Genomic DNA, 127,904 nt, shown 5'->3' with positions numbered 1-127,904 from the left:
CAGTCAAGCCATTCCTGGCCGGCAGTTGGCTCTCTAGGACTTATCCCCCAAATCTTTCCTGTTACAGACACTGTCTGTGGTCACAAGGTTTCATCTCAATGGCCTGGAAGGAAATTTTTTTCAGTATTGTATGAAAGAATGCCTAGGGTTGCAAGTAGCTATGGTTCCAGTCTTCCCGAGGAAATTTAGCAAAGATAGCTTAAGACAGAAAGACTGCAAAGTTAAGAGGAGAAGGGGGAAAAGGCAAAGACCTGAGAATGTTTGAATTTTTAATTCCTGCTGTCTCTGACACAGGCTCCCCCCTATCCTTTCTGTAGTTTAGTTACATGAATGATAAATTCCCCATTTTTGCTTAAACTGGCTTAAATAGGGTTTCTGTATCTTGCAACTGAAAGAATCCTGATAACACCATGTTTTTCATATGTTTCTTTCCAGTACAGTGTAAAAAGGCGGGGGGTGGGGGATGGGAGGACATTTCTCTTGTACTTACTCTTTCTTTTTTAGGTTAGGCATTGAGTATCCTAACTTTTACACGTGGCTACGTACAGAATGTGTGAGTAGGGGGAGAGATGTGGAAGGATCTCAACATTGGTTACAATAAGAGGAGAGTGAATTTTTTCTTTATAAATCTTTTCATTGTTTCATGTTATTTTTGTTCTTAAAATTTTAATAAAGAAGTCAATTAAAAGCCCAAACTGCCCTGTCCCTCCTTTTTCTATCTCACATCCCATCGTATGCATAGAACACTTTCCTTAGATATTGATGCCAATTTATTCCTAGTTTACATTTTATTTTGTTTGTATATTTAATACTGCACAGAGTACAAGAGAGAGGGCATGTCACAATTCTGTAAAAAAAAAAAAATGGTGAGGAAAGAAAGAACCAGTGGTGGGGCATGTAAAGGCAAAAAGTGTTAGCATTCCTTTGAATTTTATGACAAAGTCTGAAGGGACGGATATGTTCTGGGAGAAACTTACCAGAACTCTTTAAGTTTTTTCTCACAGAGCAAATCTTCCTTCAGCTGTAAAAGACAATGGTTTGTGGGGAGTTTTGAAAATTTTCCACAGACCTATCCTGTTTCTACTATGTCAGAAAGTCTTAATAAACAATTCTATTCTAAGATGATAAAGATTATCTTTAAAAATGCTGTAATGTATCCATATATTCTGTTTGAAAGTAAAATGAGTTCTGGATGTTACCCAAATAGGTCAACATTCCCACCTACTTATAGTTGAAGTATCTGATCCTTCCCCGACTATGGAGATTTAATTTTCTTCTAAAAAGGAAAAGGAAAAATGTTGTTCAGAGAAAAATAGTATTTGGAACTTCTGTTAATTTATTTTTGTCTCGAAATTTTTTCAGACATTAACGCTTTCTGTCAGAGGTGGACAGATGGCTGTGGTATAGAATTGTCTGTACAGAATAACAGGAAATTGAAGAAGTAGACTCCAGTTTTCTATCCTTTAAAAAGATCACTATTGGACTCTGCGCAGTAGATTGGGTCCAGAAGAGACAAATATTAAATGATCCCATTTTCACTTTCTTGCTATAAAAATGTCAGTAACTAAATTTGATCATGAATCCCCTGTGAGTATTAGTCATTAGGTGAACCAAGTGCTTTCATTTATAAAGCATTTATTGCAAAGGAGAGTCAGTGCAGTAACTTGAGATTTGACTTTCTACGGAAGATTAGCAAATATGATAAACTGATCTTCTGGAGAAAATGCCTTCTAATCACATTTGATGATGACATTAAAAACTTACTGTGGCTAAAATGAAAGATTGTCTTACTAATCTTTCCATATCCTGTATCCCCACAGTTTAGGTCTCTGGCATTTAGGAGCTCAGTTTCTTGGAAAAATATCTGTTCCTCTCCTTCTTCCTTCTTTTGCCTACCCAACATTTACCCTTCTTCACCTAAAAGAATTCTGACTTTGTTGGAGGTGACAATGTCCCCAGCTAAAAAGTCACATTTCCAGGTCTCCTTTGCATGTAAAGGTAGCAGTGTGAAATCTTGTCAAGACAAGATTTTTTGACTGATGCTTTGGGGAAAGATAAAAAGTGGGCCAAAAAAAAAAAAAAAAGTGGGCCTGATCTGGCTTGCATGCATCTTTTTACCCCCCAACCCCTTCCTGCCTGAGACATCATGGCTAGAGCTGCAGTAAACATCTTTCTACCATGAGATACTTTCAAGATGGAAGTATAACCTTATGGATGAAGGAGCAGAAAGACAGCTCCTGGAACTTTGACGCCATCAGGGAATTGCTGTATCAGCTCTGAACTCTATCTCCATGCTTTTGTTTTCGTTGTTGTTATGTGAGAGATAACTCCTACCTGATGTAAGCTATTGCCTTGTTGGGCTTCTTTACTTATTGCCAAAAATAGTTCCTGACTACTTTCATGTGAGTGATTAGGATGAAAACACAGAAGGTGTGCTTATATCTACTGAAGACAAAAGAGATGACCTGGATATTGAATGGCAGAAATAAAACATGATTAAAAATCTCAGAATTTTTTTCAGAACGAGTCAGTTGAAATGGAACAAGTAGTCATTCTGCATCAAGATTTAAAATTTTAATGAGACAAAGTTCACGACATAAAGTCCTTGGAATTTAAGCTTACAACTTAGAAATGAACAATGTGTAGTATTAGACTATTGAAAAAAAGTTAATCTTGTGTTGGAAATTTGTGTCCAGACTATAGGGAATGATTTTCCCAATGCTTGATAGAGAAATAGCTTATTATATGTCCCAATGTTTCACAACCAGGACTAATTGGTAAACATCAAAGAGATGAAGATTTTTACCTAATATAGAAGTATTCTATTAATTTGAACTGCCTCATAATGAAATGATTGCCCAATAAAGTAGTGAAAACCTTAACATTGAAAGAGATGATCAAAAATATTCCTGGATTGTATGGCAGGTGTAATAGCTAGATGACCTCCAAATTTCCTTTTCTCTCTCCAAGATTCTATAGTTCTCAGACTTAGAACATATACTGGGTAATGGCAAAATGAAACTTTGTATTGTTTATCTCACTATATAAACTTGATACCATACAAAAATCTCTGATTAATCATCTTTAAAATACAAATTTCATGTACAATAAGAGAACTCATTAAACAATTTAGGCAGTTCCAAAGAACTGATTATAACAAGATTTATTTTCTTTACAATCATGTGACATGTAAAGTACTTAATATTTTCTGTAGTTTCATTATTTTCTCCATCTTGAAAAGTCTAATTTCATTTCAAGGCTTGGATCAAATATTTCTATCGGAGAGTTTTTAAAATGTAAAATGGGGATAAATAATACCTATGCCATAGTCTGTTGACCAGATTAAATGAGAGGATCCTTGCAAAGCACTGATACATGGAGGTTATTTTTTTCAGTGTTAGATATTATAATTAACATTACATGGCTTTATTATCACTTATTCCTATATAATTTGCTTGTGCATTTGTACCTCCCTCTAAATTATGAGCATATTAAATGTGGGCAAGAACCATGTCCTTTACCATTATACCCTTGAGGTTTAATCCACAGTAGTTGCTCAGCAAAGATTAAAGTATCCATGAATCTTACAGCCTAACTATGTTGTATGAACTGCAAAATCATGGTATTCTGGAATACCAAGATTTAAGAAATCCTTAAAATGCTTATAAGGAGACTATAACTCACAATGATAAAGTGACTTGCCTAATGTTACATGAAGTGATGGAGTAAGAATTCAGGGTTTTTTTTTTTTTTTTTTTTTTTTAATGTTTACTTTTGAGAGAGTGCATGTGAGCAAGCAGAGGAGGGGCAGACAGAGAGGGAGACAGGGGATCCAAAGTAGGCTATGCATTGACATCAGAGAGCCCAATGCAGGGCTTGAACTCATGAACTGTAAGATCATGCATGACCTGAGCTTAAGCCACTGAACCATCCAGGTGCCCCAAGAATTCAGGGTTTGTTTTTTGTTTTGTTTTTTTTTTTTTACTCCAAATCTAGTCTTCCACAAGTTTTTGAACAAAATTGTTCCAAAGTCCCAGTTTTTGGCACCAAAATAAAAAAAGATATTTGGAATATTGGTATCCCACAAAATAACCAACTGCATTACACTCAGTTGTTTTTTGTTGTATTTTTACCTTATTAGTCAACTAAATTCTGATTTGGTTGGGAGTGACAATGTGCCCAGCTAAAAAAAAAAATGTACATTTCCAAGTCTCCTTTGCATGTAGAGGTAGCAGCACGACTACCTTGTTGTCAAAACAAGATTTTCTCGTGCTTTGGGGAAAGTTAAAAATATGTATAATACATGCAATATTACTGTAGCCTGTTTCCATTATAAATGGTGGTCTATTAAAACGTACACATCATAGTTACTTCCCAATTTTTAGACTTCAGTTAACTGTTCAATTTATCATGAATATTCAAAAATATAAATGACACACCACATCTTAGCCCATGTGTTAGCTTGTAACAAATAAAAAGTAATGGAAAAGTAATTTTTGGTTCCATTTCCAGACCTCAGCTCTATACCACATCTTCTATGTTAGCTTGCCATCTTGTGGCCTCTTACTCCTGTGCAACTCCATATCAGACCACCACACACTCACACATCCACTTTTTAACTTGTCTTATATGCAGCACATAAGTCAGGGGCACATCCGATTTCACTCCCAGACCAATTTCATTCCAGCAAAAGCTGACAAACCTATAGTCAGAAAGACAAATGCTGATAGCTACAAGTAAAGTGAATCACCTAATCAAAAAAATATGCTCTGAGAGACAAGTACTTAAAAAACATCTGAATATTTATTGAATAGAACATGCATCGTTTGCTGAAAAGGGGTGTACGTAACTGTTTTTGGTGAAATCAGTATGAACACGGCCTCTGATAAAGATGTAGAAGCAAGGTAGTAACAGGATTTAAATGTAGATTTTACCAAATCAGAATGGTGGCATGGTCTTTCTTTCCACTCTGACAGAACTATACAATCTCCAATGTTTGCTTTCTCCGTTGAAGGTATACATATGTGTGTGTGTATGCACATATATTCCATAGTGACTACGATTTAAATCTTCCTTCAAGCAGTATTCTAGGTTTAATCTCAGAACACACGGGTCTCTCGGAATAGAGGAATCAGGTGGGGTTACGAATAAAAACCGTGACAGTTATCTCCAATACCAGCTACTTCCTTTCTATGGTTGTGATTAAATGAATTGACATATAATGAACTCAGAGGTCTGACACATATATGATCTATTGCCCTTATGAGATAGATAAAGCCAGACTTCAGTCTTTGGCTTCCCAAGCCTCCCTCCCTGCTCAGCACTCCAACTGTTGCTCTACTGACTGCCCAATTCAATGTACCAAAGACCTGAAGACTCTGCCAGATGGAGCACGTCTCTGTCCTTTGCTTCAGTGTTGTATTTCTGAGAAAAGCTGCCTACACAGATGCTATAGCTTGGTCAGTGAAGAGGGAAAGAAAATAAAAAATGTATCCTGGCCATAGGATACTGGGCTCCTGCCTACAGTTTTAAAATAAAAATTCGGATTTTCTCTCATTGTCAGGAATACTGACAACTAAAATCTGAATGATTACACACAACCCACATTTTGTGGTGGAAAGATTCACACCATTCTGGATGTTTCTGGTCTTTTCTGGATATTCATATAGAACATTCTGGATGTTTCTGGTCTTTTCACTTCTAGCAGAACAGCTGTTGCCTTTCATACTTCTGGCTCATCAACTTTGGTTGGGGAGCTGGTGTAGGATCAAGATTTTACTGGAATAAACTAGAATTGCTTCAGTTTCTCATTTTATACTGGTAACATATAGACTACATTTAAACAAAAACTATTTTTAAAGTGTAAGACATCAACATATGCCACATGTGATAGAACTTATAATTCTGCCTTATTTACTCATAAGTATATTGCACTGCCTTCCACATTTGCAGTAAAATTTTTCACTATAAAATCCTGACCTTCTCCACATTCATCCTTCTGCTTTGAAATGGCAATACTTTCAGCATCAGGACAGTAGAGAAAGCATTCTAAGAGAGGGGTCAGACCTATTTTATAGGTTGGCTGTTACAAGTCATTACATTTACCCATACATCACTGTCCTCATCTATAAAATGGGATTGCTACTTTCTCTATTCCTCTCATGGGGCAGGGCTCATTTGAGAATTCCATTTTAAACTGCCTAAATACAATTTAGACAACCACCCAACTGTCATCATGGGATGAGACAATTCTAGTGGCATATACACTTGAGAAAAACTTTGTAATGCTCTAGCTTTAAGAAGCCATAAGTAGGTTTAGTAAATAAGGATTGTTTTAAAATTTTCAAATAAGTATGATAATGAGTTTACCAGCAACCGTGTTTATGATAATGAGATTACCAGGGACAATTGGCAAAATGACTTATTAGAATATTAGGACTGTATTGATTGCAAAACTGTTTTGCTAGTAAAAGATTCTCTGTATATCCCATCCTCCTTCCCATCTGTAAGTGTTTAGGTGTTGGTAAACATCTTGAAGCCTCCACATAAAAGGGGTTACTTTGGCTTGGGAAGGGGGGTGGCACTCTCCTTGTAGGAGTGACTCCTGGTACCTATTTCCAGTAAGAATTTCCTGGTGTGACCTGCTCCTTAACAGGTTGAAACCTACCCATTGTCCTCAAAAGCCCAGTGAGTTAAACACTTCACTGCTATTGAGGGACTGTAGCACAGGAGGGCTATCATTATCAACCTGATGCCCCATTCCTCTTCTCCAACCTACCCTGGGTGACGGGGGTATTTACAGGATCTAGGGATGGTCATACTAAAAGCTATTTAAGTGCAGCTTACCTAGTGACCTTTTTTTTTTTTTTTTTTTTTTTGCCATGCCCATAGTTATTTTGGGGAACACAAGAACCTAGAAGCTGAGATGGCAGCAAACAAAACCTCTGACTACTAGTTTCGATTGTAGGGCTCCCAGTACACACGGACTATAAAGTGAAATGAGCTGGTCAGAAACCATTCGACCCCCCACAACTGCTTATTTCCTTCTCTCTTCGCTTCTTTGGTTTAAGAGTACACCGCTGCAATGAAGACCTCTAGTAGCAAGCCCTTTGTTCTACCATACTCCCTACCTTCATCAACACAGCTATATGCTTCATGGCTGCAGACTTGATTCTAGAAGTTCATCTTTTTTTTCCTTTGGAATCAATATAAATTAACTGTAAACAATATATATATATGAATTATCTCCTAATTGCCTGGGAGAGAATTCTCTTCAGCTACCAGTTTTTACAGCATCATTCCAAATAGACAGTGAGCAACCTGTTACCTCATTTGGCTGCCTACGTTTTCCAAACAAAGCCATGTACAAGCTCTGATGTCAACGTGCGTGGTTTCAACACTCAGTTCTGCCACACACTAGCTGTTAACACTTAGGCGAGACATAGACTTTCCAAATATTAACTGTTACTATTATTAGCAGACCTGACACATGGGACCCTAGGCTTGGGAAAGCTAGAAACAGCAGATTCTTGTTAGACTGTAGCCTAAAGATGCCTCCCCCTATAACCTTCACTACCATCCTATTTTACTTTCTCTCCCTGACTTGTCTATGCCTTTCAATTCCATTCATTATGCTCTTTAAAGAGTTTTCTCTAAAACTGTTCTTTGCTGCTTCACAAATTTATATTCTGTAACTTTAACTGAATATGGATCTCCTAAGACTTCTGGGCCAAGAGTATACAAGAAGTTACTTCCCTAAACTCCTTACATGTACCACATAGCCTGGAGGCACTCTCCCTGACAAAACCTCTAAAGGACTTCAACACTTGAGTCAATCTCCTTACACCCAGTTCCTACTAAGGGCATCTTCTGTGCATAGTCCACCAAATAATTTAGACCAAAATTCTTTAAATTTCTCAACTCCAACAACTTTCATCTACATTCTAATTCAGCAATCTACTATTGCCATTTCCAGACACTGCAAGCTGTATTACTCCTAAAATTTTAAATTTCAATGCCCTGGTCTTTCATACTTAATTCTTGGTTTCATTCCCACTACACTCTCTTTGGTGCCACAAAGACTTCCAGTCTCTTGACTGCTCTCTTTTCTTCGGTTCTTTTGGCTTTGTTTTCTTCCCTAATTGGGCTCAACTCATTGATGTATTACTTCTGCCAGGACTATCCAACCTCTTCCTTGTTCCTCCTCCATTCACACCAAGGAACAGTATTGGAAATACTACATAATCATGCAGACGGTGCCACTACATGATCATGCTCTCCTAACTCAGCTATGCCTGAATGCTGATCAGTAATCCTTATAAAAAACCTGCTACTTAGCTCCTTCTCCCATTCTTCACCTCAAACTTTCACTATTTAAACCTTGGTTTCCTACTTTTCCAAGGATTGCTATTCTGTACATTTGTTTCCTTTCTTCATGACAGAGAGCTCAACATTTCTACTTAATAGGAGTCTAAGAGATGTCCTTTCTATTTTGTAAAGCTAGTACTTCTAACCTGCGTTCTTGGGACCAGGTTCCATCTTCTACTCAAACTTCTACCTCTTTAATGGGTACCTCCCCAGAATCCACAAATACTCAAGACTCATCCTAAAATCTTGCAAATAAGGGCAAGCACTGGCCAATTCCATTTCTTTCAAGCAAGATACTTAATTCATTGTCTTCACTTCCTTAGCTCATTCACCATTCAATTGAATATGACTAAACATTCATTACTGAGCATCCACTAAAACTTCAAGATCAATGACCACCAAAGGTTAATTCTAGTATCCTTTTTATTCTTAACGATCACCCAGTGGCACATGGCAGGACCAGCTACTCTTCATCATTCTCCTCCAGCTTCCATAATGCCCCATAACCTTACCTCTATTTCTGTACCTCACCTAACCTAAACAAACCTTCCTTCCCAAGACATCTTTGCTAGTTTCTTTTCTTCTGCCCATTAAGTGTTGGTGTTCCTCAGGGCTCTCTCCTTGGTGATCTAGCTTTTCCTACATGCTTGCTGTTTCTTTCAATTGTAGCAAAATGTAGTAAGTGCACACTATATCTCAGATTCGGAGCAATATGTTCATGAGACAGAAGCCAACATACTTATCCTCAAAGGATTAAAGTCTACATCTGTAGCTTCAGACCCCTATAATTGATCACTATTCTTCTCTGCCTTAACGACCTGTAAGAACCTCAAACTCAGTATTATTAACCTTTCTTCCAACCCTATTCCTTCCATGTATCTTGGTAAACAGCATCACCAGTCACATTACTGAGGCGGGAAACTTGAGAATTTTACAACATGCTGTTTTTCACATCTTAAATAATCTTTCTCATTGGAATCTGAATATGCTCAAATTTGCCTATTATTTGAAAAACTGGTTGGATTCCATGGCACCCTTCGGCTGCCATTCTATCATTTCCTCTCCTTCACAACCAAACTTTCCAAAAATAGGTGTTTCCACTTGCTCTCTACAGTCCTCAAACTGACTTCCACTCTAAGTAGTGGCAAAGGTTACTGATTTTCTTACCACTAAATCCACAAAGGACACTACAATCTCCTTAGCAGAATGTGACACAACTGCACACCCATTAAATAGTTCCATCCTACTAGTCTCATGATTTTTCCTATTTCTCTTTTAATCTACTTTGAAAGACTGAGTTTCTCAGAGGTAAGCCCTGAGTCTTTTTCTATACACTCCCCTAGGCAATCATCAATTCACAAAACTGCTTTTATCCTCACCTACCTAAATAGATTTCTTCAACACTTATTGAAACCAAAAACCTGAAATTTTTCTCAACTTCTGTCCTCTTCCTCTCTTCCCATAATCCATGATCAAGTTCTGTCAGGTATTCTAGACCTCTCAAGTCTGTCCACTTTCCTCCTTCAGCCATCATCACTCTTCAAGACAGTATTCTCTCTTTCTGGACAATTTGGACAGCTTCCATAACTGGTCTCCTTGAATTTTCCACAGGAATACTTCCTCACCAGAATTTAAAAAAAAAAAAAAAAAGAAGAAGAAGAAGCCTGGAATTTTCTTTAACTTCCCTCCCCTTCTCTCTCTAGAAAAGTCTCTAAACTGCTTTCCCTCATCACAGACTATATAGTACCAAATTCTCACCATATTATATATTTTTATAATGCCCTTAGCACTAATGATTATAGTAATTGTGGAGACTCTGACCTCCAGTAGAGCCAGAATCAAGTTCTCTTCATCTCCCATTTAAGCATCCAAGAAATTTTTACTACTGCTAAGTATGTACTATGTTAAAGGTACCAGATTAGATCCATGGCATAGAGTAAAAAGTAGTAACAACAACCTGATAAACGCTATCAAGGAAGGTAAATGCTATAATGTAGTAACCAGTAACGGGGGCAGAGGCCTAAAACTTGAAGAAGGAGTAAGTCAGTACACAGTAAAATACAGTATCCCAAGCAGAAGGAACAGCTAGTACAAGGGCCTTGCGATGTGAGTACAAGGGTTGGTTTGAGGAACTCAAAAGTAACCTATGTGGCTAGAACACAATGGGCAAAAGGAGAGCAAAACGATGTACTTAGAAAAAGATAGGCAGGCATCATAGTAAAACTTTTTTTTTTTTTTAATTCAAAGGGCAGTGTGAAGAAAAAGAATGTCCCTTCTCCAGCCACTCACCCCCAGACCCACTAAAATTACTTTAAAATTTTAACTTGTTTGGTGGGTAATATTCTGGAAGAAAGCTCTTAAGAACGATATTATGGTGGGTAGGGAAGAAGTGATGGTGGAGAAGTGGAAGAGTTCCTTTTTGCTTGAGGTAAAAATGACTATACTTGTGACCAAAAACATAGGGAAAGGGCATGAATTGGCTACTATAACAGCATTAAAGAACTTAGCTTGAGAAACCTAGGTAGTGATTTCACTTATCCAGATAAGGAATACTGGGAGAGGAATAGATTGAAGGTGAGGTGGGGAAAGAAATAATGATTTGGAGGTAATATGTTTAACTATGAGGTAGGCAGTTGAAAACACAAGCCTGGAACTATGAAGTTTGGTGTTAGAGGTATAAATGTGGTGTGACAGGTACATTCATACTGAACTCCAGAGAATGGACTAAATCTAGAGAGTGGAAACACACACACACACACACACACACACACACACACACACACACTAAGCCAAGTTTAGGTATTGAGAGAGGAGTTAGGGTTGGAGTCAGTGATGGAGCAGCCAGAAGAGGTAAAGAGAAAACCAAGAATGAGTATTTCAGGAGTACGTCATCAACCCTGCTGGATGCTCCTGAGACAGTGGGTGAGAGCAGAAAAGGATAGGGCAGCATGGAGAATGGTGATCCTGAGGACAGCAACTTCAGAGCAGTTGTGGGGATACATAATGTGGTAGTAAATGAGAATGAAAGGTTTGAAGAGACAACTCAGATTAGATATAAACCAAATAAAATGGGTTATCATTAGATGGAATCAAGTGATCACCCTCCCCACCCCCTACTTGTAAGAATAGTAGCTACGAGGGCACAAGTATAAATTGTTGAAAATGATCTAGTTAGAGAAAGTCTGATGAAAACAGAGTAGTTAACTGAAAGTTTTTGGGGTGAAGAAGGAAGGATTTTTGATAACAGTGCAGATACAGATTGGGTTTATAAATTTGGTGGTGAAAAGTGGAGAAAATTCCTGTCAAATTTTTGTACTTTCTTGGTAAAATATGATTAAAAGGTCAAAGATGAGGGGAATAGGAAAATTGGGGCAAAAAAGCGTATAAATCATTTAAGTTTGTGGAAGCAAGTTATTACAATAAAATTGCATAAAAACTGCCAGTTTTGAGCCTCTTTGAGATTATAAACTTGCCTACTGTAGTAATTTCTCCCCATCCAACTGCTCAAGAGCAGACAGGTTTCTGAAATTGTTCCAAATCATGACAGAGTGGGGCATGGTGTGAGAATATGTGCAAAGGAATTCATGTAACAATGGGATCTGGTCTAAGTAGGACAAGTTGAGGACAGAGTGAGCTGATGAATAGTGAGCAGGTGGTAGGATTAACTGATTAACTGTAATGAGGTAGAAGTATTTTTTAGTGGAGATATCTCGAGCAGGTGAACTAGAAGTTTGTGGCTGGACAAAGAGAATCTGAATTCCAGTTAAGGAAGTGATACATGTTTTGATTACAGCAAGGTATAGGGATCCTACTTATGGGGAGATCACTGAAATGAAGCACCTCTAATAAGCAAAATCACTGAGAAATAAAACAGACACTATCATTTTGTTCATTGAGAGGTAGTGTTGGGAGGCACAGATAATAATATAAAAATTAAAAACACTAGGAGCACTGGGTGGCTCAGTCAGTTAAGTGTCTGACTCTTGATCTCAGCTTGGGTCTTGATCTCAGGATCGTGAGTTCAAGCCCTGCAATGGGCTCCAAGCTGGGAGTGAGGCCTATTTAAAATAAAAAAATTAAAAAGCTATAAAGACATGTGAAACTTATCAATCAATTAGAACAGTTAAATTGGCCAATTGGAAAAAAAATCACCATTTGTAAACAGCCAATACAGCTGCTTTGGTGCACATACCTGCGGATTTTCAGCCCTGGTTTAATAAAATGCCATTTTAGAGGAGCAGTTCCTAAAGTGTGTTCCTTAGAACACCAAGTCAGTAGGATACTACACCTAAGTATTAATATTTAAAATGAAAAATATTTTCATTGTCAGTTAAGCCTGAAAAACTCCCACTTTAACAGTTAACATGTTTTCTGTACAGAACTTGAATATACTAATGTTCACTGGATTAAGAGGGAGCTATAACATGCAGTTTAGAAAACTCTGTCTACAGGGGCGCCTGGGTGGCGCAGTCGGTTAAGCGTCCGACTTCAGCCAGGTCACGATCTCACGGTCCGTGAGTTCGAGCCCCGCGTCAGGCTCTGGGCTGATGGCTCGGAGCCTGGAGCCTGTTTCCGATTCTGTGTCTCCCTCTCTCTCTGTCCCTCCCCCGTTCATGCTCTGTCTCTCTCTGTCCCAAAAATAAATAAAAACGTGGGAAAAAAAATTTAAAAAAAAAAAAAAAAAAAAAAAAGAAAACTCTGTCTACAGACTTCACCTTCCAACCTGCTGGTATTTCACTACAATAAACATTTTGAAAAAGGTTGTCTTACTGCTCTACTCTTTCTCAACTGTTAACATTTTTTCTTCTGGCCTCCACATTTTTTTTTTTTTTTTTTTTTTTGCCTCAAGTCTCTCTGCTTTTAGTCTCAACTTATCCAATCTACCCTCTATACAATGCCAATTGTCTAAAATTGGTACCTGATCAAACTGTTCAACTTAAACACATTCAGTAACCACTTAATCAAAACTGAAAACTTTATGGCATACAAGAACCTTCATGATCTGGCCCATTTGCCTCTTCAGCTTCTCCAACCCCCTATCTTCCCACATAGACCACTTGCAATATTGCAAATGCACTATGTTGCTTCATCATTTCTCCATACGTAGAATTCCCATTTCCCCCATGACCATCCAAGGACTCTTCATTCATTCCTCTCTCAAGACTGATCTTTTCTACAAAAACTTTCATTAATACCCTCCCCCAAATACAGCATTCCCTCTTTGATATCTCTAGCTGTAGTATTAGAGTAGTCTTAACAGCTATAGCAACTGTGTTTGCTTACCTGATAGTCAAAAAATTGCCTTGCTAAAACTTGATCTCTGTCTAGCCCTTTAAAATAATTTAGCTATGCTGAATTTAACACTGCTGAAAAATTCCCAGCTGTTACCATTTCACTTAACACGATGTATTTTGAATAATCTGTTCTGTAAGATTCAAATTCTTTGGATTTAAAAGAGGGAAAAAAATGCATTTTTAAATGATAAAAGCTTAGATAAACTGAGATTACAGGAAGAAAATACCCCAAGACAATAGACTGAGGAAAAGTATACCATGAAAAATATATACTTTATGATTCCTTTTTAATACTTAGGCATTACATTCCATATCAAATTTTACCAACATGCTGTTTTATAAATTCATATTTTATACCATAATTTGAGTTTTCTGTTCCATGCTAAAAAGCCCACTCTTCCATAATTACTTTTAGCATACAGTACCTGGAATATAAAAAAAAATAACTCAGTGTTGGCAAACTTTCTCCTGATACGTAGGAGAACAATTACAGAAATGTCTAGTTAAGCTAATGAGCAAAAGAAAAGCCCTAATCCACTGGTATTTTCACGTAACTGTGGCTCATCACTACATTTATCAGAAATAAAACTACTTGCTACTGCACTATTTAGGGCAGTTTTGCCCAAGGCCTATCTTTAAGAGCTAGGTCAACTTCCAAGAAAACTGTACAGAAACATTCAGTTGTTAACAAAAATTTAATTTTAAAATCATTCAGAGTTAAGTTATTGTTAATTTAGAAAAAAAAAACATGTATTAATCACCCATAAGAACAACTTTTATTTTAATAAATAACAGTGGGCTTGCCAAAGGGAAGGGATTTTAATGTGTCAAGTTTTATGCATATTGGTAATAAACTTTAAGGAGGTGAAACCAACTATTCAATATAACCCATTAGGCCCTAAAAATAAAACTACAATACTTCAATAAAACTTAAAAAAATATTTTCCAAAAGAAAATAATTCACTCCTTGACCATGCTTATTTATTCAGAGTACCAGCAATTTCAGTTAAGTGCTTCATTTGTCCTGCAAATCTGATGTTGCACAGGGAATATACACATTTTCATATTATCACAACATCATCAATATCTCAGGCTAATAATATTGTGAATGCAACTAGTTTATAACAAACACAAAGTCAAAAATCAATGCTACTATATATATGGCAAACAGAAACAAAAGTAAATCTGAGAAGATGTTTTGTTTCCAGTACTGACTTAGTTGGACTTCAAATGAAGGTCCTAAACTCTCCTGAAATAACCTCTATCTCTGGCCATGAATCCACAGTATAAATATGGTGAATAGAGCTAACCTATACGAGCTAACTATATACTGAATAACCAAAATAATCAATTATGACAACTAATACTGCTCTGGAAGACCAATCTAATGAAAAAAGTATCATTAGATATGGTGGGAAAATACAAATCTGTACAATCTAACATCTATAAACAGTAAAATCAAAACATCCAACTTCCTTATAGAAAGTGTTTCATCTATGTAATTATAAATGTTAAGGACTCTTGCATTTTATAAACACAAGATGGGCTCACTTTGATGATACCAATTTTAAGATTTATAAAAATGTTTAAAAAAATCTTTCCACAAAAGTTTATACAGTTTAAAGCTATACACCAATCTATAAATCTCAGAAAATGGAAAAAAAAAAAAACTTTATAAGATCACATGTATAAAACAAGAAATGAAATGTGATTTTATTTAAGGCAATACTGGGCTACTTCACAAATCACCACCTCAAATATTTACACTGCTCCACACTACTAGTTTCTATCACATTCACAACGGATTTTTAATACCAAATGTTTAAAATCTTTGATGTAGTAAATTCTTTATTCACATTTCCATTATATTTCATGGAACCATAATAACTATATCCAATTAGAAGTAATGAAAAAAACTGTCGCTATAGGAAACTGCTAAAGAATCTGCTATAATTTCACATGAATACCATCCCCAAATCCTAGAGGATAAATTTACAAAGCAGAGCAAGGTGTTGATACAATGTGCCTACTTTGTGAAAAGTAATTTTGAGATCTTGTAAATAAATGTTTTACGTAAAAATCAATGAACTATGGCAGAGTTTCTACTTTTAGTTTGAAAAATTCTTAATTTAAAACAATAAAAGAACAGTTTTAAAAACTTGATCACTTAGTTAAAAATTAAAATTCCAAATATAAATGTGTCATTTAATAGTTTAGACTTACACACTGCTGGTGGCAGCAAATGATTTACAATAATAAATATATACAAAAAAGATATCTACAGAGTACTGTTCTACATGAGCAGTGACCTGGTGAAACATATCAATCACACAGATAATTCAGATTAGTTCATGGAAAGGGCAACTGGCTGATATAAATCTGAGGTGCAGCTCAACTATTTACAATAACTGAAGTATTGATTCTGTTCCTCAAGTCCCATAGGGATAAAAAAAAAAGTTTTACATGACAAATGTCATGTTTTTTTTTTTTCCTTTTTTCGGCCAGGTTAATTCATGTCAACAACAAAAATTAATGAAGAAGTGTCACAATTCTAGCATGCGTGATGACTTCCTATTTAAAATAAAACCGTAAATGATGTATTTATATTACATTAGGTATCAGTACTGCCCTCTCCCTGTTGCTTTACCCAAACTAATTTCTTTCATAACAGACACATCTGGATCATTTGAATGTACTTCAAGTTTTTTCAGACTGACGGTAGGTTTCATTTCCTGAAGCTGTTTTAACACAAGTTCAGTGCAATCTTTAAGAGTCTTGTCTAAAACAATTTTTACATTATCACTGCACTGAAGCTGTGATGGATTGGCAAACTGTACAAAGGTTTCACTTTCTTTACAAGAACATACATAATTTCCACTAGTCACAGCAGTCTTGTCAATATTTTTTCTTGAATTTGAATGGGACCCTTTCTTATTTCCACTATTTGGATGGTCTTTGTCAGAATTTTTCTTCTGCTTCACTGCAGACTCTTCAAGAAACTTCAGAAATGATACTTCAAATCCCATTGGTTTAAACGAGCTCCAGTCAAAAGATGCAGGATGCTCCTCCGTAGTCTGAATTGCAACAGCAGTTTCTTCTTCTTTATGTGTGCTACTTAACTCAACTGCCGATGTTGGTTCAGCTTTTTCAACTTTCCTCTTTTTATTTTGGGAGACATTTTTTTCTTTATTAACTCTCTTCAAATTACTTGTTTTTTGTTTTTCTGACTGGCAGGGGTTACTTTCCTGAAAATTATTACTTACATTTGAAGAGGTATGAGCTTGGGTCTCCACACTTGCATTGTCTTCATTTATTAATTTTGTAATAAATAATTCTGTTAGCTCATCCATTTCGTCTTTTTCATTTTTTTCAGTTTCCCTCTGTGGAACTGTAGCTGTTCTGGAGTTATCACTGCTCTCTGATACACATGTGTCAGAATTTTTCACATCATTCTTATCAACTTCTTGCTCAGAAGTTTCCTTTAATTGTGAGTTGCAACACCGTTTGAAGACAATGAGAAGATTACGGTGTTGTGATGTAAATGCCTTTGATAATTTATGGCATTTATAATGTCTAATTATATTGCTTTCACTTGTAACAACTGATGTACACCCCTTTATCATACATGGATACTGGGTTACAAATCTGCTTGTACACTCAGACAAGGCATCGTTCCTAGCCTTTATAGAATATACATGCTTTCCACGTTTCAGAGAATAAGGTTTATTTTCTTCAATCTGCACAATTTTCGCAGTCTTGTTTTCTAAATTATTTTTTTTCTTTCGTTTAGTCTTAGGCATTTTTATTCCTTCCTTTCCAGATCTGTGTTTTGTACCCCGATGTTTAGACTTGGTCTTTTCTTGGTTTGCCTTGCTTGATATATTTTCCTGACCAGGTGTTAATCTTCTTGGCCGAATCAAATGAGCTTTATGTTTGTCATTATGCTTATTAAAAATGTGTCGGAGGAGATTTGACCGAGTTGCATATATACGGTCACAGCCTTCACAGTCACACTTGTATATGCCATCTTCTTCAGTTTTATTTCCCTTTATCCCAATTCCATGATCTGCCTCAAGATGAACAACATAGTTCAAATATGTAGTAAATGAAGATTTACACTCTAACTGGTCACATGGAAATTTCCCAACATCCACAGAAGCAGTCATACTTTCAATTTCCTCAGGAGTCATTTCATGAAGTTTCATGTAGTGCTGGATCAGGCCAGTAATTGCTTGGAAGATTCGAGAACAGTCACTCACCTGACATCGAAATTCTTTCACAGTTTGTTTAGTTTCAATCTCTTCACTTTCTTTACCAGCTTCACTTTCCTCTTCAATCTCTGCAGAAAATGCAGGTAGATCTGATTTGTGGACAGCCTGGTAATGCAGAATTAAGTTTTGCTGTATAGTGAAAGCGGCAAAGCAACCTTGGTGAACACATCGATAAGGTCTGTAGGGACTGTATCTTGTTGGAAACTCATGGGAGTGGGAAACTGGCTTCTTGCGTTTTTTCTCCTCCTTTTCTTTTTTATGTCTCCTAATTTTCCGCCCTTTGGTTTGTATGTTTGTGAGAGAATTTGTATTACATTGTTCTGAAGTAACTGTAATCACTTGCAAAGAACTTTCTGTTTTTTCAGGACTTTTTTTTTCTACAAGTTGTTTTTCTGGGATCACTGCTGTATTACTGAGGGCATTTTCCTTCATTGCTCCCAATTCTAAAGCAGGCTGGAACTCCCTTTTATTTTCCTCTGTCATAGTTAGCTGTCTTTTCACTTGTGCAATTCGTGGAGCTGACAAATTTTCACTCTGAGATTTTCTTCCATAAGGCCTTTTTATTTTTAACTTTACCATTTCTTCTGTTGTAAAATGATGGACCAACTGGCAGTGTGCTCGGAGATTAGAATTTCTTGTAAATGTTTTTGTGCAGGTAGGCACTACACATTTAAATGGAGCAAATTTCAACTGATTCTTCTTAATTTCAAGAATCATCTCTGGAGTGTATTGATGAATCTTACCATAGTGCTTAAATAAAGCATCCTTTGTCATAGCGCTATAATTACACCCTTGGTTTTGACACACAAAGGGTTTATTAACTTTGTCACTAAACTGAATGTTGCTTATCATTTCAGAAACTGGCTGAACCACTGTGACATTTGGGATTGGTTTAATGGGAGTGGGAGTCAGTGTCACTGATGTATTTATTAGTACACACTGAGATGCTGGAGTGGACAGGTCATTTTCTAATTTTAATTTCTGTAAGCCTTCTAAAATTTCCTGTATTTGATCCTCCTTATGTAATACTTCAGACTGAGGAATGTTACTTTTTGCTGGCAATACACCTATGAAGGAGGAAAACTGAGAAGAATCAGGTAACTTGCTATTTTGTACAGTGTTTACTGAAGGAAGCTGAATGTTATAATTTATTTGAGCATTCTGTGATGTTTCACCAACACCCTGAGATCCACTTTTTACCTCTAGTATTTGAGAATTCATAGCACTTTTAATAATTTCAAGAGTCTTTTCGAAGTTTTGTATAACATTGTCTTCAGAAATCTGCAAATCAGAATTTATTGAAGTTGTGCATGAATTCAAAGCCATCATTTGGGAATCCCCATTTTCAGTTTTTAATGTTAAAGGAGCTAACACCGTATGGGACTCAAGATTGGTTTTAAAGTTTTCTTTCACATCAGTAATAAATAACTGATTGTCAACATTATTTAATTTCTGTGCTAGGTTTTCCACCAAACCCTGAGGCTCACAATTTGGAATTACATTTGAATGGAGGTTAGTGGTTGGTATCTCAATACTCTTTGCTATAAGTCCCATTGCTGTCAAGTCACTTGTTACCAAGTTTTGGGAAGCACTGGGTGCAATTAGGGGAGGGGCAATTTTCTTTCTTCTCTTCGAAGCACTGTTTCCCTTTTTATTTAAATGACTAGACCTTGTGTTCTGAGGACCACTTATAACTGAAACACGTGAACTGTTACTGGTAAAATTTTGTGATGGCCCACTAGAATTAGGGAATGAACTAGAACACAAACCATTTTCAACAGTCTTCAGTAGTAAGTCATTTGTTGGGAAAACAGGTAAACTGGTGCATTCCTCAATGGAGGAAGTTTTGGAGTTTGGTGTCCTATTCTGGTTTGTCAGCAGGGCGTTTGGGTGGCATACAGTCTGCAACAGGGGTGGCACAGCTGGGTTTGGCATCACTGTTGCATTTACTTGTGCTGCATCTGAAACACAACCTGCTGGAACATGAGAAAGCATTTCAGCACCCTCAAACGTACTGGGAATGCCAGCAGTTTCCAAAGCCTGTTTAATAATTTCACTTCCTTCTTGACTAACACTGGTACTAAAGCTAGTCACACCAGTCCGGGGAAATGTATTTGGTAAAAATGTTGATGAGCGATTTTCAGCAGCAAGAAGTTGCAGGAATGATGGATCTTTAAAACACGCTTCTGGGTTGAAGGTAGACTGTTGCGGCTGCTGCAAATTTACTGCATTTGTGGAGAGAATCATGCTGGCAAGAAGAGAAGGCTGTCCATTATTCTGTAGAAGTTCTTGAGCAATTTCTGCTCCATCCAGTGGTTTACAGTAAGATCGCTTAGACAAGTGTCCACCCAGAGATCTGGGATTAGTAAAAGCCCTGTAACACCTGCTACAGATAAATTTCCCATCTCTGATAATTGCAGGCCATTTGGCCCTTTTGTTGTGCTTGGGTTTTCTTTCCTTCCCATTTGGGCCCCGCCCACGGTCTTTTTTAACTTTTTCAGGGGCAGACTGTTGGGCACTGGTGCTATTAAAGTCATTTGCAACATTGACTTGCGAAGGAAAAACTGCATTTTCACCATTGCCTCCCTTTAGAAAGGAAGAATTGGTGTTTCCTTCAATCTGCGAGGAAAAATGATTTGTATTATTTTCCAGCTGGGAAAAAACAGAATTAGCCCCATTATCTGCTGGTGAAGGGAAAAGAGACATTGAACTACTTTCTGCAGGTAAAGGAAGGAAAGGATCCGAGCCACTGTCAATATTCAAAGGCAAAACTGTTTTGGTTAGATCTTCCATTTGTGCTGGCAAGGCAGTAGTAGATAAATTTTCCACTTGGGAACATATAATACCACCACCTTGTTCATTTTTATCCTGAGAAGGTATATTTGGATTTATGACACTTTCCACTGAGGGCAACAGTGGAGCTGACACACTTGCTAAATGAGCTGGAAAAATGGAAGGCGAGACATGCTGCAACTGATTTGAACAAGTAGGATTCCCATTGGCTTTGGTCTGTGGTGTAAAAAATGCATTGTTAGAGCTGCTCACCTGTGATGGCAAAAAATAAACAAACTTGCCATTATTTGGTGTATTTAAGTTGTTCGATTTTTGACCTTTTTTACTTTTGCGCTGCATTTTAAATGCCGCATACTGGTCAGGGTGTGCTGTCTTCATGTGTTTCCCAATACTCTGTGAAGAATTATAGGTTCGAGTACATCCTTCAACCTGGCAACTGAATTTCTGACCTGGCGCTTTTGGAGGCACTGATGGAGTTCCTAAAGAACTACTTGGGTTGGGCTGTGATGGAACAAATGTGATACTTTCCAATGTCTTAAGAGGTAAATTATAAAGACTGGATGATGTTTTAACATTACCTCCACATTCAAACTTAGAAGCTGGTAAACTGTTTTGAAATCCTGCCTGGTTTTGCACAGAAAAGGTCATCAGGTTGTTCACTTGCCTTTCTAAGTTTTGTGGGGTAAGGTCACCTATTTTAAGGGTTTCTGAATTTACTAAAGGATTCTGAGTTATCTGGGCTTCATTAAAGCAATCCTGTTCTTTTCTTTCTTGAAAACCTGGACGACACAAATCATTACAAGTATCTTCAACCGGTGTATGTAAGTTTGTGACCAATGATTCACCAGTGCCTTCCACAGTTGAGTTTTCTTGCTTTCCAAAGTTATCCTCAATCCCCTGATTGAGGGACACTTTAATGGACACAGCCACTTCACTGGCCTGAAGCAGAGGAGTAGTCACTGGGTTTTCCAGACCATTTGACAATGGTCCATCAGCTTGCCTGAGCTCTGATGCAGAAATCTGGTCTTGTTTGGTCACAGCTGATTCTGTTTTGCTTTTATCCCAAGCATCATTTCTCTCTGCTGGTAAGGCGTTTTCAATGTTATTTTCTGAAGGAAGCATAGACCTCTCTTTCTCAATGCTCACTTCTGTGTTCTGATTCACTTTAGAAGGCTGAACACAATCTCCAGATGAATTAAGTTGGTCTTCAGGAGGCAGCACTTTTTCAGGAGTACTGTGATCATCCAGATGCTTTTCTAGCTCACTCTGAGAACGATAAACTTTACCACAACCTGTGAACTTACAAGTATAGGTATTATAATGCTGTGCTTCATGATCATATAGTAAGTAAGCTTCTGAAAAAATTCTGCCGCATTTAGGAAACATACATTTCGCTCTAAAGACTTGATGTTCCTTTCGGTGTGTTAAGAGCTCTGCGTAACTATTAAAACCAGCCTTACATTTCATCTGTATACAGATATATGGTTTACTGCCACAGTGCATTTGTAGGTGATCATTAAGATGAGTAACACTCACAAAATGCCGTCTACAGTATTGGCAAATAACTTTTTTGCTTTGCATTTCAAGAAAGCGCTTGGCATCTTCATTATCCTTATGTCCCTTTACATGAGCAATTAAATTTTTAAAGTACTTAAAGCCCTTTTTACAAAAAGTTACAGGGCAATTAAATTCATTAACAGGTACTGGTTTCTGGACTGGGATCACTTCTGGCTCGTAAGATTTATCTTTGTCATCATTCTCATCATCTGAACCATCATTGTCATTAAATACTATGAAATCTGTTGAATAGAGACTATTCTTTTTTATAGGCCGCTGTTCCTGCTTGGTCACAGCATTAGTCTTTTGATTCTCATTGGTAGTTGTGATCTTAGGTGGCCTCCCCAATCTTCTTAATGGTTTCATAGCTGCTAGTCTCTCTTTACTAGATTGTTTAACATGCAGTGTGACATGAGGGACAAAAGTTTCTTTTGAATTGAAGTTCTTTGCACATATAGGGCAACTGTAAATCCCATCTTTGTAATGTTTTTGAGCATGTCGTACTATTCTATGACCAAGGAATTCTTTGTCACACAACACACAATACTGCATGTAGGCTTGCCAATTCCTAAACCTAGCAGATATAAATCCTCTCTCTCTTAATTGTTTTATCTCTCTCTTCTTCTGCTTTTCATCACAGAGGTCTTTGAGAAGGCCAGAATTAGCACCAACTCCACCAGAAAGTCCATTCATAGAAGTTTCTTTTATCTCTTCCTGGTAGTCTACTGCTTTCTCATAAACTTCACTGTCGTTTAGTTCATCTATTGAAGACACAATGGATGCTTCTTCCCCCATTAATGCAAGACATTGTCGTTTTAAGGTTTTCCAATCCCAGAATTCTGGATCAAAGGGCCACTGAGTTTTCAATACCAGTAAGAGCTCACAGCGTAGAGAATTTGGTATTGGAAGATTTTCTTCATCATATTTCTGATCTGGCTGGTTATACAACATTTCCACAGCATAATATGCATCTACTGTAGGCTCAAGAAGAAATTCACTCAGTTGACAAGCACGTTTAACTTCCAGATCATCAGGCAACAAGCAGGAAATGGTCTTGCAAATAGATATTTTCACTTCAGTATTTTCTGTAGATTCCAAACGAAGGGCTTTTACACATAGTTCTATACAGGTGGCAAGTCCAGCCCCTTCAGTCTGTGAAAAAGCAAACAAGAAATGTCAATTTATACTTAACCAACCCTTATAAGTGAATTTGGTTATTTTTAAATTGAGGTTTGCTTTTCTCAAATTTTGCAAATAGCAACATATGAAAAACTGCCTCTTCTAAAGCATCGTAGCTTAGCCGTGTGTGTGTGTGTGTGTGTGTGTGTGTGTGTGTGTAAAATGAATTATAAAGAATAGCAGAAAATGGATAAGCACTGGGAACTAAGACAAGACCTGGGTATAAAATCATCTAATACAGCTAGGTAAACTTGGAAGTTATTACCATCTCTAACCGTTCATAGCCCACTTATAAAAGACAGATCAAAACAACACAAACTTCATAAAACTGCTGTATTAGTGAATATTATGTATTTAAAGTATCTGCTATAGGATAACGTCTGGCACATAGGAAGTGTTCGATAAATGTCAACTCTATCACAAATTTCATTTCTTAACTTTGTATTTACAGTCCTTCTGAAATAAAAAAAACTCTTAATCCAATTACAGAACTGAGAATGTCCCATTTCCTAACTTACTAGTAATGAAAGGAGATTTTCACTTTTAACAGAATAATCTGATCCTTCATGGGGGAAGGGGTTGTAGTTCTATCATACATTGGCTGAATGCCAAATAACCTACCTTGCTGCTGAACCATTTTAAAAATGAGAAGGAGACACAATAAATGTTTTTCCTTTTGAATTAGCATTTTTTAAAGTTTATTTATTTTGAGAGAGAGAGAGAGAGAGAGAGAGAGAGAGAGAGTGTGTGTGAGAAAGAGAGAGAGAGAGAGAGAGTGTGTGTGTGAGAAAGAGAGAGAGAGAGAGAGAGAGAGAGAGAGAGAGAGAGAGAGAGAGAGAAAGCGCGCGCAGGGGAGGGACAGAGAGAGAGGGGAAGAGACAGAATCCTAAGCAGGCTCCATGCTGTCAGCGTACAGCCCGACATGGGCCTCAAACTCACAAACTGAGATCACATAACCTGAGCTGAAATCAAGAGCTGGATGCTGAACTGACTGGGCCACCTAGGAGTCCCTGAACTAGCATCCTGAACTATTATTACAAGACAGCAATAATGAAGGTAAAAGTTATTTGAAGATATATGAAGTGAAGAGATAAAAAAATGGGTTTTTAAAGACTAAGGAGAACATAAATATAAGAAATAAGCCAGCTATAAGGTGTGGCCACGTTCATGGGAATGGAATATATGTTATATAGGATCAAAAGGCAAGAAAAAAATAAGTAAAGCTGATAGGGTCTGTATTTTCACAGACTAAGAAGGAAATAAAGTTTTTTTTTTTGTTTGTTTTAGATTCGTGAGCCAAAAGGAAAGTGAGGGGAAGATAAATTGGTCTTGACTTTAGGAAAAGCAAGGACACAAAGACCAAGAAGAAAATGGACAAAAATAGATATGAGACCTATTAAAATTTTTTTTAATGTTTGTTTATTTTTGAGAGAGAGAGAGGATGAGCAGGGAAGGGGCAAAGAGAGAGGGAGATAAAGAATCTGAAGCAGGCTACAGGCTCTCAGCTGTCAGCACAGAGCCCAACATGGGTCTCGAACTCACTGACTGCAAGATCATGACCTGAACCGAAGTCAGATGCTCAAGTGACTGAGCCACCCAGGTGCCTGACCTATATTCTTAAAAGTGACAGTGAAAAAAGGACAACTAGGAAAGAACTGGGACCATATGGTTGTCTCTAGCTTTCATATCAAACCTGTATAGTTATTCTATACTATTCCGAGATAAATCTGAGCCAGAAAACTTTTGTAGTAAAAAACATTTGCACCTCTGTTACATGACTTAGGGGCTACTTCTAATAATGCACAAGTGATGATGAAGGCACATATCAAAAGGACTAGTAAATATGTAGGGGACGAGAATTCTGAAAAAGGCTGTAATTATTTAGAAAATTCAGGAAATGGTAGAGAAAGAAAGTACTTTAAGAAAGGATTCAGGATATAGGGGTTTTGTGGATGAAGGACACCTACTCTGATGAAGCTGACTGTAACTATTCCGTCACGTGAATGTTGATTTCTTTCTCTATAAATGACAAAAGTGGATTCAAAAATTTTACTTATTGCTTAGAAAATGCAACTAAAATTATTTCAGAGAGAAACTCAACTGACAGTTCTATCCTAATACAGTCGGCTCCTGGACTCAAGGGTTCATTTCAACTCATTAAGGGCAAATGGCTTTGAATAAATTTCCTTTAAAAACATCTTAATGTTGTGTAATTAAACGTGAAACCTTAAATGATGCCAACAGAAGTACAACAAAATTTTTATTCTTTTGAGTTTTCATCTTTGCGTGTGTCTGATTGAAAATTAAGTTTACAGGCGATATTCAAATCATAAACTTGTTATATAACAAGTGTTTTTATTTTTTATTAATTTTTAAATTTTATTTTTTAAGTAGGCTCCATACCCAACATGGAGCCCAATGCAGGGCTTTAACTCCCAACCCTGAAATCAAGACCTGAGCTGAGATCAAGTGTCTGTTGCCTAGCCGACTGAGCCATCCAGGTGTCCTTATAACGGTGTTTTTTTTCTTTTTTTTTTTTTAATTTTTTTTTATATTTACTATTTTTAAATTTTTTTTTAAATCTTTTTTTTTTGAGAGAGAGAAAAAGAGAGAGAGAGAGAGAGAGAGAAAGAGAGAAAGAGAGAGAGAGAGAGAGAGAATATGCAAGTGGGAAAGGAACAGAAAGAGAGGGAGACACAGAATCCCAAGCAGGCTCCAGGCTCTGAGCTGTCAGCACAGAGCCCAACGCAGGGCTTGACTCATGGACCACAAGATCGTGTCCTGAGCCAAAGTCACTTAACTGACTGAGCCACCTATAAGGGTTTTTAAAGATGAGTCTGAATTCACAATTTTCCATAAATATGTGATTAAACAAGTAATTAGCTTATAATAATGTACTTAATCAATAACATTAGTTAATAAAAGTACTGATAGCACCAGCCTGAATTTAAGAGTCACAGGAACAGAAGAAAGCTAAGTGCTAAAAACTCAGAGGGAGGAATAGAGACCCACCCGCTTCCCGCCGCCCCCAGAGTGGTCCAGCACCAGGCAACCTTCTGAAAAAGACAAGGTTTTATATTTGATATCCAACCCCCTGCCTCCACTTCTCTGTTTCTCTCCTCTGACTGCCTAGTGTCCTTGACCCAAAGCTACTTAAGGCTTACAGACTAGTTAGTTTCCCCATGAACATCCTATTCAGCTCTTCTCCATCCATGCATACCATGTCTTACCCTGCTTTAAAATTCTTAAATGGTTACCTTTGTATTTCAGAATTAAATATATATTCTTAATTGGTAATACAAAAAGGCCTTCACAATCCTACCTATGCCTCATCTGGTCTAGACTCATCTTTTATCTTTTGCCCTACACCCAAATAGCCTATACTGCAGGTAAACTAAGCTAACTGTAGATCCCAAAATATGCCAATTCTCTCGTTATGCTTGATACCACTTGTGATATTGTGATATAAGAAATACATATATATTTTTTCATCCAGGGCTCCATAGTCCTAAAACCTTGGTAATTTCCTAAATGATAAGAGCTATAAGGGAACCTTTTGTTCCCAGCTCCTAAAATAGCTCCAGAGCCTTAAACCATGAAACAGGTGTTGCTATTAATAAGGCCCTTTTAACCACAAAGGAGTTTGTTAATGAGGGGATTTTTGGAGAGCCCCCAGATAACCACCGGATGGTGTCTGGTAGTCAGGGGAACAAACTTGTAATTAGAGGGTTGGAACTTTCAGGTCTTGCCCCCACCCCCACCTCCAAGGGAGGGAGAGATGCTGGGTTCTGAATCAATCACCAACGCTGGCCAATGATTTAATCAACTGTGCTTATGTAATGAAGCCTCTGTAAAAACCCAAAAAGAACAGGGTTCAGGGACCTTCTGCACTGGTAAACATGCAGAGATCTGGGGAGGCAGCTTGCCTTTTCCCCCATACTTTGCCCTGAGCATCTCTTTCATCTTGTGCTTTCTAAGTTGTATCCTTTTACAACAAACCAGTAAGCTAGTAGGTAAATTGTCTTCCTGAATTCTGAGCCACTCTAGCAAACTAATCAAATCTAGGGAAAGATATTGTAGGAACTTCTGATTTCAGCCAGTTGGTCAGAAGCACAGGTGACAAATTGGACTTGTGATTAGCATCTGAAAGGGGTTGTGTGTGTGTGTGTGTGAGTCTTGTGGGATTGGGCACTTAATCTGTGAGATCTGTGCTACCTCCAGGTAAATAGTGTCAGAATTAAGTTGTAGGATACCCAGCTGGTGTCCAGAGAATTGTTTGATGTGAAGAAAACCCCCACACATTTGATGAACAGAAGTATTCAGTGAGTAGTGAAGAAAAGAGAAGTTTTTTCTTCACATTACTTTACATGCTTTTTCTAATACTAGGGACACTTTCCCCTCCCATTCTGTCTGGCTATCACTCAGTCAAAACAGACAAGTGGGTTGGGTGGCCCACATGTTTGTGTGTCTCCATCAATAGACTGAAAGCCTTAACGATAGTGCTATATTTTTCAACCTTTTAATTTCAAGGGTCTAGGAAAAAGCATGAATAAACTGGCCAACAGTCTTCAACAAACCTTGGAATTGTGTTTTTTAAATTCATTTATTTATTTTTAAATTTATTTTAGAGACAGAGAGTGTGTACAAGCGGGGAACAGAGGCAGAGAGAGAGAGAGAATGAGAATGAATCTTAAGCAGGCTCCCATGACCCCAGGATCATGACCTGAGTCAAAATCAAGAGTCAGATGCTCAACCAACTGAGCTACCCAGGTGCCCCTAACTCTTGGATTTTTTTTTTTTTTAAGTTTATTTATTTTTGAGACAGAGAGAGACAGAGCATGAATGGGAGAGGGTCAGAGAGAGGGAAACACAGAATGTGAAACAGGCTCCAGGCTCTGAACCATCAGCCCAGAGCCCAACGCGGGGCTCGAACTCACGGACCGTGAGACTGTGACCTGAGCTGAAGTTGGACGCTTAACCGACTGAGCCACCCAGGCGCCCCACTCCTGGAATTTTTAAAAAGGGCCACCAGGTAACCCAAATCACTGACCTTGAGACTAAATTGCATCATGTGAAAACTGAGAAGTTTTACTAGAACCTAGTCACTATAGCATTAATTTTAAGGTCTCTTTTGGTCCTTAATAATAATCTAGGATTCTAGTTTTAAGATAAAACCTCTGCTTGATCAGATTTCAAAAAGTAAAAAACAAAGGGAAAAAATTTTTATGGAATGGGAAACAAGATTTTTGGGGCAGAGTAATTAGCAAGTTGCAAGTTATTCTTGTCAGTAGGTGTGCTCCCCTGACCAACTCTCTAAGCTATTATTCATGCTTATAAGTGTTTTATATAGGTGCTTTACTTCTGAATCCAAAGCCTCTCCAGAAAGGCACTACTCAACAGAACTGTGATGATGGAAGTCTTTTTTATACTATTCAATATGGTAGTCACTAGCCACATGGAGCTACTGAGCCCCTAAAATGTGGCTACTGGCTACGACAATGCACAGTGTAGCTCTTGTCCAAGTTCTTCCCCTCTCCAACACAATCTCCTGATAAGTGGGGTGTAAGTTTGACGGAGGAGAGTCACTTTTACTTAATGTCCTTAATTAATCTAATTAAGAAATGAGGGGCGCTTGGGTCGCTCAGTCAGCTGAGCATCTGACTCTTGATTTCAGCTCAGGTCATGATCATATGATCATGGGATCGAGCTCCATGCTCAGCATGGCGCCTGCTTAAGATTCTCTCTCCTTCTCTCTGTCAAAATAAATAAAAATGAAAATAAAATTTTAAAAAATGTAACACAAAGTGGTTAGAGTTAACAGGTGGTCAACAGAACATCAAGTTTCATACCCAATTTGTCTGGCTTCTGATTTCAAGCTCCTTCTACTTTGCTACACTGTTCTTTAAGTGAGACATAAAGCCACTAGTGGCACAACCTATGCTTTAAAATTGCACATTAATTTTTTAAGAAACTTACTATTTTAAGTTCATTTTCTTTTAACTGCAACACTACAATATAGAAAATGGAAAATCAGAATGAATTAACAAGGCTGATAGAGGAAAAACTGGAAAGCTGGACTCATTCCTGTCCTTTACTTTGAGAGAAATTCTTTCCTCCTGAAAAGAAATTATTTCAGGAGAAAAAGTGAAGATATATGTAAAATTTATGGACCAACTACAGATTTAAGAAGTTACTTTTAAAGGGGGACAGAAGAGTATCTTTCGGTCCCTCCTTTCAAAAAAAAAAAACAAAACTACACATGAATTAAAAAATACTTCTTGTCATGCTGCACACCAGATTGTAAGGATTCCTAAACACTGTTTGGCATCCCATTCTATGCAACGTAGCAACTATGGAAAGTGTCTTCTGTGTACATTTAAAATGGGAACCAACTGCATTACTGCAAGGGTTATGCTATAAGAAAATAAATTAATCTTATAAAACTTGGATTCCAATTTAAATAAATAAATGGAAACACATAGGCAACCTCTGATTATTACGTGCCTCTTCAGTTGTATTTAATTTGTTTACTCTACTTATTAAGTGTTTTCATTTCAATGACTTGTGTTTTATTTGCAAAAGTTCTTCTGACTCTTTAAAATCCGATCATTTTGATAGTGGAAGGATTTCTTATACTTCAATCCCTTATTTTATGTTTTTAAATACATGTATTTTATAGAATTTTCCATAATTGTGTTAAACTACTAGGCAAATAATTCTATTCTTTTTGTCTACCGAAATTTAGTCATGTCATGTTGTTTCATATGCTTTATAAATCTTGGTGGTTAAATTTACTTATGTCTTCAAATATATGTAATTTATAGTTTCTATCCTTTCATGTTTAATCCTATTGTTACTTCTCTCTGACAGAATTCCCTCATGACAAACTGTTTCATGTTCTGTAAATCTTGATCACAAACTCATCTTAAGCAGGACTTTATCTAAGAATCCTACATTGAGGGTATGTCCCTCCAAAGTTCTGCATTTGCTTCTGCCAGGTATCCCAGCTGTTACCAGCCCAGTTCCACCCTTACCTTCTTCAACATTACTTATTCAACATGGGGATTTCTGGACTATACAGACAGGGTAAATCTGGACCCCAAATCTGTGTAAGGATAGACCTATGGGTACAACTTCCTAAAGAAAACTTTTTTCCTTCTGTGACCCACAGCCCAGTTGGACATGCACGAAGTTTCCTATCATCTCTCTGTGTTAAATAAAAAGTAGTATTTTTCTAGTCTACTTTTTCAGTGAAATTATAGGACTTCAAGGTTGGGGAGGGGAAGGGGGACAGGGGAACTCACTTTCAGCTCCCTAACATGAGAGGGCCGAGCCCAAGAACTTATCTCCTATCCCCATAAAGCTATCTCCTACCCCCATGTGCATATTAAAACTCAAACCCCTTAGTTACCACAAGTAGTAACATACCCTAATCCCCACCCAAGCCAGGAGGGGCCCAGCATCAGCTCAAGCTTTCTGCTCCAGTTTTTAGGTTCTTCTTCATTTTGAGCCTAAGGATTTCCCCTCCCTAACATTCATGCAATCTCAGATGCTATACATCAATAGAAATGTTTATGTCATCAAGTATTTTGGGGCATTTTGTAGAAAAAGGATTTTTAGACAATGTAGTCTGCCAAACTACCAACAAAGGAAGCTATCTCTCCATTTCTCTTCACACTTTCTGAATCTCTACAGAGCCAAACTATCAAAACAGCAGAACACAAAGAAGTAAAAATTATAGAATGATAAAATACTAGAATATTACTCTTCTTCAGGCCAAGAGCAAGACTCTGGCTCTCATTTGCATTTTTAAGTTTCTCTATAGCAAATCTCTATTATTAGACTAATAAGGAAAGCAAAGCACTCTAAATGAAATAAACAAAAATCACTGGAAGAAGTGCCAAAATAATGTCTTTTATTAAAGATTATTTATATATCTTAAATTAAGAAAAAATAGCTTGATTATTCTTACCTCAGAATTAATAACTTTAATCAGGAAGAAAATGTGATACACCGTCTTGGTTAACAGAGAAAGCTGACGACATCTTTCTAGGTACACTTGTATAGATGGTTCTACTCTTTGCTGTAATTTACTCCAAAAGAGAGTGAGTTCCCTAAAAAAAAGAAAAAAAAAATAAGTTGGAACAATAACGTAACAATCATGGACTATGTCAGTCCAGTCATTACATCTGAAATTAAAGCTGGTTTTAGATTCCAATTCTACATGTGAAATTAAGTTTAAATAAAATATAAAATAGATCTCAATTTTTTAGAGACTAAATAAAATCAGGATATGATTTATCACTTTATTGACTGATATTTTTCAATCTCAGGGAGAAGCACTGCCTGTCACTAATGAAGCACCTCTCATTTAAACTAAAAGTATACAAATGGTAACTCTGAGTCACATCTGTGACTTTATATAATAAAGTACAAAATGTATGTATACATAAAATGCATATACATATATATCAATGGCATATTTTAAAAAGCATTTCATTTATCTTCTACCTTAAATTTAAAATTGACCAACTGGTCAATTAAATTTAAAATTTTAAATTTAATATTATTAAATGTTAACAATCAATGATCACACAAAACCCAAAAGAAAGTAATTTAACTAATTTCTGTCAAATTGGTAAAATAAAGAAATTTTTGAAAATGGACTTTAAAATTGATTTCAAATGCAATTAGAATGTATCTTTCATAGAAAATAATCCTACTGAAATGATGAATTTTCCTCCCTTTTACCTATTGTCCTATTTCTCTTCTGTCCTCTCTGGTTAATTTACACAAAAATCTTCTTCCTTGTTTCAAATTTTTTCACCAACTATTCTCCTCAATACATGTCTTTCCTATTATTATTTCCTCAGTCTGCACTTCTAGGAACTCTGCTCTTTCACCACCCAATTGAACAACTTGCTCATTTACTGGATTTTAACCTATATATGGAGGACTTCAAAAATCTGTCTCTCCAGTCTTGACCACTTTCACCTCTCTAGTTCTTTATAAGACTTCCCCACTTTGATCTCTTCTGAAACCTGAAACTTAATATATGAAAAAGATGATTAACATTCTTTCCAGTTCACCATCTTTCTAATTTAATGCATCATTATCACTGACCCTATCAGCCCCTGCTTTTTACTATCCTAAACACAGCTATCGTCATTTTTTTCGCCCCATCCAACATCCATAAGGAAGCCTTCATAACTTCCCAGATGGACTGTTGTACTGGTTTTCTAGTTGATTTTCCTATCTCAGCTCTGTCCTGCCACTTCTTCATCCCAACTCTACCCTCACCATTCAGCCCCCAACCCATTTTTCTCCATTACTTGTATTAAACAGCATTTCTTACACATAAACTTCTACTTTGCCTTCCTTCTTAAGACCTTATAATAGATTGCCTGTGTTGGTCATATGAAATCCAGACTTTGATGCCTTTTTTAAAGCAATAGCACACTTAATTTCTTAGTCACTACTATTTATGTTACATAGAAAATATACTTGTCCTCAGTAGTATATGCATGTTATTTATTCTCCCTTCAGAATCTTCCTACCTGCCTTTTATATCAATCTCTCTGTCCTGCATTTATGATTTTCCCTTCATAACAAAACTCACAGCTGCTCAGAAAACCTTTATAAACTTTATTCTTCTTTAATTACACATTTATTTAGCTTGCCTGTTCCATATTCATTTGTATGTAATGTGTTAGTCACTTGGTAAAAATTCTTAAATGTTAGAATATTGTAAACTAAATTTTGTGTTCCCATATTACCAATACAACACTTAGGACTAATAATGCTGTTCACTGAACAGATTGTCAGCTTTAGCTAACACATTAATTTAAGACAGCTGACCTTCAGATTTTTGAATCAGCTGAGGTCAACAGCTCCATTAGTTGCAAGCTCCCAAAAGATGATATAGAACAGGCTTTGCAGAATTGAAAATGTATCATATAAAGTAATGTGCACTGAAGAAGTTAGTGAAGTACAATATCTCACAGACAGAAAATGAACTATATTTCTATACACGAATGATTAGCAGCTAATTATGTAATTGAAAGTGTATAATATGCAGAGGGAAAAAATACAGACATTCAATCATAGATTGCTTACATATCTGAAAAAATTGTTATTGTGGCATCAGATAAAATAAACCTTTCTTTCATCTTCTAATATCTATTAATCATTATACAATCATTACTGGTATACTAAGGAGTTGTGTGGTCCTTAATAGAAAAAAAAATTTAAGTTATAATATGAATTAGTTGACAGTTTACACAGCATGTAATAACTGCAAATAAGCTTTTTGTCTTGTTAAGACTTTAAAAGATTAAAAATATGTTCTTGAGCTCTCTGCACTCTCACAACCTATCTTGTTTTTTTGTTTAACAAAGTTTTCCTTACAAAATAAAATCAACTCACCAAGCACAGTACATATCTCCTTGTTGGAGCTGACGTGATAGAAATGCAGTACATAAGACAAGAGCACTTTTTTCATCACCCTCAGATTCTAAGTTACAGATCATTTCTAGTGCATCTTTGCAATCAACTTCTGAGATCTACAGAAAAAGGACACAGAAATATGCCATAAAATGGTTTGTATTAGAATAGCAATACATGTTAAAATCTTCACTATTTACAGATCATTTTTATTAGTAAAACCTCATACTCATATACTATCAATTCATAGTTTGTCATTACTAGGCTTCAATAAAGAAATCTTTTTTCAAGTCAAAAACCAACTATTTTCAAGAACTTTACAAATATCTATATGTAAAAAACTAATGCTCATTGTAAGTACCCTCTACCCATTAATCTAGTCTATGATACTGAAAAAGAAAAGCTGTATTTTCCCCCTTTTTCATCTGGTAATTTAAAAAGCATTAGAATCAGCAGAAAGACACAGAGATCTACTGGATATAAACTAATAAAGTGTCTATTCATCTGAGGGAAAAAGGTATAATATGAAACATTTTATACTGTAGTTATACTACCTTTAAACTCACTCAGCTTTCTATAAATCTCATTTTTCTTTTCATATCAATTCATTTCATCTCAAAGCCTGTCAACAGCCATGCATACATAAGTATAACCTAGATGAAGGCAACTTCATTTAATTACACACATCTTATTGCTTATTTTTTGAAAAGTTAAAATTTACTATCATATTACAATGATTTACTACATAAACAGAACTTACATATGATCTCTACAAGCATTTGCTGTAAAACAAGAATATGGCAAACATCACATAATCACAAATCACCAGTGTTCCACAAAATAAAAAGATTAATTCCAACATGTTATAAATGACAAATGGCCAAAAAAAATTGAAGACCATACAGAGCACTGGCACCCATGCACCACAGAGGTAACCATGCCCCTCCTTATTGATCTTATGTCTCTCCTCATCAACTTCTGAGTATGTCAGTGTGAGAAAGAATGTGTGTGTGTGTGTGTGTGTGTGTGTGTGTGTGTGTGTGTGTGTGTGTATGTGTGTAAAGTATGTGTTTAGGACTAAGTATCTAAATGAGGATAACTTTGAGGCTTATCTTTGAGAACAAAGGTTGCATAAGAATAGATTCAGAGGTCCCATTCTATACCTTAAGCTGCGCTAGAAAACACTAAAACAAGAGAAGACACAGCTCTGAGTTTGTGTGTTTAACAACAATGACTTCTGAAAGGAATTATGAAGTTAGTGGCAGAGTTAAGAGTGAAACTGGAGTCTTGGAATTCCAACTCCCTGGTGCAGTGCTCTTTCCACTATGCCTCTATCTAACTCCTTCTAACAAATCTTTAAGTGAGCTCATTTAAAAAAATTAAAAAGGGGCTGAACAATATGTAATCATACAATATTTTCAAATATCTATATCACATTAAGTGCACTGTCAGACATATTTTATTATTTAATCAGAAATTTTCTACTAGGTAGGCATTATAATTAACATTTTTTACACAATGAATGTGGTGTTCAAACAAATTATTTGCCCAAGTTGCAAGTTAATTAAGTGGTAGAACTACAAATCAAATTTTGTCTGATTGACATCAAATACTCACATTCTTTCCATTTAATCACATTATCTTTTACTGCAAACTGTGTTAATTTTAAACAATTATCCTGGTACACACATACAGACAATTATTAGAAGTCAACCTATGAGTTTTGTTTACTTTTTCATGTTAATAATAACAATAATAGCTTCTATTTATTTGTGCCAGCTTCTTCAGAAATAGTATTGCTAAATCTGCACAATATCTTGCCTGGTAGATATAACTATTAACTTTTTAGAGATAAGGTTCAGAGAGGTTACTTGCTCAGTCACATGCTTAATTAGTGGTAGTCAAGATTTCAACCCAGATGTAGCTTCAAAGTCTGTATTCTTTTCAGAATTCTCCACGCACAAGCAAGTTGAGGCCCTTTATTGCTAAATATTGATTTTCACATGTTCAGGTTTAATAAAAAAATCTTATATCCTGAAAATCTAATTTGTTTTGAAACCGATCTTTTGTTGTCATTCTTCTACACTATTTTTTTTTTAATGTTTATTCATTTTTGAGAGAGAGAGAAAGAGACAGAGCGTGAGTGGGGGAGCGACAGAGAGAGAGGGAGACACAGAATCCAAAGCAGGCTTCAGGCTCCGAGATGTCCATAGAGCCCGACGTGAGGCTCAAACTCACGAACTGTGACATCATGACCGGAGCTTAAGTCGAAGTCAGACACTTAACCAACTGTGCCACCCAGGCGCCCATGTTGTCCGGTTCTTCTAAAACCTAAGCCACTCTTCTTGCTCCAATGATGTAAAATGTGTATATTATATATAAGGAAACCTATTTTCCCAATGCCATTACTTACATTAGCTTACAGTTAATCATTAGAAATATATATTTGTATGTTAGGTAGCCTCTACATACTTATTTCATACATACACAACATATCAACTGAAACATTTGCCATATTCAATAATACAGAAAACCTCACTTTTTATAGGTATACTAAGAAAACAATTTTTACTGTCTTTCATTTCCCTGATTTGCCACTAGAGAGTCCTCTCAAAAAAACAGGACACTGAAGAGAATGGCAGGGAAAATGAAACTGTATTTAGACTAATGAATGGCTCTATTCAAACTAAGAAAGTGAAATACAAGTCAAATATAGCCATCAATGAACAAGAATTATTATTTTTTTAAATCCAAGGCAGCATAAAGTAGCAATTACCAGTGTTTACCTAAATAGGGACTATTTATATAATATGGATATCTTTTCTCTATTGCTTTGAAAAATGAGCAAAAATTTAAGTACCAGAAAATTTAGAACTGAATAAATTTTTAAAATCAGAATGATCTGTTAAAGACATATTATGCTAAACTCTTTGTAAAACAGAAAAACCATTTCAAAAACATGAAAGATGAGGGGTGCCTGGGTGGCTCAGTCGGTTAAGCGTCCAACTTCAGCTCAGGTCATGATCTCGTGGTTCTTAGGTTTGAGCCCCACGTCAGGCTCTGTGCTGATAGCAAAGAGCCTGGAGCCTGCTTTGGATTCTGTGTCTCCCTCTCTCTCTGCCCCTACCCTGCTCATGCACGCAGATATAAACATTAAAAAAATTAAAAAAAAAAAACATGAAAGATGACTTTTAGGTTTTAATATGGCTCTTTATGCCAGGTATTCAAAAAATACAGAACATTTCACCAGTATTTATATACATTTACTGAGTATACTTTTAAAATGTATTGGCTCTAATCACATTTTAAGAAGTCTTTTTTGCTTACCAAGATAAAATTGCTTTCCTTCTATAAAATAATTTAAATGGTAAACCTCTCATACTAATAAAACATAAAATCAAATAACAAGCTTTTTTTTTTTTTTTTAACTCTCAGGCTAGCAAAAATTTAAAAGACAAATAATCTCCAGTGTTAGGGAAGAGGAAATTTCATATGCTGTTTATGGGAATATAAATTGGCATAATCTTTTTTGGCTGGTAGTTAAGTCCCTATCTATTAATTTAAAAATTCCTTGATCCAGGAAGTCCACTTCCAGAAATCTGTCCCACCAGTGTACCCCTGACAGGAATGAAAGGATATATATACACAAGACAATAGTTCAAATGCCCCCTAGTCTGACTAAAGTTATTACAAATACATACTATGGAATTATGCAGCCATAAGAATGAGGTTGATCTATATGGAACAATATGGAAAGATGTTCATAATAAACAGGGAAAAAGTAATTAGCTGCCAGGGTGCATACATATATAGAAAAAAATATATATATATATAACTATCAGAAAGGTTATATATCAAATTTCAAACTGAATGATTACTTGGGGGAGTATTAAATTGAGAAGTGATGGTTAGAGAGAAAGAAAATTTTACTTTTTAAATTCTATGTTTATTTTAATGACAAAACCAACAGAAATACTGGATCTAAAATAAACAATGCTCACTTCGTTTTATACCTCTATCAAGATTACAGACCAAGCTAGTAATTCCAGAGAAGCCAGGCAGACACTCCTCTCTCTCTCAGCCCCATTCTTCAGCCATCTACCAGGGCTAGCTGCTAATTCTATTACAATGAAAGGATCCTGGGGGAATAGTCAATCCCTTGCCTACTGGCTCACTTGGACAAGGATTTCCTCAAAAGGACCACAGAATCCAGGCTATGGTTGACTCTTTCCAGTATCTATTCCCACCATACTATAAGGAATGGGTAAAAACCTCAAGTGCTTATAAGAACCAGACAAGTAAAGGTAAATGAATGTGTGTGTGTGTGTGTGTGTGTGTGTGTGTGAGAGAGAGAGAGAGAGAGAGAGAGAGAGAGAGAAAGAATACCACCTCTGTCTTTGGGCAATTGTTCCAAAGTGACTACTTTTCCCTGGGGCAGAAATAAATAGACCTTGGTGACAGCCAATCTTAACCCACTTCACATGGGAAATGAAGAAAAAGTTTCTATATGTTTGTAATAGGAACATAAAAGAATAACCAAACAATCTCTAAGCAAAGGGAGACTTTTAGCAAGAATGTGTAGACTTGGGGTGCCTGGGTGGCTCAGTCGGTTAAGCGTCAGAATTCAGCTCAGGTCATAATCTCACAGCTTGTGCATTTGAACCCCGCATCAGGCCCTCTGCTGTCAGCATGGAGCCTGCTTTCGATCCTCTGTCCCTATCTCTCTGCCACTCCCTTTCTCTCTCTCAAAAAGAAATAAACATTAAACAAACAAACAAACAAACAAAAAGAACATGGAATGCCTTAATTCTATCTGCTTAATGTAAGAAGGAAAAAAATCATTTCATAGGATATCAGAGATACTTGGAGTCCTCACAGAGAATTTTCCTGAGGACGTCCCAGAGCAAGCTGGGTTGCTACTACTCAACTAAACCAAAAGGAAACTTAGGTTCAGTATTGCAAGATCTTTTGATTATTCAAGATAGTTAGAAATACAGATTCTTTCTGGAAATTACAAATTCATACTCTTCAACTTCAAACAAGACTTCAGAGCTAACCCAATGACCCTATGTTTAGAAAGTTTTCTATTAGAAGTTAAAGATTCTTTAGGCCAAGGCTTATGCCTTAACTCACATTTAACCCCACGGTGCTTAATAAAAATTTGCTGAAGGGAGGATGGATGGATGGACAGATTGACATAAGGACAAGAGCTGAACTGATAATGAAAGCTTTATCTGAGTTGAAAACAATCTAAGATGTAGCAGCAGCACAATAGTTAATTTAAGAATTTTAGAAAAACTGTTAAATACATTTCAAAAGCTATCTTAAGAAACTATATATCTGCCAATTAACTGTCTGCATAGCTATTCTGAACTAATAAGAAAACTTCAGTCTCCTACTTTGCTCTGATATAGAGACTGAAAAGCCAATTATCTGAGATAAAAGAGAAATAAAGAAAAAAATCTATGGATTAGCCAATGTCTAAACTAATGATATAATTCCCTAGGCTACAGCCCTGGGAGCTATTCTATCCAGCCTAGAAAATGCCAGACATCACTCTTCCCAGTATCCTCATTATCCTCACCATCCACAACAACCTTATTGGACCTAATCTTGGTCCAAGGCTACCATCTTCCTCTTCATTTTCTAGTCTTTAAAAAAAATAAATAAATAAAATCACACAATTACCTCTACAATTACAACCTGTAACCTCATGTAGGCGTTCAGGTTTCTGTCTGAGGCTATATTATGCAAATTCCCATTTGGACCATGATTCTACCTCAGAATTCTGTAGTATAAAACAAATACATGAATACTACGTTTTATGTCAAACTAGAAGTAAAAATATCGTATGTCACACAGAGAAAATAAAGCTTTACATTAAATATACAAGTAAAATTTCGACCTATATATAGACATTTATCTATCTGTATTTATAACTTCTTCCTAGGATACATTATGTTTTTGAATACATTATGTGTGCATGCATGAGTGTGTGTGTGTGTGTGTGTGTGTGTGTGTGTGTGTGTGTGTGTGTGTAAAGCAGAAAACATATTCTTAGTAAGAAGTCAAATAAATTCCAATAGTTACTTAAATTAGCCAGTTAGAAAGATCTACAAGTATCCTACAAGTATCAGGTAAAACTAAAGTTAAGGCCCAACCGCTGACAAATATAAACATCCTACTAAATTGTTAAGCTACCTCCATCTTTCCCATAATTTAACCAAAGCGGTAAAAAGATTCGAATTATTTAAAACAGAAGCCAGATGAAATCAGTTTACATATAATTCTGAAAGCTGCTTAGAATCACTACCCAAGAGCATACTGAAAAGTTAAGACTGACAATAGTCCCTCACTATCTAAAAGAAAGAGAAGTCAAAGACATTCTAATTGAAAATTAACTTCTTCATTTTTAAAATTAATTACTAACAAAAGAAAATATACTCACCTCTTCCATTAACTTTTCATTTGGTGATGATGTACAAAGACAAACAAGGTAAGTTTGCTTAAAACTACCTTTTGTACCAATCTCTGGATGGTCAGAACACAGCTTTGCTAGAGCAGTTGCTTGACTTAACTGATTGGTTTTGATTAGATGTTTAATTCTCATATCCAACAAGATGGGACCCTCAAAAGCTAAAAATTCATTCACTTTAAAAAACAAGACATAATAGATTATTAACATTTGAAAATTCATTTGCAATACAAATACTTATCAGGAATATATATTTTTTTTAAGCACAGGAACTACTACTCTTTTTTCTTTGCAATTTTCTATTACTGTCACACTATTACAAAATACTTGACCTTAATAAGCAAAAGGAGATTACACTGCTAACTTTTAAAAGCTGCATTAAGTATTTTTACCTGAGAGTACCATTTAGAATGAAGTGAATTAACTTAAAAATAATTTTGTATTGAATTCTAATAGCCATTGCTATTAAAATTATACTAAATTCTTTTCCTCACATTTATTCTTGAATACCAGAAAGTAGCATCCCTAGAAGTTTGCAGTACTGGAGCATTACACACTCATACTGGTAACCACAAAAGGATACCTGGATACGCTAGAGGATGAGATTCAACCAATTACTGTGTTCAGTACTGATGATGTATTTTTTATTTTACAAAGGTGAGGTCTATTTTGCTTTAATAGGTGTTCTAAAACAAATTATATATCTATAGAAAAATTAAGGGAGTGGGTGAAGTCTGCTGAAACTTCCGTAGGTTTGTAACTTTTAAAACATTAACCGATAAACCTCAACATTTCCTCACGACCCACTTAAGCATAATACACTTCTACTCTGTTCAAGTCTTTGAATTTCCTACTGCCTGTTTGATGAACTACAAATAAGAATCTTTACTTTTTGTATTTGTGAGGGAGAGTCTAAATCTTAACAGTGCAAATTTAAACTCTTCCCTGTTTTATCACAATGAGAAAATCATGTTTAAAAATCTACTGGGTGATGGCTAGCCTGAAACCTTTGGAAGGCTTTTGGGAATACAATTTTAATACTCCAAATAAAACACACAATTTCTCTCTTTATGAACAGACTGGAAGATACGTCTAGTAAGCAATCTGTAAGTTAAAAGATGGAAAGTGAGAGATGTTCTTCCTTTTTTAAACATCCTTTGCTACCCACTAGTACCTTTATTTTTTAGGTATAACTGCACTATATTCCTGTATTCCACTGTAAAAAGACTCTCCTATAAGACAGTATAATCATGGCTCCTCAGTATTAAAACCATGAGCATATAAGCATTTTAACACAGAAACCCAAATTCCATCCTTTTCTTGAAGTCTAGACCTTTGTACTTGCCACTTTCTATTCTACTCTCTGCCACATTAAACTAAATCAAAAAGTATAAAGACTGAACACAGAGAAATAAAACTAAACATAACTTTACAGTGCCTCTGACTATATGTCTTACATATATGGAGCATTACTTTTTTTTTTAATATCACATGATTCTACTGGGGACAATTATATTGCAAATATCTTTTAACAGTTTAGTTCACTGCCAAACCAAAATCAGTAAAGATTTTAAATGAGAACTTAAAAAAAAAAAAAGTGAAAATAAAGTTGTTCTGGCTATAAATAAGTCACAGACTTAAAAAAGTTTTACTTTCCTAGTCATTCTTTCAAAAGGAAAAAGCCAGCAATACAAAGTCTGGGAATTACTTAAAATATTCCCATTAAAACTCAAAATCAACAAATTCTGAGGACTGTGGCAAAGAAATTATTTAAAGGTGGCAAGTATTTAACAAAACTGATGACACTCTGAATAGAAACTCAAATAGTCCCTAAAATCTCAAATAGCAACATATAAATTAGAATGACAAATTGTACAAAATAATTTCTGTGCTAGTTCAATGTATAGGAGGATATATGTTAATACTGTAAAATGTCAAAAACATAGTTGCACGTGGATTTTTATTTATTTATTTATTTTTTAATGATAAGAAACCACTGCCACGCTTAGGGCAAAATTGATTCCAAAGAAATACAGAGTATTAGAGCAGAAGGGACTTTACAAATCATTTTGTCCAGCTCCATCATTTGGCAGATGAGTAAACTGAGGCTCACAGAAGGTAAGTAACGTCCTAAGGTCATACAGCCAGTTAATGACAGAACCAGGACCAGAAAGAAAAAATGGGTCCTCTGACTTCCAGCTTAATACAGTGGTGGCATTAGAAAACAAAATTCACATTTGACTAGTGTGTCTACTTTTTTTTTTTTAAGGTAGTCTCCACGCTGGGCATTTTTTAAATAGGCTCCAACAGGGGACTTGAACTCATGACACTGAGATTAAGACCTGAGCTGAGATGAAGAGTCAGATGCTTAACTGACTAGAATGCCCCTAGTGTGTCTACTTCTAATCAGAGTGGCACTGTATAGCAGTAAAGAGCTGTGAGGTGGCATTAACTTTTAAGGGAAAATAATTCTGAAGCACGGGGTTCAAATGGATCAAAAGTAGATTATATCTTAATACCCATTTCAGAACCTAATAAATGCTCATTCTCCCCCGCCTTTCTCCATTTCTTCCTCACTGCTTTCCTTTTTCCCATTCCTCTGTATCTTTCTCTACTCCTCTCCAATCCAGACATCACAGATGTTATAACATCACCTCAAAGACTACCTGTTTTAGTGCTTGCCAGACTTACGAAAAAAGTTTTATATTTATCCTTGAATAGCTAGTCATAGCACATCTCATTCCTCACCTTGCTTTTCCCATTCCCATTCTAGAAAAGTAAAAATATCCTGAATTTTACTGGTGTGTAACCTTTCAATCTATTTTACCTGTATTTATGGACTTGAACAGAAAAGCAGGTTTTACCACATTTGAGCCTGTCAAGAGAGCTGGATTACATAAAATGACAATGTAAATGAATGTTTAGCCAGTTCAATTGAGAAAATAAGAAATGGCCTCTTCTCATAGAATGCCACATACATAATATTTAAAAATACTAGTTCCTACATTAAAGATAATTAACTTTAAATATATTACAATATATATGTTGGATTTTTGTGATAAATCATTCCACAAATACCAAACGAGCATGTCCTATGCACAAAAACTTAATTCAGACTAGGTCCTGAATTTTCCTCAAAGTGGAGTGAACTTATTAATTGGATGTGTATCTCCATGCCAAGATCTGCACACGATTTCCTCTGTAGCAGCATCTCTGAACTAGCTATTTAATAACCATCTCAAACTCTGCATACAAAAATCTCTATACTGGGATGCCTGGGTGTCTCAGTTGGTTAAGCATCCAACTCTTGATTTTAGCTCAGGTCGTGGTCTCACAGTTTGTGAGATGGAGCCCTCACTGGGCTCTGTGCAGACAGTGCAGAGCCTGCTTGGGATTCTATTCTCTCTCTCAAAATAAACAGATAAACACTTGGGGGGAAAAACCTCCATACCACAGCATATGTCATCTCAATCCACTTAGTTGTACTCAAAGCCAGGAATCTAAGAGTTGGCCTTACAAATGCTCTCTCGTACTTGCTTCTCACCCACACATCCAATCCACCACCTAATTCCGTCACTTATAATTCCTAAATACTCAATCCATTCACTCTTCCCCATCTCTACTCCTGCCATTCACCCACTCCTCCCAGCCCAGTCTTTAATCTACCAGACCACTTTGTTGCACTTTGTTAGTCTCCTGCATCCACTCTTAAGCCATCATTTCCACTAGGACTTGCGTCTTTTCTTTTTTTTAATTTATTTTTCTTTTCTTTTTTTAAAGTACACACTTGATTGTCTTCTCCCAGTTTAAAATCCTCCAATGGTCCCTTTGCCTTCAGGGTAAATTCTAAAATCTTCATCATGGCCTACCCGAATCTGCATTACCTATTCCTTTTTAAAAAATACAATTTGTATTTTATCATAAAAACAATTTAGCATTTAGATAAGAGAGAAAAAAAAACACATTCAAATTGGAAAGAAGTAAAATAATCAGACTGCAGATGACATGATCTTACATATAGAAAACCCTAAAGATTCCACACACACAAAAAAACAATTAGAATAAATGACTTTAGCAAAAAGTTACAGGATACAAAAATAAATTGCATTTTTATACACTAGCAATGAACAACCTCAAAAAGGAAATTAAGAAAACAATTCTATTTTACAATATCAACAAAAAGAATAAAATACTTAGAAATAAACCTAACTGGGGCACCTGGGTGGCTCAGTGGGTTGAGCGTTCGACTTTGGCTCAGGTTGTGAGTAAGAGCCCTGCACTCTGTGCTGACAGCTCGGAGCCTGGAGCCTGCTTCAGATTCTGTGTCTCCCTCTCTCTCTGCCCCTCCCCTGCTTGTGTTCTCTCTCTTTCTCTCTCAAAAATAAACAAACATGAAAACAAAAAAAAAAAAAAAAAGAAAGAAACCTAACCAAGAAGGTGAAATACTTGTCCCTGAAATCTATAAAACATGGCTGAAAGAAGTTAAAGACACAAGTAAGTGGAAAGATTCCTGTGTCCACCTATCAAAACAATTTAAGAATTCAATACAATTCCTGTCAAAATTTCAATGGCATTTTTTGCAGAGATAGAAAAATTTAGCCTAAAATTCATATGAAATCTCAAGGGATTCCAAATAGCCAAAATAATTTTGAAAAAGATCGAAGTCTGAGGTGTCACACTTCCTCACTTCAAAATAATTTATAAAGCTACATTAATCAAAACAGTGTGGTACTGGCCTAATAACAAAGATATATAGGCAATGCTGTAGAACAGAAAGTCCAAAAATAAACCCTCACATATATAGTCAAATGATCTTCAACAAGACTGCCAAAATCACTCAATGAGAAATGGACAATCTTTTCAGCAAATGGTGCTGGGAAAACTCATATCCACATGTAAAAAAATGAAGTGGGACACTTACTGTATACCATATAAGAATTTAACTCAAAATGGATTGAAGATCTAAATTTAAGACACAAAACCATAAAACTCCTAGGAGAAAACAAAGAGGATAAGCTTGAAGACACTAGACTTGGCAAGGATTTATTGGATACGAAACCAAGGTACATACAAAAAACCCAAACACGGACAACTTGAACTACATCAAACCTAATTTTTATGCATCAAAGGACAGAATCAACCGGGTGAAAAGGCAGCCTACATAAGGGGAGGAAGTATTTGCAAATCATATACCTGATAAGGAGTTGATATCCAGGATATATAAAAAATGTTTAGAACAATAAAATATCAAATAATCCTATTATAAAGTGGACAAATGACTTTAACAGACATTTCTGCAAAGAGGATATACAAAAGTCTAACACATGAGAAGATACCCAACTAATCATCAGAGAAATGCAAATCAAAACTACAATGAGATATTACCTCACACCATTAGAATAGTTACTATCAAAAACAAACAAACAAAAAAACAACAAACCCAGAAAATAAATGCTGGTGAGGATATGGAGAAACTGGAACCTTTGTGCACTATTGATGGGACTGTAAAACGGAGCAACTTCTATGGAAAACAATATGGAAGTTCCCCAAAAAGTTAAAATAGAACTAGCTACCATACGATCCAGCTATCCCACTTATGGGTATATACACATAAGAACTGAAAGGAGGGTCTTAAAGTGATATGCACATGCACCCCATGTTTACAGCAATATTACTCATAACAGCCAAGAAGTGGAAGCAATCCCAATGTCCACCAATAAATGAATAAACAAAATGTGGTATATACATGCAGTGGAATATTATTCACTTTTTTTTTATTTTTGAGAGAGAGCATGCGAGCAAGGGAGAGAAACAGAATCTTAAGCAGTCTCCACACTCAGAGGAGAGCCCAACACAGGGCTCAATCCCACAACCCTGGGATCATGACCTGAGCTGGAATCAAGAGTCAGACACTCAACTGACTGACGCACACAGGTGCCTTAAAAAGAAAGGAAATCCTGTCACATGCTACAACATGGATTATCCTTGAAAACATTATGTTAAATGAAATAAGCTAGTCACAAAAAGGTAAATATGGTATTAAAGTAATCAAATCATAGAAACCGGAAGTAAAATGGTGGTTAACTACTGGCTGGTAGAAGTGGGTAGGGTAGAAGGAGTTGCTATTATTACAGAATTTTAGTTTTGCAAATGAAAAAGTTCTGGAGACCTGTTTTACAACAATATGAATATACTTAACACTGAACTATACACTTAAAAATAATTAAATGGTATATTTTATGTTACATGTTTTTAACCACAATAAAAAAAATAAATTAAAAAATCAGTGCAGCATTGTTAGTCACAAAAATCCAAATTTAGAAATTTAATAAAAACACAACACGTCAAGCTCTGGGTAAGTGGCTCTTAACCCTGGCTGTACAATTATCTTGATCTTACAAAAAACTACTGATGCCTGGGGCTCAGACCCAGAGACTATGGTCTGAGGTAGGCCTCTTAAGCACTGAAATGTCTGAAAACTGTCCAGGTGATTTAGGCACAGCCAGGATTGAGTACCACTGCTGTAGGTATCTAGATTTCAGTGCCCAAATTACCAATTAGGGATAGTCTTAATATTTACCCCACCCCTCATCCTTTCTTGAGGGAATATTTTACATTTATAAGAAATAGAATTTTTACTTAAAAGATTTCAGTCTTGCTTCCTTTTTCATTAATCTGAAACTTTATGGTCATAATGGATTATAGTAAAAATTTATGATAACTGAATTTTTGACATGATTGATATGAAACAGAATTTTTAAAAATTAAAAAAAAATTCTCTGTCAGAGCACCCGGGTGGCTCAGTTGGTTAAGGGTCAGGCTCTTGGTTTCAGCTCAGGTCATGATTTCACAACTTGTGGGTTCAAGCCCTGTGTCGGGCTCTGCGCTGGCGACACCAGCCATGCTTGGGATTCTCTGTCTCCCCTGTCTCTCTCTGCCCCTCCCCCACTTGTGCTGTCTCTGTCTCAAAAATAAACATTTAAAAAGAATTTTTTATTTAATAAAAATCCACATCATAGATGAACCTAGTTAGTATGCAACATTAAAATTTTTGTGTGAAGTAAGATCTCATTATGAGTTTTATGTTTAAGTTCTGACATATTTATCCACGTAACATTATTATAAAATACACTCATTAATGTTTCAAGATGTTTCAAGAAACCAGTGAGTGTATTTTAAAATCATTTTTAGTGAAAATGAAAATATGGGGGTCACTATGTTTATATTTAATTACATAATAGTAGAGTATAAACACAAATATGTCATCAGCCCAAAACTGTGAGTGAATACTTTTATAAGCTTACTGTAGTTTAATTCTGTCAGCTTAATTTTATCCCGTCACTGATCCTCAAGGATCTAAGGGTTATATACAAGTAAAAGGCAATCTAATTTAGTAGTGATTTTTAAAAATAAAATCTAAAATGTTCCCTTCAGTTATTTTGTATACCAAGACAAGGTCAGTTAAGGACAAAGAAGAGAAGCGGACACAAAGCAATAGAAAAAGGAAATTAAACAAACAACAGAGGAAGGGAGGGAGGGACAACCAATGAGAAACAAGTTAGGTCAACTGTATTCCTAAAAGTACTTAATACAGTCTTTAAGGTTTTCTTTTTAGTAACTTTCTGTAAGAAATGTCCTAACACAAAAAAAATTGTCAGTAGATTTAGGTCTAGGTTTCGGAGTCACCTCTTCTGGCATTCTCTGTATAGACAAGTAAAGATATGAATATATCTTTATACAAAAATATATATATTATATATATCTTTATAAAAAAATATATATTGTATATATCTTTATACAAAAAAAATACACCAAAAATGTACCACAAGAGTGAAGGAACTACAGATTTCTTATCCAAAAGTAAATGCAGCTGTAATCATATCTGGCCTCATCCTATTTACCTGGAAAGTATGAGTTATCACCTGCTCTCTCCTCCCATCTCCCCTCCCTTCAAAATATTATTATATCTTATGTATGCTAATACCTGATAAACCAAGGAACAATTCTCTACCTTCACTTTTAAATGCAAAGTTCATTACTGAAATAAAGACTTATTTTCTCACAAAACTCTTAAGGATTTATAAGTACTGTGGTAAAGCTTAAGCTTTAGAAATTTCCTTTGAAAAAGAATGGGTTCTGGGGGGAAAGACACTGCTGGGCTTCAAATTCAAGAAAGGACTGGAAAGATGATAAACATTTAATCTGTGCAACTGCAGATTGATATATTGGGATAATATATCAGAATAAGGGGAAAGGCTGAAGGGATTCAGTGTGACTGTAATAGGGAGCTCTCTCAGAGTCTAGATTGTAAAATGATGACATATACAAAAGAACGGGAAGCAGGCTCAGGACCAAGGATACACACACCCTGAGTGTTATAGACCTGGTACTAATCTGTGTGAATTGTTATTAAAGCTAGAACCTAAGATGGCCCCTAGCTCACCAAAAATGTTGAGAACAATCAAACTGGCAAAGGTGGGTACCTTCTTGAGAAAAGTCTGCTGCTTGGGTTTGACTATGTATTATTTATAATGACAGAGAAAAGGGAGACTTCCTCTTTTCTTATGGTGGTTCTGATAATAATAAACTTCAGATTTAAAAGGATAGATAGGGGGCGCCTGGGTGGCGCAGTCGGTTAAGAGTCCGACTTCAGCCAGGTCACGATCTCGCGGTCCGTGAGTTCGAGCCCCGCGTCAGGCTCTGGGCTGATGGCTCGGAGCCTGGAGCCTGTTTCCGATTCTGTGTCTCCCTCTCTCTCTGACCCTCCCCCGTTCATGCTCTGTCTCTCTCTGTCCCAAAAATAAATAAAAAACGTTGAAAAAATAAATAAATAAAAAAATAAAAGGATAGATAGGAAAATGTAATTTTCAAAATGGGGCTGAGCAATAGAAATAATCCTAAATAAGAGTCTCAAAATTAATTATATTAAAACATGGCTTGTGATTGTTCAGAAGAAGATATGTGAGTGTTAAGTGACAAGACAGATTCACTAAACACAAATTAGGTTATACCTGTCAAATTATCCCAAAATGTCCCCAAATGTATCAGAGACCCAAATATAAAATGCAAAACTTCTATGAGAAAAATCTATAGAACTCTAGGTTTGGTAGTGAGGATGTATGTATTTATGTATGCATGTACTGTTATTCTATTTTATTTTATTTCAGTATAGTTAACACAGTGGTAATAAGTTTTTAGATAAAACACCAAAAGCATGATCCACAATAGAAAAAATTCCTAAGTTGGACTTCCTTAAAATTTAAAATTTCTGCACTGTTAAGGAAAAGGATAAGCCACAGACTGAAAGAACATATTTGCAAAACTTATAAAGGACTTGTATCCAAAATATACAAAGAACTGTTAAAACTTAACAATAAGAAAACAAATGATCTGATTAAAAAACAGGCAAAAATTCTAAAGGGATGCCTCATCAAAGAAGATATACAGATGGCAAGCATGCATATGAAAAGATCTTCAGGATCTTATGTCATTACAGAAATTGTTAACTGAAACAAAAATGTGGTATTACTATACACCTATTAGAATGCTAAATTCCCCCAAATAGGTAATACCAATTGCCAGTGGGGGTCTAGAGCAATAAGAATTCTCATTCATTGCTGGTGAGAATACAAAATGGTATAGTCACTTTAGAAAAAGTCTGGCAGATTCTTACAAAGCAAAACAGTCTTACCATAAGATTTAGCAATCTTACTCCTAGTATTTACCCAACTGATGTGAAACTTGTGTCCACACAGAAACTTGCATGCAAATGTTTATAGTAGCTTTGTTCATAAACAGCAACTTGTAGCAAACAAGATATCTTTTAACAGGTGAATGGATAAAGAAACGGGATGAAGAATCTTTTTTATTGCTAACCAGCAATAAAACAGCAATGAGCTGTTAAGGTATTAAAAACATAGAGGTCTTTAATAAGCAATAAAAAATATTCAGCAATAAAATAGAATAAGCTGTTAAGGTATCAGAGACATAGATGAATGTTAAATGCATACTGCCAAGTAAAAGAAGCTAGACCAAAAGCCTATAATTATGAAAATCTCGAAAAGGCAAAACTATAGAGATGGTAAATAAATCAGTAGTTGTCAGGTGTTCAGGAGAGGGTTAAATGGGTGAAGATAGTAGATATTTTCACAGCAGTGAAACTATTCTGTATGATACCGTAATGGTGGATACATGGCCACCATGCATTTGTCAAAGCCTATAGAACTTTACAGAACAAAGAAGGAATCTTAAGACACGCAAATTAAAAAATTATTTAGGAGGTTGGGGACACCCAGGATGAAATGCAGAATACAGCAAAAAAAAAAAAAAAAAAAAAAAAAAAAAAAAAAATCTAACTGTACTACAAGTGTTATGAAAGAACTTTACTGGAAGAGGTGGGGAAATACTCATCTAACTTTGGATGAGTGGAGCCTATCAGAAAAATGGCAAGAGATACTGTACACAAGCACTGTACTCTAATCAATAAAGCCGTTTTCCACAGAGGTAGAAAACATGTACACTAAGACTGATTATACACAGATGGCCAATGGTGTAGGAGGTCAGTCTGAAAAGGCTACATTATTGCATGACTCCAATTATATGACATTCTGTTTATGTGAGAGGTTATAGATAAGCAAGAGAAGGCTAGAATGATCCTTGTGGTATGGATTTGAGTGAAATACATCAGCATGAACACACTCATATTTAGTTTAATACACATACAGCTGGTTACATATAGAAATATTTACAGATGTGTATATACACGGCTTAGCATACCTACATATATTTTCTTGCTTTGTCTGTTGAAAGGTCCTAGAAGCAATGACACCTCCACAGCAATGAACACACCCAGTTATCAGATCTTAGTTTCTAATAACTAGTCTCTAAGAAAAAGAACAAGGGCTCTTTGGAAAAATAGCTGATTCTAGGACTGGGGTAGAAAATATGCAAAATAAGCTGGAGTACCTTACAGTGTCAGAAAGCAAGGAAGTACTCAAATGAAAAACATACCCCGCAATGAAGGGGGTATGTAAAAGGTACGCAGAAGTTAAATCAAAGAGTTCCCAATGGCCAAAGCTGGGACAATTTGAGCAACTAAAATAAAGTAGTATTGGATTATCACCAAAGTAGACAATGAATATCCATTAGTCCATACTGATATAAATGACTGAATAAAAGGGTGAAAAGACAAATCTGTGTAGAATTCCAAATAATCTGTATAGATACTGCCCCCTCAAGAAAGTGGAGCTTAAATTTCCACCTCTGAAGTGTGGTCTGTATGTAATAACTTCCTTCCAAAGAGTACTGTATGGAAAGGGAGGAAAAGAATAACTTTGAAGTGGAGAAACTTGATAAACACATTACCTCATCCAGGTAATCAAGTAATGTTAATATCAACAATGAGAAGTCATGCGGAGAGTATGTACCCTTGATATGACGTGATAACAATGACATTTTACCTCTGTGATCTTCCTCCCCAAATCCATAAGCCCAGTTCTAATCATGAGAGCAACATCAGATAACTCCCAGTTAAGGGACATTCTACAAAATACCTGACCAGTATTCCTCAAAACTGTCAAGGTCATCAAAAACAAGGAAAGTCTGAAAAATTGTCACAGCCAAGAGGAGCCTAAGAAGACATGACGACTAAATGTAATGTGGTATCCTGGATGGGATCCTGGAACAGAAAAAGGACATTAGGTAAAAACTAAGGAAATCTGAATAAAGTATGGAAGTTAGTTAATAACAAAGTATAAATATTGGTTTATTAATTGTGACAAATGTAGCATACTAATTTAAGATATGAAGAGTAAGGAAAATTGGCTGTGGGGTACATGGAGACTTTTCACAATTCTAAAACTATTCTAAAAATAAGTTGTTCATTTTTAAAAATAATAAATTAGGTCATAGTAACCTCAGTATTAAACAACACTACTTAAAAGAACTCTAGCCAAGTACTTGTTATGGTCTTTCACCCAATCCTTATATACAAAAAAGGAGAACCATGGAGCAGACAAAAAGAAAAATAGGAATATCTGATCAAACAACCATAATCAAACAGTACTGATTAAAGGACTAAAAGCAAGAAGGAAGATTTCTAGAAATATCTCAGGGGCTAGGTTTCTGGACACGACCATTTTATGGTTATTATCAAGGACGTGGATGCCAACAGAATATATGTTAATAAGAGGAAACTGGTAAGGACAAAAACCTTGAATAACAAAATCAAGACTTAAAAGAATATTGACAAGTTGCTGAGACACAATGAATCTAACAGTGAAATTAAGCAGAACGGGGAAAAAAAGGCAATGCCTTGTGTGCCAAAAGACAAAGTATAAAAATGTAGTTGAGGGGTGCCTGGGTGGCTCAGTCAGTTGAGCGTCCAACTCTTGATTTTGGCTCAGGTCATGATCTCACGATTCTGGAGTTTAAGCCCCACACTGGACTCTGAGCTGTCGGGCTCTGTATTGACCGCACAGAGCCCGCATGGGATTCTCTCTCTCCCTCTCTCTCTGCCCCTCCCCTGCTCATGCCCTCTCTCTCTCTCTCTCTCTCTCTCTCTCTCAAAATAAATAAATAAACTTAAAAAAATGTCGTTGATAATTTAAGGGTAGCATTTATTTTTTAAAAATTTTGTGTGATTTTAGTAATGTCATCAAGTTGTATGATTATGACTACCCAAAACGGTTAATGTCATCTCAAGTCACACTAACATGTATAAAATGTTAGGATGAAAAATATGAGAGCACCAATGACTTCAAAGCTGGCCAGATCATATTTAGGGTACACATGAAGTTCTAAGAATTATACATTAAAGAGAACAACAAAATGCACTGAAAAACAGGAATCATGGGGACGCCTGGGTAGCTCAGTCAGTTAAGTGTCTGACTTCAGCTCAAGTCATGATTTGAGTTCGAGCCCTGCGTCGGGCTCTGTGCTGACAGCTCGGAGTCTGGAGTCTGGAGCCTGCTTCGGATTCTGTGTCTCCCTCTCTCTCTGCCCCTCTCCTGCTTGCACTCTTTCTCTCTCTGTCTCAAAAATAAACATTAAAAACAAAACAAAAACCAGGAATCATGAATGTAGATTTAACATCTTTAAAAATCTCAATTGCTATGGCATGAAAGAGGGATTTATACTTTGGCATGGCTTTAGGGGTAGCACTAGATCCAAAAGATGGAATTCTAAGAATGTAGTTTTCGCAATTTTCACAGTGAAGATTTTCTAATCATAGGTTAAGAATGGACTGAACTACCTAGCAAACCATTCTCTAGAAGTGTTCAAGCAAAGGCCAATTTATTATCAGTGATGTTTTAAACGGGAGTTAAAAGTGGGCTTTAAAAAAAAAAAAAAAAAAAAAAAAGCATTCAGTCTTTCCAATCTTGAGATTATGACCAAAGAAAGACTCAAGTAACATGTAAGCTTCAAGTTCCTGTGATATTCAAAGGCCATCTACCTGAATATGTTGATTTAGTTATTACAGTTACTTTATTCTAGGATGCTAAAACCTTAAAGTGAAACCAGCATTTAAAATTTTGAGTTCCACCCACCCTCAATCCCCCAAATCAAAGAGCATTTCTTGGTTTAGCTGGGTTGTAGTGGGTCCAAACTTAGTCAATTAAAAAAAAAAATTCAGAATTAAGTAGATTACTGTTCAAATGCATGGAAACTCTAGAGGCTTTATTATAAACTAATGAGCACAGCCTACTGAGGTGTACTCATTCTCTCAGCTCTAGCTCTTCACTTCACACTTGCTGTAGGCTAGATTAAGTTAAACTAAGGGGCTAGAGAGGTAAAACTAAAAGCTCCCCATCCTTTTCAACCATCAAGTTTGAAAATGTAAATTAATTCGTATTTTTGTGTATAATGTTAATTCCTTCAAGTTTTCCAAAGCAGGTAATAAACATACACTTCTAGTTTATGTGTGTGATTAGCCATAAAATAACTCCCATCAAAGAGACATTCTAAGTAACAGAGGACCAAGTAAAGACTATGGATGCAAAATCTCTTGTCATTTCACATCTGAGTTGTATTAAAGTCTGGCTACCTATAACCCACTGTACTATAAGAAACTCCTCTTGGCTAAATAGTCCACAAACTACTCTAGTAGCTATGTCAGGCAAAGAACAAGAAATAGAGCAGCACAGAAATGGGCAGAGACTTTGTTAATAGAAACAATGTTAATCACGTTTAAGCAAGTAAGGGAACTGAGCACATGCTCTTTTAAAATAAATCTTAAATCTCTGCTAAGGTAAAGATTCCATTTTCCTATTTAGCGTAATGTGTAAGTTTGGCAAAAATGCTATTCAGAAACTAACAACAGAGAAGAGGAGTTAATTCTTTAATTTAAGCTAGGTGCAATTTTATTTACAGGTTTTAGGCTAGGTGCAACAGGCATGATATAAAAAGGAGAGAAGTCCTGACTTCAATTCCTGGCTCTGCCTCACATCACTGGCAATGTGATATAGAAAAGACAACCAATCTTCCTGAGCCTCCATTTCTCATCTGTAAAATAGGGACAATAAAGATCCTGCCTTTTTCACAGGATCATTGTGAGGGTTAAATGAAACCAGTACTTCTAAAAGCACATTTCAAACCGTTAGGAACTATACAATGCAATTTGATATTATTAATATATTACATCCAATATTTCCAAAAGCTGGATTGATCAGAAAGTATAATTTGATTATAAGAACAAATCACAGTGGTGTTAGTATACTAGGATAAAACTAATATGCCAAAGGCAAAAAAATCTAAGATTCTCAACTTTTAAATGTTGTTATTATTGATTTAAGTAATGAGAGTCTACTCCCCATTTCTCCAAGGTCTTGAGAACACTGTGGCTAATCTGTAGGTATCCATGATGGAAGGCGGTACTAAAAATCATCTGGCTTATGAAAATTAAGAAACAGATAACATTGCTAGAACTATCAGAAAAGCATGGAGAAATGGTTAAGAGGGGAGCCAGGTAGAAAAAAAACAGCTTGAAGAGAAGTTTGGAGACTGGCTGGGAAGACTGGTAAATATCAAAATACCAGAAGAATTCACAAGCAATGGCCCTAACAACACTCCTTTCTCAGGGCCTTCACAATTTGCTATTACATAGCAAAATACCTAGGGTTCGCCATCAATCAACAAGCAAAGCAGCAATAAACAACAGAAGTAGTTTATTTCCTTCTTCAGTTAAATACCCTGGGAAAGGTCTGGATGAAATCTGGGTACTTTCCTAAACAATTTCAAGAAAAGTACCAAAGACTGTAACTGTGGTCTTCTTCATGGTGTATATAATTTTTGAACTCTTTTGAACATTAAGTGTTATACATATTATTAGTGATTTATTAGCCACCTACTTCAACAGGATATCTGCCAGTTTAACTGGAACCTTTACTGCCCAAGCTCATCCAATAACAACAAAACAGAATAAAATAAGATGGAGCAACAAGCTGAGAAAGAGTACTAATCTTAAAGGCAAAGACTTGAGAGTTCTAGCATGAATTTCTGTCTCTGTTTTGAGGAAAATCATGTAACTACCCTACTTCTGCTTCTCCATCTGTCAAGTAAGTTATCAAATATAAGCTAGACTGCCACCTGTCAGGATGCTGCAGAGTGAATTCCTCTACTGAAAAGATGCTGGGAAAATTTTTAGTTTTTCTGTTACTCTAAGATTGTGTAATATCCTATAAATACATCTTCCCCCAAATAAAATAAAGGTGAAGGGCCTGAAGCACCTCAGCTAAAATTTAATTAAATGGTCCTTCTCTGGGAAATCTTGAGATGAATTATACTTATCAAAACAATTTTTTAAGTACTCATTTTTTTTCTAGTCTAGTGATTTTTATTTTCTCTCTCTCTAGAAAATTTACCTTTATCCTTATCCAATGGTTCCTGGGAAAGAATAGTGCACAGTACCGGGTTTTTCCACACCCCAGTCTCTTGAGCTAGAGTAGCTAAAAAATGCAATTCACAGCTGCCATTCTCCATCAGCTTTTCATGAGCTACCTATAAATATTAAATAAACATCCAAAGAATTACAACAGATTTTTAAAAGCAAGCTTATCAGGCTCTAAATATAATACTAACTTTTGAAAAGACTTTTATCTTAAAATTTTCACATCACATTACAAAGTGCTGAATTCCTTTACTTCTGATTTTTTCAAGATGAATCTCAAGAATTGTATCAATTATAAATTTTAATAAATACAATGTATTTCTAGAAATAAGTCAAACTTATTTTTCCTCCAAAATCTAAACCAAGAGCAAAGTTATTTCTCAAGGAAGCTATCAGAATATCCATAGCATAAAAGACCTTACACATTTTATATCCTGTGTTAGTAAAAAACAAAAACAAAAACAAAAAACTTTTTCCAAAAAACTACCATTAATAAGTGACAGATCTGCATCAAGGCCTAAGTGACAACATACACATATCCCAATAAAAGGGACTTTTGAAAACAACTAAATGCATGATTTTTCATTTATTTATTACATAGCCTTGGCAATATTCTATTTAAAGCTACGACACTAAAACTTGCTTACTAGTTGTTTCCAAGTGTTCATGCATTTAGTGTATTCTTCGAAACACAAAAGGACCAATAGTTTTTACCCAATTCAGAAACTGTTTATTGGGAATGTCTATGGGCAAAGGACTAGGGAAGAGAGCAACTGGTCCTCCATTTATGGGGCTTATCCTCTACTGGGGTAAAGAAAGGGGAAGCACAGGCTAAATGAAACAAATGCTGTTAAGCAGGCATAAAATAACCCCAAGGAAGCTCTGAAATACGAGCAAAGTGTTATGGAAACTCTTAAAGCTACATACTATGTTTATACAAAAAGTCTATTCCTCAGAACCATAGAATCTTCCCACTGCAACAAGTTCCAGGGCTTGAAGAAATTTTCTTTAAGTAATTGCTGAAAGCTACCATATAAGGATTTAGAGTTATTTCCTTCTCATTAACCCATATGGAAAATATCAACTAGTGCTACTGTTTCAAAAAGGAAAGTTTAAAAGTTTATCTTATGTCAACAAACAAAATAATGAGAAATTCAGTATTATATTTGCATATAAACAACTTAATTCAGGGATAGAGTGCCAAACAATGAAAAGTTCTACAATAATTATTTACCTAAAAATAAATACTTGCTAGGGAAATAACCTAAAACATGAGGTACTGATATGCTGAAGTAGAAACTACATGATCAAAAAGTTATTTGCAACGTGACAAACAAGACAAGACACCTTCATTGCCACAAACAGTTAAGTATTATGTGTAAAATACTATGTGGAATCCTATAATACTAAGATATGAATCCTACCTTCAAGAATTTTGCAACTGATGAAGATTTTAATGGTTAATATTGAAATAGGAAAGCTGATTTCTCTACCTAAATATAGTTTATTTCACATGCTTCTAAAATTTGAGAATAAAATTCTCTTTAATGTATCTCCTACAGAAAAACATCAAGCCAAAAAATATTTTAAGAACTCTGGTTAGAGAAAGAGACAAGTATACTTTGTGAAACTAGCTAGCAGAAACATTCTTTTTAATTAATCAATTAATCAAAATGTACTTGAAGCTATAGTATATCCAGCACAATCTAGTGCTTGAAACAAAATTTAACATTCTTGAAAATATTCCAAGACAACTAAGTACTAAATTGTGTAGTACTACGTAAGGCAGAATAATAGCACTAAATAAAAAAGACAAAGCATGTGTTTTCAGTTATAGGAGAAAAGCACGAACTCTGGAATAAAGAACCTTGATTCAAATGACTACTCTGTAAAATCAACTGTACAAATTTGGGCAAATAAAAATTTTAAAGTATGAGCCTCAGTTTCCTCACCTTTAAAATGGGAAAAATATACCTACCCCCACAAAGGATTATATGATATATTAAATTCTTATAAAAATATTGCAGATGTTCAGCAATTAAACTGTTTCTAAATACAAATTAGGGCATTTTTTTTTTTTGTTTTCCCTTACTGGTCTGGCAAAGTCCTAAACTGATCTTAAAGAACAGTGCAATATTCAACCAATCTATCTAAATGTATATATTCATTTAGCACACATTTATTGAACATCTACTATATGCATGACATTAGTGTTAACAAGAGCTGCAATTAATGCTTGTTATTAGATGTTTTAAAGTGTAACCAAAAAATTTATATAGAGTAAAGAAAACAGACATAAGATATGCCTATATGAAATCTAATAGGTAGATATTCTCACCTGCACCAGTGTCTGAAACTGTTCCCACTGTTTATCTGATAACTCGACAGGTAGGCACAATAAAAGTTCAACACAGCTTCTAAAAAACAAAAAATTGGTAACGATAGAAATAATTATTAAGATTCAAAGTAAAATAAAACAAATAATTCTAGTATCAGTAGGTACCCCAAAACTATTCTATTTAAACTATCATAAAAGACTGAAATACAGAATTAAAACAAAAGAGCTGTATCTGATTTTTTATTTACTCAAAGGTCTACTCACAATGCCAAGCGTTCCAGAACCAATGCTACATTTTCACATTCAGAGGTAAGATAAGGTCGGGCTTTAACATAACTTTGGATAGCCACTGTGTATACCTCCAATAAAGGTAAAGGATCTTCTGAAGTTTTCCATTTCTCTGCATATTCAAGGAGTGTCTGTTTTGGAAGGAATAATAAAAAAAATTCAACGTAAATCAAAATACATACTGGCTAATCAGTTTTTCTCTCCTCCCTGAGAAATTCTGAAACAGAACATGCTTTATCTATGAAAACAAAAAGTAGCTTATACCAATTAAATTATTAAAAGTAATAAAGCCATAGTCTTATTTCTAGCAGCTCTCTAGAGGAGAAAAGATTAGTGTTAATTCATCCAACAACAGCATCATTTCATGAAGGATGACTTTCTTAGTCAAAATGTCACCTTTCACCCCCAAACTTCTAAGATTTAAAAGTTGTTTTAAAAACAAGATACCTAGACCAGCTTGACCGGGAGGCATGTAGTAAAGAATTTCAAATATTTACACTTCTATTTTTCATATAGGGAGCATAAAATTGAACACCTAAAATAAATAAATTGCATATATGGTCAGAAGAAATGTAACTTTTCAGTTAACAAAAAGTAACGGTACAACATATTGCTATTTTTTATGACAAGTTTTATCATTTTAAAAAAATCATCTAAAGAACTTCAACAAATATAAAGTCAAATAACTTGTATAATAAAGTGCTTATTTTTTTTTAAATAAAAACTACTCCTCATCCCTTAATGAAGTAAATATTTCAAATGCACCATATCAGAATTACTAAAAGGAAAAAACCCTGTTTATTCTATAGAAAGAAGAGATGGAATAAACTGGCAGCAGCATTTAAGCAGACACCCACATTTAAGATTCTACAACGATTAAAATCGTGGGTTACTAAAAAGTATTATCTAAAAGGTTCTATAAGTATGCTAAATAAAGGACTCTAATTGTTTTTATAATATAGAAAACTGCCATAATTGGTCCTCTTCACACTTCAAGATTTAAGACTCATCTCATCACATGTGTAAATTCAGTGTCCTTTCCTAGGAAAGAGGGTATCTTGAATGAAAACTCCATGAGGGCTTATATTCTTTGGCCTACAGAAGCAGTTTTTAAAAAATATGTAGGGGCGCCTGGGTGGCTTAGTTGCTTGAGCATCTGACTTCGTTCAAGGTGATGATCTCGCAGTTCATGAGGTCAAGCCCCACGCCGGGCTCTGTGCTGACAGCTCGGAGCCTGGAGCCTGCTTCCGATTCTGTGTCTCCCTCTCTCTGCCCCTTCCCTGCTCGTGCTCTGTCTCTCTCTGCCTCTCAAAGATGAATAAATGTTAAAAAAAAAAAAAAAAAAGTAAAAATATGTAGATAGGTAAGAAGGTAGGAAGGAAGTTAGGAAGGAGGAATGAAGAAATTACATTCTACCATTAAACACTCAAATCACTGCCTTGTCTTCTCTACTACCTCTAATAGTAGTTAAGTGATCAGAGAGGATAAGGAAGGAAGAAAGGACTAGAAAGGGTAATCTGGTAAATTTAAGAGCAATGTAGCAACAACTCACTTTATGAGCAGTCATACATATATCCACAGACCCTGACCCTCTCCAAGTTGGACAGAAGTGCAGGTAACCTGGAGACCCAAGCACTCACTTGGCCACTGATATCGGAAGTGAGGACAATCTTGAGGGACTGAATCCTTTAACCTATGGAATCTGATGCTAAGTTCAGGTAGTTAGTGTCAGGCTTTAATTGTAGAACACCTATTTGGTTTTGGAGAGTTAGAGAAATAGTATTGGGAAAAACCATGTATTTCATGTTAGCAGTAAAAAAAAAAAAAAAAATTCCTGCAACAAAACTTTTAAAAATCTAAACAAAAGCTACCAACTGAATGGAAAGATCTGCATTTAGAGGTTCTTCTGTGATTATCTATTTCTAGGAATGAAATGGAGTATAATATTCTGTGTTTCACACATGCAAATGTTGGCAAGGTTGGTTTTAATGTTTTCCTTGGACATTTTATGATGATGTGACAGAGGATGACCTTACTCACATGTTCAAGAATTTCAGAAGTAACACCAACGATGCATACAATTCTTACTTCAGCTAGCACTTGTTTTTCTACAAAAAGTTATTAAGTATCATTTTCCTTTTTCTGGAAAAACATGTTTAGATGTCTAGGGAATTTCATGCCTGGCAAATGTTCCTAATCTAACATAGATTAGATTGAACACTTAGGCCTCTTGCAATAATGAATCAATTTCCATAATAATAATAGCTTTTGCTAGAAGAGAAAATATATCATACCCATTTCCCAATAGTTCTGAAATTGTAAGCTTCCTTTTTAAAATTATCTCCTAACCTCCCCCCAAAAAAAACCCTAAAGAAGGTGATATATTTCTACATATATATACATATCCAGGCATACCTCATTTTACCGCACTTCATTTTATTATGGTTCAAAGGTATTGTTTTTTTGGTTTTTTTGGGGTTTTTTTGGTTGTTTTTTTTTACAAATTGAAGGTTTTGGCAACTTTGCATTGAGCAAGTCTATCAGCACAATTTTTCCAACAGTATTTACTTACTTTGTGTCTTTGTCACATTTTGGTAATTCTTGCAATACTTCAAAATTTTTCATCATTATTATTTTGTTTGTTACGGTGCTCAGTGATCTTTGATGTCACTACTGGAATTCTTAGGGCACCACAAACTGTATTCATAGGACAGTGAACTTAATCTATAAACGCTGCATGTGTTCTGACTGCTCCACCAACCATCTCTCTCCTTCTCCTTGGGCCTCCCTATTCTCAGAGACATAACAATATTGAAATTAGGGCAATTAACCCCGCTGTGGCGTCTAAGTATTCAAGAGAAAGAAGAGTCACATTTCTCTCTCTTTACATCAAAAGCTAGAAATGACTAAGCTTAATGAGGAAGGCATGTCGACAGCCAAGACAAGCTTAAAGCTAGGTCTCCTGTGCCAAACAGCCAAATTATGAATGCAAAGTTAAAGTTATTGAAGGAAATGAAAAGTGCTACTTCCATGAATACATGGATGCTAATAAAGTGAAACAGTCTTATTACTGATAATGCAGAAAGTTTTAGTGGTCTGAATAGAAGGTCACCAGCCACAACATTCCCTAAACCAAAGACCCTAACTCTCCTCAATCCATGACAGAGAGGTGGGTAGACTGCAGAAGAAATGTTTGAAGCAAGCAGAGGTTGGTTCAAGAAAAGGTTTAAAGAAAAGAAGCCATCTCTGTAACATAAAAGTGTAAGGTGAAGCAACAGTGCTGATAGAGAAGCTACAGCAAGTTATCCAGAAGATCTAGTTAAGATCATTAATGAAAGTGGCCACAGTAAAACAACAGATTTTCGTGTAGACAAAACAGCCTTCTATTTCAAGAAGATGCCATGTAAGACTTTCTTAGCTAGAAGGGAGAAGTCAATGCCTGGTTTCAAAGCTTCAAGGGATAGGCCAACTCTCTTGTCAGGGCCTAATACAGCTGGTGACTAAGCTGAAGCCCATGCTGAAGATTCTAGGGCCCTTAAGAATTATGCTAAAACTACACTGCCTGAGCTCTACAAATGGAACAAAGCTTAAGGGATAACATATCTGTTTACAACATGGTTTACTGAATATTTTAAGCCCACTGTTGAGAAAAAGATTCCTTTCAAAATCTTATCACTCACTGACAATGCACCTGGTCACCCAAGAGCTATGTCAGAGATGTACAAGATTCATGTTGTTTTCATACCTAACACAACATCTGTTCTGCAGCCCATGAATCAGAGTTACTTCAACTTTTAATTATTATTTAAGAAATACATTTCATAAGGCTAGAACTAACTGCCCTAAATAGTGATTCTTCTGATGGATCTGAGCAACATAAACTGAAAACATTCTGGAAAGGATTAACCATTCGAGATGCCATTAAGGACATTTGTGATTCATGAAAAGATATCAAAATATCAACATTAAAAGGAGTTTCGGGGCACCTGGATGGCTCAGTTGGTTAAGTGTCCGACTCCTGATTTAGGCTCAGGTCATGATCTCATAGTCTATGAGATGGAGCCCTGTGTCAGGCTCCATGCTGGCAGCACAGAGCCTGCTTGGGATTCTCCACCCCCATCCCCTTGTTCCTACCCCACCTGCATGTACGTATACTTGCTCTCTCTCTCAAAATAAATAAACATTCTTATTTTAAGAAAATGTCACTGTCACCCCAAACTTTAGCAACTATTATTCTGATCAGTCAGCAGCTACCATCAAAGCAAAACTCTCCACTTGCAAAAAGATTATGACTCGCTAAAAGCTCAGATGATGGTTAGCATGTTCTAGCAATTTTTTAAACTAAGTACATATTTTTTAGACTGAATGCTACTGCACACTAAATAGACTGCAGTATAGTATAATTTTATAAGCACTGGGAAACCAAAGAAATTATTTTTTTAAAAATTTTTTTTAACATTTATTTCTGAGAGACAGAAAGACACAGAGCATTAGCAGAACAGGGGCAGAGAGAAGGAGAGACAGAATCTGAAGCAGGCTCCAGGCTCTGAGCTGTCAGCCCAGAACCTGATGCTGGGCTCAAACCCACAAACCGTGGGATCATGACCTAAGCCGAAGTCAGACGCTTAACTAACTGAGCCACCCAGGCTCCCCAAAACCAAAAAATTTATTGAACTCACTTTACTGTGATATTTGCTTTATTGTAGTGGTCTGGAATTGAACCTCCAATATCTTTGAGGTATGCTTGTATCTACATTTTCCCCAAGACCTAAACTTCTGAATATGTCTAGCTCTGCAAAGGGTATATGAATTCTGTTCTCCTGTCCTCAGATGAAAGAAGTTTTTAAGCTTAATTCTAATATGTAACCAAAGATGAGTTCTTTTGGGTTTAACAGAGTCTGACTGAATTGATGAGAAATATAACTGACAAATTACGGAATGTTAGATCCAGAAAGTACCTTAAAAACCATCTTTTTTTTTTTTTTTTTTTTTTTTTTTTTTTTACCTCATTTTACAGATGAGAAAAGAGGGAGAGGAAGCAGACTCTGGTGAAAAGGAGACCATTTAGGTGGCTATTTATTTAATAGTGTGGGAAAAACTTAAGTAGGGAGAGGGTAGAAAGATGACAACATACTGAGATGTTATGAAAAAAGTGATGACATGCTTGCTCATAAGGATTACATATAAGAGCATAAGTTAAAAAGTTGGTTAAAAAGCAAATATGTAAAAAAAAAAAAAGAAAAGCAAATATCTATGTGTATAAGGCTTTGAGCATTGGTATTCATAGAAGTATATTAATACTAGAGGTTCCCTTGTTTCTTTTTTTTTTTTTAATTTTTTTTCAACGTTTTTTATTTATTTTTGGGACAGAGAGAGACAGAGCATGAACGGGGGAGGGGCAGAGAGAGAGGGAGACACAGAATCGGAAACAGGCTCCAGGCTCCGAGCCATCAGCCCAGAGCCTGACGCGGGGCTCGAACTCACGGACCGCGAGATCGTGACCTGGCTGAAGTCGGACGCTTAACCGACTGCGCCACCCAGGCGCCCCAAGGTTCCCTTGTTTCTTAAGACACTAAGATCAGCAGAACCACTGTGAAACTGAAAAAATCCCCAACATAACTGGTTATTAAATTATATTTCTTCAATTAAAAAAGTTACTTATTTATATCTACTTTATACAAGGGCTTTTAGGTGGGAATCTCAGACTGATCAGACTCATATTCTTTTCAGAGAATCAGAAAAGACTTTAAAGATCATTTAATTCTGTTTTACAGAGTAGTAATTAAAGGGTCCAGTGACCTGCACACTATGAATAGAACTGGTAATTAGCAAAGCCAGGCACCCTTACTCTCTGTGAAACATTCTGTCCGCTACAAACAAATATGGTTTGTGGTAATGTTAAGAGAACTATAAATCTGTGGTGTTACTTTATAATTACAAAGTACCTTTTACCTGTATTGCTTCAATTATGCCTCATAACAATGAGAGGAAATACTACTTATCCAATTTGCCAGCCATCCTAGGATTAAGTAACTTCTTTATCAATTAAGCTTATTTTATTTTATTTTTTAATGTTTATTTTATTTTTGAGACGGAGACAGAACATGAGTGGGGGAGGGGCGGAGAGAGAGGGAGACACAGAATCTGAAGCAGGCTCCAGGCTCTGAGCTGTTAGCACAGAGCCTGATGCGGGGCTCAAATTCATGGACCATGAGATCATGACCTGAGCCAAAGTCAGACGCTTAACTGACTGAGCCACCCAGGCACCCCGAATTAAGCTTATTTTAGTTGGAAGTAAGGAAATTCAACTCAAAGCAGCATACACTAAGAAACGCTTCTCACATAACAAGAAATTAAGAGGAAGTTCCTGGACTGGTCAGCATAGTAGCTCAACAATGTCTTCAAGACTATGACAAGCAGTGAGTGTCACATATAAGTAATGAATCACTAAAGCCTACACCTGAGATTAATATGACACTGTATGCTAAATGGAATTTAAATAAAAACTTGAAAGAAAAATAAAATACAAACAAAAAATAAAAATAAAACACAATGCCTTCAAGAACGCACATATGCCTTCATTCAGGTCTCCAGTCCTTAAGAGAGTGAAACAGGTTTCTTATCCAGACTCAGCAGTTACCAGAAAGATGAGATCATCTCTTCATGCATATCTCATTTAGGAACAAGGAAACCGTTCCCAAAAAAACCCAAACCCAATTCCCATCAGATTTCTCCTCAGGTCTCAATGGCCAGAATGGCATCACACACCCATGTCGAAAATCCCCCAGCCACAATGGAACCCTATGGTTGAGTTTTAAACCAATCAGAACTCACTCTCTAAACGCTGGAGATAGGGCTTGAATCTCACACAAAGCCATGTGGAGGAAGGAAACTATGAATAAAATCAGGGTTCTATTAGGAAAGTAAGGGAGGGGCCAGTCTCACACTTTGGTTGTTTCACTATTGGTATTTTCTGTCCACATGCCCTCAGGAATAAGTGAGGGGCGCCTGGGTGGCTCAGTTGGTTGAGCATCTGACTTTTGATTTTGGTTCAGGTCATGATCTCAAGGTCTGTGAGTTCAAGCCCTGCGACAGGCTCTGAGCTAGTAGTGTGGAGCCTGCTGTGCTCTATGCTGACAGCGCGGAGCCTGCTTGGGATTCTGTCTCCCTTTCTGTCTAGCCCTCCCCTGTTCATGTGCACACTCACGCTCTCACTCTCTCCCTCTCAAAATAAATGAACTTTTTTTTTTTTTTTTTTTTAAAGATCCTCTCTCTCCCTCAAAAAAAAGTCACTATGATCTAGTTTTGGGAGGAGTGGGAAGGGGTGGATAATACAGAAGATAAAAGATAGGGAAAGAAACAAAGTTTTTCTGTAAGGCACCAGATTGTTTCCATTAACGAGTAAACTATAAGTATGGCAGGAAAATTTAAAACCATGTTATATGAAGAATGACTGATGGAACTAATATTGCTTAATCTGGATAATAAATAACATTTACTGAATATTGACTAAAGACTAGGTGCTATTCTGAGAGCTTTACATGTAATACCTATCAGCAATTAGATAAATTACAGTAATATATTAAAAATGAACAAACTGGGGCACAAAAAGATTAAAGTAACAAGTCCCAAGACTACAGAGCTAGTTAAGAGGCAAAGAAGAGATTCCAACACTTTGGCTTTGGAGCCTGAGTTCTACTAAGTTCTATATTTCTGAAGAAATTTTTGATTCACAGCCAAATTCACAAATTTGAAGACTTGTCACATAAGAGTAGTTTTCTTCTGTGTGATCTCACAGAACAAACCAGGACCATTAGGTTAAAGTTTGAAGGAGATATATTTCTACTTCCTCTGAGGCAGAGCCATCAAACAATTAGAGTTAACCAAAACAGGACAGATTAGCCTCCTGGGACAAGAGGACAGATCACAGTTATTCAAGTAGGAGCAAGACTACTCTGAGTTCAGAATGCTGGAGAGGAGTCATCTTTTGGAGACGCATTCTATCATAGTGGAAAAGATACACTTACTGTGTGTGGGGGGGGAGGGTGGGTGGGTGGTGGGTGGTTGGAAACTGGTGGTTCACAGAGGTTTTGATTACTGTATTATTTTTAGATTATTTGAGTTTCTAATCCTTAAAAATAAGCTTGGGGCACCTGGGTGGCTCAGTCAGTTAAGCGTCCAACTCTTGATTTCAGCTCAGGTCATGATCTCACACTTTGTAAGTTCAAGCCCCGCACTGGGCTTGCACTGACAGTGAGGAGCCTTTTTGGGATTTTTTCTCTGTCCTTCTCTCTCTCTCTCAAAATAAATACATTTAAAAACTAATAATAATAATAATAATAATAATAGTCTTAATAAAATTTGATTTCTGGCTTTTCTTTCTAAAAAAATTAAAAAGTGCTGGCAACCTTAGCCCCATATACTACCATCACAACAACTGGCTGGAGCACAGTTATGAGTCAAGGTCCTCTGGCATGGACTCTCTGGTTGCTCTGAGCCTCACCTAGCTGCCTCCCTCTTTAAGGGACCTATTTGACCCCTACGAGGTATTTGTGGAACAAGCCTAGAGAGGAGAAAGAAATACAAGTAAAAGAAAGGTTAAAGATAATGCTGCAACAGGATCTCTAATGCAGTGTTTTACAACCTGTCCGCCCCCCTCCCCACCACTCCCCCATCATCCTCTCCCTAAGGAACCCTTTTTTCCCACTAACCATCCCCCAACTCCAATGAAATGTTAATACCCAGACGTACTGTATGAGCCACAAACTATTGTTATAGCTAAGGGTTTTGTTTTGTTGTTGTTGTTGTTGTTTGGTTTTTTCTTTTCCTCTCGAAGAGCCAATTTTCACCCCCTGAGAATAAAAATGCACACTTTAAAATTCTGGCTCTTAAACTGATTTCTCAGGGGCTAAATCAGCAGAGACTGGAACATATATACACTAGGTAGACAGACATTATACATTTCCAGCAGCTTCTTTTTGTTCCTCTAAGGATTATCAGGAGAGAAAACAAAAAAAGTTTTGAATAAAACCATAGGAGTGTTAAATTTAGTGAACATAAGGATTAAATTCCTTATGAAGATTAAAAGGATTAAATGTCTTATGTAGAGCTAAGACTAATGGAGTGTTGGATATGTTTATACTGTCATATTCAGCTCCAATTTATATCTAGGACTTCTAGAATAGAAGCTCTCAAAAGTTTTGAGCTCATGACTCTACTCTTAAGAATTACTGAGGATACCAAAGATTGTTTTTTATGTGAGTTACAACCATTGATACTTAACCATATTAGGAATAAAAACTTAGATTTTTTTTTTTTTTCAACGTTTTTTATTTATTTTTTTTGGGACAGAGAGAGACAGAGCATGAACGGGGCAGGGGCAGGGGCAGAAAGAGAGGGAGACACAGAATCGGAAACAGGCTCCAGGCTCCGAGCCATCAGCCCAGAGCCTGACGCGGGGCTCGAACTCACGGACCGCGAGATCGTGACCTGGCTGAAGTCGGATGCTCAACCGACTGCGCCACCCAGGCGCCCCAAAACTTAGATTTTTAAACTATACATTTGAGTGGGTTTTAAAAAATAATAAACCTATTGCACATTACTACAAATAAGGCATTTGTAGTGAAAAAAAGCTTTTCAAAAAATTAGTAAAAGAATGTCATTATTTTACATTTTTCAAACTTCTTCATTGTTTGACTTAGAAAGAACCAGGATTCTCCTATCTATTTCTGCATTTAATCTGTTGCAATATCACACAGCACGTAACCTCTGGAAGACTCCACTGTATACAAGTGAATGAAGACAAATAACATCTTATAGTTTTGACCTTTTGGATCCCCTGAGCATTTGCTGTGTAATACTCTTTAAATTTCAAAGTTATTAAAATTTGTGTGAAAAATTGTTGGCCTGGATACATACATTTTTGTACCATGCTCTCTCCAAACTTCAGTAATTGTTTTAAAGTAGCATAAACCCACAAAAACTAAGAAAATAGAAATGGAGGAAAGAAACAAAATTTTAAACACTGAAAAGCATATGGAAGAGTGGCACTCTTAAGAAAAGTGACTGCTAAGGAGGCTATACATAAAGACACTAACTGCAGGATCACCAAAGGGCTCAGGAATTGGGAGCATTAGGTGCCTCTGGAAATGGGAGTGAGGATGGGTCTAGGAAGAGGATTGGTTGAAAGTCTATTTAAGGGGCTAAGCCTCTCTGATCTCCTAGTCCCTCTCCACAGCTGGGTGACCCAAGCTAGGAACTGTTCCTCTCTATTGCCAGCAGTAGCTTATTCTGTAGATAAGCGTATGTTTGTTTGTTTGTTTGAAGGTGTCAGTGCACAATTGAGGGGAGATATCTTACTTTCATAACAAGGCATCAAAGTCAACTTTACACAATGACTATACAAAAAGGTCCCCTTTTCAAGCCCTTTTCCACAACTCGTAGCCAGAGCCTCCAGAGGCCTTAGTGGAGTCCTTTTCTGGGAACTCAAGAGAAAAGACCCAAAGATTCTGCCAGGCCTTTCCCAGGAAAAGAAATAAGCTCCTTACGGTAAAGACCACAACACACCCTACTCACAGGCTTGAAACTCTGAATCAGTTTTTCAGTAGTCTACCTTTAAATATGGACAGTGAAGGACCACTAGACATTTAAGGAAAGCATCTAACAGCGAGAGATCAAAACAAACAGTAAGACAAAACAAAACAAAAAGCCCAAAAAACAAAAAAGAAACTGGGAGTAAGCAGAGACTATGAGAGAAGACAATCCAAAAAATTATCATTACACCAAAAACAGTAATGATGCAGCAATACCATCCCATCCAAAGCAATCTACACATTTAATGCAAACTTTATCAAAAGACAAATAGCATTTTTCACAGAGCTAGAACGAACAATCCTAAAATTTGTATGGAACCACAAAAGACTCCGAACAGCCAAAGTATTTAAAAAAAAAAAAAAAAAAAGCAAAGCCGGAGGCATCATGATTCTGGACTTCAAGCTATATTACAAAGCTGTAGTCATCAAGACAGTATGGTATTGGCACAAAAACAGACACACAGATCAATGGAACAGAACAGAAAACCCAGAAAAGGACCCACACTATATGGTCAACTAATCAACAAAGCAGGAAAGAATATCCAATGGAACAAAGAAAGTCTCTTCCAGAAATGGTGTTGGGAAAACTAGACAACGAAGAATTAAACTGGACCGCTTTCTTATACCATATAAAAAAAATAAACTCAAAATGATAAAAGACCTAAATGTGAGACAGGAAACCATCAAAATCCTAGAGAAGAACACATACAGAAACCTCTTTGACTTCAGCCATAGCAACTTCTTGCTTGACGTGTTCTGGTGACAAGGGGAAAAAGTTAACATGAACTACTGGGACTTCATCAGAATAAAAGGCTTCTGCACAGCAAAGGAACAATCAACTAAAAGGCAGCCTTAGGAATGGGAGAAGATATCTGTAAATGACATATCCAATGAAGAGTTAGTATCCAGGAGCGCCTGGGTGACTCAGTCAGTTAAGTGACCAACTCTTGATTTCAGCTCGGGTCAAGATCCCATGGTTCGTGAGCTCAAGCCATGCTGACAGCACAGAGCCTGCTTGCGATTCATTTCCTCTCTCTCTCTCTTTCTCTGCTCCTCTCCCCTTGCACTCTCTACTCTCTCAAAATAAATAAACATTTAAAAAATAATAATAGCAGAAATGAAATTCTCAAAGAACTGGAAGATACCTTGAGGAAATTTCCCCAACAAGTAACAGGGATAAGAAAATGTGGAGAACAGTGCTCCAGGTCCCGTAATTAAAAACAGGTATTCCAGAAAGTCAAAACAGAGAAACGTAGGGAGAAGAAAGTAAATTTCCTAGAACCTAAGGACGTGAATTTTAATGAAAAGACCCAATAAGTGCCCATCACAATTCGTGAATGTAGTCCTATACCAAGGTACTTTTTCATAAAATTTCAGAGCTCAAAGACAAAGAGAGGATCAAAATAAGCTTCAGGAGGGGGAAACAGCAGACTTCTCAACAGCAGCACTGGAGCCAAAGGAAAATAAAGCACTGCATTAAAAACAGAGGGGAAGGGGGGCGCCTGGGTGGCTCAGTCGGTTAAGCATCCAACTTCGGCTCAGGTCATGGTCTCGTGGTTTGTGAGTTCGAGCCCTGCAGTGGGTTCTGTGCTGACAGCTGGGAGCCTGGAACCTGCTTCGGATTCTGTGTCTCCCTCTCTCTCTGCCCCTCCCCCTGCTTGTGCTCTGTCTCTGTCTCTCAAAAATGAATACACGTAAAAAAAAATTAAAAAAAACAAAAACAAAAAACAGAGGGGAAGGGTGTCTGGGTGGCTCAGTAGGTTAAGAGCCTGACTCTTTGATTTTTGGCTCAGGTCGTGATCCCAGAGTTGTGGGATCGAGTCCCACGTCCGGCTCCTTGCTGAGCAAGGATAGAGTCTGCTCAAGATTCTCTCTTTCTCCCCTCCTCTGTCTCTCTCCCCCACTCCTGCTTTCTCTCTGTAAAATAAAAACTTTTAATAATTAAAAAAAAAAAAAAAACTGAGGGGAAATTATTTCCATCCAGCCATCAAAAGTATTAAGACAGAAAAGTCAGGGGTGCCTGGGTGGCTCAGTTGGTTAAGCATCTGACTCTTAATTTTGGTTCAGGCCCCACATGGGGCTCTGCACTGACAAGTGTGGAGCCTGCTTGGGATCCTGTCTCCCCCTCTCTCTGCCCCTCCCCCATTCATACTCTCTCTCAAAACTTAAAAAAGAAAGAAAGAAAAGTCATCTCAGACATGCAAGTTCCTAAAAATTTTACCTTCTAAGCACCTTTTTTCAGGATGCTACTATAGGGGGAATTTCACCAAAATGAGAGAATAAACCAGGAAAGGAGTATGAGTAATATCTAGGAAAAAGGAGTATCTAACAAAGAGAGGCAATGAAGATCCAAGAAGAAAGCTGTGTTAACAGGACTGAAGAATAAATGCAACACAACAGACAGCTCTAGGAGGAATTTCTTGAAGATGAACCTGATAGACTACCTAATGTGCCTGAATAAGCTGAGAGGAGATTTATACAACTAAGGAAGACTTTGGATTGAATTTAATACATACATAGAAAATTTAGCTAAGAAAATAAGGTAAGTCTACAGAAAATAGCAATTAAACAATTAGAGAATGAACATTCTTTACCAACACAAATAAAACACAAACTAGACAGTCACAAGAAAAAATTAATATCATACATTTTATTCTTTGAACACAATGAAATAAAATTAGAAACTATTAACCAAAGAATACCCCTACAAAGAAAACTACAAACTTGAAATGTTTAAATGTACCTCTAAATCATGGCTGGAAGAAATCATAAGAGAAATCAGAGAATAATACTTAGACTTGAACTACATCAAAAATACAACATATCAAAATTTGTAGGATGCAGCTAACACAATCTTAAAAGCGAAATTTATAGATGTATATGTTTATACTCCAACTTCTGCTATAGTTTTTTCTTTTAAAAAACCCACAAATTTGTTCTAACACAGTTTGAGCAAGACATGAATTTCCCACTTGCTTATGTGTGATTTTTTTTTGGTGAGAAACATCAGGTAAAAGCAGAAAACTGAACTTAGCTGAAGTGAGCTGTGTAGGAATATGCAAAATACATACAACTAAAAACATGTACCATCTATCTCAGTTCACCAGGTGTGTTATGAGCCATACCTACACAGATGGTATTACACTTTCTTTCTTTTTTTCCTTTTCACATTTTTTTTCCTAATGTTTACTTATTTTGAGAGAGAGTCAAAGTACGAACAGGGGAAGGGCAGAAAGAGAGGGAGACACAGAATTGGAAGCAGTCTCCAGGCTCTGAGCTGTCAGCACAGAGCCCGATGAGGGGCTCGAACTCATGAACTGTGAGATCATGACCTGAGCTGAAGTTGGATGCTTAACCGACTGAGCCACCCAGGTGCCCCTCTTTTTTTTTTTTTTTTTTTTTTTAAAGTTTACTTATTTTGAGAGAGAAATTGAGTGTGAGACAGAGAGAGACAGAGAGAGAGAGAACGAGCAGGGGAGGAGAAGAGAGAGACAGAGACAGAAAATCCCACACTGCCAGTGCAGAGCCCAATGCAGGGCTCAAACTCATGAACCGTGAGATCATGACCTGAGCTGAAAATCAAGAGCAGACGTTTAACCAACTGAGCCACCCAGGTGCCCCATGGTATTATACTTCCTGTCCAATGTCAAATAACTCTCCTTCCACCACCTCACAATAAGTCACAAGCTGTATCCCTCCTGATACCCACTTCCACAAGCAAACTTCAGTTCTTGGGTCAAGTACCAAATTCATTTTAGTAGTTATGTATGTCTTAACCACTAAATGTGTATAAAACAGTACTACTGTTTTTAGAAGGTTCTGAGGGGGGAGGGCAGGAGGGAGGAGGGAGGGAGGGAAAGGGAGGAAGGAATGGAGAGACATGAAGTTTTTGAATGTTATGCCTCTAACCCCATTTTCTCCATAAGCCCCATGATTTTTGTTGTGCAATTCTCCACAGCAAGGTAATTGCTAGGAATACATATGTTGTGATAAAGCAAAACTGGCTGCATTAGAAAAGATACAATGAAAAACTTATAGAGGATATTATTGGGACAGAGAAGTCTAAACATATACTGTAATTAGATAGTATTATTGTGTCAATGTTAAATTTCCTGAGTGTGAAGGGGCAGAGAAAGAGAATCCCAAACAGGCTCTCCACTGGCAGTACAGAGCCCAGTACAAGGCTCGAACTCACGAACCTCGAGATCATGACCTGAGCCAAAACCAAAAGTCGGATGCTCAACTGACTGAGTCACCCAGACACCCCCAGACCCTTCTTTTATATAACTCTGGAATATTTCCCATACTGATAGAGAATATTTTCCTATCCCTTGCAACCTGTTTTAACCAAAAGAATGGGGCAGGAGTAATGGAAGTCCAGCTGTAAGTTTAAAACTGTTGCTCTGTCTTCAGCTTCTACTATCAACATGAGAAGATATATCCAGACCACCCTGATCAGGAGGATGAGAAGTAGATGGCAAACTGTTGCTCCAGTTGAGGCCAACCTGTGTCAGTCAACACCCAGCCAACTTCAAACCTGTGCATGAGTCCAGCCAAGACCAGCAGACTGCCTAGCCAACTGTCTCCTGACCTCCAGAAGTGAGCAATACATGCTTACTGTTACACATTAAGATTTTTGTGGTTATTCAGAATTTTGTGAAAACAATGAGGTAGTCAACTTATGTCAACTTAGACAAAGAAGAGAATACACTTGAAGTACAAAACTTTTTAAAAATTAAAATTAAGGGGCGCCTGGGTGGCTCAGTTAGGTAAACATCCAATTCTTGATTTTGGCTCAGCTCATGATCTTACAGTTTGCACATTGAGCCCCAAGTCAGCCCTTGCTGACAGCGTGGAACCTGCTTGGGATCCTCTGCTTCCCCATCTCTGCCCCGCCCCACTTTGCCCCTCTCCTGCTCACTCCCTCTCTCAAAAATAGATAAATAAATAAGCATCTAAAAATTTAAAAAGTAAAAATAAGAGAAGAAATATAGGAAACAAAATAAAGACACAAGAGAAAGGATCAACAAACCCAAACACTGGTCATTTGAAAGACTGAAAAGCCTTTTGACAAAATATAGCAAGAAAAAAGAGAAAGTACAAATAAACAAAATTAGGAATGACAAAGGGACACCACTACAGAAACAATAGTTTGTTTTTTTTTAACTCTTAAGATAATACATTAAATAACTTTATTCCTTATTTGAAATAGCTTAAAAATCTGAATAGAAAGTATCTTAGAAAAGCTACTAAAACTGTCTCAAAAAGAAGCAGAGTCATTTACTCACTGAAGAAACTAAATCCAATTTTTAAAAATCACCACATGATTTTTATAGGAAAATCCAGGAAACAATCTGTTAGAAAACAGATTTCTTTATTATAGAAACTTTTGGAAAAAAGGAAAGAAAAAAGGGAGGGATGGAAAACTCTCCCAATTCATTGTTTGAGGCTACTGTAAACTTGAAAACTGGGCATATGTAGTATGATAAAAGAAAAATCATAGGCCATTCTCACTTATAAACACAAATTTAGGGGTGTCTGGGTGGCTCAGTCCGTTGGGCATCCGACTTCAGCTCAGGTCATGATCTCATGTTTCGTGGGTTTGAGCCCCACATTAGGCTCTGTGCTGACAGCTCAGAGCTTAAAGCCTGCTTCAGATTCTGTGTCTTCCTCTCTCTCTGCCCCTCCCCTGCTTGCATGCTCTCTCTCTCTCTCAAAAATACACAAACATTAAACAGAGATTTAAAAGTCTTAAGTATTACCAAATCAAATCCTGCAATAAACACTTTAAAAAATTTAAAAATACTTTGAAACATGGGATGCCTTAGGTGGCTCAGTTAAGCCATCTGACTCTTGACCTCAGGGTTGTAAATTTAAGCCCCTTGTTGAGATCCAAGCTGGGCATGAGCCTACTTCTGAAACAATCGCACACTTACAGAAAAGTTGGAAATACAATATAGAGGAAAAAAAACTTTCCTGAACCATTTGGATATTAGTTGCCAACCTGATGCCTCCACTGCCTTTAAATATTTTAGTGTGTATTTCCTACAAACAAGGACTTCCTATGACATAAACAAAATATGACCATGAGAATCTGGAAATACTGATATGTTAATGCCATTTAATCCTCAGACACCATTCAAGTGTGCCAATTATCCCAACGACCCCTTATATAGAAAAGGATACAGTTCAGAACCATGCAATTTTAGTATCATGCCCCTTCAGTCTCTTAAGACCCACTTAGGATCCTTACACTATCAAAAATTATGGGCCAGTTATTTTGTACAATGTCCCTTAATTTGGGTTTGATATTTTCTCATAATTATATTCATGTTATGCATTTCAGCAGGAACCTGGCAGAAGTGACAGTGAGCAATTTCTTCTTATTGTATCCTATTAAGTGGTGCCTGATTTCAATCTGTCCCATTATGATGCTCACTTTGATCACCTGGTTAAAGGAGGGTCTGCCCTCCTCACTCCCTTTTGGCTCTGACTCAGCATGCTGGAACTAGCTGTCTCTCTAAGTAATTCCACTCCTCACCCTTCTCCTCCTGCTTAGGATCTGACATCCTATGCCAAGGTTGCCCCTCTGCAGAAATGCCCCCCTCACCCTGAAGCCCCTGAAGCCCCACCTCAAGCTGCTCCCTTCCCCCTTCAAGGATGCTCTAGTTATCACACTTGGGCTCTAAATCCCCACACACAGCCATGTGAACCACCTCCCTACAGAGCATTCCTCACCTTAAATGGGCTCTGACTCCAGACACGCTGAACTGCTACTCTGTGCAGATACCCTCTTCTCCCAATCTGGGCTTTGACGCTCCCTCTGGGTCAATGCAGCACCCCTACTCCCATCCCCAGATACCCACTTCACCTTACATAACCGATTAAAGATAAGGACTGAATTATTTGGGAAGGGAAGAATGGCTACAACGTATTTTTAAAATGATGTTGGACTCAGTAGGATTCATCCTAGCAATAAGAGGGTGGTTTAAAATTAGAAAAATCTATTTACTGATTTACCATAGTAATAAATTTAAATGAAGAACTATGTGATTATCTCAACATTTACTCAAAAAAAAGGACATATAAAAATACAACCCATTCAAGGTAAAGAAAAAAACAAAACCTTTGCAACAATAAATAAAAGGATATCTCCTTAACATACTTGAGGGTATTCAGTAAAACCCACAGGAAAATGTCATACTTAAGGGTGTAAGGTTAAAAATATTTCCCTTTAAAGTCAGAAACAAAACAAAAATGCCTGCTTCTATTCAATACTATATTTACAATAATCAGTGCACTTAGAAAAAAAGTGAAAGTAATAAAGTCTGGAGAGGAAAAATAAAAATGTCATTATTGTTAGACAATGGACGCATAAGAAGCTGAAGGGGGTGCGGCACCTGGGTGGCTCAGTCGGTTGAATGTCCGACTTTGATTGTCCAACTTTGGCTCAGGTCATGATATCACGGTTCGTGAATTCAAGCCCTGTACTGGGTTCGCTGCTGTCAGCACAGAGTCCCCCTCCTCTCTCTCTCTGCCCCTCACCTGCTCATGCATTCACTCTAAAAAAATAAATAGAACATTAAAAAAAAAGAAGCTGAAGGAAATGTCATATAGTTGCAGTGTATCACAGCAACAGAAAAAAATCAATTCTGTTCACAATAAGTAGAGAATAGAAATGTTCAAAAATACCATTCACAGTAACTAAAAAATTTAACAAAACATTTTTAAGATCTTGTCAGAAAAAAATTATGAAACTTCACTTAAAGACATAAAAGGCGTGCATAAATGGAAATACCACATTTGCAGTAGTAAGACAAAATTTAAAGATCACAATATGACCTAAATTTAATCTATAAAATCAAAGCCAATGCCAATGAAATTCCCCATGGAGTTTTCATAACTTGGTAAGTTGACTGTAAAATTCATACAAAAGGAAAAACCAATTTTGAAGAGCCAGGTGGCAGTATTTGCCCTATCAGCTAGCAAAACTTATCCCAAAGGGAAACCAAGACAATGAAATATTAGTACAGGCACAGATGATAGAAGAGAATTCAAGCTTTAAAACGGCACTAGAAATCAGTGCCATTAGAAATCAGTGACTTAAGTATAGAATATTCCTTAACTACTGCTGAAACGACCAGCTTTCCAGGGGAAAAAATTACAACTATTCCCAGCATACAGCAAAATGATATCCCATATGGACTGAATACAAAAATATGAAAAGCAATACTTTAAAACTTTATAAGAATAAAATATGAGAGAGGAATATCTCAAGGGACAACGAAGGACTTCTCAAACAAGACACAAAACACACAACCATAAAGGAAGACAATGACAACTGCAGCAACATTAGAATTTAAACCTGTGTTGATCAAAATCCCACAAAAATCATCAAATGAAAAGCCACAAATTGGAGAGAAATATTTGCAACCCATACTCCCCCAAAATGCTTAATATATTCATAATATAAAAATAACTCTTCCAAATCAGTTAAAGAAAGAAAGAAACAAACAAACAAACAAACATACACAATCCAATTGAAATGGGCCAAGGATAGAAACAATTATCTAAATGGCTAATCAAGTATAAAGACAAAATTGTGATCAACTAAAATCTTGAGTTGACTTTGGGGTAAAAGATGCCTCTGACTAGAATCGGGGAAAGTGAAATGTTAAAAGCATTTCCCTTTAAAGTCAGAAGCAAAATGAAAATGCCTGCTATCACTGCTTCTATTCAATAGTGGGTTGAATAGGGCTAATCAGTGCAATTAGAAAAAGAAACGAAAGTAATAAAGGCTGAAAAGGAAAAATAATAATGTCATTATGGTGGACAATGCATACATAAGAAGTCTAAGAGAATTCCAACTACTAAGAAGCTTTTCAGAAGTCTGACTTAAAGAACTGATGTTCATCTACATCACTTCCAGCTCCCAAATCTGCCTCTGTATCTGAGTTTTGAGCTTTCCATCACTATATTTTCTTCTGGGGGTGCTACTTTTACACACTTTCTTCCAATAGTGAGAATTCAGGAAAGAATGTTGGAATGAAATCCAACATTATTTCCTCATCTTACTTCTTATACCATTCTGGCCCTAATACTTTTGCCCCACTTCTTTGTCTATTGTCCTTGGCAAATAGCCAACATCATAGCTATTTCAGGAGCACTTTAGGATTTTCAAAGAATATCAATTATGGGAGCTTCTGGGTTGAACACAAGGAGGTGCTGGGAGAGTGGCGTCCCTGGAGAGGTCATAGAAGCTAGCTCTGTGCCCTTTCCCCTGGCCTTGCCCTATGCATCTCTTCCATCTGGCTATTCCTAAGTTATATTCTTTTAAAATAAACCATTCAGGTGTTGAGAAGATATGTAGTAGCTGAGCACCCTTTCTTCTTAACACCATCCTCAGAATCTGCTTCTGGGATTGCTTTCTCCCCATTCATCTTCTGAAGCAGCCAGGCATGGTGCTCTTTCATAGCAGTGAGGAACACTTCAGGCTCCAGAAAGGCTGTAGTTAATCGGAAGAGCACCATTCTCTCTTGAAAAAAAAGTTGCCACTGATATTTTTATTGGATAAAGTTCAAATATGTTTCAATTCACAAAGGCTAATTGTTGAACTAATGTCCTGAAGAAATTGTCCACAGGAGCCAAAGCAGAAGTCTCTGATGCCAGCAGAACTGGCTCCATTAGACCATGGTTCATCCCCTGTTAAAATCAATTGTTTTTCTTCTGCCCTACAAGTATTTTTTTTTCCAAATAAAGAAAAAAGCCTACACTTGTATCAAGTTCTGCACTAATCTGTGTTACACTGCCATCCATGATTTAAAAGGCTAGAATCTTGGATAACCTGTATCACTTTAAAAATACATGTTTTACTATGACAAAAGTCAATTATGAATGACATAATTCACACTCCCATACACTATTTCTAGGGAGTGAGGTATCACTCAGAAACTGAGCTTCTGGTAGCTTTCAATCCTAAATAATCTCCAATATGTATGCTATCCTCTCCAGAGCTTCTCAGAGAAGGCCTAGTTTCTTTGTAGCAGTTTGAAACGTGGCATGAACATCAGGACCCCCAAATTTCCTATTTCTTACCCTGACATAGCTCATTAAATTCTAGTTCTTGTAAAGTATATACTTTGCTATAAGCAAGTATCTGGTTACAGATGCAACCAGATCAGTTTCTTGGTGTAGAGGGTGTCAATACTGGATCAGACGATTCACAATGCTCACAAGGGACTCTAATTTCCTATGAAACTCGATGTAATGGAAGTTGTGGTTAAAAAAAGAAAAATGCCTAGGGGTGCCTGGGTGGCTCAGTCGGTTAAGCGTCCGACTTCAGCTCAGGTCATGATCTCGCGGTTTGTGAGTTCGAGCCCCACATCGGGCTCTGTGCTGACAGCTCGGAGCCTGGTGCCTGCTTCAGATTCTGTGTCTCCTCTTTCTGCCCCCAAGATGATGGTATTAGGAGGTGGGGCTTTTGACAAGTGATTAGGTCAGAAGGATAGAGCCCTCATGAATATGAGTAGAGCCATTACAAGAGAGATTCAAAGCTCCTCTGCCTTTTCCACACATCAAGAAGGCGCCATCTATGAACTGCAAAGTAGGCTCTCACCAGACAATGAATCTGCCTTGATTCTGGACTCTCCAGTCTCCAAAACTGTGAGAAATGAATTTCTGTTGTTTTTAAGCCATCCAGTTTATGTTATTTTTTTAATGTTTATTTATTTATTCTGAGAGAGAAAGAGAGAGAGAAAATACACATGTGTCCAAGAGCAAGCAGGGGAGGGGCAGAAAGAGGAGACACAGAATCCAAAGCAGGCTCTGAGCTGTCAGCAAAGACAGGTGCCTCTAGAACTTTTAGTAACTATCCTGGATGGTAATAAAATTCATTAGAATCCAGTTTTTTCTGGGGCACCTGTGTGGCTCAGTTAGTTAAGCTTCTGACTTTGCCTCAGGTCATGATCTCCCGATTTGTGAGTTCAAGCCCTCCCTGCATGGGACTCTGTGCTGACTGTGCAGAGCCTCCTTGAAATTCTCTTTCCCTCTCTCTCTGCCCTTCCCCTGTTTGCACTTTCTCTCAAAATTAAAAAACTAAAAAAAAAAAACAAACCAGTTTTTCCCTTATATTTATGCTCACTGATCCATAGAGAGCTTTGATTAAAGACAAATAAGTTACCTCTTTTTCCTAGGAAAAATGTTAATCAACATAAACTGAACTATAAGGAGATGTGATCCATTCTCAACATAACAAATGGTAGGGGGACAACTGGATATCCACATACATAAAAGAGAAATGAGACATTTACATCATATATAAAAATTAACTCAAAATGGGCCATACTTAAATGAAGAGCCAAACCTGTAAAACTTCTAGAAAAAAACATAGGATGAAATCTTAGTGACACTGGGTTAGGAAAAGAGTTCTTAGATACAACACTAAAAAGCATGATCTAGGGGTGCCTGAGTGGCTCAGTTGGTTAAGCATCCAACTTCAGCTCAGGTCATGATCTCGCAGTCTGTGAGTTCAAGCCCCACATCAGGCTCTGTACTGACACCTAAGAGGCTGGAGTCTGCTTCAGTTTCAGTGTCTCCCTCTTTCTCTCTCTCTGCCCTCCCACGCTCATGCTCTCTCTCACTCTCAAAAATAGACATTTGATTAAAAAATTTTTATAAAAAAAATAAAAGTATAATGTCTAAAAAGAAACAGTTGATGAATTGAACTTCATCAAAGTTAAAAATTTTACACTTCAAAAAACTCCATTGAAAAATGAAAAGACACATGGGGCGCCTGGGAGGCTCAGTCGGTTAAGTGTCCGACTTCAGCTCAGGTCATGATCTCGCAGTTCCTGAGTTTGAGCCCCGCGTCAGGCTCTGTGCTGACAGCTCAGAGCCTGGAGCCTGCTTCGGATTCTGTGTCTGCCTCTCTCTCTACCCCTCCGCTGCTCCCACTCTGTCTCTCTCTCTCTCTCTCTCAAAAATAAATAAATGTTAAAATTTTTTTTATTTTTTTTATTTTTTTATTTTTTTATTTTTTTTTTATTTATTTTTGGGACAGAGAGAGACATAGCATGAACGGGGGAGGGGCAGAGAGAGAGGGAGACACAGAATCGGAAACAGGCTCCAGGCTCTGAGCCATCAGCCCAGAGCCTGATGCGGGGCTCGAACCCACAGACCGCGAGATCGTGACCTGGCTGAAGTCGGACGCTTAACCGACTGCGCCACCCAGGCGCCCCTAAAATTTTTTTTAAATGAAAAAACACAAATTCAGTAAACTTGCAAGGTATGAAACCAAAATACAAAAATCATTTGCATTTCTAATAATAACATTATTTCTAACTATTTCTATCATGAATTTCTAATAACAAGCTATCTGAAAAAACAATAAAGAACATAACCCCATTGACAATAACATCAAAACCAATAAAATACTTACGAACAAATTTAACCAAGGAGGTGACCTATACCCTAAAAATTCTAAGACATCAATGAAAAAAAAAAAAAAAAAAAAAAAAAACCCCCACAGAAGATACAGGTTTCCCTCACTATCTGAAAGTTCACTTTATGGGTTTGCTTTTACTAAAGACCTATATTAGTACCTGTTTTAAGGTCTTTTACTAAAGACCTACATTAGTACCTGAGAGAAATCTAAAGAGGATTTTTGCTTTTATGAAATACCTGCTTCACTTTACACAATTTTGGCTTGTGAAGTTTCACAGCAACGCTCTACTTTAGGCTAGTGGGAGAAACCTGTAAATGGAAAAATATTCCATGCTCATGGATTGGAAGAATATTGTTAAAATGTCTGTAACTACCCAAAGCAATCCACATATTCAATGCAATTCTATCAAAAGTCCAATGACATCTGCCACAGAAATAGAATAAACAATCCTAAAATTTGTATGGAACCGCAAAAGACCCCAAATTACCAAAGCAATCCTAAGAAAGAACAAGGATGGATGCATCAACACTTCCTGGCTTCCAAACTGTATTACAAAGCTACAGTAATCAAAACAGGAGGACACTGTCATAAAACGAGATATATAGATCAGTGGAATATAGAGCCTGGAAATAAACCCCTATGTATATGGACAACTAATCTTTTGACAAGGTTGCCAAGAACACACAATGGAGAAAGTCTCTTCAATAAATGCTCTTTGGAAAACTGAATATTCATATACAAAAGAATGAAAGTGGACCCCCCATCTCATACCACTTATAAAAATTAACTTGAAATATATTGAAGACAAAAATGTAAATAAGACCAGAAACCATAAAACTCCTAGAAGAAAACAGAAAAAAGCTCCTTAGCAATCACTGCTCTTAGCAATGATTTTTTTTGGAATATGACACCAAAAGCACAGGCAACAAAAGCAAAAATAGACAAGTGGGACTACATCAAACTAGAAAGCTTCAGTAGCAAAGGAAACAATCAACAAAATTAAAAGGAAGCCTATGATATGGGAGAAAATATTTGCAAACTATATACCAATAAGGGGTTCATATCTGAAATGTGTAAGGAACTCATGACTTAAGAACAAAAAAAAAAATCCAACTAAAAAATGGGCAAAGGATGGAGACATTTTCCCCAAAGGAGACATACAAATGGCCAAAAGGTATATATAGGAATAGGTGCTCAGTATCATTCATCAGGAAAATACAAATCAAAACCATAATGAGGGGCGCCTGGGTAACTTAGTTAAGCGTCTGGCTCTGATTTCAGCTCAGGCTCTCAGGGTTGTTAGATCAAGCCCCATGTCAGGCTCCATGCTCTCTCTCCTCTCTCTGCCCGTCACCCAATGGTGTGGGTGCTCTCTCAAAATAAATAAATAAACTTAAAAAAATAATTTATGGTATGTCCATACTATGAAATGTTTCATTTAAAAAGAATGAAGTAGTTTTGAGTCTGCTTTGGAATCTGTGTCTCCCTTTCTCTCTGTCCATCCCCTGCTCATGTTCTATCTCTCAAAAACAAACATTAAAAAAATTTTTTTTTAAAGAGAGACAGCATGCACGGGGAGGGGCAGAGAGAATCTTATGCAGGCTCCACACTCAGCTCAGAGCCTGACTCCAGGCTTGATCTCACAACCCTGAGATCATGGCCTGAGCTGAAATCAAGACACTTAACTGACAGAGCCACCAAGGTGCCCCATAAAATTATTACTGTTACTTAAATTGGCATATTGTGTTAATTGAAGGAGGCTTTTTTTTTTAAAGTATCTTCTTAGTAAGATACAATACATGCCATATGAATTTCATGTTGTATTTTCTTGCAGGAGCTACCCTGAAAGAAAAAATACATATTTGACAGCAACATATGAATTATTTTCTTCCCTATTCTTAGTGTTGCAAAAATCCTATTTTCCTTTAAGATGATTAGGTTCATCCCCCTATAATCATCTTTATCTAGCACATTACACCCGCACAGAATTTCACATGTCAAAGAACAAAATGAAATACCATTGTTTCCATTGCAAGTGAGGGGGCAGAATTTGTATTTGTAACTTAAAAAATTTTTTTTTCTTAATGTTTATTTATTTACTTTTGAGAGGGAGAGAGACAGAGGAAGAGAGAGCATGTGCACGCACAAGCAGGGGGAGAAGCAGAAAGAGGGAGACACAGAATCCGAAGCAGGCTCAAGGCTCTGAGCTATCAGCACAGACGTGGGGCTCAAACCTAGAAAGTATAAGATCATGACCTGAGCCAAAGTCAGATGCTCAACCAACGGAGCCACCCAGGCACTCTTTTTGTAACTTTTTTGAGAAGTATTTTTTTTTCCCTTTCAAAAACATTCACTGTACACATAGCAATTATATCCCAAGTTTTAAAAAATTAGGCTCCTCTACAGAAAAGATCATTTGCTTTTAGGGACACTTTGGTGACTCAATCGGTTAAGTGTCCAATTCTTTTTTTTTTTTTTTTTTTCAATTTTTTTCAAGTTTATTTATTTTGGAAAAAAATAAAGTTTATTTTGAGAGAGAGAGAGCACAAACTGAGTAGGGGCAGAGAGACAGGGGAGAGAGAGAATCCCAAGTAGGCACTGCACTGTCAGTGAAGAGCCTCATGTGACGCTCAAACCCACAAACCACAAGATCATGACCTGAGCCGAAAACAAGAGTGGGACTCCCAAATGACTGAGCCACCCAAGTGTCCCAAGCATCCAACTCTTGATCTAGGCTCAGGTCATAATCTCACGAACCCAGCAACTGGGCCCAAAGTAAGCACAGAGTCTGCTTGGGATTCTCTCTCTCTCTCTCTCTCTCTCTCTCTCTCTGCCCCTCCCCCACTTGTGCTCTCTCAAAATTAACTTTTAGGGGCACCTGGGTGGCTCAGGTCATGATCTCGCAGTTGGTGGGTTCGAGCCTTGCGTCGGGCTCTGTGCTGACAGTTCAGAGACTGGAGCTTGCTTTGGATTCTGTGTGTGTGTGTGTGTCTCTGTCTCTGTCTCTCTGCCCCTCCCCCGCTCATGCTTTGTCTCTCAAAAAAAAATGAATATTAAAAAATAAACTTTTTAAAATATAAGAATAAATATAAATTTACTTAAAATACTAACTAGATAAACGTTCCATTGGTAAGATCATCATCTACAGAGCCAGGGACATCAGTTTTATCTTCAATTATATCTCTACACTAAGTTGTCACAAAGAGTGAAGTTAAAGCAGTAGGACCAGGAGGTAGGAACCCCCTCAAACAAGATTCTGGTATCCTACTGTTTTACTGATTTTACTATAAATAACATAATAACATAATTTATTTATTGCAACATACAGATTCATTACTTCTGTACCAGTATATAGGCTATTGGATATAGATTTAACAAATGTTGCTATAAAATCAACAATCAATTTTATTCTTTCCTCCTTCAATATCTTGAGACATCATCATTTATTTTAAATACATATCACACCTTCAAAGAGAAAGCTAGAACTAGGGTGCACAAAAGCCAACACAGAAGTCAGAAATCCAGTATCCACTGAATTGAGAAGAATTCCTGGGAATTGAAGGCAGTATTAACAGAACACTAATCAAATGCACAGAAATAACTGCAGATATGTGGCAAATGTTATGAAAAATATGAAGAGATCTTAAAATTAGCAAAGCTACTGATTTTAAAAACTCACACGAAAACTCAAATATGAAAATGATGAACAATCAAATTTAGAGGTCTGCAAGTAAAACATTTAACAAGTCAGCACTACTAAGAAATCAGTCACAACAGCACTTCTGTGTCTCCTTTGCCTTACCAGTCCCACATCCTCTGGGAGTATGGGTGTGCTTTTCTTTTAATCCAACCTCCTATTTCGGTAACTTTTTATTTTATTTATTTTTTAATTTTTTTTTTAACATTTATTTATTTTTGAGAGACAGAGAGAGACAGAGTACTAGTCGAGGAGGGATAGAGAGAGAGGGAGACACAGAATCCGAAGCAGGCTCCAGGCTCCAAGCTATCAGCACAGAGCCTGATGTGGGGCTCAAACTCACAAACCATGAGATCAAGACCTGAGCCGAAGCCAGGCACTTAACCAACTGAGCCACCCAGGCGCCCCTTGGGTAACTTTTTAAAAGATAATTCACATGACTGTCATTTGTTAATATTCAAAAAGAAATGACCAGGGGCCCCTGGGTGGCTCAGTCGGTTGAGCAGCCGACTTCGGCTCAGGTCATGATCTCATGGTCCATGAGTTCGAGCCCCGCATTGGGCTCTGTGCTGACAGCTCAGAGCCTGGAGCCTGTTTCAGACTCTGTGTCTCCCTCTCTCTGACCCTCCCCCGTTCATGCTCTGTCTCTCTCTGTCTCAAAAATAAATACACGTTAAAAAAAAATTAAAAACAAAAACAAAAAGAAATGACCGGGTAGAAATTTTTTGAGCTATCAGATATGCTAATATCTTAATAGAATTGAAAAGTTCTCACTTGATGTTTAGATTGTTTAGAGATATATTTAACCATGAAAACATATTCATTCCATTCCCTCATCCTTAACAATTTTTGGCACCAGTGGCTTTTAAGGATGACTCCTGCATAATTACAATCCCAGTAGAATGAATAAATGAATTTTACAACCATAATGACTTTATTAATACTAAATTTAGTTTCCATGGACGAGGTGATGACCCAAATATGCCATGGATATGAGGGGAAAAGTATTGGTACTAGTCCACAGGCTTAATGTGTAAGTATAGTATGTAATTTATTTCATTTTAGCCTACTGCATCGAATAGGGTCCAACCAAGAAATAGGAATCACACAGTAATTTGAAAAGAAAAAGTTTCATTTAAAGAATTATTAATTATAACAGAGGAGTAACACATATAAATGCATGGAGAGAATACTAAAGAATACCAGAAGACTCAGTGAGAGTACCCAAGGCAGAAACAAACGTAGAAGGCCATTCCCCAGAACTAGGGTATGGACCAAAGAGAAGGTGTGGTTGCATCCTACTGGATGGCAAAGAAGCTCACCAGGTTGGGTTGTATGGGCCTAACAAGCTGGTTAGTGAGCACACAAAGGGAGATGAAACCGGGAGCCTGACCCAGCAGTGGCTGCATAGGAGAGCAATAGGAAAACAACCCTCTGTGGTACAAGCAGATGTGCAGGGGGAGTTGGGGTGTTGGCTGCTAGCTCTCCAGGAAGGAGACATGATATCTGGGGTGTGCAATGTCCATGGCAGAGGAACTGGTGAGGTGGTCACTAAGTTGGGGCTGGGGTTGTAAGTTTACCAAGAATGTGTCTACTGTGGGCATTCTCTTGGGGCAGAGGACCACTAGATGTCCCCATACCTGTGCCACTAGTAGCCATGCAGAAGGAGTAAGAAACAAAAACAGAAACCCCTTCCTTGTGTAGTGTCCCCTCAGTATCCGCTACTGACAAAGTTTAACATCAATCAAAGAAGAAATGCTTAAAGCATCCAGTATCACAGAGCAAGTAACAGAGTTGATTCAGAGCTGAGAGGGAATATGATAACCGGCACACTTAATACTCAGGTGTCTTCATAAAGGGTAAAGCATGACAAAAAACAAACTGGAAATACACACAACATCAAGTGTGACTAAAAGACAATAATTAAAAAAATTTGCTGTCACTGCTGTCATTTCTCCAGTACAATCTGAAAACGGGAAAAATAAATATATTATTATATTTAAGAATATATCTCAGAAACCTTAGCTACTCATAGCACTATAAACCAGTGGTTTTCAAAGAGAGAGAGAGTATACAGTGAAGGACAAAAGTGGGGGGACTTTTTCTATTGAATATATCTAAAACATAAACTTTATAATTCAGTACTCAGACTGAAATAAGTATATAAGCTGTAATAATAGGTATATGTGGAGAGAGAGAGAGTGTGTGTGTGTGTGTATACATACTGTCTCAAAATATCTTACTGTACTATACTAACCCTTCTTCTTAGGATAAAACTGTAAAATGCCTACGTGATGAGACAAAGTGAGGTGAATGATACAGGTACTGTGATGTAGCATTAGGCTACTAGTGACCTGACTATATGTCAGAAGGAGGATCATCTGCTCTGGACCACACATGATGATGGGTAACCAAAACTGCAAGAACAGTGAAATAGTGGATAAGAGGGGGAACTACAGTCTATAAATATAAATATATATGATTTATAATTAGACATTCCTATACTGAGGCTTCATATTCAAATGTTTACTGATAGAATACTCAATTAAAAGCAGCTTAAATATCGTTGATGTAAACAATGACCCAATTTTTTCCCATGATTTTTAGGTACTTCTTTGTGCCAAATAAAGAGACAAAACACCTTACAAATGCAGATTTTTTTCTTAATCCAACAAAGAAATTATCTTAGTTATACACAGAGCTTAGAAACCGATTTCTTCAACCAGCTGCTCCCATTACAGTTTATAAATATCAATCACCTTTATAAATTTTTTATTTTAGAGAGAGTGAGAGAGTGGAAGCAAGGAAGAGGGGCAGAGGGAGAAAGAGAATCCCAAGCAAGCTTCACGCTCAGTGCAGAGACTGACATGGGCCAATCCCACTACCCCGGAATCATGACCTGTGCCGAAATCAAGAGTCAGACGCCCAATGTACTTACTGAGCCACCCAGGCACTCCTGTATCAATTACCTTTAAAAGATTCATACATTACTCAAATAAATTCAAAACTAATAAAACTCCCACTATTGCTAAACAAAGAGCCCTAATTAATACGTTCTTAAATAAGGCTAGTAATTAATCTCCACTACAATAGTAAAAGGCTTACATTCATTATTCTACTTTCCTAAAGTTTAATTTCAAATTCCTGGGGTGCCTGAGTGGCTCAGTCGGTTAAGCTCAGGTCATGATCTCGTGGTTCGTGAGTTCAAGCCCCAAATTGGGCTCTGTGCCGACAGTGCAGAGCCTACTTGGGATGTCAAAAAACAACACCTACGGATTCCTCCCTAAAGGAAAAATTTTATTTAATTTGCGTTTTGCTTTTTGTTTTTTAAACATTAAATCATAGTTACTTACTTAAGCAAGTTATTTTACTTCTCTGTGCCTTAGCAATCTCATATAAATAGGAATAGTAATTCTACCTACTTCAGAAAGTTGTTGAGGATTGAGTTCATCTCTCAATTTCAATCTCTCTCCCTTTCTTGCCCCAACACACACACACACACACACACACACACACACACACACACACACACACACGTTCTCTCTCTCTCACAAATACACACATTTTTAGTAGTTCCTGGCACACAGCATTTAATAAATATAAGCTATTAAGATGACTATTATTAATCATATACTCATGTATACTTCATAAGAACTATATGTATTTGACCCAACTCAATCCTTGCCTGAACACTGATACCTAATGTGAGAACTGAGATGAAATAAAAGTGGTCAAAAGAAACCTAATTTCAGTAAGTAACAGCCTCTTAGGAGCACAAAATTCACTCTACTCTCCAATAATTAAAACATCTATTCAAGGGAAAAAGAGAGAAAAACATTCAACAAGATTTAATTACCTATGATTCAGTAAAATAAGACACGGCCCCTGTTTTTAAGAAGCACCAATTTGGGAGTAAGTTGAGGAGACTAACAATCATAATACAGAGAAACTTTGATAAAAGCCAGAAAAAACATAAAAGTCTAATATAAATAAGGCAAATATGTCATTAAATCCATTTAGGAGTGTAGGAAAGCCTCATTAGAAATTTAATACCTAATAATTTTATCAGATTGAGGGAAAGAAATGTAGAGATATGGGGTTGATAAGAGGAAACACTAAAGGAAAAAGCTAAAGCCAAAGCACAGAGGTGAGGGAAGATATGAAAATTATAGTATAAGAACAAAACATAAAGACTTAAGGCTACGGAGAAGAAATATGGCTCCCAATTAGCCAAGCTGGTGCGCTGGGAGCCAGGTCATAAATCTGAACGTAAGGCAAGTGAACTTGAATTTTATTTTTCATGGAACAGCTTCTTATGTGGTGCTTACTAATGTGATGGGCACTGTGATGATGCCTCATTTAATCCTCACAATCCTATGAAGTAGTATTATCCTCATTTAATAGGTTAAGGAACTGAATCCACAGCTGCTATATGGTAGAACTGAGATTTCACCTCATGATATCTAACACAGAACCTGAAGTCTTCAACAATGGGCTGCCTTTTAAAATCTTTAAGGAGTGCCTGGATGACTCAGTCAGTTAAGTGTCTGACTTCGGCTCAGGTCGTGATCTCACAGCTTGTGAGTTCAAGCCCTGTATCTGGCTCTGTTCTAACAGCTCAGAGCCTGAAGCCTGCTTCATAGTCTGTGTCTTCCTCTCTCTCTTTGCCCCTCCCCCAGCTCATGCTGTCTCTCTCTCTCAAAAATAAATTTAAAAATTTAAAAAGAGGATTGTTAAAAAACTGTTAAATAAATAAAATCTTTAAGGAAAGTATATATGATATGCTTTGAAAAGATAACTGATTATCTTAGAGACAATATAAAGACAGATTGAAGAGAATGGAGGACAGAAAAGCACCTTCATGAAAAAAAAATCTTTGAGTTTTCTTGCTGCAAGAAACTAAGTGGCCACTGATTAATATATCAGATCTAGCCAGAGAAGGCTACAGGAAGCAGTGCATGAATAAAATCAACAGAACTTGGTGAGTTGATTGTGGAGGTGAAAGGAGGAGTTAAAAATGGCTGAAGGTTTCAAAACCTAAGTTTAAGTGTGAGTGGGGGCAATGTCACCAATACTAACAACCTTTCTGTTTTGTGGGAGTGGAAGGGAGAGTGATGAGTACAATTTCAAACATATTTAATTAGAAGTACCTGCTGAACTCCATGAGGAAGAGTTCCAGAGAGCTGGAAATAAGAGCTAAGAAGAGTAGTAAGATCTAAAAGAATGGATACTGGGGCACCTGGGTGGCTCAGTCGATTAAGCATCTGACTTTGGCTCAGGTCATGATGTTGGGGTTCATGACTTCAAGCCCCACATCGGGCTCTCTGCTGTCAGCATGGAGTCCACTTCAGATCTTCTGTCCCCACCTCTCTCTGTACCTCCCCCACACGTGTGCGCTCTCTCTCAAAAAACAAACATTTAAAAATAAATAAATAAAAGAATGGATAACTGGAAATGCTATCCAGAGTGACAGGGGATGCTGTCAGAGTGGATGACAACTGAAGATTAGTATGTAAATCATGGATTATCAACTAGGGCATCATGAGCCTCTTTCTGATGAGACTCCAATTTCAGACACGATGATAAAGTGGGAAAAATGGTTGAGGGTTACTCATGAAAAGCGCAAGGAAGAAAAGAACATTCGAGGAAATGACACCAAAAAAAAAAATCCTGAAATATTGAATCTAGCCTTTTAAATAAATCAATGGTAGCTAATAATTACTGTGCAACTGCAGCAGGTAAAAGGGAGAGTCAGTGAAGGTGACTAAGGAGCAGTCACAAAAGGCAGAAGATTAGGAGAGCAGTGTAAATAAATCTGAAGGGAGATGAACTTAAGATCACAAACATTTAAAATGCCAACAGAGGCTGAGCAGGCAAGCTACTTCAGCTTGTAGCCATGAATGAGTCTAATACTGCCAGATTCTTGACATTCCAAGATTAAGCCAAACATCCATATTTCAATATGAAAGCTTATAACTTTTCATAAACTTTTTTAATGTTTATTTTATTTTTTTTTTTAAATGTATTTTATTTTATTTTTGGGACAGAGAGAGACAGAGCATGAACGGGGGAGGGGCAGAGAGAGAGGGAGACACAGAATCGGAAACAGGCTCCAGGCTCCGAGCCATCAGCCCAGAGCCTGACGCGGGGCTCCAACTCACGGACCGCGAGATCGTGACCTGGCTGAAGTCGGACGCTTAACCGACTGTGCCACCCAGGTGCCCCTTAATGTTTATTTTTGAGAGAGACACAGAGAGTAGGGGAGGGGCAGAAAGAGAGGGAGACACAGAATCTGAAGCAGGCTTCAGGCTCTGAGCTGTAGGCACAGAGCCCAAAGCGGGGCTCAAACTCACAAACTGCAAGATCATGACCTCAGCCAAAGTCAGCCACCCAGGGGCCCCAAAGCTTATAACTTTTTAAATAAATGTTTATTTATTTTTGAGAAGGAAAATGCACACGTGAGAGTAGGGGAAGGATGGGTGGGGGGGCAGAGGATCCAAAGCAGGCTCTGCAATGACAGGAGAGAGCATGATGCAGGGCTTGGACTCACAAACAGTGAGATCATGACCTGAGCCAAAATCAAGAGTCAGACACAGGAGCCCCTGGGTGGCTCAGTCAGTTGAGTGTCCGACTTCGGCTCAGGTCATGATCTTGTGGTTTGAGCCCCGTGTCGGGCTCTGTGATGACAGCTCAGAGCCAGGAGCCTGCTTCAGATTCTGTGTTTCCCTCTCTCTCTGCCCCTCTCCCGCTCATGCTCTGTCTCTCTCTCTCTCTCTCTCTCAAAAATAAACATTAAAAAAAACTAAAAAAAAAAAAAAAAAGGTCAGACACTTAACCGCCTGAGCCACCCAGGCACTCCAAAGCTTTTAATTTTTAAAATGTGGACAATTACACTTTCTTAAAAACAATGCAAACACGTGAAGTAATCTGAGCTGCTGGATTGCTACCTGGGTCTACACTTAATAATGTATTACAAATATGCTGAGCAAGTGACCTTTAAAAGAACATTTTCTTTAGTACGAGGGGTAGAATCCAAACTGCAAAGGAACGTAAGAAATAAAGACAACAAATATGGTAACTTTCCAAGAAGTGTGGCAGTAAAGATTAGAAAACAAGATTAAAAGGCCCCTTTTTAAGGTAGAAGTCTCATGTGGAGAGACAGGCTTAAAGAAAATGAAAAAAAATCCTAATATAAACGACCAACAGGGGCACCTGGGTGGCTCAGTCAGTTAAGCATCCGACTCTTGATCTCGGCTTAGGTCATGATCTCTGTGTTCTTGAGTTCGAGCCCTGCATTGGGTTCCATGGTGACAGTGTAGAGCCTGCTTGAGATTCTGTCTCCCTCTTCCTGCCCCTTCCCCACTTGCACTCTCTCCCTCTCTCAAAATACATAAGCTTAAAAGAGACAGAGAGAGAAAAGAAAAGGAAAAAAAAAAAAAAGATAAATGACAACAAAGCAAAAAGATGAAAAAGACACATTATCTGCAGGTTCAAGGTCAGGAATGATGGAAAGAAAAATGACGAAGACACAGGAAAAGTGGAAAGGTTCTCTGAGGGGGTGGAGAATCTCAACTGCACTGATGGAAAGATCCACTTTCCAGGGAACAGCCACTACTCTGGAAACACTAGGAAGAAAATGAAAGCTCCAGAGAAAATAAGATGAAGATTTGGGGGAATGTGTAAGATGGCATAGGTCTTCTCAATAAACTTTAAAAAAGATTAAAACCTTAGCACTGAGTATATCTGTAGAACTATTTGTGTGTGAGTTGCACTATTTTTTTTATTATTGCTTTAATGTTTATTTATTTTTGAGAGGGGGGAGGGGCAGAGAGAGAGACACACACAGCGGGCCCCAGGCTCTGAGCTGTCAGCACTGAGCCCAACGCGGGGCTCAAATTCACAAACCATGAGATCATGACCTGAGCCTAAGTTGGATGCTTAACCAACTGAGCCACCCAGGCGCCCCTAAGTTTCACTATTTAAAAAAAAAAATTGTTTTAAGTTTCACTAGTATTTAATGTTTATTGTTCCTCTGAAAAGGTATGATTTCTCTATTCAGACAACATACATGTCAGCTCCATGCTTCCAGAGAAATACATTTATTTTAAATCTCAGGTGCCAAAAAAATGAGTTTACTTAACATGCATGGTATGTAAAACAAAAGTAAGCAGCACAATTAAAACTCTTTAAAAACTAAATACAATACATGAAAATTGTTAGTGATGGCTTTATTATGTCATTCATAAACTATCTTCACCAGAATACAAAGAAGAAAGGAGTAAAATTAAGAAAAATAAGGGGAAAAAATCCCAGTTGTTTAAGAAAATAATGTCAGAAAAGAAGTATGCCTGAACCCCTTTTATAACTCTGGCATGGTACTGTTTTGTGTTAGATCAGTCCTTGTCAAACTTTGCTGTTTTATACATCAAGATATCAAGTAAGACTTTGGGGTAGAGGAAAGGAGCTCTCTTAACAAAAAATTTTTTTAACTTTCAAAACCACTATCTAGATGACAATAAACAGTATTTTACTAATATTAATATTCATGAGGGGCAATTTCAGATCTAGTCCTCTTAAGTGTATTAATATCTAGCATTTACTGTGTACTTCCAGCATCATAATATACAAAGTGATCAGCAAACATTATGCTTTAATCACAACAGCTTGAACACAGATATTATTACCTTGTCTCTAGATGAGGACACAGACACAAAACCAAGCCTGAAGTCCAATAAGGGAGTTGTAATTCAAACCATAGTTCAAAATCTATACTTTTAGTTGTAATGTAATACACCTTCTCTCATCCCCAGCCTCTCAAATCCCAGGTTTCAAATTTTGGATGAAGGAAAGGTTTCAATGGTAAAGCCACACACAAGTAATCTCTTTCCCCTTCACACCACCAAAATAAAAAGATTTTTTAAAAAATATTTTTTAATGTTTATTTATTTTTGAGAGGGAGAGAGAGAGAGACAGAGAGAGAGCGAGGAAGGGAGAGAGAAAGAGGGAGACAGAATCTGAAGCAGGCTCCAGGCTCTGCGCTGTCAACAGAGCCCGATGCGGGCCTCAAACTCACAAACCATGAGATCATGACCTGAGCCGAAGTCAGATGCTTAACTGACTGAGCCACCCAGGCACCACAAAAGATTTTTTTTATAAATTATTATAAGATCAAATTCCACCTTCTCTAGAATATAGACTTCAAAAAATTTGGTAAATCAGTAATTGTTATTTTTCAAAGTGATGATAATAGATGGCATTGAAAATGACAGAGTTTCCAAATTATGCTGGGTCATTATCACATATAAAACATCAAAGGTGGTTCCAAAGTAGTCTCTAAGTGTAAATGAAAATGTTTTTATATTTTAACAATCATTTAAAATAACTATGCCTTTTATCAATTCTTACAGCAAAGGTCTGTATCATTTCCATTTCAAGGATAAAGAAACAAAGAAAAATTATAAGAAGCATGCCAAGGGTCACAATAAACAATTTTGTGGAAATTAAAACCAGTGTCCTTAGAATCCCAAACGATTAATTCACAGTATCTAATGGGCTGTCAAGAAAAGTATATATGAAAGACAGGATACAAAGAACAGGTTTCTTTCATCAAGGAAAACAAGATTTAGAAAAGATTCGCCCCCCCACGGAGGGGGGGCGGGGGGGGGGGGGGGTCAAACACCACAAATGGTTTCAATGAAGATAGGTAAATCCTCAAATGTCTTTTTTGTGTTAAAAATAATTTCTCTTTGGGGCGCCTGGGTGGCTCAGCTTTCGACTTCAGCTCAGGTCATGATCTCGCAGTCTGGGAGTTCAAGCCCCATGCTGGACTCTGTGCTGACAGCTCAGAGTCTGGAGCCTGCTTCAAATTCTGTGTCTCCCTCTCTCTGCCCCTCCCCTGCTCACACTCTGTCTCTGTCTCTCAAAGATGAATAAATGTTAAAAAAAAATTTTTTTTAAATCTCTTTAAGGTAGCATTTACAACATCAGGTCACATTTTCAGAAATATTTTATAAACAGGTCACAATATTGAATATACTAAGTCTGACTCACTTCTTGTCAACACACTCAGTTTTACATACTAGGGTGAATTCTTAATTACTAAAGAAACACCTAGTTATGATACAAGCATTCCGAACTGTTTCTTACAAAATATCTTCATGCTGACCATGAACTTCATTATCACTTTGAGGATATAAGTTTTATTCATAATATCGGTTATTATGTATAATATCCCAATTTAAGCAGGCAACAATTTTTTTTTAATTTCCCTAATAGAGCTTTAAAATAAAGTGATACAAATATGATTTGGATAAGTCCAAATCACAGTACATCACAAGATTCAAACTACTTAAGTATCAATTTTAACAAGTATTTTATTAAATTTTATGTTTTATTCTTTAGAAATATAATCTGTAAGGGGCACCAGGGTGGGTCAGTCGGTTAAGCGTCCAACTTCAGCTCAGGTCATGATCTCACAGTCTGTGAGTTTGAGCCCCACATCGGGCTCTGTGCTGACAGCACAGAGCCTGGATCCTACTTCAGATTCTGTGTCTCCCTTTCTCTTTGCCCCTCCTCTGCTCATGCTCTGTCTCTCCCTCTCAAAAATAAATAAACATTAAAAAAGTTAAAAATATATATAATATTGTGAAAGTTTTTTTCAAAATATTAAAAATAAAAATTTGTATTTTGCAGAGTATAAATTGATAAAATGTTAATACTTTTAAGTTAAACATGTAATGTTTCAGGTTTTTTATTGACTGAGACCATATCTGCAAAACTTAGGGAAAGATCAAGAAATGCTTATATAGAAAATACAAAATGTAAGCTATTAATTTGGAGTTAACAAAATTCTAGGGGCATCTAGGTGGCTCAGTCAGTTGAGTGTCCAACTCCTGATTTCAGATCAGGTCATGATCCCAGGGTCATGGAACTGGACTCTGAGTATGGAGCCTGCTTAAGATTCTCTCTCTGCCCCTCTGTTTCTCTCCCCAGCTTAAGTGCACACTTCTCTCTCTCTAATATAAATAAAATAAAATTCTAAATGCCTGGTTTTGATGATAACAGCTCACCTAAAAAAGGCAGTAAAATCATTGCTACTTAAAGGAAATAATTGTCTTTCAAAAATCACATGTATCTGCAGGGCACCTGGGTGGCTATGTTGGTTAACCATCTGACTCTTGATTTTGTCTCAGGTCATGATCTCACAGTTCATGAGTTCAAGCCCTACATAGAACCTACACCTGCACTGTCAGTGCACAGCCTGCTTGAAATTCTCTCTGCCCCTCCCCCACTCTCTCTCAAAAATAAATAAATAGGGACACCTGGGAGACTCAGTTAAGTATCTGACTCCTCATTTCAGCTCAGGTCATGAGCTCATGGTTAGTGAGTTCAAGCCCTGCATCAGGCTCTGTGCTGACAGCATGGAGACTGCTTGGGATTCTCTGTCTCCCTCTTTGCCCCTCCCCAACTTGTACTCTCCTGCTGGCTCTCTCCCCCCCCCCCAAAATAAATAAATAAACTTAAAAATAAATAAACATTTAAAAAATAAAATACAATAAAATCCTCTCTCCCTCTACCTGCTCCCCCCACTCTGTGCACCCAATACATGTGCACTCACTCTCCAAAAAATAAAAATAAAAAACAAAATCACGGGCACCTGGCTAGCTCAGTCAATAAAGCATCTGACCAACTTCAGCTCAGGTCATGATCTCATGGTTCATGAGCTCAAGTCCCACATTGGGCTCTGCTGACAGCTAGGAGCCTGAAGCCTGCTTCAGATTCTGTGTCTCCCTCTCTCTACCTCTCCCCCGCTTGCACTCTAACCCTCTCTCTCTCAAAAATAAACGTTTTTAATTAAAATAATTAAAATAATAAAAAAAATTTTTAAAAATCACAAATATTTGCTTCAATTAACTTTGGTAAACCAAAATTACTACAGCATACATATCTGATATGCTAACTTTCGTATATCCCCATAAAACTGGTTGGGGTAGGAATCAAGTCAATTATTAATTACCACTTTTAAATTTAGATTACCTCTTTATAAATATAAAACCTGTATCTACAAGTTACAAAGTCAATATATAACATTGCCTATGTCAGGCATCAATAAGGATGCCAAATGTTCCACATGAATACACTGTCCTGATATTTGAACTGCTTTATTTTAGCCATTTAACCAAATATTTGTCTTCCTAAACAAATGCCTAATAAAATTTAATATTTTCTAATGATTCAGTGTCATACCAAACAAGTATTACATAATAATGATGAGATCCTATGAAGCAATTTGGATTAAATGGGACATTTAAACAAATTGAATGGTATTTAATCCTATGATCTCACAAGTCTTCAGATTAAACAATTCACTATTAGTAAAGGATCTAACAGTGCTTGTTCTGAACATTAAATCTTTCCTCTTCAATTTGCTTAGTCCAGCCTCTAACTCCAAGCTTTACTCTCACCCCAGCCTTATTTTTTCAAAGAAAGCATGAGCTAAAGATCTTGTCCAGATTGCAGAGGAGCTCATATTTGAAATCAAATCTATCTGGCTTTCTACTACATAACATGGCTCCTCTAAATCAAGTCACAAAGGAAGTAAAATGAACAGGTATACTTGTAAGGAATGAAGAGACCAATTTAGATGGAGCAGAAAGTTCCCGTTGAACAGTGAAAGGATGGACAAAAATAAACAACAGAGCAAACAGAGCCCTAGGCTAAGGCTTAAATTTGTATGTTATGCTATGCACCAGTATTTCTCAAATTGGGTTCCATGGTCATAATGCAGTTTCCAGCATTCACTGTAAAAAAATTTAAAACTGTATTTTAATTTTTTTTTTTTCCAACGTTTTTTATTTATTTTTGGGACAGAGAGAGACAGAGCATGAACGGGGGAGGGTCAGAGAGAGGGAGACACAGAATCGGAAACAGGCTCCAGGCTCCGAGCTATCAGCCCAGAGCCTGACGCGGGGCTCGAACTCACGGACCGCGAGATCGTGACCTGGCTGAAGTCGGACGCTTAACCGACTGCGCCACCCAGGCGCCCCAAACTGTATTTTAATTTTGATGCTCCTCCTAAATAAAATATAAGAATGTTCTGAATCAGCTAGAAGGCCAACTGATAAACTCAGGACTGCCTACCTTTGTACTTAACTACTAAACTGAGCACAGTGATGACCCTACAAGTAGTATTTTTCAAACTGCTGGTTATGACTATCAGTGGACTATAAAATCAAGAGCAGCTTTTCAAAATAATAATAAATAATAAAATAGAATGCATCACACATTGTAAGGATATATATGGTTTTGTGATAGTTCAGTGTGACAACTAAGTGCTGAAGTTAAAAAAAAGTTACATCTTAATCTATGAGCTGAGGTCAAAACTTGTAACTGTAAGATCTATAGACTCAGTCTCTTGGGTTTCTGCAAACTCAAATTTGAGAAACACTGTTGTAAGTACTGGACTGCCAATTAGGTACAAAGATAAAAGCAGGATATTGGGGAATTTCATAAATAGAAAGTAAGGTTAAAAGCAAGTTCATCAGTTAAGAAAAAAAGAGGGCCAAAGATTAAGATAAGAACTAGGATGCTATTATTGGACTGTACAATGTATAGACAGCACAAAACACCAAACTGCACCCAAATTTAATATTAAGGTGAACTACTGTAAAGAGGTTGTTCTACAAATTTTCCAAAGTTTGAGTGATGTAGTAGGGATACCCTTCTTCTATTTAAAGAATGAGATTAGGGGGGTGCCTGGGTGGCTCAGTCGGTTGGGCAGCCGACTTCGGCTCAGGTCATGATCTCGCAGTCCGTGAGTTCGAGCCCCGCGTCGGACTCTGTGCTGACAGCTCGGAGCCTGGAACCTGTTTCAGATTCTGTGTCTCCCTCTCTGTGACCCTCCCCCGTTCATGCTCTGTCTCTCTCTGTCTCAAAAATAAACATTAAAAAAAATTTTTTTTTAAAAATAAAGAATGAGATTAGGGGCGGGTAGGTGGCTCAGTTGGTTAAGTGCCTGACTTCGGCTCAGGTCATGAGCTCGTGGTTTGTGGGTTCGAGACCCCTGTCAGGCTCTGTGTTGACAGCTCAGAGCCTGGAGACTGCTTCAGATTCTGTGTCTCCCTCTCTTTCTGCCCCTCCCCCACTGGCTCTTTCTCGCATGCGTGTGCACACACTCTCCCTCTGTCAAAAATAAATAAACATTAAAAAAAAAATTCTAAATAAAGAATAAGATTAGTAAAAGAGACTAGATGGGGCACCTGGGTGGCTCAGTTGGGTTATGTGGCTGACTCTTGATTTCGGCTCAGGTCATGATCTCAGCATAGCGTGTAGCCTGCTTGGGATTCTCTCTTTCTCCCTCTCTCTCTGTACCTCCCTCACATGCCACACGTACTCTCTCTCAAAATAAATAAATAAACGTTTAAAAAATCTTAAAAAAAAAAAAAGACTGAAAATATATTTTGCCAAACTAAGAGAAAAGGAACAGAGAGCCGTGCTTTGATTACTGAATATGGGTGACCAAAAAAAAAAAAAAAAAGCAAAGACAGGGCTATAGAGAGGAAAAATTTTATTTTGACCTATAAAAGTGCCTGAAATTGCAGTGGGGAATAAAGGAAAATGAGATATGTGGTAGATTGTTACATAAATGATCCCTAAAGAATCACATCTCCCTGAACCCAAAAGAAGCTGGGTTTGATCACTTGTTGTACCCAAAGGGACCATGGCAAATTCGACACATGCAGAGGTTTAAAAAGCAGTTGTGCAGTAGAACTTGTTCTCTTCCTGCCATGTAACAAAATCCTAGGTTACCTTACTAGATGATAAGAGTGGGGATGAGCCAACCCAACTGAAGAACCTTGACCAACCCACCTGACAACCACAAGACAAATTAGTGAGACCATCTGGGACATTCAGCCCCACACAACCTACCAGCTGACTGCAGACCACCCAACAGACCCACAGACTTGAGAACAGTAATAAAAACAGCTATTCTTCTGGGGCACCTGGCTGGCTCAATTGTTAGAGCATGTGACTCTTGACCTCAGCTGGAACCTCAGTTCCAAGCCCCAAACACCTCTTCTTCCAAAGCCACTATGTTTTTGGGTAGTTTGTCACACTGCAATAAAACTGACTCAGGATACTTCAAGAAAAAACAAAGTTGGGGGTGCCTGGCTGGCTCAGTCAGTAGAGCATGTGACTCTCAATCTCAGGGTCAAGCCCCATGTTGGGCATGGAGCCTACTTAGGAAACAAATACCAAAGGTTTTACCATTGTGAACTTCTTTTTGTTTGTTTCAATGCCCCAACTTTGGAAAAGAGAGTCTTTAGTCAGTGTAAGATTCATTAAAATTCCTTTGTTTGGATCCTAAACCCTTAGTCTGGTTCTTACACTTTTCTAACTTTTTTTCAACCCAACTCCTGATATTTTCATCCAAGATGCCAGTTTGAAGTTGTTCCATTTTTCTGGGTGTTTATTCCCATCCTTCCCACTTGTTTGGTTATCTAAATTCATTCAAGACCCAATGTAAATAGTGTTTTCCTTTCCTGCTTAATTTTTACTAAATTAATTTCAAAATGACCAGTTCTCTTACTTCATACTCCACTTATTGTATTTATGACTATTTTACTATCTAATATTATTGCTTAATTCAATATATGCCTTAATTTTTGTAAGAGCTTTGAAGGCAGAGAGCTCCATAATGCTCCATAGCTCCCTTAGTACTCCCACATGAGGAATTTAATTATCTAAAATACATTAAGAAAAGATACATGTAATTGAATTTTAACATATCTTCTTGGCTAAATATATGTATTTACAGACCGTTAAGTTTTTGTAATGTAAAGTCAAGGGGGGGGAAGGAAAAATTTTTTTTTTTGTTTTTGAGGTGCACTGCGCAACTCTCAAGGCTGAAAGAGAAATAACAAATCAAGAGGTTCTCCTGGAAAACAATACAGGGAGTATGTAACAAATACATTAATAACAAACTTTCCATTTTATAAATGAGGCTTCTTTCATGGTGACTGGTTAATTTTATGAACTGGATTTATGTGTGGGAGTTGGAAAAAACAAGGTAATTTCTCAACTTTGACAGAATTTCAAGGCAAATAAATAGACCAACAATTTCATATAGTTAAGAACATATATTTTCAAAGATCCTTGGTTTTGCAGATTAGTGATTTAAAATATTATGAAGAGCAATTGCAGAATACATCTTATCTTGCCCTATTTCAATTTAGGACCAGAAAGTGTCAAAAAGGAGGCAAGCAAAATTTGGTAAAGTTTTCCTTTGCTAAAATTGGCATAAGCATATTCTGGAAAGTAGAATTTAGTATCTCTAATATGAAATCATACTAATTATGAACATTTAAAAATTTATTTCCCCTGAGCATTACCTACACTTTTAAAGTTTAAATGACTTATTACTCCCTCAATACCTAAAGTAATTATCACTAATTAACAAGCAAGCCATCTTTTCTTCTGATTAGAAGTGTCCTAAAAATTAACTTAAGATATCCTCTAATAATCAAAAGAATAAAGTTTAGCTTTTTTTAAGAAAGGGAGCATTTTCAAAATACCACTATAATAAAGCTAAGAAAACAGGCAGATAAGCAAAAGAATGAACTTGCATCAAACAGATGAAACTAAAATATACACTAAAATATTTTAACTATATAATTTAAGTACTCAGTAGCTCTTCTAATAGTTTTGATTTTTGTTTCTTACACCAATAAGGCACTAGTTAATACAAGTACTAAGGCCCAGCTCAAATCCTATCTCAGTAAAGCTTTCTCTGATACCCCAGAGCCAGAGTGCTTACCTCCTACTTTGAACAATTTATTGAAATTATTATACAAAAAATTAACTGATTTATCTAAATAGCCACCAATAATTAACTAAGCATGGCCACAGACTGGAATTACCATGCAGTTTAAAAATAGAAAAACATAGGGGCACCTGAGTGGCTCAGTTGGTTGAGCACTGGACTTCAGCTCAGGTCATGAGCTCGTGGTTCGTGGGTTCAAGACCCGCATCAGGCTCTGTGCTGACAGTTCAGAGTCTGGAGCCTGCTTCAGATTCTATGTCTCCCCCCCCTCTCAAAAATAAATAAACATTAAAAATAGAAAAACATATGGGGTGCCTGGGTGGCTCACTGGGTTAAAGCGTCCGACTTCAGCTCAGGCCATGATCTCATGGTTTGTGAGTTCAAGCCCCACATCGGGCTCTGTGCTGACAGCTCAGAGCCTGCAGCCTGCTACAGATTTGTGTCTCCCTCTCTCCCTGCCCCTGCCCCGCTCACACTCTGTTTCTCTCTTTCTCAAAAATAAATAACATTAAAAAATTTTTAAAAAGATGGGGCGCCTGGATGGTGGCTCAGTCGGTTGAGCATCCGACTTTGGCTCAGGTCATAATCTCGCAGTTCATTAGTTCAAGCCTGGTGTCAGGCTCTGTGCTGACAGCTCAGAGCCTGGAGCTTCGGATTCTGTGTCTCCCTCTCTCTACCCCTTCCTCACTCATGCTCTGTCTCTCTCTCTCAAAGATGAATAAACGTTAAAAAAATGTTTTTTAATTAAAAAAAAGAAAAACAGATTTACACGAGCAACTATGGAATGATCTCGAAGAGATATTTTTGGTGAATAAAAGCAAGATGCAGTACATAGTATGTCCACTTAATTTTTTAAAAAGGACAAATATGTATTTCTGGAAAGATGGATAAAAAACTATTGGGGAACTGTCTTTGTGGAGGGTGACAGGAGGTCTGGGGTTGGAAGATCAAGTTTTTATTGTATGCCCTTTCTCTGAATTAAAAAAAAATTTCGGTACACTACATTTTCAATTTAAAAAATAAAATAAAAAAATAAAGTAAATCTGTTAATGATACACTGTCTTTTGACACTTCTTCAACTACCATCTTGAAGTTTCATTTAAATCTTATTATTTTATATACTAGAGTCTTCTGTATCTTATATCCTCTGCTAACATCTAAATCTAGTCTTTGCATTATATGCTTTCTTAAAAGTACAGAATTTTAATTATATCAAAAGGTCAAACCTCTGCTTTAATCAGGACAATAAAGGATGCTGAAATTGCTACCCACTTACCCCGGTAAAAGTGAATTGTTTTAGTAATTGTTTAAGTAATTACTTGCAATTTCTACTAAGGAAGCAGAAATTTTCTTGACCTCTCAAGCTCAGTGTGAATTTAAATATGGCCAAGCATTTACCTGGACCTGTTCCAGATTAACCACATTTCTTAATATGCTAACTATATTATCTTAAAATGAAAAGAGCATAATAACTTTTAAAAGTCTTCCTAATACGTTATTTTTCTTTCTGTTGTGTTCCTCCAAAGAACATTCTGGGTATTTAGGCAGAGGAATACTTTTCAGTGGGGTGTAACTATCCTGATCACCTCAAAAGTTAGAGCCCATGGGCACTAAATGTCACTATCACATCCACAGATCCTGCAAATGACAAACTGATCCCAGCTATTTTCAAATGCCTTAAAAGAGAGAGCTTCAGGAAGAAAAGGACTATGCCAGTTGAGAAACACTGCTTGTATGAATGAAAGCATGCAGATACAAAATACAAACTTATTTCCACAAATCAATTCAACCTTTTCAAATAATTATCGGTCACCAGAAGATAAATGGCCAAAACCAGTCACAATTCATGTATTAATCAACCAGTCATCCAGCCCAGTATATAATGCTGTCAACATCATGCCCCAACAAATCATTCTTCCAACTATTACAATGGCTTAACTTTTTAAGTAATTATTTTAAAATCCTTTAAGAATAATTCTTCTATTGAAATGCTTTTGTTTAAACTTCCAAATAAGTAGCTTTCCATTTTACTACACTGATCTCAGAAATAAAAGATACAAATCACAGTTTACTACAATTAGTTGTTTACCTTCCTTCAGAGACTGTAGGCTCCTTCAAGCCAGGGACCAGATCTGCCCGGACCACAGTGTAGGTATTCATTAACGATGGTGAGTGAGTGAGTGAATACTGACCAGGTCTAACACAAAAAATTGCCCAAGAAGTTCCAACTATAATCAATTTTTATATAGTAATTATCCTGACACAAATAAGTGCAAGAAATTACTTCTGGCTATCCTATATTCTTATTCTAAGCGGATTTTAAGAAAATTAGTAAGTCAGGGTGCCTGGATGGCTCAGCTGGTTAAGCTTCGCACTTCTGCTCAGGTCATGATCTCACAGTTGGGGAGTATGAGCCCTGCAATGGGCTCTGCACTGGCAGTACAGGGCCTGCGTGGGATTCTCTCTGACCCTCCCCAGTGTGCATTCTCTCTCTCTCTCCTCTCAAAATAAACTTAAAAAAAAAAAAAAAATTAATAAGTCAATTACATTACCCATATTAAAGCTAGCTTGCAAAGATTTAAGGAAATTTTTGAGTTCTGACAGGTACTCTCTTACGCTCATCCTTTCCCACCTTTCCCTCCTCCTACTTCAGCTTTAAGCAAATGTTCAGGTATAAAAGTAAAAAGGGGGCATACTTCCAAGTCAATATAAAGAAAACAATACTGTTAACAGTGAGAAAAATTTAATGTCTTTTATTTCTACTTTACTTCTCAGAAAGCAATCTATTGTACTTAATTAAAAAAAAAAATCTAAGTAGGATGTATAAGCAACTTCTACTTATGTAGGTTTCACCATATTCTCCAGAAACTCATCTGTTGCTGAGGTAAAAATTCAAAATATAAACTAATTCATTTCTTTAAACTAATTCATTTTCTTTTTTTAATTTTTTTTAACGTTTATTTATTTTTGAGACAGAGAGAGACAGAGCATGAATGGGGGAGGGGCAGAGAGAGAGGGAGACACAGAATCGGAAGCAGGCTCCAGGCTCTGAGCCATCAGCCCAGAGCCCGACGCGGGGCTCGAACTCACGAACCGTGAGATCGTGACCTGAGCTGAAGTCAGACGCTTAACCAACTGAGCCACCCAGGCGCCCCTAAACTAATTCATTTTTTAAAATAAATGCAAGTTACGATCACACAAGCACTAAGCGTTAACATATAGAGAATATTAACTCTGAAGCCCACTGACAAATATTTATCTTTGTCTTTTTGAAGCATGTAAATATCCCAGTTTTGTGGGAAACCCTTACATGAAAAAGCTAATCTCAACGCTAGAAATCAGGACATAATTTCTAGCTCCCTAGCATTTCAAGTACTGTTTTTAGATTGCTCTAATAAATTCTTTGTTAACCACTTCTTTGCTCAACTCTTATCAGAATGTTAAGTAATAATGGCTGGGATACAATTTTAAAGAAACAATTATGTTTCAAGTTACCTCCCATTTAACAAAATCACTAAACAGTAACAGGTTACTTAAAAACAACAACAACAACAACAACAACAACAACAACACCACAAAAGAGTATGTTCTAGAGGGATCAAATATCGGATACACTCTAACTGTTCAAGTAATGGAGATTACTTTTAAATGCATTTAAATTATTGTAGGATTTTAATGCATGAAATATTTCATTATTCTTGAAATCCACAAATCCAGTATTTGTTTTATTATGTTTCCTGTAGCATGGGTCAATAAAAACTATTTACATAAGACTAATAGCTTAAAAGGAATACAGGAAATTCTTTTCATATCAATAAAAAGAAATGCTGCTTCATCCATTAAAAATACTTTTGAAAGTGATAACTTTATGATGTGGCATACACTCAAAAAAGTCCTACCTGCATGAGATTCCATTTTCCCAGAATTATTAATCCTGCGTAAAAATATTGCTGGCCAAGTGTGTTTACATTAATTAGCCTTAAACCCATCTGTGGACATTGCTATCTGAAAAGTATCTTTAAGCAAAGCTAGACTTTAATACTTTTCAAAGGCTAAAAATCAGACTTCACTTATAAAGAAAGACTTTCCCTTAAAAGGGTGTCAAGTATTCTTTTATATCTAAAATAAATACATCTAAAAGACCAATTAACAAGTTTGTAGTTCCAGGCAGGTCAAATTGGCAAATTTCAACAATTCTTTAAAACAAGGATTCAAAGGAATGATGGAATCTCTAAGTTTGACATAAGTATTCACCAGACCTATAGTACGCTAAGTGGGGAGCTTTCACATTGCATATACTGCTAGAGAAGTCACCACCTAATCTGACAAAGTTGTTTTTTTTTTTTTAAGATAATGAACTACTACCAAATAGTGACAATAACGTGCATATTGAATTTTTTGTAGGTGTTCAAGTATCCCGTATCTTATAAACAAAAAATTTCAGAACTTGGAGGTGAAAAATTAAGTGAAAATGTAATCTATTCGAATATTCTAAAATGGTCCTCCCATTGTTTGGCTTAAGCTCACTATGTTTCCAAAACAATTTCTCTATGATGATACATTCACAAATAAACTCTAAATGGACCTGCATATATGGTCTTTTTCCTCCTCAAGACAATCTAGCCAAAATCTTCACCACAACCAGTAACAGCACCTTGAAATTTCAAACGTAACTGGAGGGTTTTTAATCAAATCCAAATGTAGACCCAAACTCTCCGATTGCTATCAAGCAGTGTTACTAGCATTCCAAATCCTGCTTAGAACGCAGTTACTGGAAAGCAGTGTCCTTGTGCAAGAAAAGGAAGGAAAGGTCTGAAACTGACCTGAGCACAGGTCCACAAGAACCTCAATCCTCTCCTTTTCACCAGAAGGCCAAATAGGGAAGGATCCAAGTAATAAGGGTGGCGGGGAGATGCGGGAGGAAGGGCAGAGGAAACCGTACTCCTCCAAGGGTGAAAGCAAAAGAGAAGCGGACTCTGGAAAGCCGCCCCACAAAAACATTCGACCGTAGGAGCAGGGAGAGCTCCTCTCCTCTACCGAGAGCAACCTTCACACCATGGAAGTGATGCACCAAGCAAGCAAAGGCAGGAAAGGACAACCTCTGCGCCCCCCACCCCCGAACGTCTCGGCTAGCTCCAAGGGGTCGGCGGGGACTGTTCCCAGAACGTCAACAAAGGCCCCTTCAGTCCTAAGGCGAAACTCGAACAACAAAGGCCGGGAGACAGGGAGGACGGGGCCGGGGGCGGGACGGATGAAAGCAGGGGGAAGCAAAGGAATCAAACCAGTGGGGGCGGAGGCCCGTCGGAGTGGGAAACCAGAGGCGCAGAGGCGGGGGGCGCGGTAATCCCCAGTGCACAATAAGAGGAGGAGGAAAAAGGGGACCTGGCCTCCATTCCTCCTTACCCTCTCCCTGCGGCGGAGAGGGCTCCAGTCTTCAGCCGTCTACATCTCCTCAGCCTCGGGGACCGCGCAGTCCCGAGTTCGGGGAAGGAAAGGGGCGGGGGGATTTTCCGCCCTGACCACAACTCCCTTCCCCCAGTTGGGAACTGCCGACAACAACCGCCACAACGGCAGCCACACAAAGGCGCCTGCCTCGTACTCTCCGCTCCCGCCTGGGCGGCGGCGCCAACGATGCCCCAGCAGCGACGACCACCGCTCGGCCGCCAGGCGCTCGCTCGCCCTCTTCCCTCTCTAGCTGGGGAAAAGGGGGAGGGGACCCCCAGGCGCCCTCACCTGGCACAGCTGCTGACAGTACTCCGTGGCCGCTTCCACGGCCGGCACGCGGCTCTCCCGCAGCTGTCGCTCCAGCTCCTGCAGCCGCTCGCCCAGGCGCTGCAGCTCCGCGACGCAGCCGCCTCCGCCGCGACTCAACCTCTCCTGCTCGGCCTCTTCGTCCGCCATCTTCACACCCCGCTCCGTCGCGTACGCACCTGGGTCACGTGATAACACAATGCCACGTTCGGCGGGGTCACGTGCCGGGCGCGCTCGCACGCCGCCGAGCACGTACAAAGGGCCCGGTGGGGAGGATGGGGGAGCGGGAGATTGGCGCGAGGGAGCCCGAGGGAGGTGAAGGGAAGGGAAAAGGAAGAGGGCGGGGTTGGGGCGGTGCAGAAAACCGCGGTTTACTTACCCCGAGCGGGAAGTGGGCTGCTGCGGCCGAAAGGGGCGGGCCCGTGGAGGCCTGCTGTCGGTCACGTGGGCGCTGCGACCGTGGGGGTGTGTGTGGGGGGGAACCCTGGGGAGGGGCTGCCCTCTCGAGTGTCCCGATTCCGGCGTGGCTTTCCCCAATCCCCGAAGTCTTCTACGGACGTATGTCCTAATTCCCCAAGAGGACGGGTGAGCGAAAGCTCTGGGTGGGCTGGGGCAATGGCAGCATTTGCGGTTGGCCTGCAGGCAAGCCAGAGGCAGGGGAAAAGCAAGAAGGTAAAACCTACCCATGGACCACAAGCGTGAGAGCCAAAGTGGGATTATGGACTGTCAAAATTGTCTCTGACTTCTCCCCAGGCGGGCGGAGGAGGGATCTAGTGCCTAAGGTACTAAATCTCACCCCACTTGACTCCCCTTCAGCGCCAAGAACGCCTCTCCCCGGGAAACACAATTCTCTAGGGGGTGGAGGCAACAAAGAAAAATAACAATTGGATCAGAACAGAATGAGGTTGAAATCCTCCCTCTGGAGAACGGAGCGAATTCATGAAAAGCATAGCTTAAAAGATTTCACTCTGTGCAATTGTGGACGTTGTAACCAGACGATTTTTAAATCACGAAAACATTCCTAGAATAAGTGATAGCCAACTAATCTGTTTCACTATGATTTAAGAGTTTTTCCTACACGCTACAGAAATCACCATCACTGAAAGCACTCTATATGAAAGCTTTTGTAAAGAAAGTAGGTCAAGAAAAAAACCAGCAATAACTCCATTAAAAATCACAACGGAGGAGGGGAAGATGATGCTAAAAGGACAAGGTTATCAAGAATGATTATAAATTCAACAGCATTTTTTTCTGATGCTGCAAATAGACATGACATTCTCAACCATATTTTATTTACAACCTGGAAGGAATGAATACCTGACGCTTGAACCAAACAGTAGAACAGGCACTACAAAAAAGTCCTTAACCCTGAAGTTCAGAATAATAAAATGAATATTTTGTTAGTAGTAGAAAATTAGACAAGACGCTTATCTTTCTTAAAACCGAATGGTCTACAGAAATTCAGAAACAATGATACTAATCAGGCACCTACTTTTTTCACTATCATTCCAAGTGAACTGTATTTTTCTAGTACAAGAATCCAAAGTAAGATGAATCCCTTCTGTGTGCAGCATCCTCTTCCAGGGATTTCTAGTAGCTACAGACAATATTCTAGATCGTATGTTGTCTAGAATGAATGTTTTGTAAAGCATCAGTGGTGGCAACCTTTGTTAAATGCCATTATATAAGGTGAATGGACACAACTGAACCCCTTATGAAAAACAGTATCAGCTAAAATATTAGTATAACATATGTATACTCTTATTACATAGTAACAGACAAGTTCTTCAAATATTTACTTCTGGAAGAATCTGAGGAGTACATTCAAAGGCTAAGGACCAGGCATATTTTTTAAAGAATCACTTATAGCTGAAAAAGCAACAATTAAGGCAGCTAATAGATCTTAATATTTGCAGCTCACTTTCCCAAGTGAAGTATTTCGACATCCAAAACTAGATTTCTCCAATTTATATTATTTTAGGATGACAGTGAAAATTTAAAAAGTAAGAAATATGAAATTAGCCAAATGTATCAGTAAATCCAAAGATAAATATCAAAAGGTTAGCAAGGCATATTTTCAACTTCAAGCATAATGGCTTATGCCACACCTAGTCTATAAAAAGAAAAAGGGAGAAAAGAAAGGAAAATACATGAAAAGAGAAATATATCCAAATACTGATTTTAAAAAAATAGTCTGAGAATGGTCATTCCCTCCTCCTGCCCAGGATAGCCCTAAAAGCAAGACTTGATTAGCAAATTGATTCTGAGCCCTACTAAGGTCTTGCAAATGTCCCTCAGCATGGATGGCTAAGTCCTTCATGTTATCTTTGAGCTCTACCTCCCCATTCCTCCATTTAGAGCCTACAGGAAATGGAAGGACTAGGGGTGATTGGTGTAATTACATAATCATTTGTTACTGAGTATTTATGTGCAGGCACTGCTTGGTTTGGGGAAATCAAAAGTGAATAAAACCTATTCCTGCCTTGAAGAAGCTTACGCTTGTGATGGAGAGTCACCTGCAAAGGTATTATATACCACATGACAAGTATTCTGTTATGAAAATGCATGTAGATTCAACTCAGAACACAAAAGTCTAACTGAAGTGCTAACTAGAATGTCCATAGAGTGTCAACAGAAGTGCAAGTTTTTAATTAAATGAGGATTGGAAATACTATCCCTTATCGGGTCTACATTGTTTGGAGATCCCAGAAATCTCATTCTTATCCATAGAAAATGTGTATCAACAAGTACACCACTTATTTGTACCTAAGTCCATTTGTTCTTAAATACCAAACGGTCAGTTCATGGGAATCCTTACACACACACACACACACACACACACACACACACACACACACACTTACTTACTGAGACGTTCCTGGGGGAATTCGGAGATTCGGTCCATAGAGAAACAAGAATAAGCCCTAGGGACGAGAGAATCCACCTCTCTGGGGACCCCAGTGTCTGCGCGGTGAGTGCTCGTGCCCATTTTGGACACAGCGCGACTGCTATGGACATGATATAATCATATGGACTTTCATTCCCAAGAGACTCTATTTCAGAATAAATCTGAGAGACAGTAATAGATCCCCACACCACCTCTGCGATCAATAAAGCTGGGGAAACCCTTAGGGGACAGATGTATCTGCATCCGGGCGGCCTGTGCCTGCCCGTTTCGCGAGTTGTCCGGCCTGCCCTGGCCCGCACCTTGCCGGTGCACATTTTCCCCCTAGAATTCTTGAAATAGCAGGGCTTAGGGGCAGGAAAGGAGCTGGGTTGTGCCAGCTATCAGAGCCAGAGGGCCGTGCTAGGGATGAGCGAGAGCGGTGTTTGCAGAGAACGGATAGCTAGGGCTGAGGCCGGCAGGTCCTTCCCACGCCGGGCGCAAGAGAACCACCGCAGCCAGGCCCCCCGCTTCAGCATGCAGGCAGAGAGCGCGAGGCCAGGAGTTGGAGGAGAGAGCGCGCCGCCCTTCAGTCGCTGTTTCTCTCTTCCCTGGCTTCCTCCCTAGGCAAGGGCGGCCGAGAAGGTCCACAGGACTAGAGCCAGGTTAAGGCTGGCTCCGCTCCGCTGACCCTGCATGCGGGTCCCCAGTCGGCCGAGACCATGCTGGGCTTCCCGGACCGCGGCCCACCGCTCGCCCGCCCGGCAGCCGCGGGGGTGCTTGCGTCCTCAGTCCCGGGGCCGCCCCGCCGCCTGCGCGCTAGCATTGGCAACGGCAGCTTTTCCACCGAGCGCTGCAGATCAAGTCCACAGAGCGGTGTGCCTCCTGGCCCCGGAGCAGCGGCCGCCGGGGGCCTCCAGGTAGAGAAACGCTGGAGCCTAACCTGGGCACGGCGGGGCGCCGGGCCTCCGGAAACCGACCGAGCGGGGATGCTCCAGTCTGTCCTGCGGAGGCCGCGATGCGGGCACTGTTGCTTGGTCTCCGGTAGGCTCAACCCGCTCCCTTCCAAAGAGCTGGGCCGCCGGCCCCACACAGGCCGCCTGCTGGAACTCAGAGGTGAGGGCTGGAGTCTGTCGAGGGTTCAGTCCAATAGAAAGTATCTCTAGAGTCTGGGAACCACCGTTGGTGCCCACAGACACAAAGAAGGACCATTGGTTTAAAGCTCTATTGGCATCAGTTAAAAGCATATCACACTTTGACAGGGAAGACATTTTTCTTGAGAACAACAGTGAAGGGAGTCAAATAACATGTTGAAAACATGGGGCAGGTGCTGTTCCAAATACTGAAATGATTCAAGCGCACCGGCACATAGGACCCACATTTAGGTGGATTAATTTTATTCCTTGGGTTGTCCCAGATAGAAGATGGACAGGTAATTAAATGAGGAGGGGTATTCTTATTGCCTATTTGGATAATTTTTTCTTTCCACAGGAGAAAAAGCCAGATGTGAATGAGAAAGGGCAACAATTCTTTAAGAAAATGCTTTTAATACAGCCTCAATTATTCAAATTTAGAAATCAAGCAAGGTAAAAATAACCACTAAATAAAGCAAAATAAAACCTTGGAAGTATGGAAGTGTTTGATACACTGTTTCTATAGAGAATCCTTGAATTAGTTCCCAGTATCTCTGCAAAGAAGCAAAGAGAGAAATCTACAAAGTGCGTCTCTTTTCTTATATTTCTGAGTTTTAATCACTGTATCTCATTTACCTCATTGGAGATGAATCGGAAAGTATTACTTTTGTGGCATGAAGGGGCAGAAAAGTTTTCCCTTCTTCCCTTCTAGGTGCTAGTGATTAAATTGCTAAAAGACAGATTAACAGGAGAAAACAAAGTTTAGTAACACCTCTTGTAAACAAGAGACTGACCCAGGAAAACTGCAAGCCGGGGTATGGTTGTTATGCAAATCTAAGGCCTAGTCTTTTCTATTGATAAGAGTTTCTAGAGGTTGAATCATCCCTTTCCAGACACGGTGAAGGAGAGAAATACTTTTACAAATGGAGATTTACCTTATAAATATAAATATTTCTTATAAAAGAGTAACTTCCACTCAGTTCTCAGAGCTTTACCTGTGTCTGCTGTTTCTTAAAAATAGCCAGCTTAAGGGGCGCCTGGGTGGCTCAGTCGGTTAAGCGTCCGACTTTGGCATCAGGTCATGATCTTGCAGTTCGTGAGTTTGAGCCCCACATGGGTCTCTGTGCTGACAGCTCAGAGCCTGGAGCCTGCTTTGGATTCTGTGTCTCTGTCTGCCTCCCTCCCCGCCCCCCCCCCCCCCCCACAGCTGGCAATCTCTCTCTTTCTCAAAAATAAACGTTACAAAGATTTTTTAAAAAACAGTTTAAGATAATCCACATGCTCAGAGATACATTTTGGGGTAGCAAATACTGCTGCCCTTCAGTCTCACCTTTGAAACTTTAAATAAGTTTCATAGTCAACTAGCATGAGTTGCTCCATCTCACTGAAGTTGTCTATTAGTCCTGAAAATTGGTCAGTTCAGCTAAATGTTTGTCTCATTTCAGGAGGCAGTCTAGGTGGGCTCCTAAAGTTAGGCCTATATTGTGCAAGCAATCAGGTAATTAACAAGAGCCCATATCTTTGGGGGGGGGGGAGAAAAACAAAGGTTAATAATTGGAGCAAATTATAAATCAGTTTCTTAGCCAGTAAACCAGGAAAGATTTCTAGATGTCAGGGTTGAAGCATCTTCAGATGGAGTGAGGGGAGGCAGTGACCATCTGAGAGATTTTCCTGGGTTGCACTTTGAATGCTCCTGATTAAGTCATCACTCTACCAGTCAACTTTCTGAAAGGACCATATAGCAACAAACACAAAGAAGCTTGTCTAAATATGAGCTATGGTAGCGATTTCTCTGAAATTTATATCCAGTGTCTAGCTTCAGTTTGCAGGACTTCAGGACAAAGGACAGTTTTGGTTCTCAGTGATTCCAAATCCAAGGATGGGAGAAAACTGGAAACATTAGTTTTGAGATTATAGCTAGATGAGGAAACTAAAAGAATTTAGGATCCATCCAGTTTACAAGAAATACCAAAACCTCAAAGACAATTAACATGACTGGAGGTAACAGGACTAAAATCTGGTATCTACGCAAGTTTTATAGTTTCAACGGAGGCATAATATCTTTCTACAATCACTATTTTCTCTTATTTATAAATGATCTAGGTACTCAATAAATATCTCATCACTTATTTTAACTTAGCAAAGTTTCAGGTTACCAAGAAATTTGGAAAACTGTTTTTAAGTATACATACCTTAAAGTATAATTATTGCCAAAAAGTTTATAACTCTTATCCCACTTACATCTATCTAAATAATTTGTTCCCAACAATTATGTTTAGAAGAATTTGTTTTTAAGCCAATTAAATTAGACCTCTCCTACAAATTAATTTTAGTAAGAAAAATATCACACATCTATAACATGTCTATATATATATATATATATATATATATATATATAGGCACACATAAACAGACACAAAGAGATCTTAAAGATTAAAAAAAAAATTTAACTATGAGATGGGTATAATAATGCAAAACTCATTGGTTTATAAAAAAGAAATTGGATCCAAATTGTTTCTGGCAGATGGAATAAATTAAGGTTACCTGCTTAGCTTTTTCTAATATATTTGTGAAGAATACATTTAAGATTTTTTTTATGAGTCCACTTTCTAAATACCTACCCTTCTCTCTTTTTCTTATGATAAGAAACCTCTCCTTAAGTTTGCATTTCAAATAATGGCTCTTGGGTCACAGAGAAGATGGAGGTAGAAAATCTACAATACAAAGTCACAGAGAAATTATCCAAGTTTTCTCAAAGATGGTGAGAGAGAGAAACTGAAGGGACTCCATGAAAAAAAAAAAACATATATTTTTTTCTTTGCTCCTTTTCCTGCTTCTATTCTTGCTAGAATCATTCTTGCACCCCCACTATAATGTATGTCCTCCTTATAAAGGTCACAGAGTTAAGGATTTTTTTGGAGACTTCTAGCACGATGGGTAACACCTAAGGAGTGACCAGGCAAGGTTGTCACGTACGTTTCCCAAGATCACTAATTCCAGACACTTTGACACCAAAACCCTTGGTTTTAGGGCATAAGTGACTTATGGAGGACACCTGAACACTCGTCCTTGCTCCACACCCGTTCCTGGATGCCTGAGAGGACACGTACACAGGACGACTGTCCTCACTACAAACTCCAGACCCCAAGCAAAAACAAGACGCGTTCTCCTTTTCCTTTCTGAGTCTTCCAGACTCTCCATCTGTCTTTGCTCTCTCTTCATACATCATCAGTAAACTCTGGCCTCACTTTTTGCTGGCTGGAGTTTGATTTCTATCCTTCATCTAACCAAGGACCCTTGTGGCTGGTCCTTCAGGTCCTTGAACCTGGCCTGCCTATACAATGGGAGTTTTGAGGGTGTATTTGCCTATTATCAGAGGGTTATGTTAATTACTATTTGTTTTGTTTTGTTTAAGTAGGCTCTATGCTCAACGTGGGGCTTGAACTAATGACCCTGAGATCAAAAGTCACATGCTCTACCAACTGAGCCAGCCAGACACCCCTACATTAATACTATTTAAAATGTTTCCTTTCCTTAAGTGCAAGACATTTGTGTTTTCAATTTCCTGATCTTTTAAAATACCTACAAGCATTTTAAGATGAATAGGGGTTTGGGGATTGGTGAGGATGGTAAGCTTTGAATTGCTTTTAGAACCACATTTCTGGCTTTGTAGAGATTTGCAACACAAAGACCGTTGTTTCCAATTCCTTTAAAGAACTGGATTACAGCCTGAATATCAAGGATCTGACCTACCCATCCAATTAAATTATTTTCAATTTGTTTCTTTATATCTGGAAGACTTCCATTACAAATAGAATGAGAATTTAAAAATTTCTATGTTCTAGAACTTTAGGGTTTAATGTATTATGTCTAAAAAGTTTGCATAGGGACACCTCGGTGGCTCAGTTGTTAAGTGTCCGACTCTTGTTTTAGGCTCAGGTCATGATCTCATGGTTTGTGAGTTCAGTCCCTACATCGGGCTCTGTGCTGACAGTGTGGAGCCTGCTTGAGATTCTCTCTTTCTCTCCCTGTCCCTACCCTGCTTGTGTGTTCTCTCTCTCTCTCTCTCTCTCAAAAACAAATAAACATAAAAAAATAAATTAAAAGTCTGCATAAAGCATTTAACAAAGGCCTTTGGATGCTCTTCTTTTCTGAATGCATAATTCGACCTTTGACCAATTCACTTTAGGGGAAAGCCTCTAATATTACTCCTCTCAAGCTCCTATCAGCCTCCAGCTGAACTATTTCCTGATCATTTGTAGGAGGGTCTGGAAGAGATTCTGGTCATCTGTTTCTTTTGGGTGGGGGTAGTTCCCCCCAAAGGGCCATCTGGCTTGTCTGATAACTATAGTATAATCTTGAGAGGGAAGAACACCTCTTAAGAGCCAATCTAGGTCCCTGTGAGTGGGCTTATGAACGACCAGTAATCTTTCCAACTCCTCTCTAAATTTTGTAGAGTCTTCTGAAAGTGGAGGTAAAGGGCTTTATAATTTAAAAGATCAGTTACTGTCCAGGGGACATGAATTTTTTGCGGTGGAGGTCCAGGATACATCCACAAAAAACATTGTATAGGAAGGCTTGAAGTTGGCACAGTGTGACTACAGAGCCCTGGAAAGTAGGAGGGATTGTAAGCAACAGCAAAGTTTCTACCACCAGTCTCAGGTGCTTCTGCTAAATTCACTTCCTGACTTTTAATGTTTACATGAGTAACATATATACCCTAGTGATGAAGTTTTTGGGGTAATGGTGGGGTCCAGAGCCCACAGCCAAGAAAGAATTCTTGAAGACTTCTTTGTGGCAAAATGTGATTTTTATTAAAGCATGGGGACAGGACCCCATGGGCAGGAAGAGTTGCACTGTGGTCGTGAGGGTAACTGATTATATACCCTCAGGTTCGGGGGTGGGGGGGTCAGGAATAGAGTAAGTCTCTAAGGTATTTTGGAAGCAAGGTCTCCAGGACCTTGAGGAGCTAACTGTTGCTAGGGAAATGCCATTTACTACCATTTAATAAAACCTCAGTCATGAGACCCTTCAGATGTATATCAGGAGGCCATAAGCTTGGAGTATGATTGCCAGCATATATCTTGGGGCAGTTGAGATAAACTAAGTTTCCAAAAGAATTTTTATATGTTAAACTAGACTTACAGGTTCCTGGGGGGAGGGGGTGTCAGGATAATGTTAAGCCAAGATTTTCTTTTGCCCCTAGCAAAGTGTCATCCTTCAGTCCGCTGAGCTCCTAGAGGGAGGTCACTCTGCCAGTTTCAAGGACTTGACAGTAGGCTATAGGCAGTAAGGGAACTTAATTTTTCATTTGCCTTAGTTTCTCACACTACCATGGCAAATACTTAAACCCCTTTCCTTTGTTCTTGGGTAGCCAGGAGTGTCTGAGGAATATCACACATATTTCACCTGGGGGAGGGGGGTCTGCCAGCCTGTATTTTGCCCTCAGCTTGCCCCCACACTCCTTTATCACTGGGGCTGGAAATCAGGCTAGGGGACAGGGAGGTGGGGATAAAGGGGTGTTTAAGAGTGGAGAAGGAGAATTTACATTTGATGTGGGCTCTAATTTTTATGCTTTGTTCAATTTCTGTTCTTCCATCCTATTAAGGGAGTCTCTGAGGCTAGCCATCATCCTTTGTGTCTGCTTTTCAATTTGGTCTTTCCATAAGACAATTGTTAAGGATGAGAACTCTTTAGGAAAAAAAAATTACATGTAGAAATTTGTCCAGTTAAAAGGATTCATCATCTGACCATTAATGAGTAGGAACTTATTTTAATCTCAATAGTGACTCAAAACGACAAACCTTTTTATGGCTTAACCATGGACACAAGAGGCATCCCCAAAGGAAAGTGCAAAAGATACAGCCCTCACAAGATTCAGAAAGTTCACTCCCAGAGATAGCCTCAGAAAGCAGACTTCGTTGGCACAAGTAGTAAGAATTGTGTAGTGAAGTGTTTCCGGTTTCCCAGGAGAATTTGAGATGCCTCCAGTCACAGACCCACTAATCTGTGACACTGGTAAGGAGCTACTGGAGTGAAGCTTTTCCAGCACTAACAAGACAACAGAGGTTGAGACAACCAAGGTCCCTTATGGACCAGGACCCCTAATAACCAACTGCCTTGAGAACTGAGTGTTGGACAAAGAGAATGTTGATGCCAATTGTAAGTCCAGGTTGTTATCTATACTTCTGACCATCTGGCCATAAACCAGAGGTTCCCATGACTCCCTCTCTTTTTGGATCCACAGCCTATTCTGCTGTCTGCCAATGCATCTTACGGTTGGCAGTGAGAATATTCTCTCTGGTCATGAAGCCAAGCGCCCAAGACATAGAAGAGGACCAAAGGAAAGCCTCATCCAGTTTTTCTTATATGCACATTAACAACTTTAAGCCTTGCATCTCTTGGAGTCAAACTAATACCTTAGAGGGACTGTGTGGTCACTCATTGCACAGAAATTGTCTTGGGGTTGGTGGGTAACCTAATGTCAATCTAACCTGTTCTGTGACCAACTTATCCTAACAGGGGAGTCTTTGGGTTAGGTGCCAAGTACTTGAACAGCTCTTCAGTGTTCTATTTGTGTCCACTGATATAGTGGCTTTGGCTTCCAAGATGTCCCTTAACAACAACCTTTATACCTCATGCGCACATTAACTACTACGGCCAAGTTTATCTAAATTTGTCTGGTCTGGTAGAGAACCATGAACTCCCAGTCTGAGGCCAGATCAAACAGCAGGTTTAGAGGAATGCCTCTCTGCTTGTGTTCCACCTTATGCTTTTCTTCTCTATGACAAACAATGCAACAGACAGGAACGAAGAAAAACATTGACTATCTCTGGGAGGAAAAGGATCAATAAAAACTAAGAGTACTCAAAACAAATCTTTACCAGAGTCACTATACCTAAGGAATTAGTCCTGCAAATATTTTCTCCTGCTAATCTAAATTTAGAAAAGCAGGGGAAAAAAAAAAAAAAAGACTCATCACTTTTGCTTCCACCAGACCCTGGAGGCAGAAATCAGGAGACTGACATGGTAAAAATTCTTACCTTCTACCAGCTTTTTGTCAGAAGTCCCAGAATCTCTCAGCTGCAGCGGCCCCAGAACAAGCAGTCTCCTGCCAGAGTGATAGTCCCACCTGTATTGCCAAAACTGTAGGGTTGGAAAAGTTTTCCCTTCTTACTCTCTAGGTTCCTTGGCTGGCCTAATCATTAAATTGATACACAACAGATTAACAGGAGAAAAATAAAGTTTTTAAAAATATATATATATATTTTTAATGTTTATTCACTTTTGAGAGACAGAGAGTGAGTGGGGGAGGGACAGACAGAGAGGGAAATACAGTTTCTGAAGCAGGATACAGGCGCTGAGCTGTCAGCACAGAGCCCAAAAATGGGGCTCGAACTCACGAGCTTTGAGACCATGACCTGAGCTGAAGTCTGATGCTCAACTGACTGAGCCACTCAGGTGCCCAAAAAATAAAGTTTAATTACATGTATATGAAGGGGTTCAGGACAGTCCCCTTCCCAAATGTGCCACTTTGACATGTGAATTATGTTGAGCTGAAGGCACTTGAGACCCGGTGGGCTCAAGAGAAACTTTTATCCCTCCCTTAACCACAAAGAAGAATCTAAATTGGGGGTCTTTCTGAATAAGAATTGTTAGCAGATATAAACTCCATCTGAGTGACCCATCTGTATGGCACGGCAAACATCTAATTACCAGGCATCTGCTTGCTGTTCCTATCACCCTGTGGAGTGCATTCCTTCCTTGGAAGTCCCAGACCCCTACCCTCTTTTCCTTAGTTCAGAATGACGTGTATGCCCATTTTACCTGTCTTTGGAATTCCCATGTCTATGTGAATTCCCTATGCATACACCTACTAAATTTGATTTTTTCCTGTTAATCTGTCTTATGTCCATTTGAATCTGAGTCCAGATTCAAATCTGAGGGGACAATGTGGGGTGATCTGATTGGGTGGAGACTGGCAGCACAGGAGGTGAAAGAATTCACACAAAGCAAAACATACAAGAAAGAGGTTTATTGAATACACTGCAAGGGAGGGACGGTAAAGGAGAGACTGTCTGCCAGGAGGCAGTGGTGAGGTGCTGTAGTTAAGGGGGGAAGGTGAGGAGGTACAGAACTGTATAGAATTTTCCTTTTTTGGTACCTGTGCCTGGTTGTCAGCAGCCCATTGGTCAGCTAGAGCCTATGGCTAGTTCAAGGTGGTTTGTCTAATGAGCCTGTTTGCATGCAGCCCACTGATCGCTGTGGGTCCTTTTACATGACTCAGGTTTTCATTGCTTGAGCCTGTTGCCTAGAAGTGGCCTCCACAGGCAAGGCTTCTTGCTCCCCGCTATATACTTCCTGTATACAAGGGAGAGACCCTGGAAAACTGTGTAACTCTCCGAAATGGCCAAAGCCATCACCTTAAGTGTCATCTTCAGCTAAAGACAAAAGATGTTGGACGTGGGGAGTCTGTTATGGGAGGTTACCAGGAAAGCACAGCAAAGCAGGTGTGGTTGTTATGCAGATTTAAGTCCTAGTCTTCTCCAATGATTGAGTCATTCCCCTCTTCCTGGCACAGAGTGGGAGACACCCTTACAGAGATTTCCTTTGTAAATATCAATGTCTCTTACAAAAGAGTAACTTGTACTCAATTTTCAGAGCTTTACCTATGTCTGCTGTTTCTTAACCTGTTTGTAAGAATAACCAGTTTAAAATAATCTTCATGCTAAGGAGACATATTTTGAGGTGGCAAATTCTGTTCCCTTTCAGGCATCTGGATTTTTTTTAATGCTTTCTTTTATTGAAGTATAATTAAGATACAGTGTTACATTACTTTCATGGGTACAACATGTTGATTAAACAATTGTATACATTACTCAGTGCTCATTCCAGTAAGTGTGGTCACCTTGTGTCACCATACAATGTTATCACAATATTATAGACTATATTCCCTGTGCTACACTGTTCATTTCTATGACTTATTTATTTTATCATTACAACTTTGTGCCTCGTAATGCTCTTCAGCAATTTCACCCATAAGTATCTGGATTTTTAAAAATAGGACTGTCAAAATGTGATGAACTTGGAAATGCTCAGGTCCCTCTTCCCATTTTAGGACATCAACTTTAAGGTTTGCTTTAAAAAGTCTTGCTAAGGGCACCTGGGTGGCGCAGTCGGTTAAGCGTCCGACTTCAGCCAGGTCACGATCTCGCGGTCCGTGAGTTCGAGCCCCGCGTCAGGCTCTGGGCTGATGGCTCGGAGCCTGGAGCCTGTTTCCGATTCTGTGTCTCCCTCTCTCTCTGCCCCTCCCCCGTTCACGCTCTGTCTCTCTCTGTCCCAAAAATAAATAAAAAACGTTGGAAAAAAAAATTAAAAAGTCTTGCTGATTTTAGGGATACCTGGGTGGCTCAGTTGGTTCAGCATGTAACTCTTGATCTCTGCTTAGGTCATAATCTCATAGCTTGTGAGATTGAGCACTTCGATTGTGCTGTGAGCACAGAGCCTGCTTGGCATTCTCTCTTTCTCCCTTTCTCTCTGCCCCTCCCTTGCTCTCTCTCTCTCTCACTCTCTCTCAAAATAAATAAATAAACTTTAAAGAAAAAAGAAAAAAAAGTAGTTTTGCTGATTTCTGTGATTCTTACAGACATTATTCAATATAACAACAACAATCATTCAATGAATATCAATTTGAGTATTTAGTATTCTATTCATATAATGGGCAGGTTTGGTCCCACTAAACACTTACCCTCTGTCATAACCTTTACAAAATTGTTCTCTTACTATTTCTCTCCCCACATCCCTATCCTCTTGAGTTCCTCTCTAACCAGACCTCCTCTGTGAAGCCTTCCTTGGTCTGCTTGGTCTGTTTGGTCTTCCTTGATCTGCTGAAGTCTAGGCATAACATCTGTCATGAGAGCAGATTTCACTCATTTGTTCTGCTTTCCCTTACCTGCCCTTCCCATACAGAAGTAGCAACTCTTCAAAACTCCTATAGCTTTGATTTGCTACCTTACTGTATTTGGTTTGGAATCTGTCATTTTGCTTTTTATTACAGTTAATATATAGATGAACCTTGGTCAAGAGGCTGTAAGCCCTTTGAGGGTAGGGATTGTGTTTTACATTCAGCCCCTGTTCTCTAGTACCCTTTGGCACAATAAGTTGTCGATAAATGCCCATTGAATTAAACTCAATTCAGTTTATATTTTATAGCCATATGGGATATGGATTAATACTTACCCTCATTATCTAAAATGTCCTAGACTCGGCAGGGAGAACAGATGCTCTCCAAACGTAGGAGCTTATTTACAACTGTCTTTCAAATATTTGGGGGATCTATACTTTAACAATAAAATTGTCTATAGTCAAAGTTATAACTCAAGTAGAATCAAAAGAACACAAGGTATCTACTGAGCTGTTACAACTTAATGGATGAACTGCAAATACGTGGACTCTAGCCTTCTCTTTCACAAACTTAATCTGTGCTGTAGGTCTCATTTAATTTTGTCTTTGCTCTTACATTTTGTCACAATATTGATTTTTTTTATTGCCTTCTTGAGAGATTCTAAATTTCCAATCCAATTGTTTTCTTAACATGACTGGTTCTTTTTGCAATTTCTTCACTGTGAGTTTACCAGCTAATATTCAGTGCACTGCTTAATAGGAACCCTCACTATCTTCCTAGAAATCTAAAGGGAAAATAAATGCAAGGAGATTATTTCTGGGTCCAGGTAGGACCTATTCTTCAGGATCTGAATTCTCTGAGATAAAAGCTTTCAAACTTCAGTGTGGTAAAGATCATTTGGACAATGTAATTTTTATGCAGATTCCCAGACTACACTTCTAGACAGTCTGATTCAATAGACTGGGGCTGGGCCCTGGAAACCTACATTTCTAGCTATAATTTCAAGGGCCTTCAGATCATACTGTTCTAGACCTATGTTTATCTACTTCTACATTTTCTTCCTTTCCTCCAACTCATGGCCTGTGCACCAATTTTTTAAAAATGTTTATTTATTTTGAGAGAGACAATGTGCAAGAGAGGCAGAGAGAGAGGGAGAGATAGAATACCAATCAGGCTCCACGCTGTCAGTGCAAAGCCTGCTGTGGGGCTCAATCTCATGAACCATGAGGTCATGACCTGAGCCAAAATCAAGAGTCAGACACTTAACGGACCAAGCCACCCAGGTGCCCCACCAATTCTTTCTTAAGTAAACTCTACACCCAACATGGGTCTCAAACTCAAGACCCCAAGATCAAGAGTTGCATGCTCCACCAATTGAGCCAGCCAGGCACCTCTACCAATTTTTAAAAAATGCCTAAACATCCTCCTTATACCTTCACCCACAAATGGGCGCAAAGCACTTTTTAAAAACTTATAGCCAACCTTCATAATTTATTCTGATCATTCTAATTACCCAAAGCCTTTGTTTTGTGAATCATTTGAATCCTAAGCCCTTAGTTCAATTTGGCACATAATTGTTGTGCTTTCAACAAATGTGCATTTTTCAACACGTTTCTTAAGCATTCTCTAGTGAGGTTACTTGTTGAGAAGAACTTTATTACTTTTTTTTTTTTTTTTTTTTTTTTTGAAGAGGGACAGTGCAAGCTAGGGAGAGGAGCAGAGGGAGAGAGAGAGACTCTGCTCTCAAGCCAACTCCATGATGAACCTGAAGCCTGACACAGGGCTCAATTCCACAACCCTGGGATCATGACCTGAGCCAAAATCAAGATTTGGGTACTTAACCAACTGAGTCACCCAGGTGCCCCAGAACTTTGTTACTTCTTAACAGCTCTATAAGCAGGTGTGTACAGGGGTGTCTGGATGGCTCAGTTGGTGGAGACTGTAACTCTTGATCTCAGAGTTGGAAGTTCAAGCCCTGTGTTTAGTGTAGAGATTACTCAAAAAAAATCTTAAAAAAAAAAAAAAAAAGCAGGGGTGTGCAGGGATAGAATAAAGAGAATTCAAACCTTTCCCTATTTTATCTGTTATGATAAAATGCATTTTTATTAGTTTATTTATTTAATTTTTTAAAGTAATCTCTATACCCAATGTGGGACTTGAATTTACAACCCAAGATCAAGAGTTGCATGCTCTACTAACTGAGCCAGCCAGGCATCTCAGATAAAATGCATACTTATTATTTTATTTATTTATTTTATTTTATGCTTTGAGAGAGAGAGAGAGAGAGAGAGAGAGAGAGAAAGAATCTTAAGCAGGCTCCATACTCAGTGTGGAGCCTGACATGGGGCTTGATCCCATGACTCTGGGATCATGACCTGGGCTGAAATCAAGAGTTAGACACTCAACTGACTGAGCCACCCAGGCGCCCCTAAAGTGCATTTTTAAATACATGTAAGAGAAAGTAGAAAGGGAAGAAAGACTTAATTTGAAATTTGATTTCTGGGGGGGGTGCCTGGGTTGCTCAGTTGGTTAAGCATTCAGCTTAGGCTCAGGTCAGATTTCACAGTTCTTGAGTTCAAGCCCCACATCGGGCTGTCTGCTGTCAGCACAGAGCCTGTTTCACATCCTTTGTCCCCCCCCTCCCCCCCCGTCCCTCCCCTGCTTGTGCTCTCTCTCTCTCTTTCAAAAATAAGTAAACATTAAAAAAATTCTTAATAATAAAATAAAATAAAATTTGATTTATGAATTCCAAATATCCATGGTTCCAACAATTCTATAATTACCGATTAGGTGCTGTTTATTTTAAAATTACAAACAGGGGCGCCTGGGTGGCGCAGTCGGTTAAGCGTCCGACTTCAGCCAGGTCACGATCTCGCGGTCCGTGAGTTCGAGCCCCGCGTCAGGCTCTGGGCTGATGGCTCGGAGCCTGGAGCCTGTTTCCAATTCTGTGTCTCCCTCTCTCTCTGCCCCTCCCCCGTTCATGCTCTGTCTCTCTCTGTCCCAGGGATAAATAAAAAACGTTGAAAAAAAAAAAATTTATAAAAAAAAAAAAAAATAAAATTACAAACATAATTCATGTTTGCATATATTTTTCAAGTAGTAAAGACAGACATAGAATTTTAAAAAAATCTTCCTCATTCATGACCTCTAGTCTATCACTGCACTTAGTAACAGTTTATTTATTCTTATAAGTAATTTTAGAATTTATTTATATTTCGAATAATTAAGAATTTTCTTCAGAGTATGTAAGCATTTGTGTGCGTGCACCCTCTCTCAAAAATAAATATTAAAAAAATAATAATTTATTCAGAAATCTTTTCATATCAACATTCTTTGCTGTGGTATTTGTGTGGTATTCCATGGTATAAATGAAGATAATTTAATTACTTATGTCATTGATGAGCAATTAAGTTATTTCTTTTTTTATATTACTATAAAAATGCTGCAGTGACCTTCCTTGTGCATGTATCTACTTATTTGAGCAAGTAAATATCTATGGGATAAATTCCCCAACAAGGAATTATTGGATCAAAAGCAATGTGTGCTTTCAGTCTAGTCAGATATTGCCAAATTGCCCTCCCAAAATGTTGGACCATCTTATAGTCCCATCAACAGAGTAGAAGAGAGCCCGTTTTCTCTAAATCCTTAGTAGAACTGTGTTTTGTAAAACTCTTAAAACAACTTCACAGTTTAAAAATAGTATCCTATTTTGATGAGCATTTCTAAATTTTGGGTCGAATTGAGTATCTCTTGACTTGATCATTGCTCCTATTAATTTCTGAAGGATATAATCAATTAAAATCAGAGACTATTTTAAGCAATTGCTAACTCTGTATAACATTAATATAAAATTTCATAAATATAGTGTGCTTGGAATTGTTTATTAAGTTACATGTTCAAATATACCCTTAAGGGAGTAACTTACACATTTTTAAAATTTTTGTTAACATTTATTTATTTTTGACAGAGAGACACAGAGTGCGAATGGGGGAGGAGCAGAGAGAGAGGGAGACACAGAATCTGAAGCAGGCGAAGCAGGCTCCAGGCTTTGAGCTGTCAGCACGAACCCACGAACCCACGAACCATGAGATCATGACCTGAGCCGAAGTGGATGCTTAACCAACTGAGCCACCCAGGCGCCCTAGGAATAATTTACCCTCAAGTCAATAGAGGAATATTGATATGGAGCTAATGTTTCTTTCTTATTTAATATTTCTGCCAATTGAATAGCCTTCTGGTGTATTATTCCTCTTTTGAATATGTGACAAAGATAAATGGCTTGATTTCTAGGAAGAGTTACTGATTTTATGCATACAATATAATGTGAAAGAAGGAAGCTACTTCCTTTACCCTTTGCTTCAGGATGCTTGAGTCTTGCTGTCGCCTCCATTCCACTGCAGCATTTCCTTCTCTGGTGCTCTGCCCTATTTTAAGTGTAGAAAGTAGCAGATCAGGTATAAGCACTCAACTGTCTGCAGCTTTGGTTCATCACTTAGAAAGCAAGAATCATTTCTTGCAGAGCACTGACTGGCACAACACAGCAGGGGAGTCAAGCTGAAAGGAGGAACCATGAGAAATTTGTTTTCTTTTTGCTTGAGTTTCCTGTCAAATGCATAGAACCAGGACCTAAAAATGAACCAAATGTGGTTGAAAGGAACTTCCAATATTAAAGTCAAAGCATGGTTTTTTAACTTCCAAATGATCAATATGTATTGCTCCTCACGTATTAGAAACTACCCTGTACTTTTTATTTGAGGTTATAAGGGTATAACTATAAAAACTAGTTTTATAACGAACTCAGTCTTTTGGAGTATTTTGCATCTTTCATACACTTGAAGTCTTTTTAAAAAAATATTTATTTAATTTTGAGACACAGAGAGACAGAGTGTGAGCAGGAGAGTGGCAGAGAGAGGGTGCCACAGAATCCAAAGCAGGCTCCAGGCTCTGAGCTGTTAGTACAGAGCCCTACATGGGGCTTGAACCTGAAAAGAACAGCTTTAAATCCAAATGACAGCCCTGCCTTAGTTTAAAGCTAAGTTCTCTTTTCTGCTTATTATGGATCTTTGATAAGAAATACAATTGCTGAGAAGTCTGTTTTGCTTGCTGTTTGCTATGAGCATTGTGAAACCTTTCCTGAATGTAACCTGCTAGGTAATAGAATAAGTTGTGAAACTTCCTAAATGTAGTCTGATATGTAATAGAATAAGTGATTGTACATAAACTAACCGGCATTTCTTGCTTCTGTAATCCTGCTTGCCTGACACATTCCTCCCCTACCCCCTTCCCCCTTCCCCCTTTTTCCTCCCACCACAAGTAACGGACAAAGCCTTCCCGCCAAAGGACAGACAAAGGACGCCCAATCAGAGAACAACAAATGTCCTTACTTTAAAACCAACTAATCAGGCCCCTCATAATTTGAAACCTCCCCTGTGCTATTTGTCCCTGTCTATAAAAACGCTGTACCAACCCTGATCGGGGCCTCTCAGCGTCACTGGCGACGAGTGCGCAGAGGTCCAGGTCCGAACCTGCAATAAATGACCCTTGCCGCTTGGCTTTGACTTACGACTCTGGTGGTCTCTTGCGGGGGGTTTCGCGACCTCGGGCATTACATTTGGAGGTTCCACCGAGATCTCCCCCGGGCCCACCAGACTTCGGGTCAATGGGTCATCTCTGATTCCGAACGGTAAGTAAGCCGGCTCTATCTTTTTCTCTCTGATCTGTGTTTCTTCTTAGGAGAACCGATTCTGTCTGGAAACTGGTGTGACCCTGGCGGACGCGCTATAGGGCA

The 127,904-nt window shown here is 37.9% G+C and overlaps 1 protein-coding gene across 4 annotated transcripts; it reads right to left on the bottom strand.

Annotated features, from left to right (window-relative positions):
- Window positions 1–13,931: 13,931 nt before the first annotated feature.
- ZNF292 (zinc finger protein 292) lies at window positions 13,932–108,689 on the bottom strand. Of its 4 annotated transcripts, XM_058734648.1 has the most exons (9): window positions 108,575–108,689; window positions 108,178–108,374; window positions 58,868–59,022; window positions 58,604–58,682; window positions 56,240–56,375; window positions 40,353–40,555; window positions 33,887–34,023; window positions 31,434–31,575; window positions 13,932–23,434 (listed from the first exon to the last, which is right to left on the bottom strand). In XM_058734648.1, exons 2-9 carry the CDS (start codon window positions 108,343–108,345, stop codon window positions 16,280–16,282), a joined length of 8,175 nt encoding a protein of 2,724 aa, XP_058590631.1. In that variant the 5' UTR covers window positions 108,346–108,374; window positions 108,575–108,689; the 3' UTR covers window positions 13,932–16,279. The 4 variants fall into 4 exon arrangements, with proteins under 4 accessions (XP_058590631.1, XP_058590630.1, XP_058590632.1 ...); XM_058734647.1 differs by lacking the exon at window positions 108,575–108,689 and having other exon boundaries at window positions 108,178–108,432; XM_058734649.1 differs by lacking the exons at window positions 56,240–56,375; window positions 58,604–58,682; window positions 58,868–59,022; window positions 108,178–108,374; window positions 108,575–108,689 and adding an exon at window positions 51,932–52,031.
- Between the last annotated feature and the right edge of the window lie 19,215 nt (window positions 108,690–127,904).

This window comes from Neofelis nebulosa, chromosome 6 (assembly GCF_028018385.1).
Source record: "Neofelis nebulosa isolate mNeoNeb1 chromosome 6, mNeoNeb1.pri, whole genome shotgun sequence".
Classification (NCBI taxonomy): Eukaryota; Metazoa; Chordata; class Mammalia; order Carnivora; family Felidae; genus Neofelis; species Neofelis nebulosa.
This window is presented reverse-complemented; position numbering and strand designations above follow the sequence as displayed.

What these genes read in the sequence shown, in the direction of transcription:
- ZNF292 (XM_058734648.1), bottom strand. Translation starts at nt 108,345, where the DNA reads ATGGCGGACGAAGAGGCCGAGCAGGAGAGGTTGAGTCGCGGCGGAGGC. An exon ending in GTTCTGGAACGCTTGGCATT is followed by an intron (nt 58,683 to 58,867) that starts GTGAGTAGACCT and finishes TTTGTTTTTTAG; the next exon opens with AAGCTGTGTTGAACTTTTAT. An exon ending in GGAGATATGTACTGTGCTTG is followed by an intron (nt 31,576 to 33,886) that starts GTGAGTTGATTT and finishes TCTTTTTTTTAG; the next exon opens with GGAACTCACTCTCTTTTGGA.